Source organism: Rhinolophus hipposideros, assembly GCF_964194185.1.
Source record: "Rhinolophus hipposideros genome assembly, chromosome: X".
NCBI lineage: Eukaryota > Metazoa > Chordata > Mammalia > Chiroptera > Rhinolophidae > Rhinolophus > Rhinolophus hipposideros.
Window position 1 is genome coordinate 35,661,918 of NC_138046.1, and position 114,023 is coordinate 35,775,940.

The window sequence follows — 114,023 nt, forward strand, 5'->3', positions numbered from 1 at the left end:
GGAATGGTTGTCGTGTCTCTTTATGTCAAAGTCATCTATAGCCACCCCAGGAGAGCACCGAGGCTTTGATGCAAGTTCTTGCAGTCATAAAGAACACCAGTTGAGTCAGTACGCTGGAGACAATCTTCAAAACAACTACTGCCAGTGAACTCAGAATCATCAACTTTAGACATAAAGGACAGCATATATTGTTCTTTTCTCCAAAAGACCATCATTAACTGATAAGAATTACATACTACTTACTCTAGGTGACAACGCCAAGAATAAGTAGCATCACACGCAAAAACAAACTGCATTTACAGGATAGACCTCCAGGGGGAGAAAGGTCCTGGAGAAATGCCTCAACAGCGGCAAAGCCTCCGGAGTCACTAGCTCAAAGAGCAACAGTCCCTTTGCGGAGGAAGGTTGCCTTGACTGCTAGCAAGTAAGCGCTGTCTCCCACAGCTGCAGCCGCCCTCCAAAGGTAACAAACGCAGGACACACAAAAGCCAATGTTTCGCCCAGATCGATATGTTTGCGTTCTTGAAACGCTGACTGGCAAGTCCAAAGGCACACCAGGAGGCCCAGATTCCCCCTCCTTCTGCCACCCTTTTCGCTCCAGCCTGTCCTGGGTCTGCCCAGTCGAGAATCCAAAGGATGGATCAAACTGACCCTCCGGGCGCCTGTAACTATACCAAGAGGAGTAGGGAGGGGAGGGAAAGCCAACCACTTCTGGCTATTACGTTTTTATTAAAAATTTCACGTGATTGCCAGACTCTTGACTCAGCAATTTCTCCTAACAGCCTCCTTTAATTTATTGGTTTGTCATCACCGCCTTCACCTTTTCTTGTACAGTCCTATCTACCAGTTTTGAACATTTAAGCGTAATTCTCCCAATAGATACAAAGAACAAATAAATGATCTGTTAACTTCATTTCAAGCCCACAGAATGATATAGGGGTTTTAAATAATCACTTGACACAATCTTCAGGGAAGCAAGTGCCACACATTTTCTTAAAAGGATCATCAGGATTTTTTTTCCACTCTCCTACCTAAATTCTGGATTAAGCAAATGAAAGAATTAGACAAAGACTTGATAAACAGCTGTCCTGGAATTTTTTTCCCTACCCCACAGGTGCACCCCAATAGTGATAATTCTGAAAAGTTTTGTGCATACCATATGATCTCACTTATATGTGGAACATAAAGGACAAAATAAATGAACAAACAAAACAGAAATAGATTCATTGATAAAGAGAACAAACTGATGGTTACTAGATGGGAGGGGCGTTGGGAGGCTGGGTAAGAAAGAGGAAGGGATTGAGAAGTACAATTTAGTAGTTACAAAATAGTCACGGGGATGTACACTATGGGGAATATAGTCAATAATATTGTAAAAACTATGTATAGTGTCAGGTGGGCACTAGACTTACCAGGGGGATCACTTCATTAACCATATAAATGTCTAACCATTACCCTGTACACCTGATATTAATATAAAATAATATTGAGTGTCAACTATAATTGAAAAAAAACAGTCACGGAGATATAAAGTACAGCATAGTGAATATAGTCAATAATATAATAATTATGTACAGTGTCAGATAAGTAATACTTACTAGAGTTATCACTTTGTGAAGTATATAAATGTCTAATCACTAAGTTGTTTTGTATACCTGAAACTAATATAATATTGCATGTCAATAGTAATTGAAAAATAAATTTTTAAAAATTAAAAAAATGTTTTGTGCAAATTAATTTTTTAGAACTAAAACCTTGATTTTTGTTTTTAAAGGTTTATTTTAGGGCTCATGTCCTATTAAGGAGACCACTTCACGAACAGTGTAAATGCCTGACCACTGTGCTGTACACCTGAAGCTGAAACTGAATAATACTGTATGTCAACTATAATTTAATATATATGTAGTCACGGGATATGGAGTACAGCATAAGGGAATAAAGAAAATGGAATTGTAATAGATATATATGATGTCAGAGGGGCAATAGATTAGGGGTGGGGTTTATCACTTTGTGAGGGGTGAAATGTCTATTACATTGTTTTGTACACCTGAAACTAATAAAAAAAAGTTTATTTTAATCTTTAAAATAAAAATATTATGTCTGACAATATTATGTCTGACAAGTTCGGGAACATGTTTCAACAATGTTGCTAACATTTTTTGATATCAGAGGGATTACTTATTATGAATTTGTACCAACTGGACAGTTCACCAAGTTTACTATTTGGAAGTGCTGAAAAGGCTGCGTGAAAAAGTTAGATGAAAATGACCTGAACTTTTCGCCAACAATTCATGGTTTTTGCTTCATGACAATGCACCAGCTCACGCGGTGCTGTCTATGAAGGAGTTTTTAGTGAGTAAACAAACAACTGTATTGGAACACCCTCCTTACTCACCTGATCTTGCCCCCAATGACTTCTTTCTTTACCCCGAGATAAAGGAAATATTGAAAGGAAAACATTTTGATGATATTCAGGACATCAAGGGTAATATGATGACAGCTCTGATGGCCATTCCAGAAAAAGAGTTCCAGAATTGTTTTGAAGGGTGGACTAGGCGCTGGCGTTGGTGCATAGCTTCCCAAGGGAAGTACTTTGAAGGGACCATAGTGATATTCAGCAATGAGATATGTAACACATTTTGTAGGATGAGTTTGCAAACTAAATTGTCCTAGCTCGTTTTCATTTTAGAAAATGTGGATAATCAGACAATTCAAAAGACAAAAAGGAAATTATTTACAATGTCAACACTTGGAAACTATCTGTTAAATACTTGGTATCTTGCTTTCCAGTCTTTTTACTATAGATTTTTCAAAAACATTGTAATTGTACAATATTGTTTCCAACTTCTTTATATCTTTTTTCTCCCGTCCGCCACCCCTTCCTCTTTAGCAACCATCAGCTTGTTCTCTGTATTTATGGGTCTATTTCTGTTTTGTTTAGTTTGTTCCTTTGTTTTGTTTTGTTTTGGATTTCACATATAAGTGAGGTCATGTAGCATTTGTCTTTCTCAATCTGACTTATTCACTTAGCATAATACCCTCTAGGTCCATTCATGTTTTCGCAAAGGGTAAGATTTCATTCTTTTTTAAGGCCGAGTGTATTCCATTCTATATATGTACCACTTCTTCTTTACCCATTTGTCTATCGGTGGACACCTAGGTTGCTTCCATATCTTGGCCATTGTAAGTAATGCTGCAATAAATATAGGGATGCACATGTCTTTTGGAATTCGTGTTTTTGCTTTCTTCAGATAAATACCCAGAAGTGGTATTGCTGGGTTGTATGGTAGTTCTATTTTTAATTTTTTGTGGAATCTCTATACTATTTTCCATAGTGACTGCACCAATTTACAATCTCACCAACAGTGTACAAGGGTTCCCTTTTCTCCACATCCTAGGCAGTGTTTCCAACTTCTTTTCCCTCATTACAATGTTAGCATTTTCTCATTGTATTAGAGCATAATTTTTAATGATTGTTTAATAGTCCATTGTATGAATGTGGCATGCATCACTTAATCCTCCATTTTGGGACATTCAGGTTCAATATTTTCAATTGAGCAAACTATTTAAAATAAGCCTATGGTAAATTCTTTCTGTAAAGGCATCCTTTGAAATGGAAATATCCACTTCCGGACCCAATTTATTTTTATAAATGTAGAGTGGAAGAATTTCCCCTTCTTTCCTTCTAGGTTCTTTCACAGGCCTAATAATCAAATTGACATAAAACAGATTAACAGGAGAAAACCATATTTTATTTCATAGTAGGGGACCCATAAGATTATGAGACCCACAGGCAGTGAGGCAATTGAGGCTTATGTGCTATCCCGAGCTAAGGAAAAGTGGGCTTCAAAGGAGAGGAAGATAATTTACAGTTAGATGAGAAGAGCAAATGTTTGGTAAACAAATGTTTGGCATGCCATTTAGGTAAGTCTTTCTGATATAAAAAGTTATCTATGGTAATAGTGAGCTCGCTTCCTGGTATAGACCCTCTATCTAGATAATTTCAGGCAGTTAAGGGGGAGTTAAAATGCTTTTCCTGAGTCTGCTGGGTTTTAATTGTCTTGAGCTCAAAACAATCCACATGCCAAAGCAGCACATTTTTGGGTGTCATATTCTGCTCCTCTGCAGAAGTTTTTGAGTTCTCATTTATTGGGTTTGCTTAAGGTAAAGCACACCTGAATTTTTTTTTCTTTAAGTCTGGGAGTTGTTTAAGGTTCTGGGAAAGTGTGATACGTGTCTCTCCAGGACTTCACGCTGCTGCTTGAGGCCAACTCCTTTCAGCTTGATTCAGAGTGGGGCCAAGGTACCCGATCAGAGGAGACGAGCGGGGACCCGAGGCCCCACGTGGAAGTGTGCATACATTGGTCCCCTTCTAATGTGCAGAGGGTTTTGGCCCTAGTTGACACTGGCGCAGACTGCAGTCTTGTTAATGGCAACCCAGAACTGTTCTCCGGACCAACAATCTGCATTGATGGCTATGGGGGAAAGACTGTGGCGGTAAAAGCTGTTTCCTATACCCAGCCAAGAGCTCTGCCTAGAGGGGAGAACTTGGAGCCCTCGCCCTACAAAGAAGGACAGCCCCCAGTACCTGAGGATGCCTGGTTTACTGATGGTTCTAGCCGAGTAGCTGAAGCTGTTTGGATGGCTATTGGTGTGCAGCCCAAAACAGACACCATTTGGTTTGGTACTGGGCCCTCCCCAACTAGAGGTGAAGGCCTCAGCAAGCACTTCCCAGCCCATAGGGCCACAACGACCTTTGCTTTCTCAGGCCTATGCTGGTTGGGGAAACATCCACGTCTTCCCACCCCTCCATGGGGGTCCAACTCTCTGCCAGCTGCTTCTCCTCATCTTCCTGAGGCTGAGTGTTCGTAGGCACAAACTACTCCACCACAATTCGGAGAGCTTTGGCCGGCACCGTACCCTGCTCGCTGCGCCATGTGTCATGCATGGCGTCACGCAGGGTCTCAGCTCCTGCTCCCCACATAAGAACACAGGATATGGTGAGGCCAAAAAGGAACACCCACGGAACCATAGATAGGGGAGTCATACCACTATATTCTCGCTGGCGTCTGGGTTGTAGACACAGGAAGCAGGAGCCACACTATCTGCAATCCGCCATCGACTTCTCTGCAATCCACAATCCACACTCTACCGCCTAGTAGCTTAGCCACGTCAGTTATATCAGTGGCTAATGGTTAACCGGTTACAGCTGATGGCCAACTAGTCACAGCTGATGACCATCTACTACCCAAGCCAGCACCTTTCCACATGAGGTCAAGAGCCTGGAAACTGCAATCTGGGGCTCTGTCTCCAGAGAGGTGTTCCTACAAATACCAAGGATGCCAAAAAAAAAAAAAAAAAAAAGCAAATGTACACACGTGACTTGTATTCATCTTTTGTTATTGAGTATTACAATTTTTTATATATTGAATATTACAATTTTCATAGTTTTTTTTGTTTCTTAAAATGTGTATACATTTTTTGGCACCCTCTGTATATGTTTGAAAGCCCCCAAAACTATTGTTCTAACCATCTTTTGTGTTTTTTTTCAAAGCGCTTCAACACCATATGTCATGCAGGGTGTAATGCGGGGTCTCAGCTCCCGCTCCCCACATAAGAATGCAGGATGTGGCTAGGCCAAACAGGAACACCCACGGAGCCATAGGTAGGGGAGTCATACCACTATATTCTCGCTGACGGCTGGGTTGGAGACACAGGGAGCAAACATTCGCCAGTACCCCAATGAGGGGTCTTCCTGCCCCCAGTCTTGCTGGAGGCCCGGTGAGACACAGGAAGCAGGAGCCACACGATCCACCATCTACCGTCTGCTTTTCTGCCTACCAACCAACCAACCCCTTGCTAACTGCAATCTGCGCTTGCTAGCTCAGCCACGGCAGTTATGTCAGCAGCCAATGGCTAACTGGTTACAGTTGATGGCCAACTAGTTATAGCTGATGGCCATCCAATGACAGTTGATGGCTATTTACTACCCGAGCCAGCACCTTTCCACGTGAGGATGAGAGCCTGGAAACTGCTCTCTCGGACTCTGTCTCCACACTATATCCCTGAGTACCTCGATCAGTGAAAAGAGTGATTTAACTCCCTTCCCACTCATTCTTTTCTACTGAGGAAACTTGGAGTGAATGGGCAACCACTAGAACAGCAATTAGCATCAGAAAGGAGGAGGAGAAAGGGACTAAGCACCAGGGGACTAGGTAAGAGTGTGCCTCCAGATGTTTACAGCTCAGCCAGTCAAAATGAAATCAAATCCATGTGCAATACGGGGCAGAGAGATTCTAAATCACACAATGTCTTATTCTTTTATAGGATCTTGCCTAAAATTAGCACAGAAAAGAGAATAAATTCATTCATTCAACAATAGTTACTGAGTACTGTGTTTCCCCGAAAATAAGACCTAGCCGGACAATCAGCTCTAATGCGTCTTTTGGAGCAAAAATTAATATAAGACCCGGTCTTATTTTACTATAATATAGGACCGGGTCTTATCTAACATAATATAATATAAGACTGGGTCTTATATTAATTTTTGCTCCAAAAGATGCATTACAGCTGATTGTCCGGCTAGGTCTTATTTTCGGGGAAACACGATATCTACTATGTACCAGGCACTGTTCTTGGTGCTCAGGACACGCGTATATGAGCGAACATACGACACAAATCCCTTTTGTACTTTGTGTTGTTAGCATTTTAATAGAGGAAGACAAACCCTAAATAATAAACATAAACTGTATTTCATCTTAGGAGGAGATAAAAGCTGTGAAAAAAAGGCATGAAAAGGGAGTTTGATTGTGTGTGTGTGCGTCTGTGTGTGTGTGTGTGTTTCAGTATTAAATTGGGTAGTCAGGGTAGGCCTCATTAAGAAAGTGACAGGTAAGCTAAAACTTGGAGGAAGTGAGAGAGTTAGCCATCTGGATATCTGAGGGAAGAATGTTGCAAGCAGAGAAAACAGCCAGTGTAGAGGCCCTGCAGTGGGGCTGTACCTGAACAACAGCAAGACAGCTAACATAATTGGAGAAGAGCAAAGCTTATTGCTTAAATGATTAAATGGCTAGATACGTGATTACAAAGTAAGATGTTAGTAAGTAGGAAAAAAACCTCTATCCATACCGCAAATTGAAGGTATGAGTGCTTGAGCAATTGCTGAGTTGGAAAGAAATTATTAGATAAAGATGGTTCTAGGTAGACTTCCTGGAACTTGAGTGGTGGAAGGGAGGAAAAGGTGGAGAGGGCCTATAAAATGGAGCCAACGCCTCAAACAGCTTCACAATCATTATCCCGACTTGTGTAGATTTCTAGAGGGCTAGATGAGAAACCTGTCTTGAGACGATTGAAAACTGGCATGTGCTCTTATTCTGGGACTTTTGGTGTCAAAGGAAGCAAACAAACCAATCAAAACTAAAAACAACAAACTATATTTTCCATCAAAATCTTATAAATGCCAATGCCAGGGACAAAATGCTCACAGACCCACCTCTTCTTTACTAAAATGTGCTAGTCGTTCATACAGGGGTTGTTGTATTAGTTTTCTTTTTTTATTTAATTTTTTATTAAAGTATATTTGGCATACAATATTATGTTAGTTTCAGATGTACAACATAATGATTCAACATTTATGTATCTTATGATGTGATCACCACACCAAGTCTAGTAACCATCTGTAACCATGAAAAGTTGTTAAAATATTATAAACTATTTCACTTACATAGTGAATTAAAAAACAAATAAATAAACAACAAAAACAAACTCATAGAAACAAACAAATGATGATTGCCAGTAGGAAGGCAAGTGGAGATATGGGTAAAAAAAGTGAAGGGGAACATATTCAATAATAGTGTATTAGTTTTCTACTGCTATTTAACAGATCACCACAAACTTGGTGGTTTAAAACACCATAGGTTTATTATCTTATAGTTTTGGAAGTCAGAAGTCCGGAAATCAAAGTGTCAGCAGGGCTGCATTCCTTCTGGGGGCTTTAGAGGAGAATTCATTTCCTTGCCTTTTCTAGTTTATATAGGCTGCCCACATTTCTTATTTCATGGTCCCTTTCCTTGCATAATACCACTGTCCTTTGTATTTTCATTCACTGTAAATTCCTTCTTCTAACAAATATTGAGGCACAAGGAATGTCAGAAAGCTGTACGATTCAAGTTGATAGAGTGCTTAGAAGTCATCTTATCTAACTTTTCCTCAGTGCTGAAACTCATTCTACATTGGACAAATGCTCCTTCACCTTCTCTTTAAACACTTAAAGTGACTTGGAACAAGTAGCTATGAATTACTCCTTTTTAAGGTCTTATTGTTAGAAACTCTTCCTTCCTACTGAACTGAATCATGGCTTCTTGTATCTTCAAACTAATCTTCTTGGTGTTTTTTTTTTTTCTGGAGATCCAAAGAATTATCTCTCCACCTTGTGAGGACAAAGCAATAAGGTAGCTGTCTGTGAACCAGGAAGCGTGCTCTCACCAGACACCAAATTTGCTGATACTTTGATCTTGGACTTCCCAGCCTCCAGAATTATGAGAAATAAATGTTTGTTCTTTAAGCCACCCAATCTATGGTAATTTGTCATAGCAGTTCGAATTGACAAAAGCAAACAAGTTATTTCACCTTTCTGTGCTTCAGTTCCTCATCTGTAACACAGAGATAATGATACCTACTTTATAGAGTCGTTGTGAGAATTACGAGACAGTACATGTAAAAGGCTTATAACATATAGGATGTTTTAGTTATTATTACTTTTTGGGGGTCACCAGCTGAGGTGCCTAGAGGCCTGCTATGGATGTGCTCTTTGAATGTTCTCATTTGAGCTACTATTTTTAGAGCAAAATATACCATGCTTGGGAAAGATGTCATCAAAATGGCAGGGTGAGGGGAGCCTCTGTAAATTTCCCCTGGAATTTACAACTAATTGAACAACAATAACTTCACAAAGGATACCCTGCACAGCGGACAGGCAGGTTGGAGAGGCCCACTACTGAATTCACCTAGAGGTGCACAAGTCACGCGAGTGGGGAAGGAGGAAAGGGAGAAGTGTGGAGACGGAGCCGCAGTGGCACAGGACGTAGACCTGGCTCAGTGCTCCGAGCTCGCTGCATCTCAGAACTAGAACTACCACAGCTGCGGGAGAGGGAAGAGTTCGGACTGCTAGGGCTCCGCTTATGGCCCACAGGGCTGAGGGGTCAGCATATAACACGGCTGAAGCCAATGCTCACGGCAGAGACCTCAGAGAAAAGACTGAGGGAAGAAGGCTGAAAACAGTGGTTTGAGCCCTGTGGGGACAGAGCCCCAGAGAGCAGTTTCCAGGCTCTCGGCCTCATGTGGAAGGGTGCTGGCTCGGATAGTAGATGGCTGTCAGCTGTGGCTGGTTGGCCATCAGCTATAGCCATTGAGCCATTGGCCACTGATATAACTGCCGCGGCTATGGAGGGGAGCTGAGGAGAGTGAAGGAGGAGACTACAGTAGGTTGTACGTTGTGTAAACCCAGCCTCCAGTGAGACCATAGTGGTATGACTCCCCTACCTACGGCTTCGTGGGTGTTCCTTTTTGGCCTAGCCACATCCTGAGTTCTTATGTGGGGAGCGGGAGCTGAGACCCCACCAGACGTCCCACATGGCAAGTGGCGCAGCGAGCAGGGTCCCTTGGACGACACGTGGCATAGTCGGCAGGATACGGTGCTGGCCAAAGCTTTCCGAAGCTCAGTGGAGCACTTTGTGTATATGAACACTCGGTCTCAGGAAGACCAGGAGGAGCAGTTGCCGGAGAGCTGGATCCCCGTAGAGGGGTGGAAAGATGTGGATGGTTCCCCAACCAGCAGAGGCCGGAGAAAGCGAAGAACATTGCGGCCATTTGAGCTGGGAAGTGCTTGCTGACGCAGCCTGGATGTGGGACTTGTCCCGGGAGGAAACACTTGCTGAGTCCTCTGTGGGAGATGAGGGTGATGTCAAGGTCGTCCCTCACCCCCAGGACAGCCCTGATGAGTGACTATGGACTATGGGGAATTGCCTTCCATCCCTAATTTAATGGACCGCTTGACTGTTTGCTTGGTAACGTACCACCATGTAGTGGAACTGGCAGATGTTTGCTTTTGTGTCTTGACCAGCCGCCATCGAGAATATGTAAGCACCTTGACTGTGAGCCGCTGTTGTTCCAGCACAGTACCCTGAGAGGCCCAGAGAGAGTGGCACTGCCCTGAGAGGCCCTGGCTGTGTCCAGGAAGTCTGGCTGTGTCCAGAGAGACTGGCAGTGCCCTGAGAGGCCCTGGCTGTCCCCGGGGAGACAGGTGGTACCCTAAGAAGCCTAGGAAGTCTGGCTGTGCCCAGAAGTACTGGGGTGGTGCACTGAGAAACCCTGGCTGTGCTCAAAGAGACTGGCTGTGTCCAGGATATTGCATTCACCTCCAGTCTCCTTGCACAGAGCCCCTCACGGAAGATGCTTGTCGCGTAGATTGTGAGGCGAGACCCTGTAGGGGTGGAGTGTGGGGACAAAGCCCCAAAAAACAGTCTCCAGGCTCTTGGCCTCACATAGAAAGGTGCTGGCTCAGGTAGTAAATGACCATCAACTGTGATTGGATGGCCATCAGCTGTGGCTAGTTGGCCGTCAGCTGTAACCAGTGAGCCATTGGCCACTAATATAACTACCATGGCTACGCTAGCAGAGAAAATAAGGCCTAGCAAGAAGATGGTGGCTGGCAAGCGCAGACTGCTGTTAGGACGGCGGGTTGCAGATTATGTAGATCCTGCTTCCTGTGTCTCCAGCCCAGCTGCCAGCGACAATATATTGGTTTGACTCCCCTATCTATGGCTCAGTGGGTGTTCCTTTTTGGCCTCACCATGTCCTGCATTCTTATGTGGGGAGCAGGACCAGAGACCCCGCATGACACCCCACATGACAAGCTCTCACTGCCGAGCAGACAACGGAAGCCTTGGGCACTGAGACTAGCCACTCCCTCCCTACTCTCCCAGGGTTCGCCCCGCCCCCACCTGCCCGGTGCTGGAGGTGGAACAGTAGCCGTGTCAGATCAAAAGAACAGAACATTTGCTGTTCTGAGGGCTGTAGACCGCAGACACAGATTCACAGCCCAACGAGTTCTGGCATAGGGGAGGGAGATATGGAAGTGGGACCAGCTGCGGTGGTGGTCTCCGCCATTGCTATGGGCCACTTCTCACAACTCACCCCACCTCTGGCCCCACGTATCTGGGCGAATCCCTGCAGGAGTAAACAGAACTGCTGAAACACACGGGCTCTGAATCTGGTGCAGGAAGAGCTTTGGAACTTCAAAAGCTCTCTGCATACCCACACGGACACTGCGCCCTGTGACCCAGGCAAACTATTAACAGAGGAGAAGCCCACCTCCCAGGGAATCCCCCCATTGTGTGAGAAGCTGGAATAGTGCAGAGAAAACAGCACTACTGTGTGAGAGACGGATAAAAAGGCTGAAGTCGGAGAGAAAATAAAACATTCTACCAACAAGTAATGGAAAACAATAGAAAGACCTCCTCCTATCAACCTGTTGCAGAAGCCACTACTATAGAGATCTAGGAGAGAAATAATAAATCAGTAATTGAAATAATATATCAGTAATTGAAATAATAAATCAGTAATTGAATAACGAAGGGAACAAGACAGCTCAGAAAGAAAGTGAAAAGTATCCACAAAACAAAGTTAAAGATATGGAAATATGTGACTTAAATGACAAAGAATTCAAGATTGCAGTTCTGAAAAAACTCAATGAGATGCAAGAAAACACAGAAAGGCAGTGTAATGAACTCAGAAACACAATCAAAGAAAAACATGAGCATTTTACGAGAGAGATTGAAATGTTAAAAAAGAACTAAATAGAATTTCTGGAAATTAAGAACTCAATAGAAGAAATTAAGAATGAAATAACCAGCTTAGACAGTAGAGTGGACCAGATGGAGGAAAGAATCAGTTACATCGAAGAATGAAACCTGGAAATGACACAGATAGAAGAAGAGACTTGAGGCTTGAAAGAAATGAAAGAACTCTACAAGAACTTTCTGACTCCATCAGAAAGAGCAATATAAGAATGATGGGCATACCAGAAGGAGAAGAAAGACAGAAGGGAACAGAGAATATATTCAAACAAATGTTGATGACAACTTCCCAAACTTGTGGATAGAACTGGATCCTCAAATCCAAGAAGCAAATACAAGACCTAATTGCCTCAATCCCAACAGGCCTTCTACAAGGCATGTTGTATAGAAGCTGTCTAAAATCAACGACAAAGAAAGAATCCTCAAGGCAGCCAGGGAAAAGAAGACGGTAACCTACCAAGGAAAGCCCATTAGATTATCATCAGATTTTTAAGCAGAAACTCTACAAGCCAGGAGGGAGTGGAACCAAATATTCAAACTATTGAAAGAGAGAAATTATGAGCCAAGAATAATATATCCAGAAAAGATATCCTTTAGATATCTAGGAGGAATAAAGACCTTTCCAGACATCCAGAAGCTGAGGGAATTTTCTAATACATGACCTGCACTACAAGTAACACTAAAGGAGGCTATTCGACCACCATCAGCAGGGACAATTTGTGGCAACGTAAAAAGGGGGAGACTAAAGGCCTGAACCGGAATATGGGAATGGAGAAAGTAAGCGTGCTGAAGAAAATGAAATACTCTAAACATCAAACATTCTTTTACATAAACTTAAGGGTAACCACTCAAAAAAAAATCCAGAACTGAAATATGTACTGTAATAAAAGAAGAAACAGAGGGAAACATCATAGAATACCACCACACAGAAATAACAGACAACAACAAAAAGGCAAAGAAACAATAAAGACACAGCCTTACCAGAAAACTAAAGATAGTACGACAGGAAATCCTCATGTATGAATAATCACCCTAAATGTAAATGGACTGAACTCACCAATAAAAAGGCACAGAGTAGCAATCTGGATCAGAAAACTAAACCCAACCATATGCTGTCTCCAAGAGACACATCTCAGCTACAAGGACAAGCATAGACTCAAAGTGAAAGGGTGGAAATTGACACTCCAAGCAAATGGTACCCAGAGAAAATCAGGTGTAGCCATAATGATATCAGATGAAACAGACTTCAGGGTGAAAAAGGTAACAAGAGACAAAGATGGACATTGCATAATGGTAAAGGGGACTATACAACAAGAAGACATAACAGTCATCAATATGTATGCCCCCTATCAGGGAGCACCGAAATATACCAAGCAAATGCTAACAGAACTAAAGGGAGAAATTGACCAAAACACAATTAAACTAGGGGACTGAAATACACCACTGACAGCTATGGATAGATTATCCAAACAGAAAATACAACAAAATAGCAGCGGTAAATGACACATTAGAGAAAATGGAAATAATTGACGTATATAGAGCACTTCATCCTGAAACATCAGACTATACATTCTTTTCTAGTGTACAAGGAACATTCTCATGGATAGACCATATATTGGGACATAAAATCAGCCTCAGCAAATTTAAGAAGACTGAAATCATATCAAGCATGTTCTCTGATCATAAGACGTTGAGATTGGATATCAACTGCAAAAAGAAAGCAGGAGAAAACACAAACACATAGGGATTAAACAACATACTTTTAAAGAACGACTGGGTCAAAGAAGAAATTAGAGGAGAGATCAAAAGATACATAGAAACAAATGACAATGAAAATACATCCTACCAAAATTTTTGGAATACAGCGATAGCAGTTTTAAGAGGGAAATTTATGTCACTACAGGTCTGTGGGGACAAAACCCCAAAAAACAGTTTCCAGGCTCTCGGCCTCACATAGAAAGGTGCTGGCTCGGGTAGTAAATGGCCATCAACTGTGATCAGATGGCCAGCAGCTGTGGCTAGTTGGCCGTCAGCTGTAACCCGTAGGCCATTGGCCACTAATATAACGGCTGTGGCTATGCTAGCAAGGAATGGAATGGGGGCTAGCAAGAAGATGGTGGCTGGCAAGCGCAGACTGCTGTTAGGCAGATTATGTAGATCCTGCTTCCTGTGTCTCCAGCCCAGCCGCCAGCGAGAATATATTGGTTTGACTCCCCTACTTATGGCTCCATGGGTGTTCCTCTTTGGCCTTACCGTGTCCTGCGTTCTTGGGCGGGGAGCGGGAGCTGAGACCCTGCACGACAAGGTCTATGTCAAGAAACAAGAAAAATCCCAAATAAATAACCTCACGTTACACCTTAAAGAACTAGGAAAAGAAGAGCAAGTGAAACCCAAGGTCAGCAGAAGACAGGAAATAACAAAAATCAGAGCAGAACTAAATGAAATAGAGAACAAAAAGACAATAGAAAACATTAATGTGACAAAGAGCTGGTTCTTTGAAAAGATTAACGAAATTGACAAACCCTTGGCGAGACTCACTAAGATATAAAGAGAGAAGACACTAATTAACAAAATCAGAAATGAAAAAGGGGAAGTTATCACGGACACCGAAGAAATACAAAGGATCATGCAAGAATAGTATGAAGGACTATATGCAACCAAATTCAATACCTAGAAGAAATGGACAAGTTCTTAGAAACATATACTCTTCCAAGTCTGAACCATGAAGAACTGGAAAATCTAAACAGACAGATCACCAGTAACGAAATTGAATCAGACATCCAAAACCTTCCCAAAATCAAAAGTCCTGGACCAGATGGCTTCACTTGTGAATTGTACCAAACCTTCGAAGAGGATCTAATACCAATCCTGCTCAAATTCTTCCAAAAAATTGAAGAAGAGACAGTGCTCCCTAACTCATTTTATGAGGCCCACATTACCCTGATACCAAAACCTGGTAAGGACAACACAAAAAAAGAAAACTACAGACCAATATCGCTGATGAATACTGATGCAAAAATCCTAAATAAAATTGTAGCAAATCTAATACAACAATGAATTAAAAAGATTATTCATCACAACCAAGTGGGGTTCATCCCTGGGGCACAAGGATGGTTCAACATCTGCAAATCCATCAATGTGATACATCACATAAACAAAATAAAGGACAAAAATCATGATTATATCAATTGATGCAGAAAAAGCATTTGACAAGATACAACATCCATTTATGATGAGAACACTTAATAAAACAGGTATAGAAGGAAAATATCTTAATATAATAAAGGCCATATATGACAAGCCATCAGCTAATCTTATAATTAACGGTGAAAAACTGAAACCCTTTGATCTATGTTCAGGAACACGGCAGGGCTGTCCCCTATCACCTCTGCTTTTCAACATAGTGTTGGAAGTCCTTGCCAGAGCAATCAGGCAAGAGAAAGAAATAAGTCATCCAAATTGAGAATGAAGCAGTTAAATTATCACTCTTTGCAGATGCCATAATGCTATATACAGAAAACCCTAAAGACTCCACCAAATAGCTATTAGAAACAATCAACGAATACAGTAAAGTTGCTGGCTACAAAATCAACTTACAAAAGTACATGGCATTCCTATATACTAACAATAAAATCTCAGAAAAAAAGTACAAAATAATTCCTTTTGCAATTGCAATAAAAAGAATAATATACCTAGGAATAAACTTAACCAAGGATGTGAAGGACCTATATGCTGAAAAGTATAAGACATTTTTGAAAGACATTGAAGAAGACACAAAGAAATGGAAAAACATTTCATGCTCATGGATTGGAAGAATCAACATAGTTAAAATGGCCATATTACCCAAAGCAATATATATAGATTTAATGCAATCCCCATCAGAATCCCCACAGTATTTTTTAAAGAAATAGAACAAAAAGTCATCAGATTTGTTTGGAACCACCAAAGACCCCGAATAGCCAAAGCAATCTTAAGGAAAAAGAACAATACTGGAGGCATCACACTCCCTGACTTTAACTTGTGCTACAGGTCTACAATAATCAAAACAGCATGGTATTGGCAGAAAAACAGACACATAGACCAATGGAATAGAATTGAGAACCCAGAAATAAAACCACATAAATATGGACAGATAATTTTTGACAAAGAAGCCAAAAACATACAATGGAGGAAAGACAGCCTCTTCAATAAATGGTGCTGGGAGAATTGGATAGCCACGTGCAAAAGAATGAAACTGGAATGCTATCTGTCACTATGTACCAAAATTAATTCAAAATTGATCAAAGACTTAAGCATAAGACCTGACACAATAAACTGCATAGAAGAAAACATAGGTACTAAACTTATGGGCCTTGGGTTCAAAGAGCATTTTATGAATTTGACTCCAAAGGCAATGGAAGTAAAAGCTAAAATAAAAAAATGGGACTATATGAAACTTAAAAGTTTCTGCACAGCAAAAGAAACCATCGACAAACTAAAGAGGCAACCGACTGAAGGGGAGAAGATTTTTGCAAACGGTGCCTCAGATAAGGGGCTAATATCCAAAATATACAAGGAACTCATGAAACTCAACAACAAAAAAACAAACAACCCAATTGAAAAATGGGCAGAGGACCTGAAGAGACAATTCTCCAAAGAGGACATAGAAATGGCAAATAGACATATGAAAAAATGTTCTACATCACTAATCATCAGAGAAATGCAAATAACAACCACAATGAGATATCACGTCACCCCAGTCAGAATGGCTATCATCAACAAGACAAATAGTAACAAGTGTTGGAGAGGCTGTGGAGAAAAAGGAACCCTCATGCACTGTTGGTGGGAATGCAGACTGGTGCAGCCGTTATGGAAGGCAGTGTGGTGGTTCCTCAAAAAATTGAATAGAATTACCATATGACCCAGAAATCCCTCTCCTCGGTATCTGCCCAAACAATCTGAAAACATTTGTCCACAAAGACACGTGTGCTCCAATGTTCTTTTCAACTTTGTTTACAGTGGCCAAGACATAGAAACAACTAAAATGTCCTTCGATAGATGAATGGATAAAGAAGTTGTGGTATATATACACAATGGAATACTATTCGGCGTTAAGGAAAGATGATATAGGAACATTTGTGACAACATGGATGGATCTTGAGAGTATAATGCTAAGCGAAGTAAGTCAGACAGAAAAAGCAGAGAACCATATGATTTTACTGATATGTGGTATATAAACCAAAAACACCAAAGAACAAGACAAACAAATGAGAAACAAAAACTCATAGACACAGAGAATAGTTTAGTGGTTACCAGAAGGTAAGGGGTTGGTGGGTGGGAGAGGAAGGTAAGAAGGATCAAATATATGGTGATGGAAGTAGAACTGACTCTGGCTGGTGAACACACAATGGGATTTATAGATGATGCAATACAGAATTGTACACCTGAAATCTATGTAATTTCACTAACAATTGTCACTCCAATAAATTTAAACAAAGAAAGAAAATACCGCAATGTTAAGGGAAAATGAAAAAGCTTAGCCTCTAATTTTCAGTAACAGATTGTTATTAATTTCTTAAGTAATCAAGAAGAAATGGGTTACTGAAATAAGGATGAAACAGCATTAACGTAGAAGAGAGTATAGCAAAATTATACTTTTGGAGAGCACATAAACTTAAAGTTTTTCAGAAGGCAATTTGTTAGAAACTTTAAAAATGTTAAATACTTCAAGACAATCCCATTTCTAGTAATCCAGTTTACAGATATATTAGCATATTTGTATAAAGATATACATACAAGTATTTTAAATGCAGCATGCTCTTTTAATAGAAAAAAGTTTGAGACCTAATTATCTTTTAATAGGTATTAAAGAGATGATTAAATAAAAAACAAAATTTCATGTATACTAAAAATATATATACCATACTCTTTCATTATAAGACATACCCATCTTGGAAACCCAAAAAGAACCTAGAATTTCAGATTGTTATAGCTTAAAGTGACCATGGGGATTTTCTCGACCAATGTTTTGTGTAAATTTTGTTTAGTCATGGAGTCCTGTTCAAAGTTTTGTACAAAAACCCCTGATGTATAACAAAGAAAACTGGAGCCATTCTGGTTGGCAGAATGTCATGCTCACCCAATCTCTTCCTTACCCGCTATTAGATACCTCCTCTGAATCCAAGGACTCCATGGAACACATTTTGAGAAACACTGATGGAGTTCAAGCACTTAGACGGTAGAATAAAGTATGATTAAATGGCAAAGAGATTACATGGCTTCAACAAGCCACAGAGTGAGTGGTGGTCAAAGTGAGATCAGAAACCAGCTTTCCTGGTTTTTATGCTGAGGAGAGTGAGCAACTGTTAAGTACATGCATTGTGCTAGATGTGGCAGTGTATAGGGAAGCCTCAGTGGGGCCCTGTGACACCCATCACTTAGGTTTTATCTAGGTAGTTGGTATCTCTAGCCTAGTTTACTGGTCTTCAGGTTGATGTGTCTACCACCAAAAGCCACCCTGGCTCTCAGAAATCACTACATCTGAGAATAAAAGATGGAGAAATATGGATGGAAAGAAAGGGATAGAATCGAGTGAAGTGTACTTTTCTTAACTTCTAGTAAATCCCCAATGGTGGAATGGGCTGTCTTCCTGAAAGCCCACTGTAAAGCCAGCAATTACTTTCCTGAACAGTTAGCCGGTGAAGGGAATGAATAATATCTGGAAGAATAAAGTTGCTAGGAAACTTACACATTTCAATTCATAAGCATACTAAGGTCTCCATTTAATAAATTCTGTACCAGAACTAAACAGGGCCCTCAGTGTATTCCTGGTCTTTCTCACTGACATGAAACTTTAACGAAGGGGGTTATTTAGAGCACAGGGTTTGAGCCAATTGAGAATAGAGTACCAGACAAGAAATATAGAGGTAAGAGTTCTATTGTGAGCTCTACTGCCTACTTTTGCAAGTAAGTTGACCTCCCTGGGCAAAATGAAGGGGTTGAAGCAGACAAGGGCTCTTCTGATTTTAAAATTTCTATCATTCCATATCACGAGTCTGTAACAAATGGCTGCCATCTTAGGCCAAAGAGCTGGCTGCAGTCTTCTCAGTTACACTTGAAGAGTCAGGTCATTGTCATCATCAACAATGTCATAAAGGGAAGATAAGAATTTCTAAATCTGAACCCTCTCCTCCAAACCCCTACTGCAAAGGAAGAGAACAATATGAAATTATTTCCTAAGCAACACATCACTTCACAGTTTCGTGGGTCATAACGTCCTGGGATCACTTTCCTTCATATTCTAATGAGTTGAAGAAGTTGAAGATTACAATGGAGAGACAAGTAAGGCTGGCATGCAAGTGAGTGTGTGTGTGTGTGTGTGTGTGTGTGTGTGTGTGTGTGAGAGAGAGAGAGAGAGAGAGAGAGAGAGAGAGAGAGAGAGAGAAGTGGAAGTGGTACTCAGAAGCTTATCAACAGTTACCTGGCTAGTCTAGTGGAAAGAAGGCATATATCCTGCCACTTTCCCTAATGTGACACAGATGGAAAACACCTGGGAAAAATTCTGCTGGGGAGACCACTGCACCAGTTCAGCAGTAAGGTTATATAGTCTCCAAAGGCCAGAACCTATTCTTAGATCTGCCATTCATTCATTAATTCAATAAACATTTACTGAGCACTTACTATGAGAATAGATTAATGAAAAACATGGCCATGTTCTCTGCCCTAAAGAAGCTCACAGGCTGCTATGGGGTCTGGACCAGTGAACAGACTGTGATGAATGCCGTGATGAGGGAAGTCCAGGGTAGTAGGGGAGCACAATGGTGAAACCGCTTAATTCAGCCTTCGTTTATAAAAGAAGGTTTCTTTGGAGAAAATCATGTCACCTCAGGAGAAGCAGAAGCCAGCCTGGTGTTGGAAGAGGTGGGAGGAGAAGGAATGTTCTAAATAGAAGTAGAACTATAGGTTATTTTTATTTTCTTCTTTGTGTTTAGCAGTGTTTTACAAATGTTCTTCATTGGATATATATATATATATATATATATATATATATATATATATCACATTTATATAGAAAGAATTTTAAAACATGAAGGATAGCTATGACCATGCCTTAACCAGTGAGCACCAATGAGAACTTCCTCAGGTCCGTGACACACTGACAGGGAGAGAAGGGAACACTGCAATTACTACGAATAATAACAGTAATGAAAATATTTGTTGAGTACTTACTACATGTTGGTGTTTTCCAGGTACCTCAAGTAATCCTTACAATAATCATGCGTGATAGGTACTGTTATTATATCATCTCCATTTTAGCTGAGGAAACTGATACCCAGAGGTCACACAATTAGCAAGTGGTAGAGGCAGGAATAAAATCCAGACAATCCAATGGCAGAGCCCTGGCTCTTAACTGCTACAATATACTGCCCCTCTTTACATGATCAAAGCGATACACACAAGAGACAAACTAGTGTTTTAACTTTGCCTCTTCTAAGAAGCAACTTCTTTCCACTAGCTGATTATATCCCTGTCTCCTCCAAGTCGTGGGGTAGGGAGAGGGTGTGGGTCAAGGGAGAGTCTTCGTATGTGTATGGAGAGGGAGATCAGATGAACAAAAAGCATGAAGTGACTTTCCTAAGGTTGCATGATAATCTGATGACTGAATGGGCTCCAGAAATCCACTTCAATATCACAACTTCTGGACCACACTTTGCTCGGGCCACAACAGTAAAGCTTATCTTGTGGGAAGTTTCCAGTTTTCAAAACAGCAACATAAGCCTAAATGGTTTATTAAAATTCCTTATATTAATGGTGTTGTTCTGTGATGCAATTCCTACGTTAACCACATGGTGATGCTGCAGACAGATCTAGGGATTTCTTGGGGTGAAGGGGTTTAAGAATATTTGTAGTATTTTTATAAATTATAGTACAGCCACACAATTAAAGGTTATGCAGCCATTTAAAAGAATGAGGTAAAGCCATATGACTTTAAAGGAACATACTCAAGATATTCCATTAAGTGAGAAAAAAAATAAATCACTAAGCAATATGAAGAGCATGCTTGTATTTGTCTAATTAAAAAAAAGAATATAAATACATATGCCCCCAAAACTGTTTCTGATTAGTTCATACACATATTCTTTTCTTTAGATTCCGCATATAAGTGAGATCATATGGTACTTGTCTTTCTCTTTCTGACTTATTTCACTTAACATAATGTTCTCTAGACACCAGAGGCTGGACATTAATGAATGCCAACTATAATTTTATGTGTATAATGTGATGGCTCGGTGTGAGGTCGGGGTGGTGGTGGACGGGGGGAGGGCGATTCACGGTGTGAGGGATGTAAAAATAAAATAAAATAAAATAAAACTATAAAAAATACATATGCAAGTACATGCATAATTTTTTTCCTGATAGTATATAAAAAAGAGACTGTTAACAGTTATTACCTTGAAGAGTGGGAGTAGGGTCCAGAGGAAGGGAAAGTGTGTTTTTTTATTTTATACCTTTTAAAATTATTTGATTTTTTAAATGATTTGCATTCATTAATTTTAAAATCATTAGTGCAAAAACAATCCAATTGCTGAAAAAATTTAAATACTGCAGAAGTTAATAAAAGTCCCTTCTCCCCCACCTATTAGTCCATCCCAGAGGATGGGTGACCCTGGATATGAGTTTGGGACTGTGTTACTTAGAGTGTGGTTTCCAGACCAACAGCATCAGGATCATCTGGGAAGTTGCTAGAAATGCAGATTCTCATGCCCCACCTCAGACCTGCTCAAATTCTATTGTGGGGCCCAGTAATCTGTGTTTTAAAAAGTTCTTTTGATAATTTTGATACATGCTCAAAGTTGAGAACCATTTCGTTTAAGCAGGTTAGACCAGATTTTTCTTTTGAGGGGGGGAGGTCGAGAAGAATCCTGCTGAGGAAAACTAATAACTCAAAATGGCATCTCCCCATTCACCCAGCGGGCAGCCTTTGAGCCCACCGTGACCTCTATGTTGGGGTTGAGCGATTGACCATACTGTCACAGTTTGGAGGCATTATCTAGAAAAGAGGAACATGCTAAAGGGAGAAAGGAAAAAAGAATGTAGGAGAAACTAACAGGAGGATGAGTCAGGAAAGGAAAAAATAGCAGAGAGAATGCAGATTTAAAAAATCATAATTTGGCAAGTAGATGACACTAATATCTCAGGGTCACTCATTCATTGATTTAATAAGCATTTATAATTTTTCATTTTAAATCTGTGTTTTTATGTTCATTGCCTTCCTCTGATCCACACATTTCATTGTCTATCATTTACGAAATGTGATAGTGTCATTGTTTCTTACACTATCAGTGTCCTCACATTAGGGAAGTGTTTGCCATCGATCCCTGCTTCCTGGCCAAAATATCATGAGTTCTCAAAACAGCCATAATCTACCCATGCTAGTAGAGAGCTGTGTGTGTGTGTGTGTGTGTGTGTGTGTGTGTGTATTTGTTGAAGACTTTTGCCCAGTGGGGAGGTAAGAGGTATGGTAAGAGAGGAAGTACACATAAAAGCACTTTGGATGCAGCAGTATTAACAATCAAGTCAACAGATATGAAGCTGAGATGGAAGCGGATCTCCTTGTGTTCCTCAAATATAGTCCCCTGTTTCCCCGAAAATAAGACCTAGCTGGACAATCAGCTCTATTGTGTCTTTTGGAGCAAAAATTAATACAAGACCCGGTATTATATTATATTATATTATATTATATTATATTATATTATATTATATTATATTATATTATATTATATAAGACCCAGTCTTATATTATAGTAAAATAAGACCAAGTCTTATATTAATTTTCGCTCCAAAAGACGCATTAGTGCTGATTGTCCGGCTAGGTCTTATTTTTGGGGAAACACGGTCCTAGTCCCACAGGCTTGCCTCCACTGCAGAAGAGCCTGAGGCAAGCTCTTTCAACTAGGCAGGGAAAATGGGAGAAATTGCGTACAAAAGGGAGTAGTTCTTATAAGGTTTAGGGGAAAACATTAACCAGGTGTGACTGTGGAAACTCAGATCAAACAAAGCTTTGAGTATTACTAGCCTAATTTTTCTGATTAAATACCCACAATTTCCCTGCTACTTCCAAAACATTGTTCTGTCTCATGGGTGCCTGTCCCAGTCAAAGAACCAGCATTTGTTTTGTCAGGGGGAAAGATTGTGATGGGGGGATTTATCATTTAAGGCTGCTCTATCTTACTGCCTTCCATTAAAAAAAAAATTATTGAGGAAGGGGAACAGGACTTTATTGGGGAACAGTGTGTACTTCCAGAACTTTTCCAAGTCAAGTCATTGTCCTTTCAATCTTAGTTGTGGAGGGCACAGCTCAGTTCCAGATCCAGTTGCCATTGTTAGTTGCAGGGTGCGCAGCCTACCATCCCTTGTGGGAGTCGAACCGGCAACCTTGTGATTGACAGAAAGCGCTCTAACCAACTGCCACTGCCGGGAGCTCAGCAGCAGCTCAACTCGAGGTGCTGTGTTCAGTCTTAGTTGCAGGGGGCCCACCATCCCTTGCGGGAGTCAAGTTGTTGAACAGGTAATCTTGTGGTTGAGAGCCCACTGGCCCTGTGGGAATCGAACTGGCAGCCTTCGGTGTTAGGAGCACAGACCTCCAACCGCCTGAGCCACCTGCTGGCCCTGCGTTCCATTTTTTCACTTGATGACATCTGTAAAAGGTTAAGGGCAAAAATTTATTAAACCAGTTATTTGAATCATTGGGGCACTTTGTTTCCTTATATTTTACACAAGTGAGCATTTACTCTTATAGAACCCTAGAATTGCAAAGCTGGAGCCACTTTAGAGATCATCTCTGACCCACTAATATTGCCTTGGGGAGTTTTGAGAAAAATGCAATGCCCAGGCCCCACACCATGCTAATCTGAATCTAAGGATGTGGGACCAAGGGGGCATCTCTAGTTTTACAGCTCCATAAGTGATTAAAACATGCAGCCAGGATTGAGAAACAGCTCTTGTTAAGAAAACAGATTCCTAGGACTTCCACAGATCTACTGTTTCAGAATCTCTGGGGAATGAGGTACAGGAATCTGTATGTTATTAAAAATTCCCAGAAACTAACATTTGAGAGCAGTGCAAAAAATAAAAACAACAAAACAAAAACAAAAACAAATTTGAAAAAAAGAGAAGCAGTGCTTTATCCCAATTTGAGATTTTTTATAGTTTTTGAATGCTTTTCTTTGTTGAATATTTTAGGTTTCATCTGTTCAACCGTGAAGTATACCAAATAGTATGTTTAGTATGAATTCATTAAAGAATATTTACGTGTATATGCATAGGAGAAACAACTGGAAGGAAGGAAGAGAATGGATGGATGGATGGATGGATGGATGGATGGATGGATGGATGGATGGATGGATGGATAGATAGATAAACAGTGCCTCTCTCTGGGTAGTACAAATATGGATGATTCTTTTCTTTTCTCCTTATCTTTCTATTTCATTTTTCTTTATCGCATTTTCCTTCTTTCCGTATTTAAAGAAGACTTCCTTTTTTTTTTAGTTCAATTTCCCCATCTGAAAAACAGGGTGTTGAAACGTAGTGAACTTCAAAGCCACCTCTTGCTCTGGCGGTCAGTGACTCCATACTACTCCCTAGCTCCCTTGCCCATTTAACAGCATGAACTGCATAGGTAACAACAGCGTTTAAAGAATCATCATGTATGCTTTTTGTATGTATTACGTTGTGATGCCTAGCAACCGTTTTAACTCCAGCAAAATTATTCTCTTCTTCCTCAAGGAGTCGGAACTGAAATAATCTCTACTATCTACACCCCCTGAAAGTTCATCCGCTCTCTTTAGCCTCAAATAAGGCCGTCCGCGCGTATCTCTTAGGAGCGTAAGAATGATTGTGAACCAAAAAGCCAGGGCGTGGTCGACTTAGCGACCCGCCCCTACATCATCACCACCCCTTTCGCTGCTTTTAAGCGCAGAGATAGGCTAAAGACAAGGAAGAGCCCCGCCCCTAGTCTTATGACTCGCGCTGAAGCGCCTAGTCCTGGCTTTTGCAGCACTGTAGTCGGTGGTCGGTGGCTGTCTTTTCCCGTTTCTCCTGAGCCTTTTCCGTGGTGTTGCTGCTCTCGTCACCGCCGCCACCGCCTACTCTGCGGGAACATGGTGTGCTTCCGCCTCTCCCTGGTTCCAGGCTCGGGGCTTGTTCTGCTTTGCCTCGTCCTGGGTGAGTTGTTGGGCCCTCCTGCTCAGTCTCTCCGCCTGGGCCCTGGGCGCCCAGTTCAAAGGCCACAACTGGCAAGACTGGTCCTAGGGGGAGGGGTTTGGGAGGCTGAACAACTGACTTTGGGCGGTGGCGCTTGCCCTGGGGTGGGGAGCAGTGACTTAGAGAAGGCCTGACTGAGGAATGGTGGGGGAAGAAGGGCCCATCAGAGTAAGAAGGGGCAAGTAAGGGGGGTGGAGTGGACGCCAAAGGAGTGGGAAGAGTAACTTGGGGAAGATATTAAGGAGTAAGCGTAGGAGGGTGGTACACGCAGATTTTGGGGTGGCAGAGACAATTAGGAGAGTCCTGGTTTCCTAAGATCAGGGAAGAGTTTTGATGGTGGAAAATTGTGGGGCGAGAGAGAAAATTGGGGAGGAAAGAGACTGTGCCTGCTTGGGGGAAGGGTGGCAGATATGATAGTAGAGTTTGAGGGACAGTGAGAGGGTTGGGGCTTTTGTGGGTAAGAATTTGAGGCTGTGGAGTAAAGGTGGTTAAAGAGATGAGGAATGATGCTGGATTTGAGTTTGGTAGTTGGGGTTTTGAGGGGGAAGGGAATCTAAGTTGGCAGGGGCAATTTCCAGGCAAGAAAACTTGGCTGCAACCTCTGGAGACTAAAGTGATGAGTGGAATCTTCAGTGGGGAGTGAATATCTGACTTGGAGTTGTTAAAGATGTCGGTTTTCTACAGTTTTGCTACTTCCTCCCAGCCAGAAAATCCCCAGATGTTTCAGTTGGGAGGACCTCCTAGATGCGAGATTTTAGAGATGGTGTATCTGAATCTTGTATACTGCCTCTCTGCCTTCAGAAGCTCATTTTCTTCTTCCCTATCATACAAACTGGTCTATTACCTGGTTTTGAGAGGACGAGGGTAGGTAACTTCCTAAGGTTTGGGTTGTTATCAAATCCTTATTACCACGGCCTCAGAATGGCTGGGTGAATGTTGGCTGATGGTGTTTTGACACCCTTCCACTATAAGCAGTGGGTCCCTGCTAACTTTAATGCCTGAAAGGTGAACTTTGACCAGAATGTCTCTTCCTGACCTAATTCATCCTATTTGTCACTACCCACTGACTCTTGCTGTTTGTGACCTAATTAAAACAAAACAAAACAAAAACAAACAAAACCCAGAAGGAATAGACCCAGATGGGAGTGGAGAAGAAATAGATATATTAGGGACCTGAGAAGACAGTGAGAGGTACACATCTTGTAATTCACATTTCAGTAGAATAAAACCAACACCCTTAAACAGTGGATTCTCAATCAGGGAACATTTAGCAATACCTGGAGACATTTTTAGTTGTCACAACTGGTGATTGTTTTTGGAATCTAGTGGGTAGAGGCCAGGGATGCTTCTAAATATCCTATAATGTACAGGACAGCACCCTCCCCCCAACAAAGAAGTATCCATGTCAAAATGTCAGTAGTGCCAAAGTTGAGAAATCTTGCTCCAGTCATAGCATTGGAAGGGTTCTTGGTGATCTGATCTACTGATTCTAAAGGATTTTTGCTGGGGGCCTGTCAGATCAAAACTATTTCTAGAAGAATACTAAGAAGTTATTTGTCTTTTTCACTCTCATCCTGTCACTGGTGCACAGTGGAGTTTTCCATAGACTACATAATGAGTGATGACATCACCATTCTGTTGGCTCTGATAATGGTATACAGCAAATACCAATAAGATATAACTGACATAAACCAAAGCTTTTTGAGGTCCTCAGTGAATAAGAGGGTAAAGGGGGTCCTGACACCCTAAACATTTGTGAATCCTGATCTAGTCAGCTGTCCACACAGTGCAGAAAACTCTTCTGTAGCTCTGAAAAGGGGCTGTGGAGGCTTTGTTCAAGCACAATTCAAAGCTTTCACATCACTGTGAAGCACTTACTGAGGACCCAGCAACCCTAAGGGAGGCATGTTTACCAGAAAAGCACCTTATCAGTGTGTAGAACATATTCGAACAAGGCATGTTAACCAGTAATTCATTGCTAATTGAATCTGCACAAATACAGCACTTATTGTTTAGAGAAAGTGTAAAAAAAATAGTTGTTGCTACTTGTTGATTTTCATGTCATTAATATTTTTAATGAAAGCTTTTGTTTTGTTTTTATAAAGCAATGCTTGCTCATTGCAGAAAATAAACAGACAAAAAGAAGCACATAAAAGAATCTATTAGCTCATCTGCTAGTTTGCCAATTATTGATTGGGACTAACTAGATTCATCCTCTTGGAAGATTTCCAAGATTGATTACCTTCACTTCTAAGTTCAGAACAGGATTTGGAAGAGTACAAGTTAATAATATATCCAGATCAGATTTTTAAAAAGTACCAGGATGGAATAGAAATCATCTCTTCTATACAGTGCTTTTTTCTGACAGCTGGTGGTTCAGTGTGGTGCTCAAACTCCTTCCATGTGGTTTTGTCTGTTGAGAATTTAGCAGGTCCTGAGTTGCTTGGTGCATTTTGCACGTTGCTTTTATATTTCAAAATGGCAAGAATGGGTTTTTGAAAACTCAATAAATATTTGCAAAGTACCTGTTATAAATGTCATGCTGTTCCTGGGTACTGCAGAGAGTGCCCATGAAGGAGGATCTGTACTGAATTTATAGTCTCATTAACATTAGTCCTCTAGCTGTGCCACTTGTACTTTGTGACTCTAATTCTATCCCAGCTCCACCTGTAACTCTGCTTTTTAAAAATCACTGCTTTAGAGTAAAGTAAGTATAGAAATAATGCTTAGAGTCTATATATTGGTGTTTTTCACAGATATTAATTTATGCTGATATTTATTTGAATGAATTGTAACTGACTAGAGAACTTTCTGGAGAAGAGCTATATACAGACATTAGGAAGAGAGTAGTGGATGAAAATCCTTTCCTAGCATCATTGTCTAACTGTTCCCTTTTTGTGACATTATAGATTTCAGAATTCTTCTGTGTTATTGATTCTTATAACTAGTGAATGCTGGTTTTTATAGTGTTGAGGCTTTTCTGGTCAGGGAAAAACCTCATAGAAATATCCTGAGTGTGTGTTTCACTGTTTGGAGCCCCTCCCTCTCACAAATGTTTATGGAATGCCTGTTGTGTACCAGCCACTATACTAGGTAAAAGGGATAGATAGAGCAACGGGAAAGACAGATGAGGTCCCTGCACTCATGGTGCTTACATTTTAGTGTCAGAAGATATCCCAAACAGATAAATAACATAATTTCAGATAGTGATAAGCACTGGAGAAAATGCGAAAGGTAATTTGGAAGAAGAATGAGCAGATGATAGGAGGGGGCATCAGAAGGCCTCGGATTGTTGTGTGACATTTGAGCAGAGAACTGAGTGTTGGAAGGAGGTCAGCCAGGTGAGCATCTGGAGGAATAGGAGTAAATCTTGTCTTTCCCAAACTCTTAAGTTATTAGACTAGCCTATTTTCTACTCTTTTTTTCTTCCAGTACCAATCAAGTCTCTCCTATGGTGTTAGTTTCTGAGAACGGAGTCTATTTTATGTACTGTTAATTCCCTGTGCCTACCTAGCACAGGGCCTCGTACATGGTTAATCCTCCATAAATTTTTGTTGAGGGTATTCATTGGTAGGCACTGGATATATGATGGTGAACTAAACCAACTTGATCTCCTGATTCTTCTTGAACCTTAAATTATGTTTTGCAAGTTTTTTTGTGTCTTTGGGTTGAGAACTTCAAGATCAGTGCTAAGAAGTACAGATTATTAGAAACCTATTTACTAAAGTATAATCTCATATAATAATGCTAGTATCTTACCTGTACCCCTCTAGATATACCTACATAGTGAAGGTTAACATGGAGAACTAGGAAGTCCTTGATGAGAAGGAAAATAAGGTTTTCACAAAGAATCAACCTCTCTCCTTTTGGAGGTGATTTAAAAGAGAATGTAAACACAGAGATTTTTCTATAGTTTACCACATTTGGTTAAACTGATTTCAAGGTTCTCCTAAAATTATTCTAGCCATAATAGAGATACTTGAAAGGATAGGCTTATTATTCTTTCATGAGTCATTGGTTATCAGACTTGATAAGATTATAGATATTCAAATATTTCCCATGAGTGCAGCTTTCTTCCTCTATCCTTGGGTGGAATTTGTGATCAAGGATTATTTCACAGCACTGTGGCTGGCTTAAGTGATCTTCCTCCTATAGTGACAAAAGCATTCCGATCATAATTTTGTATTAAAGTGATCAGAGATCTCCTCTGATCCGAAAATATACTTTATAAGTACTTGTTGGTATCCTGCTGTGCGTTGCAAAAGAGTTCTGGAGGTCTGCCAGATACCACTCAGCAATAAGTTGTTTCCATTAGTTGAATAGTGTTGATCTTATTTCCTTACTCACCCTCTGACCTTAGAAAAATAAATTATTTTGTAGCTTACACTCATTACTTTTCCTTTCTAAGAGATTTACCAGAAATCAAGAGTATCAGCAAATGAATGTGATGATTGTACCTATATTAGGGATTGTAAATGAGGAATTGTAAATGAGGAACAGTTAATCTGACTTAACAAACCTATCAATAGAAAAGAAAGAGTATAGGTATTGTATACCTATGTCCTGTTTTTTCTTCTTTTTTTTTAAAGACCCTTTGCTCAACATCATTCTGGATTGATGAGTTTGAGGACAAGAAAACATAACTTAATATGATGAAAGTAAACATATACCTTAAAGTTGGGAAGCATCCCTTTAGGTGCTGTGTTTACTAGAAGGGAAGCTTGTAAGCTGGAATCTCTAACTTGCTTGGCAAAATTCTCTTAGCTCTGAAGAGTTTACATGCTTTCGAAGAACCTATTAGAGAAATATTCACAGTACAATTCTTTGCAAGGTTAACTTGCCCAAAGTCTCACAGCTAGTAAATTGGACAGCCTGATTTGAATTCTAGCTCTTCAACTCTAGGGATGGGGCTCTTAATCACCTCATAATATTGCTTCTTAGATCATTGTTGTTGTTTTTTATTGATTTTGTTTTGCTACTAGTATTAGGTTCCCACCCTACCCCCCATCTTGTTTACAAATGTGTATTTTTCAGCTTCATTGGGTCAAATAGACTTGTAAAACAGCCATTTTTTTGGCAGTGACTTATACTTGGAGAAATAGGTTTTAAATTCTAAAATAACCTATAAATGATCTCTTTGGAAACAAGATTGAGAGGATATTTGAATTTAAAAAAGTTCATTTTGAGGTATGCCTTTTTTTCCTTTGGAGAATGAACTCTCAGCTCTATAATTACATACTCTATGATAGATTCATAAACTGTTTTTTAATATCAAAGCCTTTAAACAAAAATTTTTTGGTTGTTCTAATCAAACACAGGAATAAGGATGGAAATGGCTTGCTGGAGATTTTTTACTGAAGTGTAAATGTTTCAACTATAAACTTACCTTATGAGAAAGATATTATTCCTAGCTTGGAATCCATGTCAAAATTTATTGAGAAAACTGACATGGGGGTTGAAGGAGTATCCAGAAGACTGATAGGTTGGGTTCATGATTTGGAAGAAGTAAAAGATTGGCCTTCCTATAAATGAATTAAGCTATATTTCAGGTGCTTATTGCAGGGTGTTTTTTACCTTGCTACAGTCAATCAGTATTTATTGAGAATCTAATAATGTATTCAGCACTACTACGGTAGTAGTGATAGGAGATAGAGGAAATGTAATAGATGTAGTCTCCATCACCATGATACCCATGATGGATGGCATTCATATGAAAGACACACTCCTTAGGGGCTGTGGCATAGATAAGATCATCTATTTAAAGCAGCTTATTGAAATTCAAATGAGTGGTAGAGGCATTATCAAAAGGGAATCTTGAATCTATCCATATATATAATTCATTCACAGACTTTGGTGCTTTTTTTTTATTAGTTAACAACTTACTATGCTATAATATGCCATAGCACATCAGTTTGTTGTGAAGTGACAGTTTAAAACTACTGTTTTGGAGCATATGACAATAGGGAGGGCAGTACTTACAGGCATAAAATAACTGAATAATTCAGAATAGTATAAGATATACTGAAATGTGGGGATGTTTACTATGACTACTCCTTGAGGGCTTTTTTTTAAAATTAAAGTTTATTGGGGTGACAATGATTAGTAAAGTTACATAGGTTTCAAGTGTATAATTCTATAATACATCATCTACATATCACATTGTGGGTTCACCACCCAGGGTCAATTCTCCTTCCATAGTCAAGGAAATTTTTGTGGAGAAAATGGCTGCTGAAAAATGGATAGCATATCAGTCCAGGTTCTTAATTATAAGTAACACAAATAAAATCTGATTAATTTTAAGCAGAAAAATAATTTATTATAAAACATACCAGGGCATGTGCATACCCTTTGACCCCCCAGTTTCATTCCTAGACCCAACAAATGCACATACACATGTGTGCACTGATATGTCTATTTGTATTAGAGCCAAACTGGAAATTATCCAAATGCATATCAACAATAGCATAGATGAATAGTGGAGTGGTCACCCAATAATAGAAAGCTATACATACAGAGTAAGAATGGACAAACTGCAGTTACACACAGCAACCAGGGTGAATCTTACAAACATGATATTGAATGAAAATAGCCAGACACAAAAGACAGCACAGTGAATGATCCACTTATATCAAGTTGAAAACAGGCAAAACTAATCTATCATGTTAGAAGTCAGGATAATGGATAATGGTTGCCCATGGGAGGGAAATGGTAACTGGAAGGGGGAACCAGGTGGTCTTCAGGAGTACGTGGAATGTTCTGTTTCTTGACACAAATGGGTTCAGTTTGTGAATATTAATATTCTTTTAGCTATATGCTTAATGTTATGTGCACATTTCCCTTCCATATGTTATGCTGTGTACTTTTCCATATTCATGTTGCACATCAATAAATTTTTACGTTATAAAATATGTATACTAGGTAATTTGGAATTACTGGAGCTCCAAGCTCTATATATCCCAAAGCCTGGTTCAGTGCCCCAAATCATGTTGAATTGTAGTTCCACTGCGAATCATTAAATTGCAGCTTGTACCACTGGCCACTGCCACTACCAGTTCTGCTTGCCTTGTTCCCTGGGAGCTTGATCCTGCTGTAGCTACTTCCACCTGAGGGTAATAGTTCCTTTCCTGGCTCTTTCTGTGGCCCCTCTATTCAAAATCTGGTGCAGATACCTTTGTTAGGTGGAGCCTGGCACAGGATCCATCCCATCCTCGCTGTGAGGGAGCCTGGGAAATACCTGACAAATTACAGCTTTTATAGTGGACAGTAGTATCTGCCAGAAATTAAAAAAAAAAAAAAAGGCAGCCTGGGGAGATGTTTTAGAGTGAAATTCTTCCTGAGATGAACATTTAGGTAAGTGGAAGAAAAAAAATTCCAAATGTTACGTACAATAGAAGCCTAGAGGTAGAAGTTGAATACAGCACGGCATTTGGGACAAGTGGAACAAGTTTAACTGGTATCAAAGGGTGTGTTCTGGGAAAATGGTTTGAGAGAAGTTGAAAGAATAGGGTAGGAAAGATTAAGGAATACTTGGAAAGCCAAGCAGAGGAATTTAATTTTTTTTTAATTTATTGGGGTGACAATTGTTAATGAAATTACATAATTTCAGGTGTACAAGTCTGTATTACATCATCTATAAATCCCATTGTGTGTTCACCACCCAGAGTCAGTTCTCCTTCCATCACCATATATTTGATCCCCCTTAACCTCATCTCCCACCCCCCACCCCCCTTACCCTCTGGTAACCACTAAACTATTGTCTTTGTCTATGAGTTTTTGTTTCTCATTTGTTTGTCTTGTTCTGTTGTTTTTGGTTTATATACCACATATCAGTGAAATCATAGGGTTCTCTGCTTTTTCTGTCTGACTTATTTCGCTTAGCATTATACTCTCAAGATCCATCCATGTTGTCACAAATGTTCCTATATCATCTTTCCTTAACGCCGAATAGTATTCCATTGTGTATATATACCACAACTTCTTTATCCATTCATCTATCGAAGGACATTTTGGTGGTTTCCATGTCTTGGCCACCGTAAACAAAGCTGCAATGAACATTGGAGCACACATGTCTTTATGTGTAAATGATTTCAAATTCTTTGGGTAGATACCCAGGAGAGGGATTACTGGGTCATATGGTAATTCTATTTGTAATTTTTTGAGGAACCTCCACACTGCCTTCCATAGCGGCTGTACCAGTCTGCAAGGAATTTAAATTTCATATGGGAATTTTGGAGCCAGGAAAAGTTTTTGAACAAGAAAGTGTCCTGAGAGGAAAAGGTGTTTAAGGACCATTAATTTGGCAGTATTTCAAGGAGCAGCTACGAGGCATCTGTACTAATTTAGGGATGGGGAGGTGGATTTGAAATAGAAATAAAAGGCAAAGACTGGATTTTTAAAAAATTTATTGGGGTGACAATTGTTAATGAAATTACATAATTTCAGGTGTACAATTCTGTATTACATCATCTATAAATCCCATTGTGTGTTCACCACCCAGAGTCAGTTCTCCTTCCATCACCATATATTTGATCCCCCTTACCCTCATCTCCCTTCCCCCACCCCCATCACCCTCTGGTAACCACTAAACTATTGTCTGTGTCTATGAGTTTTTGTTTCTCATTTGTTTATCTTGTTCTTCTGTTGTTTTTGGTTTATATACCACATATCAGTGAAATCATAGGGTTCTCTGCTTTTTCTGTCTGACTTATTTCGCTTAGCATTATACTCTCAAGATCCATCCATGTTGTCACAAATGTTCCTATATCACCTTTTCTTACTGCCGAATAGTATTCCATTGTGTATATATACCACAACTTCTTTATCCATTCATCTATGGAAGGACATTTTGGTTGTTTCCATGACTTGGCCACCGTAAAGAAAGCTGCAATGAACATTGGAACACACGTGTCTTTATGTATAATTGTTTTCAAATTTTTTGGGTAGATATCCAGGAGAGGAATTGCTGGTTCATATGGTAATTCTATTCATAATTTTTTGCTGAACCTCCCCACTGCCTTCCATCAAAGATTGGATTTAAGAGAGAATTTGAAGGAGAAAAATAAGTAGGACTTCATGCAGAGAATGAAGTAGAAGCTAATTTAATTCTCAAACTTTTGAGCTTGAGTATGTGGTGCTGCCTTTCATTCAGAGCTAGAGAGGCTGAGAAGGGGACCAATTTGGAGGAAGCAGAAAAATTAATTTTAGTTTTGGAATTGTTGAGGTGATAGGTTTTTGATTAAAAGCTGTCCCTGTACAGTTGGAGATATAGACCAGAAAGTGAAGTAAGCTCTGTGGAAGAAATAGTTCTCACAGGGAGAGAAGCTGTGAAGGGACTGGAACAGAATGTGCTGGAGCCCTCAGCGCATTTCTCAGATCTCATAAATTGGTAGGTAGACATCTTGAATTTAATATATGAAGGTGTGACAATTAAGTTCATGAACTCATCCTAGATAAAGTGCTACATAACTCACTGCTGAATACCACTATGGTCACCTTTGAAGTACTCCCCTGGGGAAGCTAGGCACCGATGCCAGAGCCTAGTCCACCCTTCAAAGCAATTTTGGAACTCTTTTTCTGGAATGGCCATCAGAGCTGTCACTGTATTACCCTTGATGTCCTGATGTCATCAAAATGTCTTTTTTTCAATATTTCCTTTATCTTCGGATAAAGAAAGAAGTCATTGGGGGCCAGATGAGATGAGTAGGGAGGGTGTTCCAATACAGTTATTTGTTTACTGGCTAAAAACTCCCTCACAGAGAGTGAGCTAGTGCATTGTTGTGATGCAAGAGCCATGAATTGTTGGCAAAAAATTCAGGTCGTCTAACTTTTTCATGCAGCCCTTTCCACACTTACACATAGTAAACTTGGTTCACTGTTTGTCCAGTTGGTACAAATTCATAAAGAATAATCCCTCTGATACCAAAAAAGTTTAGCAACATCATTGCAAACAAAGCTTGTGAACTTAATTGTCAGATCTTGTAGTGGTAAATTTTAACCATAACCTTCAACTTCTGTTTCATAAAGCTTCACTTCTCTCACCTCAGCCCACATTGATAAGTATTATTATTTTATGCTGTTTTCTTTCTATTACTCTAATGTCTTTGGAAAGTAATACATGTGAAGCTTCTCTTGGTTATTTCTAATAATTTTGAATGCTTTGAATATAAGGGAAATATGTTAAAGCTAGGGGCTTTAAACAAGATCAAGAGAGACAGCATATAAAAAGTAGGCCTCCAGTTGATTAGAAAAATTATAAGCTGGAGTACTCAGCACCACTACAGGCTAGCCTTGAATTAGTGATGACACTTCCCTTCCATATTTTACTTAGAAAAGAATGGCTGTAAAACTTACTTAGGCCTCGCAAGGGCTTTTCGAGCCTTAGCCAATACATTTAGGCACTGCCAGTAACCACAAGCTTTAACATAATACTCAGGCTTGGCAAGGCAGCCCAGACTCTGGAGCCTGACAGTAGGCTTTTGTATATGGCTTGAAAGCTGTTGCTCAGGCATGCCTTCTTGGTATTCCTCTTAGGACTTTATTCTCTGTAGTCTATAGCATGTCCCTACTTGCTAGATGACGTTGGATTGCTCAGATATCATTAAAGGATCTGCAGCATCTTAACAGAAAGCAGCTCACTCTGAGCTCACTCCTTGGGTAATGTGTGAGACTGAAGAAAATCCTTAGATGGTTGTCCATCATTTATGTTGCTGGCGTGTTTGCTGGCATATAATACATTGAGTACTCAGGCTCTTCAGTATACAGTATAATAGGTAATGTCCTCCCTATGTTTAACCTAGTGTAGTAGATCTGACTCAAGTTAGCTGTAAAGTCCTAAGGCTTTTCTCTCTGTAGGGTTTCTCTGCCTAAAGAGGCAGTAGGTTGAGAATGCAGGAAGTGACTTTGAGTCTATGTCAAAGGATCCATCAGCCTTTCTAATCAATTGGATTTTAAAGTGAAACAAAGGGGTGAACCAGTATTACATTTATAAAAATTAACCTTTTGCTTATGGATCTAACAACCTTTGCAACTCTGTTCCTTTGGTCACATGGTACACATGCCCACCTCTTCACATCAAAAGAGAATAGTTTACCAAGACATCTGTCTGTCATGTCATGTCATGTAGTTTGTGACAGGCTTTAAAGGAACAATGCCATAGAACATCAGATCTATTATTATTTTTGCAGAGAAAGTTCCATGAGCTGGTTTGAGAGAAGTAGGAGTTTAACACCCCTTCCAAGCTTCCCCTTACCTTATTTACCTTAAAAGACAAAAGTACTAACAGGCAAACTATAATTGCCTAAAACAAAACTAGCAAGGCACAGATGAATATGGAAATTATTATTAGGAGGCAAAAGGGAAATGTCACCAGTCTGTGTCATTACCTAAGCATCCTAGGTTGAGTAACCATTCTTTTGGGAAGGGGTAATGCTAACTTTATCAATAGAATTCCACTAAAAATACAAAGAAAAGCAATCATCAAGATACCACATCTATTAAAAATACTGTTTCACTTTAGAGCTGGCTGAACTTTGGTGGTGGGTGGAACTTGTTATTATTTTATATGTGTTTTTGTAGTACAATTCTAAAATCTTAGTCTTTTTAATCTAGGAGCTGTCTCATCTTATGCATTAGAGCTTAATTTGACAGATTCAGAAAAAGCCACTTGCCTTTATGCAAAATGGCAGATGAATTTCACAATATGCTATGAGACTACAAGCAAAAATTATGTAAGTATTTTTATTTTTCTCTGAATTTAATAGCAGGAATTTAATTATTCTCTTCTTTATCCTTTATGTACATTTATACAAATAAGATTCCGTATGTTAACTGACTTAACACTTAAATTCTGTGTTGTTGTTTTTTAACACATATACTTGAAGGTATTCTAATTAGTATTGGAAACAATATTTTAATTAATTGGTTCTTTGGAGTTTTTCTTGGAGTTGCTTAAGGGCAAATGATCTGAAGACTATATGATATTAAGGTCTAACTACTTCTGTATTGTTTTTAACATGTACTAACATCAAAGTTTGCCCCCTTTTTATTTTTATTTTTTATTTTTTTAAAGATTTTATTGGGGAAGGGGAACAGGACTTTATTGGGGAACAGTGTGTACTTCCAGGACTTTTTTCCAAGTCAAGTTGTTGTCCTTCCAATCTTAGTTGTGGAGGGTGCTGTTCAGCTTCAAGTTGTTGTCCTTTCAGTCTTAGTTGTGGAGGGCGCAGCTCAGCTCCAGGTCTAGTTGCCGTTTTCTAGTTGCAGGGGGCACAGCCCAACATCCCTTGCAGGAGTGGAACCAGCAACCTTGTGGTTGAGAGGACTCATTCCAACCAACTGAACCATCTGGGAGTTCATTGGCAGCTCAGCTCAAGGTGCTGTGTTCAATCTTAGTTGCAGGGGGCGGAGCCCACCATCCCTTGCGGGATTCGAGGAGTTGAACCGGCAACCTTGTCGTTGAGTGCTCACTGGCCCATGTGGGAATCGAACCGGCAGCCTTCAGAGTTAGGAGCGTGGATCTCAAACTGCCTGAGCCACCGGGCCGGCCCAAAGCTTGCCCCCTTTTTAAAAGCTTGTTGTTAAAATCGTTTTTGACAGTATCCTCACAATCCTTTTGCCTTCTTAACTTCCTTTAGTTAAGGTCCTGCCTACTTACAACCTGATTTCTTTAAAAATAAACTGAAGATACAGTGTCAGATGGTTTCTGGACTTACGGTGATCACTTCTTTAGCATAGGGAACATAATAATGTGTTAATAACTGTATAGTGCTAGGTGGGTACTGTTGAATAACTATGATATGTACATGAAACTAATATAATACTATATGTTAGCTATATTTTAATAAAAATCTTTAAAAAATTAACTGAAGAACAGAAGTTCAAGCCAGTTTTCCTTTTCCTTTTAGACATAGTACATGAATTTGTCCAGAGGACTGGTGTGTAGTTGAATAATCTGAGACTGGTTTACACAGCAAACCAGGCAAAGGGCAGCCTGGCCATGGGGGACGTGTGATGTAGACTGAAGTAGCACATCCTTCAGAAATGCTTGGTGTTCATTACTGCCTGTTTGTTCCTTATCCAGAAACTTCTTTTTCTTTTTCAACTTCATCTCTTTGATTATTACTTATTTATATTATTATTAGATTTATTGGGATAACATTGGTTAATAACATTACATAATTGTCAGGTATACAAGGTTATAATACTATATTTGTATACTCTATTGTGTGCCTACCACCCAAAGGCTAGTTTCCTTCCATATATATAATATACGGTAATGGAATTACCCACTTTGCCCTCCCCCTACCCTTTTTCCCCTCTGGTAACCCACCATTCTGTTGTTTGTATCTATGAGCTTGTTTTTGTTTGTTTTGTTAGTTTGTTACTTTTTGTTTTATATTCCACATATGGGTGAAATTTTATGGTTTTTGTCCTTTTCTGTCCGACTTATTTCACGTAGCTCTCATGATTCATCTATGTTGTTGCAAATGACAATATTTCATCTTTTTTATGGCTGAATAGTGTTCCATTGTATGTGAGGTTGGACAATTAAGTTTGCGAACTCATACTAGAAAAAGTGCTACATACCTCATTGCTGAATATCACTACGGTCACCTTCAAAGTACTCCCCTTGGGAAGCTATGCACTGATGCCAGTGCCTAGTCCACCCTTCAAAGCAATTTTGGAACTCTTTTTCTGGAATGGCCAACAGAGCTGTCATTGTGTTACCCTTGATGTCCTGAATGTCATCAAAATGTCTTCCTTTCAATATTTCCTTTATCTTTGGGTAAAGAAAGAAGTCATTGAGGGCCAGATCAGGTGAGTAGGGAGGGTGTTCCATATAGTTATTTGTTTAGTGGCCGAAACCTCCCTCACAGACAGTGCCGTGTGAGGTGGTGCAGTGTCATGATGCACGAGCCATGAATTGTTGGAGAGAAGTTCAGGTTGTCTAACTGTTTCATGCAACCTTTCAGCACTTCCAAATAGTAAACTCGGTTAACTGTTTGTCCGGTTGGTACAAATTCATAATGAATAATCTGTCTGACATCAAAATAGGTTAGCAACCGCGTTGCAACAAGTTTGTGACTTAATTGTTAGTCCTCGTATGTATACCACGTCTTTTTTATCTAATCATCCGCAAACCAAACTTCTTTTTCTTTTAGACAACTGTAAACATTTCAGACCTTGGCAATGCAACATACAGTGGAAGCATCTGCGGGGATTATCAGAATGGTTCCATAATCGCGGTGCAATTTGAATCTGGTTTTTCCTGGATGGTGAATTTTACAAAGGAAGTGTCTACTTATTCAATTGACAGCATTTCATTTACCTATGACACTAGTGATAACACAACATTCCCTGATGCTAAAGAGAAAGGTAACTTTAAGAATTGGATTTGTGTTATGTCCTCTTGCTCTTTATTAATAATAAAAAATGTAAATAATTTTAAAATCATCCTTATGTATGTCTGTCTTCCTAACTAGAGTGGAAAATTCATGTCTTTCTATCCTCCTCACCCCATATGCAGCAGTGTTCGACACAGCGATGGTATTTGCTGTCATTGCTTGAGTGCTTTACTTTGTACCAGAGAGTACCCTAAGTGCATTACCAGCAGCATCTCACTTAATCTTTACCAGTAAGCCTGGGAAGTAAATATTATCTCAACTTTACAGGTAAAAAGAATGAGGTTTCATGAGATTAAACGACTTTCCCAAAGGTCACAGAAGCTACTAGTAAGTAGGTGAGCTAGTTTTGGGCTACAGAGTTCATGAACTTAACTATTACTATTTATTTCATTCCATAGTGGGTACTCAACAAATGTTGAATCAATGAGCAAATCCTTTACTAATAATTATTTTAAATGTGTACAAGTTTAGTAACCTGAGACCAGCAGAATGTTTCATCTTCAAATCATTTTGCCATTTATTAGGTTGGTGCAAAAGTAATTGTGGTTTAGAAGGTTAAAAATAATTGCAAAGCTGCATTTACTTTTGCACCAACCTAATAGATAAGATTTTGACTGAAAAGTAAATGACAATTAATTAAAAGTAAAATGACTGAAGGTAACATTTGCTGCTGTTATGAGATAGTTTCAGGTCAAAATGGACTTGTAAAAGCATTGGCAATTAGGTCACTCTTGTAACTACTAGAAACTGAAATGTGTATTAAAATATTTTGAAGACATGGATAATGGAGATTTCCATTCTGTTAGGGATATATTTTTCTCCTTTCTTCACCCTCCATTGAGATTGAGTTAACATGGTGTTCGTATTATAGAACCTTAGCATTTCTCACCGATTAGTATTTCATTCTGACTCCAGAAACAAGTAGGTGGGCTTCAGTTGCCTAGACCTGGGGGTAAATGACTCATTTGGATATATGGATATCAAAAGATCATATTTTAAAGATCCAGAAGTGAATGAGTTCATATAAAACTTAGGAGGTATCACAGACGGAGACTTAGAAATTAAATCCTAGTTTTCTTTTTACTAATCTCTTAGATTGAGAGGATAGCTAAAGCAAGTTTGTTACGGGATAGCTTAGATATTTAGGTTTGTGCCCTACACTGTCTTTCAGAACTAGTATAAGATTTGTGTCTCACTTTCGAGGAGCTTAAAGACTAGTTGGAGAGACAAAGCAAAATTGTTTTCCCAAGTTGTATGGAAAAATCAGAAAGCATTGAGATCCGTGTGAACTTGTTGTTTGTGTTTGCAGGGTGTGGGGGCACTGAGGGTTCATCAGTCTTTTCTGATAATGTGAGGGAAGCTCTGGACCCTCTCTGTCCAAGTATATAGTGAACTTTGTATATGGTATATAATCCCTGAGCCCATCTGTGCATGCCTATGATTAAGAGGCTAGATTCAAAGTATTGTCACAAGGAGTCCTGATTAGGAGCAGAGAGAAGGAAAGGTTAGCATGCATTGGAGGAATGAAAAGCTGGGTAGAGAAGTAGGACCTGAGCTGAATCTCAGCTAATGGTAGAATTTGAGGAAGCAGAGAATTTTGAGCAGAGTATTTCCAGGAGGGGGACGCATGATATGTGCGGCAGTAATTGGAGAGCAACCTGATTAAAATAGAGGCTGTGTGTGTAGCAGAAGGAAAATCAGTTTGGCTAGGTGGCAGTTGGTCTAAATTATAGGGGCCCTTGGAAACCAAGGCAAGACATTTAGCTTGATGGGGTAAGCACCGGGGGAACCGTTTTAGGTTTTTAAGCAGGAGAATGATATCACAAAAGTAGAGACAGTAGTTTATAAAGAATGTTCTGCAGGATTAATTTGAAAGTAAGGAGACTACAGGCAGAGGCCAGTTTAGGAGGCTGTTATAAGTAATTAAGGGATGATGTAATGAGTGCCTGGACCAAGGAGGTAGCAGGGAAAGGAGGTGGGGTTTAATCTGACAGATTTGGTAGACTCCTAAAATGTTAACACCTATCGCTCCCCCCTTTTATTTTAAAGAAGTGAGAGTGCAATATTTTAATTACTGGCATCTGTGTAATATTTGAAACTATTTAGAATTTAAAAGGGCTTCTTTAAATGGACTGTTAATGGTTTTTGAAATAATTTAGTATTTTATTTTTAGGCATCTGGTAATTGAAGTGACTTTGAAACTGCTTTCTTTAAAAAAATTTTTTTTAAAGAGTTTATTGGGGAAGGGGAACAGGACTTTATTGGGGAACAGTGTGTACTTCCAGGCCTTTTTTCCAAGTCAAGTTGTCCTTTCAATCTTGGTTGTGGAGGGTGCCGTTCAGCTTCAAGTTGTTGTCCTTTCAGTCTTAGTTGTGGAGGGCGCAGCTCAGCACCTGGTCCAGTTGCTGTTTCTAGTTGCAGGGGGCGCAGCCCAACCATCCCTTGTGGGAGTCGAACCGGCAACCTTTGTGGTTGAAAGGATGCGCTCCAACCAACTGAGCCATCTCGGAGCTCAGTGGCAGCTCAGCTCAAGGTGCCGTGTTCAATCTTAGTTGCAGGGGGCGGAGCCTATCATCCCTTGTGGGACTCGAGCAGTTGAGCCGGCAACCTTGTGGTTGAGAGCCCACTGGCCCATGTGGGAATCGAACCGGCAGCCTTCGGAGTTACGAGCATGGAGCTCTAATCGCCTGAGCCACTGGGCCGGCCCGGCCCCTAAAAATTTTTTCATGATTAAAATACAGAAAAGTACAGAGAATAATATAACAGACCCATATGCACCCATTACTCAGAATTAGTAAATGCCTTTTTTTTTCATATTTGCCTCATCTTTTAAAAGAAAACCTTATAGATACACATGAGGTTTCCTTTGTACCCACTCTCCAGAGCCATTTTCCTCCCTGCCTCCTGAGAGACAACCACTCTCATGAATTTGGAGTGTAGCCTTCCTGTCTATGTGTTTATATTTGACGACTAGATATGTCAATATTATATGTTCATAAGCAATACATAGCTTAAAATTGATATAGTTTTATAGTGCAACTCCAATATATCTACTTGTTTTTTACACTCATTTGTTTTTGAGGTCTATCTATGTACAATGAGTTCATGTATCTATCTGTTCACTTATGTTAACGGTGAGAAACAGTTTTGGAAAAAAAATGTTCTAGTTCATTAGTTAAAAGAATTTTTCCTTTGGCCGTTAGGGGGTGCCAAGGCAGCATTAATTGGCTGCCTTGTGCTACATGTTGGAGAGGCACAAAAGGCAGCCTATATTAAGGGCCTTGAATGCCCTCCTTCCTTGCTGCTTCTTCAAAAGAAACTAAGTCATTTGGGTAGATAAGTATGATCACAGTCATTTGAAGTTTTACTATAGTAATTGTAATAAAAACGTCTACAGAATGGCTGTAACTTATTGCTTTTATATTCTGAGGATTTCGTGAAATGGAATAGTCTTTAAATTCTATCCAGGAAGAGGTTTCAAAAGCTCATTTTAGTTACTATAACTTACTTTGGATTAGTAGCACAAAAATAAAATCCTTGATTAATCCATCTCTCTTCTTTGTTTCGTCACGAAGTACTATTTAGGCAACTCCCCACTTTGCTTTTCACCTTAACTAGGTCATCAGCATTCTAACTGGTTTCCCTCTTAAATGACTTTCCTTAAAAGTTTTCTCCCCTCCCTGTCTTCTACAATTTTGCAGTCTTTCTTAAAATAAATTGTATGCATATTATTTATTTCCGGCTTCAAAAACTAAAGCTAACCTTCCATTGCTAACAAAATAAAGCCCAACTAACCTATCCATAGATCATATAAGATGCTTCAAAGTGTGTGACCACCTGCAACTCGTCTTCCCTTCCTAACCCCCATCACATCTTCTTATTCGCTGTTTCAGCCACAGCGAATTCGCCATTCCCTGAATATGCCATGTCCTTTGTCACTTAGGGGATGGGGTGGGACAGGCAGACAAAAGAGAAGAGTCTAACATATATTTATATTGTCACATTTTCCCTACCTTCTTGAAAACAGCTATTGTTAATCTTGTTTTACAGGACTGTTTACTGTTTATGACACTGTGGCATTTGGAATTCCATTGAATGACATCTTTAGATGCAGCAGTATATCAACTTTAGAAAAGAATTGTGTAGTCCAACACTATTGGGATGTTCATGTACAAGCTTTTGTCCAAAATGGCACAGTGAGCACAAAAGGTGACTGCTTAAAGTATATATTTCTATACTTGGGTCTTAATTTAAGATTAGAGTATATCAGGTAGCTTTAGTTGAAGTTGTTACCTGCAAGCATTTATATATTAACTCTTTTGCTGTGACGTTTGGGTGTGTTTTCCTGTGGCTTGCGCTATCAACAACAAAGGTGTTTTGTATGCCGTATTGTGTAACATTTTGTAATAATTTTTTTGTAAAAAGAAAATTCTAATTTATCTATACGTAAGTCTAATTGATACCACTTAGTATGTTTTGAGTATTTTTTTCTAAAATTCAATATAACGGAAAATTTATTACCATATAACAACAGTTTAAAATAAAAATAATGTCATTTATGTACAAAGCAGCTTAAAATGCTATTAAATGCATAAAATAGTCAAAATATCAACATTTTATTTTTTGGGGATTTTTGACACATTTTGAAAAAACTTGAAATCAGTTAACACAGTGAAAGAGTTAAGACTTATAGTTTACACTGGACTGTAAAGTTTTTATAAATAATAGCAATTGTTACTCTTGTGGAACTTGCAGTTTTAAGTTTATGATGTACATGTTGTGGAATGGTCTTTTAAAATGCTCTACCCATAGTATTTTCAGCTGATAAAACCTAGTCTTTGAAGAGACTCTCAAATAATATTTGATCATCAGCTCATTAGCTATTGATGATCCAAGACAAAAGCATAGAATTTAGATTTCTGGATTCTAATCTTGAAATTTATAATTTTTTAAAAACTTTTATATGACTTTATGGAAATGTAATAATTTCTCATTCGCCAGTCCTGGGAAACTACCAACACTTTCTAAAAAGAGGTTGAAATGCCTGTGATTTGTTGTAGGGGTAACATGAATAAAAGTTCCATTTGTATTTAAATCCTTCGATGATTTGTAAACTTTTTTTCTGGTAAACACTATCCTTTCTTACAGTGGTTGTATGTGGGAGAGAAGAGGGCAGGCCTAGGTTGGTGCAAAATGTTTTCAAACTTAAATCTCTGGTTTTCACATCAGAGGCAAGTAAAGTTCTTTGGGAATAAAGGGACTTCAAGGTCTGAAAAAAATGGATGTGTGGCCATGTGTGAGTAGATAAAGCATTTGGATGTGTCTGGAACCTGTTTGCTGTCTCATAACTCTTGGAGATTATCTGCATATGAAGCAGCAGTTTAAGAACTCTACCTCATTTAATTTAAAATGTCCTGTCAAGGTATTCTCTTCCCCTAATGTAATCCTTTTGGACTTCCATTGTGAGAAATATTTTGCTCTTCCCTGACCTTATGAATTAAGAAAATGTCTACTTTAGTTTATTTTGTCCTTTGTTTTAGAGTTTCTGTGTGATAAAGATAAAACTTCAACCACAGTGGTGCCCACTACTGTGCCATCTACAACTACAACACCGATTCCAAAGGAAAAACCAGAGATTGGATCCTATTCGGTTAATAATGGCAATGGTACTTGTCTTCTGGCTACCATGGGGCTGCAACTGAACATAACTCAAGATAAGGTATAGTTATCTATTTTTATGGATGCATTCTATTTGCATCTCTTTCCAAATAATGTATTCTACATTCAGCCCAAGAGTAGTGTTACTAGAATGATGCCGTTTTAATTGGAGATTTGATGTTGACTCATTGAGTTTTGATTAGTTTGCAGTTACTATAACCCTGAAGAGTTAATGTTACTGTCAAGGTGTTGTTATTTTGGCCAGGAGGAAACAACAATTTAAGGGACTCTTTGGGTTTAGATTCTATTTGCCATCAGTAGATCAGTGCATAATCAGTTGATCGTTATTTTAGTCAGTTTAAATATAACTTCTTCACGGTTTTGTCTGAAACACACTTTAGGTTGATGTATAGAAACAGTGCAGCTATGTGATGACTCAAATCATATAGATTTGCTCCAGTACAGGATGGCGCTTCTGGTTGCAACGTTCCACTGAGGCTACAGAGGGTGAGCCAATGAGCAAATCCCATTTCCAGAGTCCCATGACTTAAACAATCTTGACAGATGACTCTTATGCTTCATAAAATATGTGTATTTTCATTTGGTTCATTAGTTAGGAAGCTTTCCTCTTGTTTTTCTTTTTTTTAAAGTCATCTGAGTCATAGTTTGAAGGCCTGTGCCAACTTTGTTTGAAAGTAAGACTCCATAAACTTAAGTATCCAGGCAAAAAGATTTTTTTGTTCTCCACTGAAGTTGGTCTTATTAGAGTATAACGTTTTGCTGTAGACATTTATGGTTAATCTGTACCTTTCCCCCTCCCCTCTTCTTCCCTTAAAGGTTGCTTCAGTTATTAACATCAACCCCAATACAACTGACTTCACTGGCAGCTGCCATCCTCAAACTGCTCTACTTAGGCTGAACAGCAGCAACATTAAATATCTTGACTTTGTCTTTGCTGTGGTGAGTAATAAGTTTTTCTAAAATCAGGTTCATTCTCTTAGAAACACATCTGAAAGTCTAAGTAGGTGGTTTGTGTGTGTGTTGTGGGGGGTTGTTTAGCTCTATTTTCCATTGCAACACTACTTAATTATAGAGTATAGTCCATTAATCCCTGTTAACCCCTCAGGGTCACTTCAGTGGTTTGTGGGCTGGACTTTTATATTAATCATTACCAAAAGCGTCTAGTCTGCTATTATGTAGACCTTAGGTTAGGAGCAAGAATTAATCCACATCAAAAAAAACCTGCCTAATCTATCCATATACATAAGGTATATATATAAAAGATATAAAGTAATTTCCATAATATTTTCCTCTATTATTGGTTAGGAAACTCATGTTTGTCTACTATAATAATTTAGGTTTTTTGGGGGCTATACTATTTGTAATAGTATCAGTAATAATAGTAACATTTTTTGAGTACTTGGTATGTACAAGGCTCTGTGTAAGTACTTTACATGCGTTAATTCATTAAATCAGGCCAGTTTATAATGGCAGCATTCAGGTTGTTGTTGGTCGTGCTTGTATCAAGGGCTGAACCTTATGCAGAAAGTTCCACATTAAGTATACATTCTCTACTTCTTGCTAGCATAAATTAGTCATTGCGGACCTTTCTTTTCACCTTCTCAGAAGCAGTTATTATTTCCACAGTTTTTTGAGGGATGTAAGAGGCGATAGCTATAGGTGAGGGAAATTGTTGAACCGCCAGCAGTTCTCAAACTGAGTTATTGTATAAGTGGATAAAAAAACAGTTCTGCTTTTAAATCAAATTGTTGCATGTAGGGATGGGGAAAGAGTCTCAACATCTGATATAGAAAAAGTTAGGTCTGTTGTTACTTGTTTCATGTAAGAACTTGGTTTTTTGAGTCTAAAGCCTTTTTTCCTTATGGAATATATGCCAAGTAATTGAGGATTGTATTAAACAATTATATTTTAGAAAGGTTTACAAAAATCTTCCCTTTTCTAATATTCAAATCATCCCTCTGTTATAGTACATATATCACCAGTGAATTACTATTAAAAATGTCTAGTTAAGCTTGTCCTTTCCAATGTGATGAGAGCAGGCCTTCCCAGAGGTCTTTCTAGGTATGGTAAGATCCTAAAAGGACCATGATTTCTTCTGACTCTCATGGAGAAATATTTAACATTTAATAATTGTGATATTTAATTTACCCAGCAGACTATTTTTTTTCACATTTTTTTTCTTTTATTTATTAGTTTCAGGTGTACAAGACAAGGTAATACTTAGACGTTCATCATTTATATCCCTCACACTGTGAACCCCCCTCCCCCCATCCACTATCTCTCCGACCTCACACTGAACCATCACATTATATATATAAAATTATAGTTGGCATTCATTAATGTTTAGCTTCTGGTGTACAATGCCATGATCAGGTATCCACAGTATCCCCCAGCAGACTATTTTAAAATGTAATCCATAATAGTGACATTTTAACCTTGCTATAGGCATTTTGAAAACTCAGGAAACACCTGCAATGTCACCAGGGTTCACTGGGGCCCATCTCACCTTCAACCCTGTCATGACAGATGCTTCTAAATAGAATTTATTGAATTTGAGTGTGTTATTTATAGAATGCTATGGTGAGATACAAAGAAGGCCTATATTCTTCAGGTGGCCACACTTTAGTGGTAAAGATAGAAATACACAAATTATTACCATTTTTGTGCAAGGCCTTGAATGTCATGCTAAGGGTTTTGAACTTGGTTCTGTGGGCCATAGAGTACTGAGGAAGGCGTATACAAAGTAAGATGAGTGCTAGACCAGGGAAAATACAAGGTGCTGTGGGAGTATAGAGGAGGGAGAGGTTAATTCTGGCTGGCGGCGAGTGGAGAAGATTTATTGGAAGAGATGATATTTAAGCTAGAACTTCAAGGATGGGTCAGATTTGTACATAGGGGGAATAAGTGCAAAAGTATGGGTTACCCCTGGATAAAGGAATACAATCAACACCAACCAGGAGAATGAGGCATGTAGCATGTTTAGTGAAAGATAAGTATGGAAAAGTAATTGGGACAAATTGTGGAAAGCCTTGAACGCTGAGCCGAGACATATGCTAAGTGGAGGAGAGGTGTGATGAGGTGATCAAGTCCTCCTTTATGCTTCCTCCTGAAATTCCTCAGAGTCTATCACCTTGTTTTCATTCCCCACTGCCTTTGCCCTGATTCCAGCCTGCATTACCTCTTACCTGGACTATTCAGCCTCGTAACTAGTCCCTCCTCTTTCTCTATTCCCTCAGTGTTATGCTAGTGTACTTGTGATCAGCTTAATCTTCTTGAAACATAGCTCTTCCTCAGAAACCTTCAGTGGTTTTATTTCGCCATCATAACATCTAAGTTCCCTAGCAAAGTAGTTCTAGCCTCCCTCCCACCGACCATGCAACGTAATCTGCATATCCATCTTTGTTTCCTTCCTTCCCCCTTCCTGAGTCTCATGGTTCCCTCACCCTGTTTCCTGTGCACATCCAGTGAGGTAGGAGCACAGTACTGTGTTTCCCTGAAAATAAGACCTAATCGGAAAATAAGCCCTAGCATTATTTTTCAGGATGACATCCCCTGAACATAAGCCCTAATGTGTCTTTTGGACCAAAAATTAGTATAAGACCCGGTCTTATTTTCGGGGAAACACAGTGGTAACCAGCACACAGGCTCTGCAACCAGACTTCCTGAGTTCAAATCCCAGCTCACTGACTACTAACATATAGCCTCTGGGAAGTTACTTAATAATCTCTGTACTTCGATTACCCCATCTCAAAAAGGGGTGTTGTAATTATTCAATGATGCCTCATGTGTAATGTTTTAAGAACAGTGCTTGGCACTTAGTAAGTTCTCAGATGCTAGTGTACTTGTGATTATGCTTATATTCATGCTGTTGCCTTCTCAAATACCCTTTGCTGCTTGTTTCCTAATTGAATCCTACCCAATTCAAATAGCCCATCCCTAAGCTTGCATTACTTTCACTCATCCCCTAGTTGGAAGTAATTTTCATTTTCATAACTTAATACTTTCTTTTTTGTAATATGTTTATGTACAGTAGCCCCCCCATCCATGGGGGATATGTATCCAAGACCCCCAGGGGATTCCTGAAACTGCAGACGGTACAGAACCCTATGTTTTTTCCTATACATATATACATACCTATGATAAAGTTTAATTTATAAATCAGGCATGGTAAGATATTAACAATAATAATGAAAAAATAGAAAAATTATAACAATATACCATAATAATAGTTATGTGAATGTGGTCTCTCAAAATACGTAGAATTTTCCATTTAATATTTTCGAACTGTGGTTGGCAGTGGATAACTGAAACTGCAGAAAACGAAACCGCAGATGAGGGGGGTACTGTTGTATTTAGCTTATCTTCTCTGGCAGATTGCAAACATGGTGGGGGCAGGATCAAGTCTGGTTCATTTTGCTGGCTTCCTAGAGCATTTTGATACGTTACCTTGTACATACTAAGCACTGAAATAACTGGAATGACTAGCAGATGAGCTTCAGAAAGATAATAATAGTGAAGGAAAGATTGAGCTGGAGAGGCTGAAAAGCAGGGAGCCCAGTTAAGAGGCTATTGTGATCCAGGCTAGAGGTGATGAGGGCTCAGTAAGTGATAGGAGGGATAAAATGGAGGCAATGAGTTGTTGAGTGTCTGAGAATCACATGACTATACCTCTGGTCCAAAAACTGGAAACCAAATGCAAAGGAAAAAGGTTCCTGTCACATTTTGAGTTCTCTTTACTTAGTTGCAGTTTATTCTGCTGGCCCAAGTCTAATCTATAGTTTTATTTTTTTGGGTAATAGTATTAGATTGCTTTCTTTCTGTAGATAGTAACTGTACCTGCAGACAATTGAGATGTGTTGATTAATTGGAAGCTCTTTTTCAAACAGGAAAATGAAAACCGATTCTATTTGAAGGAAGTGAATGTCAGCATGTATTTGGTTAATGGCTCTGGTAAGCAAAGCATTGGCCTTGGGGAAAAGAGTGTGGGTTGTTACACAGAAGGAATAGAAACCATAATTGTCTTGTTACCAAATAGTGCCTTATTTAATGGGACAGAAGATTTCATGTGAAAATTGACCTTGACCACAACTTAAAAATCAGTAACTTCTATCTTTTACGGTATCTTGTATTTTCAAAGCATGGTGGTTAAGAGTGTGACTGAATTTTAGATTATAGAAACATCTATAGAAAGATAGGAAACAGTGACAGATGTTTACTAGAATTAGTAGGGTGATCACATTGTAAGGTATAAAAATGTCGAATCAGTATATTGTATACATGAAACTAATATAACTAACAATATATTGTATCAAACTATACTTAACTTTTTTTAAAAAAAGATTGGAAGAATTGTTTTTTGTAGGTAGACCCTGTACCCCAAGCTCCCATACTTCACTGAAAAATCCTGAAGACTGCCCTACTTATTATGTTGATAGGATAATAAATTACTAACATATTTTTTTCTTTAAAGTTTTCAGCATTGCAAATAACAATCTTACCTACTGGGATGCCCCTCTGGGAAGTTCTTATATGTGCAATAAAGAGCAGACGGTTTCAGTGTCTGGAGCATTTCAGATAAATACCTTTGATCTTAGGGTTCAGCCTTTCAATGTGGTAGAAGGAAAGTATTCTACAGGTAAGAATCAAGCAATTTTTATTAATAATTTATGTTCTTATGTTGACTTTAACTTTGGGTCTTGGGGATTTAAGCATTGAAACAGAAATGTGAATTCACCACTTGACTCTGTTGTAGAGTTCTCATAGCCTTGACCAAGTTATATCACTCTATATTTGGCTCATTATTTTGCTCAAGCTAATTTTTTTTTTGTGATCTGAAAACTATTTGCAACAAAGTTCTTAAAGCCAACTCAAAAACGGATAGAACCTTTTTCCCCCCAATAGAAGCTTTAAGTGAGCTTTACTTAACGTAGGAACACTCTCCCTAGGTTTTAGTTTGTGGGAAGGGTGGCACTTAGGAGCAGCAGCTTTGGGTATCTTGCATCTGCTTTCTTGAGGCCATCTTTTCACTGGAAACATTTTCATACTCGAATAAAAGCATTTTGGTCTTATTTTGTTGAGATAAAAGATTGTAGTAGCAAAACTTCGAATACCGTGAACTATATTTTGGCTAGCCGGAATAGTCTGCAGAATTTTAAAAGCATGTGAATGAGGCTTTTTGAAGATCTACTCGGGCCTGACGGTATTGTTTATCAGATTTTTAATGCAAACTTTGTGAAGTGCTCATTACAGTGTGTTTATACAAATATGAAAGATGCATTTGAGATTACAAGATTAAAATTTACATGAAGAAAAAAGTGCATAAAATTTCTTAATTGAATTGTCCTTTTAAACTGATTATTTAGAATTGGGGTTTGTGGATTGCAGTTCTGCTGAGCACAGCTATTCCAGTCATCTACAGCATTTTAAACAAGTAATTCCATGGTTTAGAAGGAAATGTGGAAGCTGTGTTTAAAAGTGAATGTGCTGGGGTGTTCAGTTAGCTCACTTGGTTAGAACGTGGTGCTGGTAGCACCAAGGTTGCTGGTTCGATCCCCACATGAGCCACTCAGCTGCGCCCTTCTTTAAAAAAAAAAAAGAAAGAAAGAAAGAAAGAAAGAAAGAAAGAAAAAAAAAGTGAATGCTGTGAACCATTGAAGTATTTTTGCAGTAGTGCTGAATACCTAGCCTGACTTGGTTAGGCCAAAATGGTAGGCTCTACAACCTACCATTCTTGTGACTAGAGAGGTTAATCACACTTCAAATTTTTTTTCAAAAACTTATCTTCCCTTTTGTCTGTTTTTCTTTTTACGTCAATTATTTTGATCCTTTAATAGTTTTATTTTTGAGTGTTTATCTAGTTCCCCTACATTGTTACTCTAAATTTAGGTTCAGATTTGCGTTTAAAATTTAAAATCATTTGTTCAAGCCTGTTTAGTCAGCTGTAATAGAGATGAGCTCTGTCCTTTGTCTAATTCGAAACTGTGTTTTTTATGTTCATAGAATTAAAAATGTCACCCAAAGGAACATACAACATTTAATATTGATAATGAATGCATAATCTATTTGTGGAGCTAGGTTCTTGACTATGGGTATCTATAAATACAACACATTGGTAATACTTCAGGAGGGGGAAATAGATTTGTAGTAAGGTAAATAGTGTTGATTGGATTTTACTGGATCAGACTACTCCCTAGACATAGAAAAAAATAGCCTGTGGGCTGTCAGTCCTGACCAGATTGATAAATGTAATAAACACACACAAATTAGTAAGAAGTCCTAGTTTCTTTTGTAGCCACTAAAATCATGTACTCTAAGTTAGGGATCTACGTAATTTTTCTGTAAAGGCCCAGACAGTAAGTTAGGTTTGGAGGCCTCGTGGTCTCTGTCACAACTATTCAACTTTGCTATCGTAGCAGGAAAACAGCCACAGTCAATAAACAAATGAATGTCTGTGTTCCAAAAAAACTATTTGTGAATAGTGAAATTTGAATTTCTTATAATCCTCATCTCTCACAAAATATTCCTTTGTTTTTTCCCAACCATTTAAAAATGTTTAAAAGCCACTTTTAGCTCTTGGGTTAGATTTGGCCCACAGGCTATATATAACTTGCCCATCTCTGTTCTAAAGGATTCCAGAGCAAGCCTGGTCATTCTAATCTCGTGATTAAACCTTCCTGATCTGGTCCCAAAAGACATTCACTCTACCACTAAGACACTAATTTGGCTATGTGAAATGGACTATATTAGCTGTCTTCATTTTTGATAAAGTAATACTACTATTTTGGAAAGGACTTGAAATATAAACAGAGAAACACACACACACGTATGTGTTTACTCATAGATATAATTATATATGTATTCATATATATATGAATATCTATATATACACACTTACACAAATGGAAGGACAAATATGTTTTAGGATTTTAATTCTAGAACAATCCATAATTTTCTGTAGTTTTACCATTAAATATACATGTCTTAATTACTTAAAGTTGAACTTGTAAGAGCATTTCTGACTTTTGAATCAACATCTTTTACTGTTGGACGTTCTTTTTTGATTATACTCATTATTTGTTACACAATTTTTCTCACCTACAGCCCAGGAGTGTTCGCTGGATGATGACACCATTCTAATACCAATTATAGTTGGTGCTGGTCTTTCAGGCTTGATTATCGTTATAGTGATTGCTTACCTAATTGGCAGAAGAAAAAGTTATGCTGGATATCAGACTCTGTAATACTAATCCATATGTGATCTCTGTTACAAAATAATAAAGCAAGTACAAGTTCCAACATGCAATACTGTTCAACTTAAGGTATATTTAGTTGTAGTTCTGATCTTAGAACCAGTAATATGGGGGATTTTATACTTAAATAAATACAAACACTCCAAAAACTATAAATTACAAGTTTGCCACATGATTTTGATTTCCCCAACCAAAGGATTTAAAACTATTATTTCTACAGCAAAAGGCATGTGCAAAATCACCTGGATTAATAGGTTGTATTTTACAGTCTTGAAATAGTATTTCATTGTTTTCTTTAACTATTCTGACTAGAAATATACAGTTTAGGAAAAACAGTTTTAAAAAGAGATTTTTTTCCTGCATGTAGTTAAATTGAGACAACACATTCTACAGTGGATTTGTACTTGCTCCTTTTGCATTTTTTTCTGTGATTTTGTTTGCAGGTTAACTTAGCTGCTTTGACATTGCTGCGTATTTGACCTATGAGAAATATGCCAGTAGATTTGGACAGAGTTTAGTATTATTATGTTCTTAGCAATGAATGCTGTTTGAATACATTTTTATTTAATGTGACTATAATAACAAAAGATTCAAACGCTTTTCAAATTTTAGAAGAAGTGTTAAGGTTATTGTTTAATCCTTTTTTAAAGAACTGGATATTTCAGTCTTTTAAATTGCAAGATATAAGACTATTCCAACTGGGCATTTCAGTCCATTTTCTAGGTGCTTTAGAGATGATGGCTAGGCAGGGCCAATTTTGGACATTAGTCCTTTGTACTTATAAATTGGCCTTTACATGCAGTGCTAAAGTTAATGTAGACTTCTCTTTAGCCTTCCAGTATCCTTGGTGGTGGTACTGGGTTTTATTCCTTTCTTGTCTTTTCCTTGAAGAAGAAATGTCAGTATGTCCTAGAACCTAGATAAGGAAGTGCACTTACATTTATAAAGTAACTCATACCTAACACAAAAGTCTTGGTCTTCTTAGTCTATTAAAAAGTTGGTCTTTGTTCCAGCTTACTTTGATTGCTACAACATTTACTAATTTGGTTTTCCCATTTCAATGGTTTTATGCAAATCAAAACCTAGATTATTATTGTTCATTATGGTAGAATCATTATTAATTCATGTATTTTGTGTTCAGTTTTGTCGTCTGGGGAGATGTACCAATTGTCCATTTACCTTGCACCACCTAATGTTTATATGAGAAAGCAAAACATTACAACTTGATAGTTAACACATCGAGTATTCTTGCTGTTTCTAGGATTTTTTTATTGGAATAGCTGAGCAAATATTAAAAATTTGTTAATGTGCAGCCATATATCGAAGGTTCCTGAGTTTTTTTGGATGGGAGATTATATGTCCCCCCATTCACTAGAAAATGAGATATCTGGGTTTGAAAATATGATTGATGTTGAATTAATTTGGTAGTCTAGCTACACATACACACACACACGAGCAATTGCATGTTAGCATGTGTACGTCTATAACTATCTTTCGAGTTACAGTGGAGTGCTAAATATTTTCTCCCACTTAAATTTGCTCTCTGTTTAGAGTAGCCTGAAAGTCTTACTGGCTCAGAATTAGATTCTTCACCAAACTCTCTCTTAAAGCTACATTGAGCTGTATTACCATTTTAAGGTACTTTTGAAAGACTAAATATAAATCTGATTTTTTAAAATTATTTTTATTTAAATAATGTCTTAGTGTAAGACTGTTAACCTTAGAAGAATGGATAATGCTTACAAGAACGTAGGCCTTAGATATTTCTCATGAGTCAAAACAAAGCAGCTTTAAAAAAAATTGGAACACAAGTGGGTGGCACTGGCTTATCGCTATTAATGTTTCTACAATTAGATTATATAACCGATTCATATTAAAGTACCTCTAATCAGCACTGTTTTTTCTAGAAAATCTGACTTCATTGAATATTTCTGTATTTTACGTGGGCCAGTTTTATATATGGTTATTGACATTATTATTTCCTAAAGCCACGTGTTCTTTGACCTTTCGTAGTTTCACTTGCTGTACTGGGTTTGCACCTTGATGGTCTAATACTCTATATGGTTCTGGGTGTTCTCATGTTTTATCATTTGTATTAAGAAACTGGTCCATGTAAATACTTCTCATGTTTTTTCCCCTCAAATGTTTAAATCACTAGTTGATGTATGGTATTCTTCTTTAGATATTTGCTTGTCCATTTGCTCAACATATTGCTTTTAAAACAAACAATAAAGATTCTTTTATTTCTTAAGGAAATTTGCTCACATTTTTTTCCCATTGGTTAAAGTCAAGATTTTGTACACCACAATAATGGCAATTGCTTCCAAAAGGAAAAACTTTTCAAGTGCTAGAAGTAGAACTAAATTATTTCCAAACTGTTCTGTTGTATTACAACTATCTGGAAGAGTGGTCCCATACTTAGGGTTCTAATGATGCTGGGATGGCTACAGAATAAGAATCACTTGGGAAGCTTGTTATAAAAATTCAGCTTCCAGCCTCCATCCCTAGAGGATTTAATTTAGCAGGTCTGGGATGAGGCATGCGCGCGTGTGTGTTTGTGTTTGTGTGAGTGTGTGTGTGTGTGTGTGTGTGTGTGTGTGTGTAAGCTCCCCAGCTGAATATGGTAGCCAATTGGGGAACCAGTGATCAAAAATATTTATAAAAGCTTCAGATTATTTCATTGTGCACCTTGTTCAACTCCTTAATTGAAGCTGATATTTAATATCTATACATAGCAGCTGTACATTGCAGCCAAATAATCCAAACTGTTGATCCGAACCAAAATAGGATTGTGTGTAATCTCTCTCTTTTAGCTACCCTAAAATACTTGAACCTTAGTATATCACACACAAAATCCTTAGCAGTCTTGCTAGTAAATTTCCTCTGGATTACCCAGTTAAGCCATGTGACTGCCATTAATCATTACAACTCCTATCTGTGCTAACTACCATGTGACTTGGGCCAAGCTCCTTAACTTCTGGAGTCTCAGCTTCTTCATCTAGGGGCTGAGGGCTTTAAAATCCTGTTACTCTATTTTTTGAGTGGTAGTTTCCATTTCAGTGAAGATTTGAGTAATTTCAGAAGGATCTGATAAGAAGTTCCTTGTTAGGTATCAAGTACATACTTTATATACAGTGTGAAAAAGCACCATCTGAAGTTTCTTTGTATTCTTTAGGAGAAATTCTCACAAGATTCTGATATTTTTAAGATTATAGCATTTCATCTCTCTTTAGGTAGATAATGTTAAATTGGGCTCATCTCTCTTCCACCCATCTCCTTATCTTTTACCTTGGTAGCTAATTTTCTTCATCAATAATTGCCATATCTTGTTTTTGAAAATAGTATAGACATGTTTGGGTGATACTGAGTAGCTTCAAGTATCTTCAAGATTCATGTATACTTCAGTTTGATTATAGATCTAAAAGGCATATAACAAATAAGGTGTCACAAAAGAATGTGATTCTTAATGCTGATTTTTCCAAAGAGAAATTTGACACAATTGGTTTTTAAGAGGAATTTTTGTTTTACGTTTTGTAGTAAATGTATATCTCAGCTTTCAAATTCACACTGAAAATTGTATTTGAAAGATTTCTGAACTAACAAAATCGAAGATAGCGATATTTTTAATCTACATAAAACTTTTCGTTGAAATTTCAATGTCTGTGACTTTTTTATCTTTAAAAATATTCACTGCTTCTGTGACTATTAACCTCTTTAATGAATAACTTTTCAAGTGTACGTTAGGCAAATAGATCAGATCAAAATGACTTATAGAATGAGATTTTTTCTTCAGGATGTGATCCTATTAATATTACTGCTTTACCAAAATTTCTTTCCATTACCTACATAATTCTTAAAGGTAGAATTCATAAAAGGTAGAATTAATAGTTATTATAAATTAATACTTCACATGCTAATTGAGAGCATTTTAAGTAAGTGAAAACATCTAGAAAGACCCTTGTATTAGTGGAATTGCCTTTTTGCTCTACTCTGGGGATATTTGTCTTACATGAAAGCCTTATTGGCAGTATTTATGATAGTCATTTCAGTACTAGGTTAAATACCCAATTTGGGAAAGAATACTATGAATCCATTACTAGAATAAGAAATTAATCTAATGATTTTTTAAAAAAATCAAGTTATATTAAATCCAAGGTATAATACTTTATGGTACATGTCCTCTAATAGTTTATCTGCTGGGTGGTATACTTTGGGAAATTGAAGGTGAAGAGCTAACTGGGTACTCTTTATTTATATTTATATATATATATATATATATATATATATATATATATATACACACACACACACATATATATATGTATGTACGTACGTATGTATATGCATACATACATATATGTATGTATGTATATATATATATATACATATATATGTATGTATATAAATTTTATTGGAGGACAGTGTGTTTCTCCAGGCAGTTGTCCTTCAAACTCGTTGTGGAGGGTGCAGCTCAGCTCCAAGTCCAGTCGCTGTTTTCAATCTTTAGTTGCACAGGGCACAGCCCACCATCCCATGCAGGAATTAAACCAGCAACCTTGTTGAGAGCCCGTGCTCTAACCAACTGGGTCATCCGGCTGCCCCTCGGGAAGCTTAGCGGCAGCTCGTTGTCTTCAATTTAGTTGTGGAGGGCGCAGCTCAGTGGTCCATGTGGGAATTGAACCAGCAACCCTATTGTTCAGAGCTCACACTCTAACCAACTGAGCCATCTGGCCGCCCCCCTAACTGGGTATTCTTGACATCATATATTCACAAGTCACATCTGGCAACCTCAGATACCTGGATTTTTAACAGAACAGAGAAGCAAATAAAAAAGATCACTGAGCTGATGATGTCATAAAGTCCATAAACTTCAGGACTACCTCTTGTTCTGAGTTGTTGCTCCAGAGGCTAGAATGGCACATTTCTTAAATGCAAGCACAATCAGAAAAAATTCTTATTTTTGGCACAATTCTAATAAGCTTAATTATCTGATTTATCCATCCTTGGTAGGTTGCAAGCTAGGAGGAAAAGTAGGGCAGTAAGAGGCAAGGAAATAGAAAATAGTGAGAAGTGGTGATTCAGCATCCTAGCCTTCTTCACTCTGCAAACGGATCTCCATCTGCACCATTCATTCTTTCCTCCTCTCCAGTCTCAGTAGGTTTTGTTTTCCTAGTTAGTGCTTTTGGAATCCTACCTCCTAGGAGACCTTGTACCGTTCAGCATCGTCAACCTATCAGATGCTAATGGCTCTTGCCCTCATCCTCTAAGTACATTTAAGTCTCTTAAACCCTGAAGATAGCCTTTCTTGACCCTATGTCCCACTTGTAATTACCTCCCTATTGCCTTCAAACTTCTTGAAAATGAGGAACTTCCCCATCCCAAGTTCTTGAGCTCCTACTGGTCACTTCCCATTCACTCCTAAACCTACAGCAATTTGACTCATAACCCTCACCCTCCATATTGCTAGATCCAATGTGCATTTCTCAGACTTTTCTAATATTTTACACTATTCTCCCATGCTACGTGAAACTCTGTTTTTCCTTGGCTTCTGTAGCACCATTTTTACCTGCCTTTTCTACTTTTTCCTTCTCCCTCAAATATTGGTGTTCCCAAGGGTTTTGTCTCTGGTCCTCTTTTTATTACTTGCCCTCACTGAGAAATATCTTTGTCTATGGTTTTTACTACTGAGGTTCATCAACCAGTTGGTTGGGACACAGGTATCTTAAACTCAGCAGATCTCTGAATGTCCCCCTCTTCCACATATCCCTCTCCACCCTCCCCACACATGCCAAAAAACAAACAAAAAAAAACTTCATACAAAAATGACTACAAATAAAACTGAAATGCATATATTCCTCCTCTTATATTACTATCATGATGAATGCAACTGGCATCTACATAATCATTCAATCATGGAATTGGAAACCATGCAGTTATCTCCTACCACACCCCCAACATCCATTTGTTCAATTCTTCCTTCTAAGTGGATCTCTGGTCTTTCCTTATGCATCTGCACTTTGTTAACCCACTTCAGAACCATACTGTGTTTCCCCAAAAATAAGACCTAGCTGGAAATCAGTTCTAATGTGTCTTTTGGAACAAAAATTAATATAAGACCCGGTATTATATTATATTAGACCAGGTCTTATAGTAAAATAAGACCGGGTCTTATATTAATTTTTGCTCCAAAAGATGCATTAGAGCTGATTGTCCAGGTAGGTCTTATTTTTGGGGAAACGGTATTATTGAACATGTGGGCGTTAGCAATGCCTCCAGTCTTATATCTGGCATAACTTCTGAAACAAATACCTTGCTTAAAATCCTGCTGCACTGTTTTTTTGTTTTTTGCCATCAGTATAAGGCCAAACTACCTACAGCATACAATGCCTTTGTGATCCGGTCCTAGTACCCTTCTTCTGCTGCTTTTCCAGCCAAGAGTACCTCTTGGTCCATTGTTCTAGCTATGTGAACCTACTTGCATTTCCCCTGTGCCATATTTTCCTAACCTCCTTATTTTTGTGCTGTTTCCTATATCTGGAATGCCTTTTCCCCATTACCTGCATGGTTAATTCCTACTCATCCTTAAAAACCCAGCTCCAGTGTCAGTTCTTTCAAAGTATGTCTTAACAAGACTGAGTTGAGTGCGCCTCTGAAACATGACTCTTTGTCTGTTGCCTGCCCCTATTACAGCCCATTTTGAAATTACAACTGCCAATTTTCTTGTCTGACTCTCACACTAGACTGAACATCTTGAGACAAACAGTTATGCCATCAAGGCCAGTTTTTATCTTTTCCCACTACTAGGTGACCCCGGATTGCTATGCATTGAGTTCTTAGGTCTGCACTGTATAGCTCATTTGGTTCATTTCATTAATACTTCACATCTGCAGTATTCCAGGCACTGTGCTTCTTTAACATAACAGTTTGCCTCTGGAAGCTCACAGCCTGATCATCAAGGAAAGGCTAATTATATTTATCCATTATCTTCTGCTTAAGAAATCTGGGAAGTATGTGATCATTTTATATATCTTTTATCCAAAATGACTGCATTTGGGGGGTTTACTTAAAAGTGTATGATTTGATTATTTGGAAAATCACTTTTGTGGAATATCTCATTTGCTGGTAATGAACGTCTATGACTTGTTACCTTGGTGTAAAAAACAAATATGCATATTGGGAAGTCCTGCCATTTTAACTTAAAATTTACAGATTTGAAATTTTGTCGCTGTTTCTGTTCTCAATTGTCCTTTCTCCACATCTAGCTCAAGACTGCAGTGCAGATGACGACAACTTCCTTGTGCCCATAGCGGTGGGAGCAGCCTTGGCAGGAGTACTTATTCTAGTGTTGCTGTCTTACTTTATTGGTCTCAAGCGCCATCATGCTGGATATGAGCAATTTTAGAACCTGCAGCCTGATTGGTTAAAAATACATGCACATAACAGGATTTTCTTGTCTCTTAGTTTTGAAACACTTTGCTTCTTAAGCATGATGTGTTGAAACTAATTCTTAAATCAGTCCCAGCATTTTGAGATAAATCTTTATTAATAAAAACTGTTTTCTTTGACCAACTTAAAATAAAAAATGTTGCATTTACTGGTCCTGAAGATAAACTTGTTAAAGAAAACATTGGTGTGCAATGTGTTAAGGTCTATCTTAAAAAGCCTTGGCCAAAATTGATCCTAACCTAAGATGCCCTAAACTTATTAATATGGCAATTATACAAATAAAATATGTAGCTGTCTCTTAATGGAATCAATAAATATTATTTCACTACTGGTATTCTGTTTCAATGTATAAGAACTATCCTGATTTAAATTCATCACAAAGCCTTTGCATATAGTTCCATTAAATAAATATTGATGTGGCATAAATGCCCATCAGATATGCTCAAACTTTGTTTTCAGTTGAATGTCCTCAGGACCATCAGCATTTTTTAGGTTATGTGTCTTTTTGCTGATTTCTTTGAGTTAAGGATAAAGCCAGAATCTCAGGCTTGTGATTTTTTCCCCTAGGTACATAAGAGACCCAAAAGGCCACAACAGAACTTAAACTGGCTTCAGAATTCGTTTTTTAAAAATTGTTTCTTTTTCAGCAATAGAGATGGAAAAGATTCACGCATATTTAACCACTTTTTTTTCTTGTGTTCTCTTCTTTGGATGCCTAATTAGCATTGAAAGATAGAAATATTCTATGAACTAATTAGGGCAGAGTATGTTGTGTTTTTCTACCTCATCTTGATCTCTAGAGCATTAAAATTTATTTAGTGTTGTCATCAGGTCGGTACTCATGAAATGTAAGCTAATAGCAATCTCAGAAGGGATGGAGTGAAGCATAGCAACTGGGCTCTTACTTCTTCAACACAGCCCTTGTGGGCCAGATCATAGATGAGGGGGTAGAGAGAAGCTGTTGGCATTAAAATGCGCTAGATAATCAGTCCCTATTGAAGCATACTCCTTGTTATACATGCAGCACAGTTACTGAATGTATAGATAGATAAAAAGGAAGCTTAATCTGTAGACTTGAGAAGACTTTTACATTGAAATGATTATTTTATATATATATATATATAATATGGGCTTGTTCAGAATTTCTGTAACTCACTGATTACAGTATTTTGGTACCCAGTTATCAGTCTCTGAAAGCTTTCAGTAAAATACAGTAAAGCCTTTCAACACAGGCTGCTGTAATTACTGAAATTCATATACTTAGAACCATAGCAATTGGCTTTCTTTTTTTATGAATGACAAAATTGCAAGAGGAAGAAAAGATAAAATTAGAGGAAAATACATTATTACTTAATTATAAATCACACCAAATGTCACATTTTGTTAATTGCATTAGGCTTATACTGGAAAGGACCTTAAAGATTATTTACTCTAACCCTATAACTTTACAGAAAGGGAAGTGACTTCACCGAGGTTACATACCTAGTGGGCAACAAAACCATTATTAGCATTTTGATAAAAATTGTCCTAATGAAATCTAGTCACTCAATTGTAAAACTCATTTAAACTTGAAATTATGAGATCAGAATGTGGTACTTTGAGCTTCTGTACTAACTACTTTCAATAAATAACACATGATCTCAATTTTGTTTAAGTATTTTTTTAAAGTACTGAATATTGGCTTTTGCAATAATAATATACTGAAACACTCCTATTTTTATCTCTATTTGCTACTTGAAAACCTAAACCTCCTTGGATAGGATCACAAACATGGGAGGAGAATAGAAGACAATGAACACTTGTTGAGCATCTGATGTGTATCAGATGCTTTAGAAATACAATTGCATTTTATCCTCAAGTACATTAAAATATAGATATTATTATCCCCCTTTTACAGGTGGGGAAAGTGAAGCCCAGTTTAAATAATGACCAAGGTCCGTTAGCTAGTAACTGATGGAGTCAAGATGCAAACTCAGTTCTGTCTGAATCCAGAGTTAAAAATCAATGTTGCACACATTGCCTTCCTGGTGCTCCAGTGGAATGGACTGCAATGTATTGGATTCTGCTATTATTCTTCCAGGCTACCACTCAGCTAAAAATAATTATGTATAACCCAATGGTTAACCTATTGCCTGTGTGAAAAAATTATACTGCATTTTCTTGATCTTAAGTTCTTTTCAATCAACTTAAAGTTTATTACTCATGCAGAATTCTTATTTGTATTTTAATGGTAGTTGTGGCAAGGGAAAAAGGGAGTGTGGAAATATGCAGGCAATGGTCTTAAGTGTAGATGATAGTTCTTTCCCCCAGTGACATTTAAACATAAAAAAATACCCATATTAGGTAAGCACAATTCTGTGTTTTGGACCTTTTCCCCTTCTTCCCTTAACTTCTGCTTTTTGTACTGAGGAATTGGTGTGATTTGAGATGAAGTGATAATGAGAGCTGTAAGAGGATCAGTTGCTTAGAAATATTTGGGTGGATATAGATAAAATAAGAAAATCTGGGTAATGCTCTAAAAGACTAACCTATGTACACTTTCAAAATGCTTGTTTCTTGTTGCTTGTTTCTGCTTAATTGCATTCCTTACTAATTTTCTTTCCTTGCTTTCTGTTTGTTCTTTTCTAACAGCTGAAGAATGTTCTGGTGACTCTGACCTCAACTTTCTTATTCCTGTTGCAGTGGGTGTGGCGTTGGGCTTCCTTATAATTGTTGTCTTTATGTCTTATATGATTGGAAGAAGGAAAAGTCGTACTGGATATCAGTCTGTGTAGTCAATTAAATTTAGTGCTTCTTGTTATTTGCCATCAGGTTTCCAGAGGCTAAAAGCCAGGAAATGCTGCATAATCGATTGTTTGATATGCAAAATAACCTCAGTGAATTGCTAGCTAACTTGGGCATAAGTAGTACTTACTTAAGAAAAAAATGTATTAGGACCAGTTTCTTTTGTTTTTCTATTTTCCTTCCTTTGTTAAAGTGTAATTGAAAAAAAATTGTGGTTTACAATATGTTTTTTTAGTAATAATTTTAAGCCTTTGGATCCAATTATTTCTACTTGAAGTATAATTTTATGTTGCAATTACTTGTATTTTGCTACTTTGTTTGATATTTGCAAAATTAAAGCTGTTATGGAGGCAAACATAAAATTTGGTTCATAATAAGACTTACTTTCCTAACTTCCTGATCAGGATTATTTAAATCTGTGTTTTTCTGTTAGTTAAAAAAATAAGGAAAGAAATGGCTTCATGATACTGTGTTTAATAGCAAAAGTCTGGCTGTTTTCTTTATTACTGTTAGTGGCTACTATATCTTAACAAGGATTTATGTTTTTTTTCCTTCTGGAGTTTGGAATATTTTTATTATCTCAGACTTGACAGGATGAAGTAAGATCTTCAGCTTTTTAAAAAGGTATTGATATAGAGTAGGTAGATTATGGTTTTTTAGGGTTATGATTTACAATGTGTTTCCCCCCCCCCCAGAGCCTTAACTTATTCAGAAAGTTAATTCATCCTCCATTAAAAAACAAAACTTCTATACTTTGTGTACCTCCTGCACTCTCCCATTCCCTATATGAATAAGTTCTAATTGATATTTTTAAGTATTGATTTCTTTCTTCTCAAAGCTTCTAGTGGGCCCTGAAGTGTCATCTGTCAGATGGCTGCCTAGCCAAAACTGGACTATGATTATTTGTGTTGATCTCGATATAGACATATCCTGGTAGAGACCTCTAGTCTAGTGGCTTTGGCTTTTGGAGTAAGGTACTAGAGACCACTCATCCCAGTATCTGATTGGTTGGCTAGGCTGTTGAATTGCCTTTTGATTTGGCAGTACAGTGTTGTATTTCTCTAGGGTCAAATGGCTGCTTTGTACACCTGTTATTAGCATAAAGCAGACGTTAATCATATCAAGCAATTTTATCCCCATATAACTAAAAACAAAAGTTTCCAAAGATCTACCTTCACTTCAAAAATGTTCCATAGGATTAAAAAATTAAGCTTAAATCTTAAGCGAAGTTAGTTTGTTATTAAATGCAAGGATCAAGTCCCCATCTACCTCTCAGTACAATGCAGATGTTCACCGCTGTATTGTTGCCATCAACTGATGCCAGAAGTATTTGCCAATAACTGGAACTAGAACATTTTGTTAAAAAGCAAGAAAATTTATCAACCATTTTACCTATATATGCATCTCAAAAGCACATATTCCAAACGAGTAGAAAGTCAGGTTGCTCAATTACTTCTCCCTTAGAACACTCTAGTTCTGACTTGCAGATTCAAGTTATCCTCTATTTCCTAAGTGTATAAAAAATGTTTTCTTTTTAAATGTTCTCCTGTGAAAACAATTGCTTGTTTATTATTTGGTCAAAATGATGGCACCATAAAGAACAGTGGCTTCATTTCAATAAATATTTTTGAGATGATTGTCTAGAAGCTAGATTATTTATATCAGTTGTGATCTTGCTAAGTATATAAATTAGAAATTGAGATACATTAAAAATTACAGATTCATTTAAAAGTCTTCTACCTTTTAAATATGAGACTAATATCACTAATTCTTCATTAGGTATCATGGCATTATCTTAGATAATTAGCAAATGTGTGCTTAATCTTCTTTGAGAATTAAGATTAAAATACAAAATTCTAACAGAGGGTTAAAACAAACACTGCTTCAACTCCAATAAAACACAGGAAGCCCCAAATCTATGAACTGAGTGTTCAGTTAGCTTTGCCCACTGAATTCATTTTTGTGTTAGTACAACAGTGGATCAGACAGTAGGACTTTGAGCTCATGAATGAAAACAATTGTTTTTTACCTAAGCTTTGAAAGAACTGATGCTTGCTGCTAACTAAAGTTTTGCATATATCAATTTAATGAACTAAGTAATACCTGCAAAATGAAGCATACTGTGGTACTCCTATTTGATCTGATATGTGTGATTTTTAGATCAATGGATTAAAAGTAATAAAGATCATACAATCCATATCACCATGGGTAACTTCATTTTTATTCCATGTGCTCAGCCTTAAGAGCTTGGGTTGATTTGTATAATCTGAGTTCCTCAAATTCTAGTCTCTTGAATTGTCAATAGGAATCGTATGATCTCATAGGTCTGCAAAGTAACCAAGTGTGTTATGAAGGCATTAAAACCATTAGTTCAGACACTTCAAATATGTGGGGGGCCTATCTGTTCATGAAAATTCCAAGAAAACATTGTGAATAAAATATGGAAATCTAACAAATGTAAGAGCTTCTTAATAAATGTACTTTTAGTATACATCTGTCTGTCTGCATTAATGAACTGTACTCACTGAAGTTCATGTCATTCTGAGCAAGATACACCTCAGCAATATTGCAGGGCACAGGAGGAGCTATCCATTTTCTGAAAATTCCATCAGATTCCTTACAAAGTCTGATGCTCAATTGTTATATGATTGGATTAAATGACAACAGTCCATTTTACATAGGGGGGAATTTTTGGTGGCAGAAGGAATTAAACAGTGGATCTCTCTATAGTTTCTGAGTACTAGGATTTCATATTCTGATTGTTAGACATTTAATGGCTTTAAGTTAAGGGGGGAAAATGGCCTTACCTTGCATTTGTGGGACTGAGGAGGGGGTTCACAATATAACCTATTTTTATTGTCTCAGCTAATTCATTGAATATACTTCACAACTCTGCACTTCACAGGGCTTCTGAATGAAGCACTTTAAGATTACTGATAGCAAGAGGAGTGGTTCTTTATGTTGCTGAAAGGGTTACTGTGTATCTAAAAAGTCATTTTGGTGATTCACTTTTTTAAGTTCAGTGTATACTCTGAATGCTAGAACTACCTTTAGAATCCTGAAGAAATGTTTTATTTTCTCTTCACTTTTACTATCTGTATTTTAAAAGATTTTTATTAAAATATAGTTAGCATACAATATTATATTAGTTTCAGGTGTACACAATAGTTATTCAACATTTATATACCTAAAGAAGTGATCACTATGATAAGTCCAGTAACCATCTGACACCATACCATTCTATCACAATATTATTGACTACATTCCCTGTACTGTATGTTACATCCCAATGACTTCTTTACTATCTGTATTTCGATGACTGTAAATTTGAGTCCCTTTGTTTCAAGAGCTATGCATAATGAACAGGAGGAATCTTGGCATACAATGCATTTTTAGTAGGAAAAAGCAGCTGTAGTTTTATCGAGCAGTTACAGTGCTATAAATTTTACCTAAATTATTTCATTTAATCATAGCAACTGAGTTTGGGCAGTATCATTCCCAGTTTACAGATGAAGTAATTGAGGCTTGAATTGGTTACTGAGCCAGAGTCACAAGGGAGTAAGTGACAACACTGACATTTGAACCTAGTTCTGTCTGCCTTTAAAGACTATGCTCTTAACCACTATGCATCCTGGTTTCTATGAAAGAATTTTTTAAAAAGATAACGCCTTACATTAAGTGGTTACAGAAGTCTGATTTCTGTACTCTTCTGTATATAATCACTCTGCAAATGTTCTTCAATGTTCTTAAAATAACAGGAGTTTTGTCCAGCCCACTTGAGGGGTGGACAGATGCTGTGGCAGCATGCCTTTTGAAAGATCAAACCAAGGCCAGTTTGTGCTGTACCTCATCAGTGATGTTTAAGCCCTGAATGTCACTTTTTTCAGAGTATTCTCATTTAGTTATTCTGATCACGTATTATTATCATTCTGCCCTCAAACTGTTCTGCACCATGAATCATTTTGACTGCATTAATGTGTTTAAGAGACTAAATGGAACTGTTTCTTCACTTTCCCTAAATTAATACCATCCCTACCCTGAGCCATCCCCTGTTTTAAGTGCAGTATAGCCATGACACTCAGCAGTTCTTGCTAGGTGGTTCTGTGCCCCAATACGCAGTTCCTATTCAGATCTAAAGCCTTTTTGAAAGGATTTCAAAGAATCCTTACCCACAAACTTCAAATGTCTAGCCCTAATCTGCAGCGTTCCCCTCCCCACCTCATCTACTGCTCTGCTATACTCACGCCACTCCAGCCATACTGGCCCTCTATCTACCCCACAACGATCCTGAGGGTGCTCTCATTTTAAGGCCCTTGAACTTGCCCTGTCTTCTACCTGGAAAGATCTTCCTGCAACAATCGTGGCTCACTCTCTCATTCCATTCACTTCTCTTTTCAAATGTCACCCAGTCAGTGAAGCATTCCCTGACCACTCTATTTGAAATTGCACTCACTGCCCCCACCACTGTCCATTACCCTTGCTCTGTTTCATTTCTTATCACCTATCTGACACACTGTATATTTTACTTAACCTGTTTCATGTATGTCTCCCACTAGAAGGTAAACTTCATGAGAGCAGGAATTTTTGCTGTGTTTACTACTCTGTTCCAGTCCCTAGAACAGTGCCTGACACATAGTTCACACTGAATAAATATTTGCTGAATGGATGAGTAGTCATCGTGTGTTAGAGAGCTAAACTGTTATCAAGCACTTAATACCTTATTTCATTAAATCTCAGATGCCATGAATTGTAAGATAAATACTGCCAATTAAACAGTGGTTATGAGAGCCCTGCAGGTTTCAAAGGTGTTAAAATGTGAAAAAAAATGTACATCTTAGAATCGATGTGTGCCAGGCACTGTAGAGAGTGCTGTATGTGGAGAGTGCTATTAACCCACCGAATGCATCTGGGATTCAGAGCCCAGCAGTTGGAGATGTTGTCTTTAAGCACTCTGCCACTACAGCCTCCCTTTACGATGACATATTGGTTCTGGTGTCAGTTTCAATTCCAAAACGGAAGTCTTTATCACTATTGCTATAATTTTCAACTTTAAAGCAGACAGAATTTTTAGTATTTATTTTTCCTTCTTTTAAATGCTATATAGTATAGCATGGCAGGTGTGTCAGAACAGAACTTGAATCCTGGATCTTACTATACAGTAGCAATGTGAGTTTAGACAAGTTGTTAACCTCTCTAAGCCTAGGTTCATATATCTGTAAATTGGAGATGATACTACTACCCACCTTGTAGTGTTTTAAAGATAATTAAATAACATAATGCCACCAAATACATAGTAAACAATAAACTAGAGCTTTTAGTGATATAGATTGGGATCTTTATCCTAAAGATGACAGTCAAATGTTTAGACAAGATCACGGAAGGAGGAAGTGAAGAGCAAGAATAGGGCTGAGATAAAATCTTAAGGAGAAGAAATCAACTCAACCTAGTTTTTAAAAAGAGGAATGAATTATGAAGTTCTAGAGTAAGTCTCACAGAATCAAGTTGAAGGAAGGACATTCGGGACTCTAAAGAATAGAGTTAAATTATAAAGCTTTAACTGAGAGAATAAACAGGTGATGACAGGAAAGTTTAGAAAAAGATGAATAATAAGTGATATCTTGTACTGCATTTATTAAAATGTGCTACAATCTACCCGGAGAAATCCAAAACTCCAATTCAAAAATCTGTATGCACTCCTATGTTTATTGCAGCACTTTACACAATAGCCAAGATATGGAAACAACCGAAATGCCCATCGGTAGATGACTGGATTAAGAAGCTGTAGTACATTTATACAATGGAGTATTACGCAGCCATAAAGAAGAAAGAAATCTTATCATTTGCAGCAACATGGATGGATCTAGAGAACATTATGTTAAGTGAAATAAGTCAGAAAGAGAAAGACAAGTACCATATGATCTCACTTATATATGGAATCTAAAGAAAAGACTATGTGAATTAACTAATCAGAGACAGTTTTGGGGACGCAGAGAAAAAACCGAGAGTGGTTAGATGGGTGTGTGGGAGGGGGTTGGGGATAAGGGGAAAGGTGAAGGGATTTGGAAGCAGCTGGTAACCACAAGATGGCCTCAGGGTTTTTTTGAAAATTAATTTGGGGAAGGTACTCTATAATGTTGTAAAGATTTTGTTGGGTATCCGATGGACATGCGTCCCATTTGGGAGACCACCTCAGGGATACTGTGGATACCTGATCATGGCATTGTACACCAGAAGCTAAACATTAATGAATGCCAACTATAATTTGATATATATAATGTGATGGTTCAGTGTGAGGTCGGAGGGATAGTGGATGGGGGGAGGGGGGTTCACAGTATGAGGGATATAAATGATGAACGTCTAAGTATTACCTTGTTTTGTACACCTGAAACTAATAAATAAATAATTAAAAAAAAAATAAAATGTGCTACAAAGCCAGAATCAAATGTTAGGTGGATATAAGAATAGACCAAAAGTTTAACGGACAAGACACACACACACACACACACACACACACACACACACCACACACAGTTGTGTATTTGATATTTGATAAAGATGCTCTTTTCAGATCAATGGCGGGGAATAGGACATTGAAAATTTATGCTGAAACTGCATAGAAGAAAACATACGTACTAACCTTATGGACCTTGGATTTAAAGAGCATTTTATGAATTTGACTCCATAGGCAAGGGAAATAAAAGCTAAAATAAATGACTGGGACTATATCAAACTTAAAAGCTTCTGCACAGCAAAAGAAACCATCAACAAAATAAAGAAGTAACCGACTCAATGGGAGAAGATTTTTGCAAACAGTGCCTCCGATAAGGGGCTAATATCTAAAATATACAAGGAACTCATGCAACTCAACAACAAAAAAAGCAAACAACCCAATTGAAAAATGGGCAGAGGACCTGAAGAGACATTTCTCCAAAGAGGACATACAAATGGAAAATAGACATATGAAAAAATGCTCAACATCACTAATCATCAAAGAAATGCAAATAAAAAACACAATGAGATATCGCCTCACCCCAGTTACAATGGCTATCATCAACAAGACAAATAGTAACAAGTGTTGGAGAGGCTGTGGAGAAAAAGGAACCCTCATACACCGTTGGTGGGAATGCAGACTGGTGCAGCTGCTATGGAAGGCAGTGTGGAGGTTCCTCAAAAAATTAAGAATAGACTTACCGTATGACCCAGCAATCCCTCTCCTGGGTATCTACCCAAAAATGTGAAAACATTTATCCATAAAGACGTGTGTTCCAATGTTCATTGCAGCTTTCTTTACGGTGGCCAAGACATGGAAAGAACCAAAATGTCCTTCAATAGATGAATGGGTAAAGAAGTTGTGGTATATATACATAATGGAATACTATTCGGTGGTAAGAAAAGATGAAATATGACCATTTGTGACAACATGGATGGATCTTGAGATCATAATGCTAAACAAAATAAGTCAGACAGAAAAAGCAGAGAACCATATGATTTTACTGATATGTGGTATATGAAACAAAAACAACAAAAGAACAAGACAACAAGTGAGAAACAGAAACTCATAGACACAGACAATAGTTTAGTGGTTACCAGAGGGTAAGGGGGTGGAGGGTGGGAGATGAGGGTAAGGGGGATCAAATATATGGTGATGGAAGGAGAACTGACTCTGGGTGGTGAACACACAATGGGATTTATAGATGATGTAATACAGAATTGTACACCTGAAGTCTATGTAACTTTACTAACAATTGTCACCCCTATAAATTTTAATTTAAAAAAAAGTTACGCTGAGATACAAGGTTAACTATTTTGGGGGAAAATACATTGAGATACCTATGTCACAATAAGTACCAAAATAAACTCAGGGATGATTAAAAAGTTCAAATTTTTTAAACTATATGAAATATAGAATCAAATATAAATGGTTATATATCTTATCTCAAAACAAAGTCCTTTTGAAACAACCAAAATGTCCTTTGATAGATGAATGGATAAAGAAGTTGTGGTATATATACACAATGGAATACTATTCGGCTTTAAGGAAAGATGATATAGGAGCATTTGTGACAACATGGATGGATCTCGAGAGAATAATGCTAAGTGGAATAAGTCAGACAGAAAAAGCAGAGAACCCTATGATTTCACTGATATGTGGTATATAAACCAAAAAGAAGAAGACAAACAAATGAGAAACAAAAACTCATAGACACAGACAATAATTTAGTGGTTACCAGAGGGTAAGGGGGTGGGGGGTGGGTGATGAGGGTAAAGGGGATCAAATATATGGTGATGGAAGGAGAACTGACTCTGGGTGGTGAACACACAATGGGATTTATAGATGATGTAATACAGAATTGTACACCTGAAATCTATGTAAATTTACTAACAATTGTCACCCCAATAAAATTAATTAAAAAAAACACAAAAAACAAAATAAAACAAAACAAAACAAAAAAAAAAGTCCTTTCATTATTAATAAAAGAAAAAGAAAAAATGACAGTGGAAGATGAAAAACCTCAATATATAAAAACTTAATACTTTTGACCATCAAAATGCTACCAGACACAAAATTAAAGATAAAGTACAAACAAGGGAAAATACTTGCAATCTTATGAATAACAAAGGGTTTGGTTAATATCCTTACTATCAAATACAAAACAAGATGAGTATTCCGTGAGTAAACTTCAATAAGGACATGAATAGCTAAATCATGACAGAAGAAAACCAGATGGATAAATACCTTGAAAAAATATTCCACATTCCTAGTAAGCAAAGAAATATAAATTAAAACAAGATATCCTTCAAACTGGTTAAGATATTTTAAATGATCATATTTATTCTTGGCTATGGTACAGAAAACTGCACATTAACATAATGCTGAGAGTGAAAACAAAAATTTGAAAACAATCTAAATGCCCAATAAAATAGAACTAGTTAAGTAAATTGAAACATTGACATGACAGAATGTTACATGGCCATTTAAAATCCTCAAATGACACGAATATGAGACTATGCTCGTGTCTTACTGTTAAGTGAAAAACGAAGGTTGGAAAGGAATATGTACCATTATTCTGTTTTGGTAAATAAATCTATATCGATATATCTATATCTATAACTGCTCCTCTGCCACCGAAGAAGTGCTTCTCCCTGTCCCTACACCCCCCACATGAGGAGTCCAGATTGGAGCCACTACTACAGTTGAGGAGGCTACAAAATAGTATGGACCTCATCCTGTCTTGGTACATATGCATATGTATGTGTGTGTGTGTGTGTGTGTGTGTGTGTGTGTGTGTGTGTGTATAAAGTAAATCCATTAAAATATGAACAGCAGTCACGTCCAGGGTTTGGGATTGTGAGTGTTTCTAATTGCTTTTCATATTTCTGTTTGGCGAGTCAAGTTTACTTTGATAATCAGGACCTCAGGGAAAAGATTTCCCAAGAGAGTGGGTTTTGAATTTCCTTGCCTCTCTCTTGCATTCTGTCCATAAATGAGAGCTGGCTCCATGAGGATGAAGCCTCCAACCTATAGATATCAGGGCTCTCCCCTCATTTGAAACAAGGTTTTGTTAAAGAAAAATTATCTTACATTGTTCATTAGTCCCATCACCTGGCCTTTACCATGCATAATGCACAGCTTTCTCACCCCCAAAGGCATGCAGAGGCACACTTACCATCAGTCTGTTGTTGCCTCCTGTGACACCTGAGAGGTGCTTTTTCTCATCCCCACAGTTTTCCACATGCTGCCTGCAGAGGCCGCCACAAGAAAGATCTGGATTGGAGCCACTACTTCTGCAGTCCAGAAGAATGAGAGTGGAAAGTGTTGATGGCAAGGGGCTCTGTGGAGGTGGGGCAGGGAATGTACCAATCACAGCATGCTGCTCCATTTCCTCTATTTCTGCTGGTTTCCACTGGCTGACACCTCTAGAAGTCATGTCCACAATCCTCTTATTCCAACACCTCTTTTCTAGCACCAACACTCCACATCTACCAAACCTGACTCTTTTGCCTTTTCCACCTATTTCCCTCTCCCCCAGACTGCCTCTTGACTCAGAGTCAATTCTATCAGTCAAGGTATTGATAGACCCTGTTAACTGCTATTAATTGGTAAGGGCAAGAGGTTGAGGCACTGTGATACAGTAGAAAGGGCATGGAGTTTGGTGCCAGGCAGATTGGGATTAGAACCCAGGCTTCACCAACTCCCACCTGAATGACTTTGGGTAAGTTATTGAGTTGCCACATCTATAAAATGGGAGTAAAATATCCTTCTTAAATAACTATTAATAGAGGTATCTATTATATCTATACTTTACAGATCTGTGACAGTCATCAATGGGATGATGGCCATAAAGTGTCACACAGGAGGGACTCAGTGGTATAAGTAGGCACTCAAAGGGTATCCTTTATACCCATTACCTAATCATCACAGAGCAGAACCCTGAGGGTAGGAGAAAGGAGCCAACACTTTTGGGGAATCAGAGAAATACATTGGCTTGTTGAAGTTCACACAGCTGGTGAATAGCAAAGCAGGAATGTGAACCCAGGTCTGGCTCAAAAGCCCAGGTTCTTAAATAACTTTACTGCCTTTACCTCTATGTGCCCAACCCAGAATGAAGGGATAATTGACAGCCAACATCAATGATTCAGGCCAAAGATTCATGCAGGTTGCTATGAAAAGAGTCATCCCTGAAATATTGGGTAATCATATTGAGCTGTAGAAGAGCTATACCCAGGGATGGGTCTGCTTTCATAGAGAGCTACAGACATTCCAGTGGACATCAGAGTGTGTTGTGAAACCCTAAATGAACTAACCATAATGAGATCTAGGGTGATTTGTTCACATTACACTATGGATTATAAACAAAGTTTCTCGAACTTCAGGGGACATCAGAAACACCTGTTAGGCCCAACCCCCAGGACTTCCAGAGTCAGGTCAGGGGTGGAGCATGAAAACTTGCAATTGTAACAAGTTCTCAGGTGATCCTGATGCTGCTGTTCCAGAAACCACACATTGAAAAGCACCAGATTAAAATGTACTATAACATTCCCAAATCTCATTTGTGTCCCATCCTTCCAAATTCCAGGGTGTTATCAGCAGCACACACAAGAGTGTCACAAAACCAACCGCCCAGTCCAGAAAACCATGCTTTGATGTCCCTGATGGTTCCCTTACTTCTCAGTGTCCTCCCAAGTAATCAAGGCCTCCCAGTAATCAGGCCTCTGAGGGAAGAGAGAAAGCTGGTGGGGCAAGATCATATCTGTACTCTGCCCCATCCCTGCCCCTATACCAAGCTTGTAGCCAGCCGCCCCACTTTGCCTCAGGGAACATTTGTCTTGTTAGCAGACTGTCTAAGCCTGGCTATTTTCCAGAATCCTGAGCACCTTGATGGGATTGTGCACAGGAGGAAGGGGACAGTGCTTTGGAGAACAGACACGCAGAAGGGAAATTTCTACTCAGAGAGACAGGGCTTCAAGGAAATGGCTTCTTGGTGCACACAGGGAGGCTGGACCCCAAGCATTAGGTCTCCCAGCCTAGGCAGAAGCCCCCTCACCACTTCACCTTTCGTGCCTGTAGGCCCAGGAGCAGCAGACACGCCCACCTTTGAAAGATCATGTGGACTTGGAAAGCGAGGCTAGCAGGCACAATGATGAAATGGATTGAAGGGCCAACAGAGCCTCCCCCTGCCATTCTTGAGTAACTCTTGGGAAGAAGAGGGGCCCTTCAATAGAGAATGAGATAGCACTTTCACCTCAGTGGGATGGAGGGAAGATGCAGATTTAAGCCGCTGCCTCTGAGCACACCTACCGAGATGCACACTACACAGAAGACACAGCCAGCAAGTGCACACACTTTATTACTAGTTAGAATGAGAAAAACCCTTGGTGAACTGGGATCTCACGGGGCAAACTCTAGGCCATATTTTTCACACTGGAGGCTGATCTAATTTCCCACCCCCTTGGCTTCACCTGCCTCTGGGGAGTCCAGAGAACAAACAACACACCAAGTGGAAGACAAGGGGCCAAGGGGCAGTCTCAAGAGTGCTTGTCCCAGTCCATTCTATTTTTAATCCAGTTAGTCCTCCCAATGATGTCCCAATGATGTTAGCATGATGTCTGTCCTTGGAATCCATTTTGTTCTTCATCCACTCTTGACTGGAAAGGGACTTGAGATGAAAGTGGCCGAGGCTGAAGGCTTGAGTGTATAGCCAACACTCTCCCAAGCACTGTCCTTCTTTAAGACAGTCACCCAGCGGTTTTTCAGATGACCAGGATAGCTGTCCCTCTCAAGGGAGGAAATCAGCAAGAGTATCAGAAAAGTCCTGCTCCCATAATTGTGAGGCCACTTTCCCTATGGGATAAGCTATTCAGTTATTCAAGTCCTTCCATGAAAGTCTCTCTCACTTTGCCTCCAGAACTGTAGAAGTGGATCTTGACGTTATTTCAGTTGGGTTCACTCAAAAGCCACAGTATATGCTAAACAAAGTAAACACCCCTGGTCTACACTGCATCTCAAATTAGGCTTTCTCCTGTCATCTAATCAAACTCACCTAACTGGGGTATAATGTGTACACCAGATAATAACATATAATTGTAGTTCCTAACACATATTAGACAATTAATAACTGTTTAATTAATGAATGACATGCAATAAAATTGCTATACTATCTAAAATTCAACACTATCTTCCAAATCCTCTTTGAACTATGCTGTCAATCCCTTTTCCCCAACAGAAGCATTACATTCTAACAAAAATCTGCCTGCTCTTCCTTGTTCCAAGATGTGTGCCAGATCCTTTCACATTCTTTTCTAGCTCTAGCCAGTTGAGGTCTCATTGAGGTGAAGGCTGCTTGCTGAGAGCCAGAAGGGTATTTTGTGAGAATTCACACAGTGGGAGCTGGAGCTTTTCCAACTTCATACAATGTTCCTGGAGCTTAGAGACACAAAGAAGAAGCCCTCACCTATGAATGTTATAAAAACCAAATCAAGAAGTACACATGAACACTACTGCAGTTTATAGCATAATAATAGCATTCTCAAGGAAAAGCAGTTCCTCATATACATCTTATGTTCTAAAAGCATGGTTATTCTGAGACGAGGGTAAAGTGCATCAAACATATGGTGATGGAAGGAAAACTGACTTTAGGTGGTGAACACACAATGCAATATATAGATGATGTATTATAGAATTGTACACTTGAAACCTATATAATTTTACTAACCAATGTCACGCCAATAAATTTAATAAAAAAATTTAAAATGTCAAAAATAAATAAATAAATAAATAAATAAATAAATAAATAAATAAATGGTTATTATCTGCCAAAGATCTGGTATTATGGGAGAGAGGAGGTTAAGAAGAATATAGAAAGGAGAAAAAGAGAATGTTTCATCATGTCAGCCTCTCCAGGGTAACAGCCATCCAGAGTCTACCACCTGTGAACTGAAATGCAATTGGAGAAATTTTCCTTTAAAAGATTAATGAACATATTCAATAGAATCTCATCTTTCTTCAAAACAATATGCATTATATACACACATATACATACATGTATAATATGAAACTGGGGGAAAGAGATCCACATGCAGAAATATATATATATATATTAATGTGTTAAAAATGCTTATTGCTTGATGGTAGGATAGTGAAAATTTTTGTTTGCTGGGTTTTCAAATTTTCTATGATGTAAATAAAAGTCAGTTTGTGATCAGAAGGGGGTCTCCAGAAATTGATTTCTCTTTTAAGTTTGTGTCCATTATTTTTCTACATCCCTGAATTCAGTGAGGAGCTTGTTTTGGGTCAAGGCTTCCTACCTCACTTAATATGTAGATTTTCTTGCATTTATCGGAAGCCAAGTGCCAGGAAAAATTAAACACACTCTATACCATAGGCATGCCCGATCCCTCCTCCTGAGGTCTGGGGTAAGTTTCTCCTCTTGCTGGGATTCAAAGGATTTCTTACCTGTTAGTGGTGTGGGCACCTGTCCACGAGGTTGCTGCTTCCTTGGGTCTTCTTGGCTCCAGCTGTGCCCTGAGAGGTTTATGAAGTGGGGCCTCACAGGACCTTTCCTTTGGCCTTGGATCCTCTGGTTCTGCTGCAGAGCCATCTCCTCCTGGGACCCAACTGCAGGCCACATGCCAAGTGGGTAGATCACCTCAGTAGGCATCTGGGGTGGGATTCCGGTTCCTGCTACTGCTCCTCCTGAAACCATTGTGGGTGCGGGAGGCGGTGGGTATGGGACCGCCATTGGGAATGGCATTGGCAGAGGGGCTTCAGCAACCTGGGCCCAGGGACTTGTAGATCCTGGCACATAAAACAGACCCGTTGTCGATGCCATTTGGGCTTCCTGCCTCTGGGAATCCATATCCTTCCTACGCCGCCTCATTTCAACTAGCACCTTGTTTCGCTCATCTGCATTCATAGGCCACACATCATACCCGAGCCTCTGGGGTCGAGACTCTGTTACAACCTCCTGGGACCACCTCTCTGCCTGGACCAGCTGCCGGCGGCGCACAGATTCGCAGTCATTCAGCGCCTGCCGCAGGTCTTCCCGCACTCCACGCAACTGGGAGACCAGCAAATCGCGTTCTTCGCGTAGCCTCTGCAGCTGGGAAGCCAGAGCCCAGACAGCCGTCTCGCGCTCTCCCATGTGCTCCTGCAGCCGCGAGACCTCGTACGCCTGCTGCTCCAGCTGCCTCGCAACCACACGCACGTTCAAGGCTAGCGCGCTCCAGGTACAGGCCCTCTTGGTGGCCTGTGGCAAGTGAGGGTCAGCTATAATGGATCGCAGCTCATCTTCTATTTCGTTCCAGGGCCGCGAGCGGAAGGTCAAGTAGAAGTCCGGGCCGCCGCCATTATTGAGCATCTCTTCGTTGATGAACATGACTACCTCGATGTGGCGGAAACCACTCCTGACATCCCCTAAGTCTAAGGCCATGGCTGCCGCGGCCTAGTCAGCAGATTCCCCCACCGCTTCTGTTGTAAGCGGTAGCCACGTCCCAACCGGCCCCTCACCTCCTCGCTCAGTCCTACTTCAGTCCTTGCCCAGTCTTGGCCTCCTCTTCGACCTCCTTCGTCTCCCACTCCTTCTCCCAGCAAAGAGTGAAGCCGATTCACTTACCACACCAACCCCTACCGGGGTCGACTAAGTAACACGTCACAGATATGGGCTCGGAGTTATGCCGCAACGCATGCTGCGACACACCAGACTCAGCAGCGCGACCCCTGTTTGGCGGGGAGGTTGGGCGACTGCGCTGGGCTCTGCCCGAGACCTACTTTCCTTGGCACAACGCCTCCTACAGGGCAGGCCGACTGGGTGACTGAGCTGGAGACTTCAGTGTGCCCAGAGACTACTCTTGTTTCCAAGAGCTTTTGAAAGATAACACCCAGACAAGCGGAATGAATTTCTAACCTACGAGTCGGGTGAGTGGGTGCATGGTGATCTCTTTTTGGTTCAGCTCCGGCTCCCGCAACTCTCAGTTGCTATAGCAAACTTTCTATACAGTCTCAAGCTGTCTGCACTCCTCCCTCCTCATTCTAAGCAGATGACCTTGAAGTTCCTCTCATGTAATTTCACTAACAATTGTCACTCCAATAAATTTAAAAAAAAAAGAAAATCAAGCGAGTGAGCCATGACGTCCCTTAGCTTTCCTTGCTAAAATAAATCCTATCTTTATGCTACAGATCCCAGTCCGTCCTATTCCTGCATTCATAGGCCACACATCATACCCGAGCCTCTGGGCTTCAACACATTTTATTGTCCCCGCTTTCCTGCGCTACTCGATATTTTTTTCCCTATATACAAACTTGTTCAAGTTCCCTCTGTCCTTAGAACAATTTCCTCCATGTATTTTATGTCTTGGCCTTTCTCCCTTCTCGTTAGTGTTGTCTACACTATGTCCACTTCTCTCTGCTCCCTTCACCATTTAACCTGCTCCACTTTGGTTTTTGCCCCCTCCACCAAATTTAGTGAAAATTCTGTGATAAGATCACCAGCAGTCCCTACCTCAGTACAAAAGCTAGTAGATACTGTAAACGTTAGTTTTCACATGATTTTTCAATAGGGTTTAATTCTGTTGACCATTCATCCTTTACATTTCATCCTGTCTTGGTTTCTGTGACATCACATTTACTGATGTTCCTCCTATCCCTGACCTATCTTTCTCAGTTTCTTTGAACTGCTTGTTCTTCTTCTGCCCAAGGCCCTAAAGTTGATATTTCCCGAGTTTTGTCCTCAGATCCCTCCTCTTTTCATTTTATATGCTCTCCTTGGATGAGCTTAGTCACTCTCATAATTTAAATACTACCTCTATCACAATTGTATATTTCCAACTTAGACTCTCTCTTAATCATCAGATCCATACATTTTTCTTCCTTTGACACATAGTTATTGAACACATAGTTTGTTCACTTGACAAAAAGTGGTGGAAAATATTGAAAAATTCCCAGCCCTCATGTCATTTATATCCCATTGGTGGAATAATAAATGAAAAAGGTAAATAAATAAGCATTGTGATATCAAGTTAACATATAAATTGATGTGAGAGATAGATTACACAAGGGTTTGAGATTGCACCTGTAAATAAGGAATTTAACGAAGGTCAATATGAGACGGTAACCATTTTTTTTTCTTTTTTTTTAAATTAGTTTCAGGTGCACAAGACAAGGTAATACTTAGACGTTCATCATTTATATCCCTCACACTGTGGACCCCCTCCTCCCATCCGCCCATCCACTATCCCTCTGACATCGCACCGAGCCATCACATTATATATATAAAATTATAGTTGGCATCATTATTGTTCAGTTTCAGGTGTACAGTACATTGATCAAGCATCTACATCTTCCCTGAGGAGGTCTCCCAAATGGGACACGTGTCCATCAGATACCCTACAAAATATTTACAACATTATTGATTATGTTCACCAAATTATTTTTCAAAAACCTAAGACCATTTTGTGGTTACCGACGGTTTTCTAATCCCCTCACCTTTCCCCTTATCCCCACCCCCCTGCCCATCTAACAACCCTCAGTTTTTCCTCTTTGTCCCCAAAACTGTTTCTGATTAGTTCATTCACTTATTCTTTTCTTTAGCTTCCGCATATAAGTAAGATCATATGGTATTTCTCTTTCTCTTTCTGACTTATTTCGCTTAACATAATGTTCTCTAGATCCATCCATGTTGTTGCAAATGGTAAGATTTCTTTTTTCTTTATGGCTGCGTAATACTCCATTGTATAAATATACCAAAGTTTCTTAATCCAGTCATCTACTGATGGCCCATCTACTGATGGGCTGCGTAATACTCCATTGTATAAATATACCAAAGTTTCTTAATCCAGTCATCTACTGATGGGCATTTCGCGTGTTTCCATGTCTTGGCTATTGTGTATAGTGCTGCAATAAACATAGGAGTGCATACAGATTTTTGAATTGGAGTTTTGGATTTCTCCGGATAGATGCATAGGAGTGGAATTACTGGATCCTAGGGTAGTTCCATATTCAGATTCCTGAGATACCTCCATACTGTTTTCCATAGAGGCTGCACCAATCTGCAATCCCATCAAAAGTGCACAAGCGTTCCCTTTTCTCTACATCCGCGCCAGCATTTGTTGTTTGTTGATTTATTGATGATAGCCATTTTGACTGGGGTGAGGTGGTATCTCATTGTGGTTTTTATTTGCATTTCTCTGATGGTTAGTGAGGTTGAGCATTTCTTCATATGTATGTTTGCCATCTGTATGTCCTTTTTAGAAAAAATGTCTCTTCATGTCCTCTGCCCATTTTTTTTATGTTCTTTAACTTTTATTTTGAATATGTTCTTTTTATCCATTCCCTATTCTTTTTTTTTTTTATTAATTTTATTGGGGTGACAATTGTTAGTAAATTTACATAGATTTCAGGTGTACAATTCTGTATTACATCGTCTATAAATCCCATTGTGTGTTCACCACCCAGAGTCAGTTCTCCTTCCATCACCATATATTTGATCCCCTTTACCCTCATCACCCACCCCCCACCCCATTACCCTCTGGTAACCACTAAATTACTGTCTGTGTCTATGAGTTTTTGTTTCTCATTTGTTTGTCTTGTTCTTTTTGGTTTATATACCACATATCAGTGAAATCATAGGGTTCTCTGCTTTTTCTGTCTGACTTATTTCACTTAGCATTATTCTCTCGAGATCCATCCATGTTGTCACAAATGCTCCTATATCATCTTTCCTTAATGCCGAATAGTATTCCTCTGCCCATTTTTTAATTGGGTTGTTTGTTTTTTGGAGTTGAGTTGAGTGAGTTTTTTATAGATTTGTGATATTAATCCTTTATCAGATATATCATTGGCAAATATTCTTTCCCATTCAGTAGGATCACTTTTTGTTTTATTGATGGTTTCCTTTGCTGTGAAAAAAACTTTTCAGTTTGATGTAATCCCACGTGTTTATTTTTTCTCTTACTTCCCTCACACGAGGGGATATATCAGTTAAAATCTTACTTCGGGTAATGTCCGTGAAGTTTCTTCCTATATTTTCTTCTAGATATTTTATGATTTCAGATCTTACATTTAAGTCTTTAAGCCATTTTGAATTTATTTTTGTATATGGTGTAAGGAGGTGGTCCAGCTTCATTTTCTTGCATGTGTCTGTCCAGGTTTCCCAACACCATTTATTGAACAGACTGTCTTTACCCCATCGTACATTCTTGCTTCCATTGTCGTAGATTAAATGGGCATATAGGCATGGATTTATTTCTGGACTCTCTATTCTGTTCCATTGATCTATGTGTCTATTTTTATGCCAGTATCATGCTGTTTTTTTTAATAGTTTTATTTTATTTTATTTTATTTTCTTGTTACATCACTCACACCGTGAACCCCCATCCCCCCATCCACCACCACCCCGACCTCACACCGAGCCATCACATTATACACATAAAATTATAGTTGGCATTCATTAATGTCCAGTCTCTGGTGTACAATGCCATGACCAGGCATCCACAGCATCCCTGAGGTGGTCTCCCAAACAGGACACATGTCCATCGGACACCCAACAAAATCCCCAAACACTATTGAATAAGTTCCCCAAAGTAATTCTCAAAAAACCCTGAGGCCATCCTGTGGTCACCAGCCGCCCCCCAATCCCTTCCCCCTTCCCCCCATTCCCAACCCCCTGCCCCCCGCCCATCTAACAACTCTCGGTTTTTTGTGTCCCCAAAACTGTTTCTGATTAGTTCATACACATATTCTTTTCTTTAGATTCCGCATATAAGTGAGATCATATGGTACTTGTCTTTCTCTTTCTGAATTATTTCACTTAACATAATGTTCTCTAGATCCATCCATGTTGTTGCAAATGATAAGATTTCTTTTTTCTTTATGGCTGCATAGTACTCCATTGTATAAATGTACCACAGCTTCTTAATCCAGTCATCGACCGATGGGCATTTCCGTTGTTTCCATATCTTGGCTATTGTGTAAAGTGCTGCAATAAACATAGGGTGCATACAGATTTTTGAATTGGAGTCTTGAATTTCTCCGGGTAGATGCCTAGGAGTGGAATTACTGGATCATAGGGTAGTTCTATCTTCAGATTCCTGAGATACCTCCATACTGTTTTCCATAGTGGCTGCGCTAATCTGCAATCCCACCAACAGTGCACTAGCGTTCCCTTTTCTCCACATCCCCGCGAGCATTTGTGGTTTGTTGATTTATTGATGATAGCCATTTTGACTGGGGTGAGGTGGTATCTCATTGTGGTTTTTATTTGCATTTCTCTGATGGTTAGTGAGGTTGAGCATTTCTTCATATGTCTTCTTGCCTTCTGTATGTCCTTTTTAGAAAAATGTCTCCTCAAGTGCTCTGCCCATTTTTTAATTGGGTTGTTGGTTTTTTTGGAGTTGAGTTGAGTAAGGTTTTTATAGATTTGTGATATTAATCACTTATCAGATATATCATTGGCAAATATCTTTTCCTATTCAGTAGGATCCCTTTTTGTTTTATTGATGGTTTCCTTTGCTGTGAAAAAAACTTTTTAGTTTGATGTAATCCCACATGTTTATTTTTTCTCTTACTTCCCTCGCACGAGGGGATATATCAGTGAAAATCTTACTCCGGTTAATGACCATGAAGTTTCTTCCTATATTTTCTTCTAGATATTTTATGATTTCAGATCTTACATTTAAGTCTTTAAGCCATGTTGAATTTATTTTTGTATATGGTGTAAGGAGGTGGTCCAGCTTCATTTTCTTGCATGTGTCTGTCCAGGTTTCCCAACACCATTTATTGAACAGACTCTCTTTACCCCATCGTACATTCTTGCTTCCATTGTCATAGATTAAATGGGCATATAAGCATGGATTTATTTCTGGACTCTCTATTCTGTTCCATTCATCTATGTGTCTATTTTTATGCCAGTATCATGCTGTTTTGATTACTGTAGCCTTGTAGTATAATTTGAAGTCAGGTATCGTTATACCTCCCACTTTGTTCTTATTTCTCAAGATTGCTGAGGCTATCCAGGGTCTTTTATGGTCCAATATAAATTTTAGGATTATATGTTCTATTTCTGTGAAAAACGCTGTAGGTAGTTTGATAGGAATTGCGTTGAGTATGCATATTGCCTTAGGAAGTATGGACGTTTTAACTATATTAATTCTTCCTATCCATGAACATGGAATGTGTTTCCATCTATTTATGTCTTCTTTCATTTCTTTCTTCAGTGTCTTTTAATTTTCTGAGTACAGATCTTTTACTTCTTTAGTTAAATTTATTCCCAGGTATTTTACAGTCTTTGGAGCAATTGTAAATGGAATTGTTTTTTAAATTTCTCCTTCTGATATTTTATCATTGGCATATACAAATGCAACTGATTTCTGAATATTAATTTGGTATCCTTCTACTTTACTGAATTCATCTATCAGCTCTAATAATTTCTTTCTTTTTTAAAAATTTTTAAAATTTATTAGTTTCAGGTGTACAAGACAAGGTAATACTTAGACGTTCATCATTTATATCCCTCACACTGTGAATCCCTTTCCCCCCATCCACTATCCCTACGACCTCACACTGAGCCATCACATTATATAGATAAAATTATAGTTGGCATTCATTAATGTTTGGCTTCTGGTGTACAATACCATGATCAGGCATCTACAGTATCCCTGAGGTGGTCTCCCAAATAGGACACATGTCCATCGGATACCCAACAAATTCTTTACATCATTATTGAATACGTTCCACAAACTAATTTAAAAAAAACCCTGAGGTCATCTTGTGGTTACCAGCTGGTTCCTAATCCCTTCACTTTCCCTTTATCCCCCAACCCCTTTCCCCCCCGCCCATCTAACAACTCTCGGTTTTTTCTTTGTGTCCCCCAAATTGTTTCTGATTAGTTCATTCACATATTCTTTTCTTTAGATTCCGCATATAAGTGAGATCATATGGTACTTGTCTATCTCTTTCTGACTTATTTCACTTAACATAATGTTCTCTAGATCCATCCATGTTGTTGCAAATGATAAGATTTCTTTCTTCTTTATGGCTGCATAATACTCCATTGTATAAATGTACCACAGGTTCCTTTTTTTTTTTACTTATAATAGTATTTATTATTATATACAATCAACATAAAATTATCACTGAGATATTTTACATTCTTTTCATACTTCTTTTTTTTTGGCTTTCCATGTTTTCTTTTTTTTTTTAATTATTTATTAGTTTCAGGTGTACAAGACAAGATAATACTTAGACGTTCATCATTTATATCCCTCACACTGTGAACCCCCCTCCCCCCAGCCACTATCCCTCCGACCTCACACTGAACCATCACATTATATATATAAAATTATAGTTGGCATTCATTAATGTTTAGCTTCTGGTGTACAATGCCATGATCAGGTATCCACAGTATCCCTGAGGTGGTCTCCCAAATAGGACGCATGTCCATCAAATACCCAACAAAATCTTTACAACATTATTGAATACCTTCCCCAAATTAATTTTCAAAAAAACCCTGAGGCCATCTTGTGGTTACCAGCTGCTTACAAATCCCTTCACCTTTCCCCTTATCCCCAACCCCCCCCACACACCCATCTAACAACTCTCGGTTTTTTCTTTGTGTCCCCAAAACTGTTTCTGATTAGTTCATTCACATAGTCTTTTCTTTAGATTCCATATATAAGTGAGATCATATGGTACCTGTCTTTCTCTTTCTGACTTATTTCACTTAACATAATGTTCTCTAGATCCATCCATGTTGCTGCAAATGATAAGATTTCTTTCTTCTTTATGGCTGTGTAATACTCCATTGTATAAATGTACCACAGCTTCTTAATCCAGTCATCTACCGATGGGCATTTCGGTTGTTTCCATATCTTGGCTATTGTGTAAAGTGCTGCAATAAACATAGGAGTGCATACAGATTTTTGAATTGGAGTTTTGGATTTCTCCGGATAGATGCCTAGGAGTGGAATTACTGGATCATAGGGTAGTTCCATTTTCAGATTCCTGAGATACCTCCATACTGTTTTCCATAGTGGCTGCACTAATCTGCAATCCCACCAACAGTGCACTAGCATTCCCTTTTCTCCACATTCGCGCCAGCATTTGTTTTTTGTTGATTTATTGATGATAGCCATTTTGACTGGAGTGAGGTGGTATCTCATTGTGGTTTTTATTTGCATTTCTCTGATGGTTAGTGAGGTTGAGCATTTCTTCATATGTCTTCTTCCCTTCTGTATGTCCTTTTTAAAAAAATGTCTCCTCAAGTGCTCTGCCCATTTTTTAATTGGGTTGTTTGTTTTTTTGGAGTGGAGTTGAGTAAGTTTTTTATAGATTTGTGATATTAATCCCTTATCAGATATATCATTGGCAAATATCTTTTCCCATACAGTAGGATCCCTTTTTGTTTTATTGATGGTTTCCTTTGCTGTGAAAAAACTTTTTAGTTTGATGTAATCCCACATGTTTATTTTTTCTCTTACTTCGCTCGCGCGAGGGGATATATCAGTGAAAATCTTACTCCGGGTAATGTCCATGAAGTTTCTTCCTATATTTTCTTCTAGATATTTTATGGTTTCAGATCTTACATTTAAGTCTTTAAGCCATTTTGAATTTGTTTTTGTATATGGTGTAAGGAGGTGGTCCAGCTTCATTTTCTTGCATGTGTCTGTCCAGGTTTCCCAACACCACTTATTGAACAGACTGTCTTTACCCCATCGTACATTCTTGCTTCCATTGTCGTAGATTAGATGGGCATATAGGCATGGATTTACATCTGGACTCTCTATTCTGTTCCATTGATCTATGTGTCTATTTTTATGCCAGTACCATGCTGTTTTGATTACTGTAGTCTTGTACTATAGTTTGAAATCAGGTATCGTTATACCTCCCACTTTGTTCTTATTTCTCAAGATTGCTGAGGCTATCCGGGGTCTTTTATGGTCCCATATAAATTTTAGGATCATATGTTCTATTTCTGTGAAAAACGTCGTTGGTAGTTTGATAGGAATGGCGTTGAATATGTATATTGCCTTAGGCAGTATGGACATTTTAACTATATTAATTCTTCCTATCCATGAACATGGAATGTGTTTCCATCTATTTGTCTTCTTTCATTTCTTTCTTTAGTGTTGTATAATTTTCTGAGTACAGATCTTTTACATCTTTGGTTAGATTTATTCCCAGATATTTTATAGTCTTTGGAGCAATTGTAAATGGAATTCTTTTTTTTTAATTTCTCCTTCTGCTATTTTATCATTGGTATATACAAATGCAACTGATTTCCGAATATTAATTTTATATCCTGCTACTTTACTAAATACATCTATCAGTTCTAATAGTTTCTTGGTGGAGTCTTTAGGGTTCTCTATATATAGTATCATATCATCTGCATATAATGATAATTTTACTTCCTCCTTACCAATTTGGATGCCTTTTATTTCTTTCTCTTTGTCTGATTGCTGTGGCTAGAACTTCCAGCACTATGTTGAATAGAAGTGGAGAAAGTGGGCAACCTTGTCTTGTTCCTGATCGTAGGGGGAATGGTTTTAGCTTTTCCCCATTGAGTATGGTGTTAGCTGTGGGTTTGTCATATATGGCCTTTATTATGTTAAGATATGACCCCTCTATTCCCACTTTCTTGAGGGTTTTTATCATAAAAGGTTGCTGTATTTTATCAAATGCTTTTTCTGCATCTATTGATATGATCATGTGATTTTTGTTTTTCATTTTGTTAATGTGGTGTATCACATTATTTTTTTTTTTATTAATTAATTTATTTATTAGTTTCAGGTGTACAAAACAAGGTAATACTTAGACGTTCATCATTTATATCCCTCATACTGTGAACCCCCCTCCCCCCATCCACTATCCCTCCGACCTCACACTGAACCATCACATTATATATATAAAATTATAGTTGGCATTCATTAATGTTTAGCTTCTGATGTACAATGCCATGATCAGGTATCCACAGTATCCCTGAGGTGGTCTCCCAAATAGGACGCATGTCCATCGGATACCCAACAAAATCTTTACAACATTATAGAATACCTTCCCCAAATTAATTTTCAAAAGAAAAACCCTGAGGCCATCTTGTGGTTACCAGCTGCTTCCAAATCCCTTCACCTTTCCCCTTATCCCCAACCCCCTCCCACACACCCATCTAACCACTCTCGGTTTTTTCTCTGCGTCCCCAAAACTGACTCTGATTAGTTCATTCACATAGTCTTTTCTTTAGATTCCATATATAAGTGAGATCATATGGTACTTGTCTTTCTCTTTCTGACTTATTTCACTTAACATAATGTTCTCTAGATCCATCCATGTTGCTGCAAATGATAAGATTTCTTTCTTCTTTATGGCTGCGTAATACTCCATTGTATAAATGTACCACAGCTTCTTAATCCAGTCATCTACCGATGGGCATTTTGGTTGTTTCCATATCTTGGCTATTGTGTAAAGTGCTGCAATAAACATAGGAGTGCATACAGATTTTTGAATTGGAGTTTTGGATTTCTCCGGGTAGATGCCTAGGAGTGGAATTACTGGATCATAGGGTAGTTCCATTTTCAGATTCCTGAGATACCTCCATACTGTTTTCCATAGTGGCTGCACTAATCTGCAGTCCCACCAACAGTGCACTAGCGTTCCCTTTTCTCCACATCCGCGCCAGCATTTGTTGTTTGTTGATTTATTGATAATAGCCATTTTGACTGGAGTGAGGTGGTATCTCATTGTGGTTTTTATTTGCATTTCTCTGATGGTTAGTGAGGTTGAGCATTTCTTCATATGTCTTCTTGCCTTCTGTATGTCCTTCTTAGAGAAATGTCTCCCCAAGTCCTCTGCCCATTTTTTAATTGGGTTGTTTGTTTTTTTGGAGTTGAGTTGAGTAAGTTTTTTATAGATTTGTGATATTAATCCCTTATCAGATATATCATTGGCAAATATCTTTTCCCATACAGTAGGATCCCTTTTTGTTTTATTGATGGTTTCCTTTGCTGTGAAAAAACTTTTTAGTTTGATGTAATCCCACATGTTTATTTTTTCTCTTACTTCGCTCGCGCGAGGGGATATATCAGTGAAAATCTTACTCCGGGTAATGTCCATGAAGTTTCTTCCTATATTTTCTTCTAGATATTTTATGGTTTCAGATCTTACATTTAAGTCTTTAAGCCATTTTGAATTTGTTTTTGTATATGGTGTAAGGAGGTGGTCCAGCTTCATTTTCTTGCATGTGTCCGTCCAGGTTTCCCAACACCACTTATTGAACAGACTATCTTTACCCCATCGTACATTCTTGCTTCCATTGTCGTAGATTAGATGGGCATATAGGCATGGATTTATGTCTGGACTCTCTATTCTGTTCCATTGATCTATGTATCTATTTTTATGCCAGTACCATGTTGTTTTGATTACTGTAGCCTTGTAGTATAGTTTGAAATCAGGTATCGTTATACCTCCCACTTTGTTCTTATTTCTCAAGATTGCTGAGGCTATCCGGGGTCTTTTATGGTCCCATATAAATTTTAGGATTATATGTTCTATTTCTGTGAAAAACGTCGTTGGTAGTTTGATAGGAATTGCGTTGAATATGTATATTGCCTTAGGCAGTATGGACATTTTAATTATATTAATTCTTCCTATCCATGAACATGGAATGTGTTTCCATCTATTTATGTCTTCTTTCATTTCTTTCTTCAGTGTTGTATAATTTTCTGAGTACAGATCCTTTACATCTTTGGTTAGATTTATTCCCAGATATTTTATAGTCTTTGGAGCAATTGTAAATGGAATTGTTTTTTTAATTTCTCCTTCTGCTATTTTATCATTGGTATATACAAATGCAACTGATTTCCGAATATTAATTTTATATCCTGCTACTTTACTAAATTCATCTATCAGTTCTAATAGTTTCTTGGTGGAGTCTTTAGGGTTCTCTATATATAGTATCATATCATCTGCATATAATGATAATTTTACTTCCTCCTTACCAATTTGGATGCCTTTTATTTCTTTCTCTTGTCTGATTGCTGTGGCTAGAACTTCCAGCACTATGTTGAATAGAAGTGGAGAAAGTGGGCAACCTTGTCTTGTTCCTGATCTTAGGGGGAATGGTTTTAGCTTTTCCCCATTGAGTATGATGTTAGCTGTGGGTTTGTCATATATGGCCTTTATTATGTTAAGATATGATCCCTCTATTCCCACTTTCTTAAGGGTTTTTATCATAAAAGGTTGCTGTATTTTATCAAATGCTTTTTCTGCATCTATTGATATGATCATGTGATTTTTATTTTTCATTTTGTTAATGTGGTGTATCACATTAATTGATTTGCGGATGTTGAACCACCCCTGCATACCAGGGATGAATCCCACTTGATCATGGTGTATGATCTTTTTAATGTATTGCTGAATTCTGTTTGCTAATAATTTGTTGAGAATTTTTGCATCTATGTTCATTAGAGATATCGGCCTGTAGTTTTCTTTCTTTGTGGTGTCTTTGTCTGCTTTTGGGATCAGGGTGATAGTGGCTTCGTAAAAAGTGTTTGGGAGTCTTCCTTCCTTCTGGATTTTTTGGAAGAGCTTGAGGAGAATAGGTGATAATTCTTTTTTGAACGTTTTGAAAAATTCACCTGTAAAGCCATCTGGTCCAGGGCTTTTGTTTGTTGGGAGATTATTGATTACTGATTCAATTTCCCTGGTGGTAATCAGACTGTTCAGGCTTTCTGTTTCTTTTTGAGTTAGCTTTGGAAGGTTGTGCGCCTCTAGAAAATTGTCCATTTCTTCAAGGTTGTCAAATTTGTTGGCATATAGTTGCTCATAGTAATTTCTTACAATTTTTTGTATTTCTGTGGTGTCTGTTGTCACTTCTCCTCTTTCATTTCTGATTTTATTAATTTGGGTCCTCTCTCTCCTTTTTTTAATGAGTCTGGCTAAAGGTTTGTCAATTTTGTTTATCTTCTCTAAGAACCAACTCTTGGATTCATTGATCTTTTGTATTGTTTTTCTGGTTTCTATTTCATTTATTTCTGCTCTGATCCTTATTATCTCCTTCCTTGTGCTCCCTTTGGGTTTATTTTGCTGTTCTTTTTCCAGATCCCTTAAGTGTGAAGATAAACTGTCAATTAGTGATGTTTCTTGTTTCTTTAGGTTGGCCTGCACTGCTATGAACTTCCCTCTTAGGACTGCTTTCGCAGCATCCCATAGATTTTGGGTCGTCGTGTTCTCATTCTCATTTGTCTCAAGATATCTTTTGATTTCTTCTTTGATCTGCTGCTTGACCCATTCATTATTTAGCAACATGTTATTCAGCCTCCATGAATTGGTGTATCTTCCTGGTTTTTTTCCCCTGTAGTTCATTTCTAATTTCATAGCACTGTGGTCAGAGAAGACAATTGGTATGATTTCAATTTTCTTAAATTTATCGAGGCTTGTCTTGTGTCCTAACATATGATCTATTTTAGAAAATGTTCCATGAGCACTTGAGAAGAACGTGTATTCTGCAGCATTGGGGTGAAATGCTCTGAAAATATCAATTAAGTCCAACTGCTCCAAAGTATCATTTAAGGCTGTTGTTTCCATATTGATTTTCTGTCTGGAGGACCTGTCCCTTGTTGTCAGAGGTGTGTTGAAGTCCCCTAGTATGATAGTGTTGCTGTTGATCTCTGTCTTTATGTCCATCAGTACCTGTTTTATATATTTATCCGCAAAACTGTGTGACCAGCTTCCTCTTACACATTCTTTCAAAACACCTTTTGGCCACAACAGAAAGCATATTCTGATACATTCCAGACGCAAAACACTGTACATTTTACAATTACCATCCAAGCATCAAACTGTGCACTAATTCCACACCTTTTATGATATTCCTAAATCCCCATGTACAAATCGCCTAACCCTCTGAAGGGGAATGGGCAGACATCAGGAGGAAATAATAGAAATAACAATATTGCTGATAGCCTACTGCCTTACTCTGAGAACAACGAGATTAAGAAATTAACAAGTATATCTGAGCCAGATTACCTAATGAAATAATTTAAGTCCTTCTCATAGAATTATGTATGCTATTTCCCAAGGTTAGACTAAAAATCACCACAATGTAAATAAAAGGTTTTACTATTTTCTACCACAGAGTTAGCTGAATTTGGCAAATGGACAATAATCCGGAGATTAAACCCAAGTCTCTCTTAATGAAAGGCACTGCAACAGTACAACCGAGCCTACAGCACACCCAGCCTGCTTCACAGCTCAGCCTGTTCAGCTCTACTAAACGCCGGGATATTTCAAATGTCAGGGAAGCATGAACATTACTCAAGGAAACAAAGTATAAAGTTCCACCTATAAATTAATTTTTTTAAAACCCATACTTGCCTGGTTATTCTTTAAAAGAAAAAAAAAGATTTTCTCGTAAATTGTAAATATATGGAAAACAGAAGCTAAACCATAGCCGAGAGGGACAGAAAAGCCACCGGGAGAATAAAGCACAACAGAAGGAAGCTGACAGGGCACACACCACGGGAGAACAGCTAACGAGATGCAGCAGCAGGAGCTCCACAACTTTGAAATTCAAAGTGAAAATATTTCAGGGAGAGAGGCTGCTCAGGAGGGAAGCTGAGTCAGGGGCTTTTTTCTTCTACCTTGTACCCAGGAACTGACTTGGACAGTACAGAGCGTTTCGGCGCATCTTTTCTTGGAGTAGCAGCTTTGTCCCTGGATCTCTGTCTTCCCTGGAAAGACTCATCCTGGCTGTCGGGAAGGCCTTCCCCCTCGGACACGTTGCCAGAGGAGCTGTCCGAAGTGCCTTTGTTTCTCCTTCTCTCATCACCTCGACCGTCGTCGGCATTGTCGGAGTCACCGTCACTGTCGAGCGCAGGGAGCTCGGGGTCCAGAGGGGGCTCGTAAAGTGCTGTGTTCAGTGGCAAATACCGCAGCTCGTCCGGTGAGTACCTTTTGTAATATTCCTGGAACTGTCCGGGGATGAGGGCCACCGGGTAGGAACTGACCTTGGTCCGCTCTGTCGGTAGCACTTTGTACTTCCCTTGAGGCACCTGGATAACATGTGTCCGTAAGTCAAAGTAAGCTCTTCTTTCTTCCATACGTTCCCGGTTTAAGTTGCTGTTAAATTCAGCTGCTTTTTTGGCAGCTTTCTTAATGTACTCAGGCACATTGCTGGCTTCAACTTTCTGTGTATTCTGTTGTTGCATTTGAGAATACTCTATAATGATCTGTAATTCGTTGACGTTCTTTTTCTTGTAGAATAACAGAATATTTCGCATGTTTGGCTGGATATTCTTTAATCATTAAATCAATCACTTCATCACTACGCAAGGCTGTTAAACCTGGATTTTTCCGTTTAAAGGATGTCACGCCCAGATATTCACTGACTTGTTCTTGCAGCATATAGTATTCTCCTGTTTCATCAGGTGGCCATTTGTACTCTATCAAATTTTCTGCTGGATAGCAGCTAAAGCCCAGATCTTGACTTGAAGTCTCACAACACCTAGAGTTATCTCCTGAGCCCATTCGTCTCCTTTTGGATGGTTGGGTCCCATCATTTGAATTATCTTCGTTATCATCCTTCGGGGACTGCGCTCCCGGGGTGGCCGGGTCGCTGTCGCACGGCCGCGGGGACAGCGCCCTCCCGGGGCCGGCCGCCGCCGCCATCAGCCCGAGCGCCCTGCGCCGCCGCCTCTGCTGTCGCCGCCGCCGCCTCGTCCCGGCCGCCGCCGCCGCCGCCGCCGCCGCCGCCGCCGCGCGGGCCGCCCGCCGCCCGGGCCCCGCCCCCTCCGCCCGCCCGCCGCCAGGGCGGCCCCTGCCGCCGCGCGCCCCGCGGCCCGCCAGCGCCGCCGCCACCGCCATGGCCGCCGCCAGCGCCGCGGGCCCTCCGCCTGCCCGGCCGCCCTCGGCCGCCCCGCGGCCCTCCCGCCTCGCCCTCAGCCCTCAGCCCGCAGCAGCAGCGGCGCCGCGCCCTCCGCCCCGCACCTTTGTCTTTTAATATGTTCTTCATTTTAAAGTATATTGTGTCAGATATAAGTATAGTAACTCCAGCTTTTTTATCGCTCTCATTTGCATGAAATATCTTTCTCCAACCTTTCACTTTCAGCCTGTGTGTGTCTTTTGATCTGAGATGAGTCTCTTGTATACAGCATATACAAGGGTCTTGCTTCCTTATCCACTCAGCCACCCTATGTCTCTTGATTGTAGCATTTAATCCGTTTACATTAAAGTGATTATTGATCGGTACATAGTTATTGCCATTTTTAAATTTGTAGTAAATTGTTTTCATCTTTCTTCTATTTACAGAAGTCCTTTTAGTATTTCTTGCAATGCTGGCTTGGTTGTACTAAATTCTTTCAGTTTGTTCTTTTCTGGGAAGCTCTTTGTCTCTCCATCACCTTTAAATAATAGCCTTGCTGGAGAAAGCAATCTAGGTTGTAGGCCTTTGTGTTCCATCACTTTGAGTATCTCCTGCCACTCCCTCCTGGCCTTCAATGTTTCTGTAGAAAAGTCATTTGATAGCCTTATGTGAGTTCCCTTGTACCTAACCTTCTGCCTTTCTCTTGCTACTTTTAAGATTCTCTCTTTGTCTTCAAGCTTTGCCATTTTAACTATAATGTGTCTTGGTGTGGGCCAGTTTGGGTTTATCCTGGTTGGAACTCTCTGCACTTCCTGGACTTGTATGTTGGTTTCCTTCATCAGGTTAGGGAAGTTTTCGGACATTATTACCTCAAATATGTTCTCAATCCCTTGCTTCCTCTCTTCGTCTTCTGGTATTCCTATGATGCGCATGTTGTTGCGCTTGACGTTATCCCAGAGGTCTCTTAACCCATGTTCATTGTTTTTTATTCTTTTTTCTTTCTGTTGTTCAGTTTGAGTGATCTCTGCTAACTTGTCTTCTAAGTCGCTGATTCGATCCTCTGCTTCATCTAACCTGCTGGTCATTCCTTCAAGTGAGTTCTTAATTTCGGTAATTGTGTTCTTTAGTTCTAGCTGGTTGTTCGTTAAGATTTCTACATGCTTTTTTAGTTCTAACTGGTTGTTCGTTATGATTTCCATATCCTTCTTTATGTCTTCCCTAAGCTTCTTAAACATTCTTATCACCAGTATTCTGAACTCTGTCTCTGAAAGGTTGGTTACCTCTGCTTCATTTGGTTCCAGTTGTGGAGGTTTCTTCTGTTCTTTTATTTGGGACATGTTTCTTTGTCTCCCCATTCTGACTCACTCTCTGCGTTTGCTTTGATGTATTAGGTAGATCCCCTAGAGCTCTTAGTTCTTGCTGGGTTATCTTATGTAGTATGTGTCCTTTATATTTGACTTGCACTACTTCGTTCTTCTCCTCTGAGTGTGCTCCAAAGGTGACTCTTGTGTTGTGTATATTGTCCTGTTCAAGAAGAACTTTAATTGCTTTTTGCTTGTGAGTAGGTGGGTTTAACTCCTAGGCTGACTAGTTGTTAGACTTGGCTCTGCCCAAAACAGGGTGTTCTGCTGGGTGAGGGTTGGCCACTTGAATGAGGTTTGCCCTTGTGGGCTCTTTTATCTGCAGAGAATTCCCTCTGGGTGTGTGACTTGTACGTCAAACCTGGTAGTACTCTGGTTTGGTCTGCAGTTAGCTTCTGGATATGTTGAATCTTGTGCCTCTTAAGCTGTGCCCTGGTAGGGCAGTTTCAGAACAAAGCAAATCACCAAGCACAACAACAACAACAACAAGAACAAAGAAAAAAAACCCAAGTACAATCACATGTAAAAACGACTGACAACCCCGTCTCAACAGAGGCAAACATATCAAAGAAATAAAGACAAAACAAAGCAAAGCAAAACAAACAAATGAAAAACAAATCAAAAGAAAAAGAAAGAGTAAAACAAACAAACAAACAAACAAAAATAACAAAGCTAAGCAAAACAAGGAGCAGCACCAATATTGGCTTAAGTCAACCATGTAATCTCCAGGTTGTCCTCCGCTGTGCCAAAGAGTCCCCTGCCTATTGCATATCGCACAGGCAGCACCGGTCACCTGGTGCCCAGAGTGAATTTGGGACTGTAGATTTACATGTGAGGGGCTGAGGGATCTGGATGACAGTTTTTTGAGAGTCAGTGCTGTTTCTGCCCTTGCCTGCACAAATGCACGCTGAGAGTAGCACCACCAGCTCTGTGTCAGTACTCCTGAGACTTAGGACATTTCGTCCGTGTGTATGTGGGGAGGGGGGCGGGCAGGAGATTTTTGAGCTGCTGAAAGCCAGAAGCTGCCTGTGCCACTTTTCCCTGTCGATCTCAGGGAGTGCCTCTGCAGATGCTCTTGCCCCGCCCCAGGCCAGCCAGAAAGGGTGGGGGCTGGGGATGGAGGGGTCTTCTCTCTCCCAGGCCAGCTGCGTCAGACTCCTCCCGCAGGCCCGAAAAGGTGGTGGCTGGGGGTGGAAGAGTCTCCTCTCTCCTCGTCCAGCGAAAATCCCACTCTTCCCAGCCTCTTCCGTGGGTCAGAGCTGGCTGCCAATCTTCCCAGAGCCTGAGCACTGAGGCTCCTCTGTAATCTGACACTACTCCTCAGTTCAGGGGTCAGTTTAAGTCTCTGGAAGGGCAGGGGGTAGGGGGTTAGGATTGGAAGAGTGGGGGGAGGGGCCCAGGTGTTGAGTCTGTGTTCTTTGTCTGCCCTAGGGCCCACTAGCTGCCCGCCCCAATGGGCGAGATCATCTGTGGGACGCAGGGAAAGAGCTCACCTCCTGGCTTTTGTGTTGTCTATTCCGCCCTGGGCTCCAGCGCAGCAGCGCGGTGCAGGGTCGAGGTTCTACCGTGGAGCGGGGGTGCATCGCGTGTTTCCTCTCACCCTCCTTTCTCCTCCCCCACTCACCCACTTAGCGCCCCCCTAAGCAAACATTCCACGAGTCTCTAAGCTGTTCTCCTGACTTCTGTGCTCTCATTTCTGCCCTGGACTCCCGTGTGTCGTTGGAGCTGCAGGTGCTGCTGCGCTGCTGCTGTTTTTTGCGAGTGCTGCCGCCCGCGACTTTACTGGGGGAGTGCGCGTCTCCACTTCGCGCCCCTCTCTCCTCCCCTGCTCGCCCAACTGGCGTACCCCTAAGCAAACCTTCCACGAGTCTCTTAGCTGTTCTCCTGGCTCTTGTGTTCTCCGTTCCACCCTGGGATCGGTGCGTCCCTGGGGCTTTGGGCGCCTCCCGGGGTTGGCTCTGCCGTGGGGTGGAGGGCGTGTTTCCACTTCCCTGTCCTGCCTCTTCCCCTGCTCGCAATTAGCGTGCACCTTCAGGTAATTCTTCCACGAGTCTCCCAGCTGTTCTGCGTGATGAGTAAAGAACTCCTCGATGGGTTATTTGTCCCGTTTACAATAAAATCCTGAGGAGAACTCAAAAAGAGCGCCCAGCTGCCGCCATTCCTATCGAGAAGGTAACATTTGATCTGAGATGCAGAAGTCCAGTGGCAAAAGTCTTGGTATAGAAAAGCTCCAAATCTTCAAGGAGTAGAAAAGATCCCAGGGTGGTGAGAACATGGTAAGTTAGGTACGGAGTGGAATGAGATGATATTGGAAACATAGAGAAAAGTGTCATATTGACCTCAGAAGCAGTATTAAGAAGATTGAATGTTAAATGAGAAATGTAGTAAAAATTTATACTTAAGTGAGTTAATGGCAGCTTTATTTTTAATAGTAGAAGCTTAGATATAACTTAAATATCCCATACGGTACATAAATTGTGGGATACTTGTTAAATAGAAGGTAATTCCGCTATTAGAGTGTTTTACAAAACTATTTAGAGAACAGGCACATGATATAATGTTATATAGAAAAAGCAATCTGTGATATTTTATGTACAGCATATGACTGCAATTTCATTTTTTTTCTAAATCTTCATGTAGAAAGAAACAGACTAAATCTTAACAATAGTATCTCTGGGTGACTTTTATTTTCTTTGTTTACAGATTACTAAATTTTCCAATAAAAGTATCAGATAAAAACTTAAAAAAAGATTGAATTTTATTCAAGGTATGAAAGGGAAACATCGTAGTGTTTCTAGTGGTGATGTCATAAGATCTGAACAGTGTTACTCTGGATGTTGCATAGAATAGGGATTACAAACACACCTCAGAGATATTGTGGATTTGGTTGCAGACCATCACAATAAAGCAAGTATCATAATAAAGCGAGTCACATAATTTTGTTTGTTTCCCAGCGCATCTAAAAGTTATGTTTATATTATATTGTAGTGTGCAATAGTGTGCAATAGCATTATGTCTAATAAAACAACGTACATACCTTAATTTAAAAGAACTTTATTGCTAAAAAATGCTAACCATCATCTGAGCTTTCAATGAGTCATAATCTTTTTACTGGTGGAGAGTCTTGTCTTCAATTTATAAAAAATAATGCAATATCTGCAAAGCACAATAAAGGTAAGCACAATGAAATGAGGTATGCCTGTATATGGAATTAAGTGTAGAAATAAGGATAACAGTTTGGAATCTGTTGCAGTTACCCAGCAAGAAATGATCATGATTTGGCTTAGTCTAAAGTGATGTTAGTGGACATGAGAATATATGGACTGAGAATATATTTTGAGAGTAAAACTAACAGGTATTTAATTGTTTGTATAAGGATTGTAAAGATTGAGAGAAAGGAAGGAGACAAGGGTGACTCCTAGTGTTTAGGCTTGAGTAAGTGGGTGGATGGTGTTATCATTTCTGAGATGGAGAAGACTGGCGGAAGAAAGCAAAAAGCAAGAGTACTATTTCAGAGATATGGTTTGTGATGTCTCCTTGTGACAAATGTGGAGGTGTCAAGTAAGCCTTCTGGGATATACAGGCCTGGAGCATGGGGGAGAAATTGGTTTCAAAATATAAATTTAGAAATTAATAGTGAATTGATGGTATTTGACAACCAGACTTCAGAGGACTGAGTTCCTGGAGCACTGCAACTTACAGAAACATAGAGTGTAGTCAGTTAATAAAAGCACAAAAATGATTCCATATTAATTCTTATTTAGCCTTTAAAATCAGATAATTATGATATATGCCATTTCAGACATAGAAAAATGTGAAAAGTTCCCAAGATCATTTTGTATAGCCATTAAAATATAATATCCAATGAGAAAAATATATTACCAAAAAGAATGCTGTTGACCCACCTTACTTATAAATATAGCTGCAAAGAGATTGTACCAACATTTCTATGTAACTTTTGGTTAATATCCAAGAGCAATTCCTTGTAGTGAGATTCTTGCATTATACACAAAAGATTATAACTCTTTTTTAAAAAGAAAATAATACACATTTAATTAGCATCAATAACGTGCAAAACAGTTATAATTGATGTGCTGTGAGGTATCAGAATCTAGCATCACATTTTTTTTCCTTGCTGGCATTCAATAAATATTGATTAGCATACCTTCTTAGCTATGCCGAGATGTTGAGTGGCCTGGACATCTGTCCATTTTATTTTTTTCCAGTTCTAATATTTATTTATTTATGTATTTATGTATTTATTTATTTATTTATTTATTTATTTATTTATTTATTTATTTATATTTATGGGGGTGACATGATTTAAAAAATTATGTAGATTTCAAGTGTACAGTTCTATAATATATCATCTGTATATTGCATTGTGTGTTCATCTCCGTCCATCACCATATATTTGACCCCCTTTACCCTCTTCTACCTACCTCCCCTTACCCTTTGGTAACCACTAAACTGTTGTTTGTGTCTGTGAGTTTTTGCTTGTTTATTTTGTTCATTTGTTACCTAAAGATATATTGAAATAAATAAAGATGCTTATTGTAAGTTAAAGGTGTATATTCCACACCATAGAAAAAGATGAACAGCTCTCCAGTTCATTGTGTGAAGCCGACACAATTTTAATAGTTAATCAGGAAAACAGTGTACAAAATAATATAGTATAAAATATACTGACCCATCTGTAAAAATTCTACATAAAATATCTGAAAAAGGACTGTATCAATATTCCTGTGGCAGATGTTGTCAGTTGGTTAATAGCCAAGAGCAAATCCTACTTTCTTCCTTGATAACAGAACCTCTAACATTGCTTCGACAATGATATGTGAGGCCCTAGGCAGTATCTCATGATTTACTCAGCAAATCTTGTTTTCATTTGTCAGTGACTGGGTGAGAGGTGGGCATGTAACCCTGTGCTGGTCAGTAAGACATATCAGGAAATTTGCTGGGGGGTTCAGGGAAACATTTTCTTTTGTGATAGGTAGAGGACCAATGATGTGAAAATCTTCCATCATAAGCGCTCATACTGAAGATGTGTTGGTTAGAGTTGCAGTAGTTACCTTGAGTCCGTGATGAAAGACATGACAGACATCTGTTGTGACCATCATGCAGGAACAGGTTGAACCCTCACCCAAAATTTGGTTCAGACGTCAAGACTGATGACACTACATACACACTAAGAGGGTATGAAAACGTTTATTACTTACATAATGGGGTTTTCTGGGGAGAGCAGCCAGGCCTCTCGCATTGTCTGAAAATGGCTTAAGAAACCAAGGAAAAGAGTTTGGCTTGGGATTTTAATTGTGGTTAGGATTAGGGCCGGGGTGACAGTTCCTCTGTGTGGGCAAAGGCTTCTATGCTTTGAAACTCCTGCTGGCACTAAAGTAGAATGTTTTCAGGCTTTATTATTAGCTTGCCCAGATGTGGGGCACAAGAAGAGAGTGAAGATTTAATTGACATTTATCCAAAGGTGATGTACAAACATAGTTACTAATCATTAAAAAAATGTAAATCAAAACCACAACAAGCTATCTCCTCACACCCATTAGCATGGCTACTATCACAAAAGCAGAAAATAACAAGTGATGGCAAAGATGTGAAGAAATGGGAACCCTTGTGCCCTGTTGGTAGGATTTTAAAATGATGCAACTGCTAGGGAACACTGTATTGTGGTTCCTCAAAACATTAAAAATAGAACTACCATAGGATCCAGCAATCCCATTTCTGGGTATGTATCCAAAAGAATTGAAAACAGAATCTCCAAAAGAAATTTGCACACCCATGTTCATAGCAGTACTATTCAAAATATCCAAGAGGTGGAAGCAACCCAAATGTCCATTGATGGAAGAATGGAAAAACAGGGGCAGACAGATGGCTCAGTTGGTTAGAGTGCGAGTTCTGGGCAACGGGGCTGTCAGTTAGATTCCCACATGGGCCAGCGAGCTGTGCCCTCCACAACTAGAATGAAGTCAAAGGGCTGCCGCTCAGCTCCCGGGTGGCCAGATGGCTCAGTTGCCAGTTGGACTCCCAACAACGTTGCCAGTTGGACTCCCACAAGGGATGGTGGGCTGCACCCCCTGCTGTGCACCCTGTAGCTAAGATTGAACATGCCATCTTGAGCTGAGCTGCTGCTGAGCTACTGGATGGCTCAGTTGGTTGGAGCGCATCCTCTCAACCACAAGTTTGCCGGATGGACTCCTGCCAGGGATTGTGGGCTGCGCCCCCTGCTGTGCCCCCTGCAACTAACAATAGCAACTGGACCTGGAGCTGAGCTGCACCCTCCACAACTAATATTGAGAGGACAACTTGACTTGGAAAAGTCCTGGAAGTACACACTGTTCCCCAATAAAGTCCTGTTCACTTCACCCCCTCAAACAAAAAGAATGGAAAAACAAAGTATGGTATATACATACAATCAAATATTATTTAGCCTTAAAAAGAAAGGAAATCCTGTCACATGATACAACATGGATGAACCTTGAAAACGTTATGCTAAGTGAAATAAGCCAGCCACAAAGAGACAAATGCTGTATGAGTCCAATTATATGAGGTATAGAAATTCATAGAAACAGAAAGTAGAATAGTTGTTGCCAGGGGCTGGTGGAGAGGGGGAAAAGAAGAGTTATTTAATGGGTATAAAGTTTCAGATTTGCAAGATGAAAAAGTTCTGAAGATCTGTTTCATGACAATGTGAATATACTGAACACTACTAAACTATACATTTAAAAATGGTTAAGTTGTTAAATTTTATGTTACATATTTTTTTACCACAATAAAAAAACAAAAAAACTACCAATCAGGTCTAATGCATCTTTTGAAGCAAAAATTAATATAAAACCCAGTATTATGTTATGTTGTGTTTATTATATATTATATTGTATTATATTATATTATATTATATTATACCCGGTCTTACATTATAGTAATATAAGACTGGGTCTTCTATTAATTTCTGTTCCAAAAGATGCATCAGACCTGATGGTCCAGTTAGGTCTTATTTTTGGGGAAACTCAGTAGCTTTGTGATTTCTACCAGGCAGCCCTGGGCCAGTCACAGGCAAACGTGAAATTGGCCTGCATGGGAGCCCCTCCCAAGAGGGGCTACCCAGAAGGGGTTACCAAGAAATAACACACCCAGAGACCAGCTTCAGACCACACCAGAGCACTATTTGGTTAGCCACACAAGCAGCCACCCAAAGGGTGGTCTCAACAGGCTCAAGAACCTGCAGCAGCAGATCCCCCTCTGAGGAATCACCCCCTACACAGCAGCTCATACACTGTGGGCATAGCCGATCCTCACAGTCATCCTGGGAATCAATCTCACCCACTGCCAAAAGCAATCAAGGCTAAACTACAACAGGAGAATACACACAATACACACAAGGGACACTCTTGGAATGCATGCAGAGGATATCAGGGAGACTGCACCATTGGACCACACAGGACACATACTACAGAAGACCACCCAGAAAAGACTGAGAGACATAAGAGATCTACATAATACATAGAAGTAAACACAGAGAGGCAGCCAGAATGAGGAAACAAAGAAACATTTCCCAAAAAAGAAACAGGAAAAACCTCCAGAAATAGAACTAAATGAAATGGAGGCAACCAACCTACCAGAGAGAGTTTAAAACACTGGTTATAAGAATGCTCAAGGACTAGGCTGATGTCTTCCTGCCTCTCTGGTCACTTTTTTATTTTCCTTTCTGATTCCTCTCCTTACCACCTTGGCTGTGACCAATCCATCCTGCTGTATGACTGCTGAAGTGGTATTTCTAATAATTAGGAAGTCTTCTGATACTGCAAGCTGCAAGCTGCATACAAGTTCTCAAAGATGCCAGAATGATGACAATTCACCAGCAAAAGAAGTCTCTACTGTTCATTGAGAAATCACTGCCAAGAGAAGAACGAAGTAGTCCAAGTCAAATATAAAAGACACATACTACATAAGATAACCCAGCAAGAACTAAGAGCTCTAGGGGATCTTCCTAATACATCAAAGCAAACACAGAGAGTCAGTCAGAATGGGGAGACAAAGAAACATGTCCCAAATAAAAGAACAGAAGAAACCTCCACAACTGGAACCAAATGAAGCAGAGGTAACCAACATGTCAGAGACAGAGTTCAGAACACTGGTGATAAGAATGTTTAAGGAGCTTAGAGAAGACATAAAGAAGGATATAGAAATCATAAAGAACAACCAGTTAGAGCTAAAAAAGGATGTAGAAATCTTAACGAACAACCAGCTAGAACTAAAAAACACAATTACCGAAATTAAGAACTCACTTGAAGGAATGACCAGCAGGTTAGATGAAGCAGAGGATCGAATCAGCGACTTAGAAGACAAGTTAGCAGAGATCACTCAAACTGAACAACAGAAAGAAAAAAGAATAAAAAACAATGAAGATGGGTTAAGAGACCTCTGGGATAACATCAAGCGCAACAACATGCGCATCATAGGAATACCAGAAGGCGAAGAGAAGAAGCAAGGGATTGAGAACATATTTGAGGTAATAATGTCAGAAAACTTCCCTAACCTGATGAAGGAAACCAACATACAAGCCCAGGAAGTGCAGAGAGTTCCAACCAGGATAAACCCAAACAGGCCCACACCAAGACACATTATAGTTAAAATGGCAAAGCTTAAAGACAAAGAGAGAATCTTGAAAGCAGCAAGAGAAAGGCAGAAGGTTACATACAAGGGAACTCCCATAAGACTATCAAATGACTTTTCTACAGAAACATTGAAGGCAAGGAGGGAGTGGCAGGAGATACTCAAAGTGATGGAACACAAAGGCCTACAACCTAGATTGCTTTATCCAGCAAGGCTATCATTTAAAGTTGATGGAGAGATAAAGAGCTTCCCAGAAAAGAACAAACTGAAAGAATTTATGACAACCAAGCCAGCATTGCAAGAAATACTAAAAGGACTTCTGTAAATAGAAGAAAGATGAAAACAATTTACTACAAATCTAAAAATGGCAATAACTATGTACCTATCAGTAATCACTTTAAATGTAAATGGATTAAATGCTCCAATCAAGAGACATAGGGTGGCTGAGTGGATAAGGAAACAAGACCCTTGTATATGCTGTATACAAGAGACTCATTTCAGATCAAAAAACACACACAGACTGAAAGTGAAGGGTTGGAGTAACATATTTCATGCAAATGGAAGCAAAAAAAAAGCTGGAGTTGCAATACTTATATCTGACAAAATAGACTTTAAAATGAAAAAAATATTAAAAGACAAAGACGGGCACTATATAATAATAAAGGGATCAATCCGACAAGAGGACATAACCCTAGTAAACATCTATGCACCTAACATAGGAGCACCTAAATATATAAAACAGATACTGATGGACATAAAGACAGAGATCAACAGCAACACTATCATAGTAGGGGACTTCAACACACCTCTGACAACAAGGGACAGGTCCTCCAGACAGAAAATCAATATGGAAACAACAGCCTTAAATGATACTTTGGAGCAGTTGGACTTAATTGATATTTTCAGAGCATTTCACCCCAATGCTGCAGAATACACGTTCTTCTCAAGTGCTCATGGAACATTTTCTAAAATAGATCATATGTTAGGACACAAGACAAGCCTCGATAAATTTAAGAAAATTGAAATCATACCAATTGTCTTCTCTGACCACAGTGCTATGAAATTAGAAATGAACTACAGGGGAAAAAAACCAGGAAGATACACCAATTCATGGAGGCTGAATAACATGTTGCTAAATAATGAATGGGTCAAGCAGCAGATCAAAGAAGAAATCAAAAGATATCTTGAGACAAATGAGAATGAGAACACGACGACCCAAAATCTATGGGATGCTGCGAAAGCAGTCCTAAGAGGGAAGTTCATAGCAGTGCAGGCCAACCTAAAGAAACAAGAAACATCACTAATTGACAGTTTATCTTCACACTTAAGGGATCTGGAAAAAGAACAGCAAAATAAACCCAAAGGGAGCACAAGGAAGGAGATAATAAGGATCAGAGCAGAAATAAATGAAATAGAAACCAGAAAAACAATACAAAAGATCAATGAATCCAAGAGTTGGTTCTTAGAGAAGATAAACAAAATTGACAAACCTTTAGCCAGACTCATTAAAAAAAGGAGAGAGAGGACCCAAATTAATAAAATCAGAAATGAAAGAGGAGAAGTGACAACAGACACCACAGAAATACAAAAAATTGTAAGAAATTACTATGAGCAACTATATGCCAACAAATTTGACAACCTTGAAGAAATGGACAATTTTCTAGAGGCGCACAACCTTCCAAAGCTAACTCAAGAAGAAACAGAAAGCCTGAACAGTCTGATTACCACCAGGGAAATTGAATCAGTAATCAATAATCTCCCAACAAACAAAAGCCCTGGACCAGATGGCTTTACAGGTGAATTTTTCAAAACGTTCAAAAAAGAATTATCACCTATTCTCCTCAAGCTCTTCCAAAAAATCCAGAAGGAAGGAAGACTCCCAAACACTTTTTACGAAGCCACTATCACCCTGATCCCAAAAGCAGACAAAGACACCACAAAGAAAGAAAACTACAGGCCGATATCTCTAATGAACATAGATGCAAAAATTCTCAACAAATTATTAGCAAACAGAATTCAGCAATACATTAAAAAGATCATACACCATGATCAAGTGGGATTCATCCCTGGTATGCAGGGGTGGTTCAACATCCGCAAATCAATTAATGTGATACACCACATTAACAAAATGAAAAATAAAAATCACATGATCATATCAATAGATGCAGAAAAAGCATTTGATAAAATACAGCAACCTTTTATGATAAAAACCCTTAAGAAAGTGGGAATAGAGGGATCATATCTTAACATAATAAAGGCCATATATGACAAACCCACAGCTAACATCATACTCAATGGGGAAAAGCTAAAACCATTCCCCCTAAGATCAGGAACAAGACAAGGTTGCCCACTTTCTCCACTTCTATTCAACATAGTGCTGGAAGTTCTAGCCACAGCAATCAGACAAGAGAAAGAAATAAAAGGCATCCAAATTGGTAAGGAGGAAGTAAAATTATCATTATATGCAGATGATATGATACTATATATAGAGAACCCTAAAGACTCCACCAAGAAACTATTAGAACTGATAGATGAATTTAGTAAAGTAGCAGGATATAAAATTAATATTCGGAAATCAGTTGCATTTGTATATACCAATGATAAAATAGCAGAAGGAGAAATTAAAAAAACAATTCCATTTACAATTGCTCCAAAGACTATAAAATATCTGGGAATAAATCTAACCAAAGATGTAAAGGATCTGTACTCAGAAAATTATACAACACTGAAGAAAGAAATGAAAGAAGACATAAATAGATGGAAACACATTCCATGTTCATGGATAGGAAGAATTAATATAATTAAAATGTCCATACTGCCTAAGGCAATATACATATTCAACGCAATTCCTATCAAACTACCAACGACGTTTTTCACAGAAATAGAACATATAATCCTAAAATTTATATGGGACCATAAAAGACCCCGGATAGCCTCAGCAATCTTGAGAAATAAGAACAAAGTGGGAGGTATAACGATACCTGATTTCAAACTATACTACAAGGCTACAGTAATCAAAACAACATGGTACTGGCATAAAAATAGATACATAGATCAATGGAACAGAATAGAGAGTCCAGACATAAATCCATGCCTATATGCCCATCTAATCTACGACAATGGAAGCAAGAATGTGCGATGGGGTAAAGATAGTCTGTTCAATAAGTGGTGTTGGGAAACCTGGACGGACACATGCAAGAAAATGAAGCTGGACCACCTCCTTACACCATATACAAAAACAAATTCAAAATGGCTTAAAGACTTAAATGTAAGATCTGAAACCATAAAATATCTAGAAGAAAATATAGGAAGAAACTTCATGGACATTACCCGGAGTAAGATTTTCACTGATATATCCCCTCGCGCGAGCGAAGTAAGAGAAAAAATAAACATGTGGGATTACATCAAACTAAAAAGTTTTTTCACAGCAAAGGAAACCATCAATAAAACAAAAAGGGATCCTACTGTATGGGAAAAGATATTTGCCAATGATATATCTGATAAGGGATTAATATCACAAATCTATAAAAAACTTACTCAACTCAACTCCAAAAAAACAAACAACCCAATTAAAAAATGGGCAGAGGACTTGGGGAGACATTTCTCTAAGAAGGACATACAGAAGGCAAGAAGACATATGAAGAAATGCTCAACCTCACTAACCATCAGAGAAATGCAAATAAAAACCACAATGAGATACCACCTCACTCCAGTCAAAATGGCTATTATCAATAAATCAACAAACAACAAATGCTGGCGCGGATGTGGAGAAAAGGGAACGCTAGTGCACTGTTGGTGGGACTGCAGATTAGTGCAGCCACTATGGAAAACAGTATGGAGGTATCTCAGGAATCTGAAAATGGAACTACCCTATGATCCAGTAATTCCACTCCTAGGCATCTACCCGGAGAAATCCAAAACTCCAATTCAAAAATCTGTATGCACTCCTATGTTTATTGCAGCACTTTACACAATAGCCAAGATATGGAAACAACCAAAATGCCCATCGGTAGATGACTGGATTAAGAAGCTGTGGTACATTTATACAATGGAGTATTACGCAGCCATAAAGAAGAAAGAAATCTTATCATTTGCAGCAACATGGATGGATCTAGAGAACATTATGTTAAGTGAAATAAGTCAGAAAGAGAAAGACAAGTACCATATGATCTCACTTATATATGGAATCTAAAGAAAAGACTATGTGAATGAACTAATCAGAGTCAGTTTTGGGGACGCAGAGAAAAAACCGAGAGTGGTTAGATGGGTGTGTGGGAGGGGGTTGGGGATAAGGGGAAAGGTGAAGGGATTTGGAAGCAGCTGGTAACCACAAGATGGCCTCAGGGTTTTTCTTTTGAAAATTAATTTGGGGAAGGTATTCTATAATGTTGTAAAGATTTTGTTGGGTATCCGATGGACATGCGTCCTATTTGGGAGACCACCTCAGGGATACTGTGGATACCTGATCATGGCATTGTACATCAGAAGCTAAACATTAATGAATGCCAACTATAATTTTATATATATAATGTGATGGTTCAGTGTGAGGTCGGAGGGATAGTGGATGGGGGGAGGGGGGTTCACAGTATGAGGGATATAAATGATGAACGTCTAAGTATTACCTTGTTTTGTACACCTGAAACTAATAAATAAATTAATTAATAAAAAAAAAAAAGAATGCTCAAGGACATAGTGAGAATTTCAAAAAGAGATAGGAAAAGTAAAGGACATAGAAACCATAAAAAGAACCAATCACAAACAAAGAATACAATAATTGAAATGAAGAATACACTAGAAGGAACCAACACCAGTTTAGATGAAACACAGGATGAAATCAGTGATTTAGAAGACAAGGTAGCACAAGAATCCAATAGGAAAATCAAAAAGAAAAAAATAATAAAAAAACTAAGATAATTTAAGGGATTATTTGAACAACATGAAGCATAACAACATTCTCATCATAGAAGTACCAGAAAGAGAAGAGAGGGAGCAAGGAACCAAGAACCTATTTGAAGAAATAATGACTGAAAACTACTCTAACCTGGTTAAGGAACTAGACATACAAACCCAGGAAGTACTGAGAGTGCCAAGCAAGATAAACCCAAAGAGGCCCACACCAAGACACATAATAATTAAAGTGCCAAAGGTTAAAGAAAAAGAGAGTACCCTAAAAGCAGCAAGAGACACATAATAATTAAAGTGCCAAAGGTTAAAGAAAAAGAGAGTACCCTAAAAGCAGTACCCTAGTTACTTGCAAGGGAGCTCCCATAAGCCAATCAGCTGATTTCTCAACAGAAACTTCGCAAGCAAGAAGGGAGTGACAGGAAATATTCAAAGTGATGAAACACAAGGACCTACAACTAAGACTACACTACTAAGCAAGACTATCATTTAAAACTGAAGGAGAGATAACGAGCTTCCCAGACAGGAAAAAGCTAAAGAAATTCATTACCACCAAGCCAGTATTACAAGAAATGTTAAAGGGCTTCTTTAAGCAGAAGAAAAGAAAATAAACAAATGAAGAACAAAACTGAATAATAAAATGGCAATAACTATGTACCTAACAATAATAACTTTAAATGTGAATACATTAAATGCTCCAATCAAAAGGCTGAGTGGATAAGGAAACAAGACCCATGCATATGCTGTCTTGAAGAAACCCACCTCTGATCAAAAGACACATGGAGACTGAAAGTAAAAGGAGGGAAAATATATTTCACACAAATGGAAATGAGAAAAAAGCTGGGGAAGCAATACTTATATCAGACAAAACAGACTTTAAAACAAAGACTATAACAAAAGGCAAAGCAGGCACAATAATAAAGGGATCAATCGAACAAAAAAACATCACCCTAGTAAATGTTTGTGTACCTAATGTAGGAGTACCTAAATATATAAAGCAAATACTAATTGACATAAAGGCAGAGATCAACAGTAATGCAATCATAGTAGGGAACTTTAACACCCATGAACAGATCTTCCAGACAGAAGAATATCAACATGGAAACAGCGGCCTTAAATGACACACTGATCCAGATGGATTCAATTGATATTTTTAGAGCATTTGATCCCAAAGCAGTAGAATATAGTCTTTTTAAGTACACATGGAACATTTTCCAAGAAAGACCACATGTTAGACCACAAAACAAGTCTCAGTAAATTTAAGAAGATTGAACTCATATCAAGTGTCTTCTCTGACCACAATGGTATGAAACTAGAAATCAATTACAAAATAAACAACAACAAACCACACAAAACTGAAAAACAAACAAATGCATGGATGCTAATAATATGCTACTAAATAATGAATGAGTCAACAATGAGATCAAGGAAGAAATAAAAAGATACTTCGAGACAAATGAAATGAAAATACAATGACCAAAGATCTATGGGACACTGAAAAAGCAGTCATAAGAGGCGAATTTGTAGCAATGCAGGCCTACCTAACAAAACAAGAAAAATCTCAAATAGTCTATCTTCACACGTAAGAGAACTGGAAAAAAAAATAGCCCAAAGTGAGTGTAAGGAAGGAAATAATAAAGGTCAGGGCAGAAATAAATGAAATATGGCTAAAAAAGTTGCAAAAGATCAGTAAAACCAAGAACTGGTTCTTTGAAGAGATAAAGAAAATTGGCAAACCTTTAACCAGACTCATAAAGAAAAAAAGAGAGAGGCTCCAAATAAATAAAATCAGAAATGAGAGAGGAAACCTGACAACAGACATCACAGAAATAAAGAGAAATTTAAAATAATATGAGCAAATATCCGTGGTCTGACAATTAAGTTTGCGAACTTGCTGCAACGATGTTGCTAACCTTTTTTGATATTAGAGGGATTATTCGTTATGAATTTGTACCAACTGGACAAACAGTTAAACAAGTTTACTATGCATTATTTGGAAGTGCTGAAAAGGCTGCTTGAAAAAGTTAGGTGACCTCAACTTTTTGCCAACAATTCATTGCTCTTGCATCACAACAATGCACCACCTCACACGGCACTGTCTGTGAAGGAGTTTTTAGCCAGTAAACAAATAACTGTATTGGAACACCATCCCTACTTACCCGATCTGGCCCCCAGTGATTTCTTTCTTTACTCGAAGATAAAGGAAATATTGAAAGGAAGACAATTTGATGACATTCAGAATATCAAAGGTAATATGATGACAGTTCAAAGGTAATATGATGGTCATTCCAGAAAAAGAGCTCCAAAATTGCTTTGAAGAGTGTACTAGACACTGGCGTTGGTGCATAGCTTCCCAAGTGCAGTACTTTGAAGGTGACCGTAGTGATATTTAGCAATGAGGTATGTAACACTTTTCCTAGGATGAGTTCGGGAACTTGTCTGACCTCATATGCCAACAAATTGGACAATCTCAAAGGAATGGATAAATTCATCCAAGCATCCAATTTTTCAAGGCTGAATCAAGAAGAAACAGAAAATCTGAACAGAAAAATTACTACCAATGAAATTGAATTGCTAATCAACAAGCTCCTAACAAATAGAAGTCCTGGAGCAGATGGCCTCACAGGTGAATTTTACCAAGCATTCAAAGAAGAATTAAAATCTATTGTTTTGAAACTATTCCAAAAAACCGAAGAGGAGAGAAGGCTCCCAAGCTCACTTTATGAGGCCATCATTACTCTGATTCCAAAATCAAACAAAGACATTACTAAAAAAGAAAACTATATCCCTAATCAACAGAGGCAAAAATTCTCAACAAAATACTAGGAAACAGAATTCAGCAATACGTTAAAAATATCATACACCACAATCAAGTGGGATTCATTCCTGGGATGCAAGGCTGGTTCAATATCTGTAAATCAATTAACGTGATACATCAGTTAAACAAAATGAAAAATAAAAATTATATGACCATATCAATAGATACAGAAAACGTATTTTACAACATCCAGTATCCACTTATGATAAAAACTCCCAGCAAAGTGGAAATAGAGAGAAGATATCTCAACATAATAAATGAATTTAGTAAAGTAGTAGGATGCAAAATTAATATTCAGAAATTGGTTGCTTTTTTATACACCAATAATGAACTATCAGAAGGAGAAATTAAGAAAACAGTCTCATTTACAATTTCATCAAAATAAAATAAAATAGGAATAAATTTAATCAAGGAAGTAAAAGACCTGTGTTCAGAAAATTATAAGACATTGAAAAGAGAAATTAAAAAGATATGAATAAATGGAAACATATACCATGCTCATAGACAGGAAGAATTAATATAGTTAAAATGTCCATGCTACCAAAGCAATCTATAGATTCCATTCAATCCCTATAAAAATGCCAATGGCATTTTCCACAGAACTAGAATAAATAACACTAAAATTTATATGGAACCATGAAAGACCCCGAATAGCCATTGCAATCCTGAGAAAGAAGAACAAAGTGGGAGGTATCACAATACCTGATATCAAAGTATACTACAAGTCCATATTAAACAAACCAGCATGGTATTAGCCTAAAAACAGACACATAGATCAATAGAACAGAATAGAGAGCCCAGAAGTAAATCTAATTTGGGTCCTCTCTTTTTTTTATTGAGTCTGGCTAAAGGTTTGTCGATTTTGTTTATCTTCTCTGAAAACCACTCTTGGATTCACTGATCTTTTGTATTGCTTTTCTGGTTTCTATTTCATTTATTTCCTCTCTGATCTTCATTATCTCCTTCCTTGTACTTCCTTTGGGCTTATTTTGCTGTCTTTTTCCCAGATTCCTTAAGTGTGAAGATAAACTGTTGAATAGTGATTTTTCTTGTTTCTTTAGGCAGGCATGCAATGTTATGAATATCCCTCTTAGGACTGCTTCTGCTGCATCACACAGATTTTGGGTCGTGGTGTTTTCATTTTTGTTTCTCTCAAGATGTCTTTTGATTTCTTCCTTGATCTGATGGTTGACCCATTCATTATTTTTTTTTCCAATTTATTTATTGGGGTGACAATTGTTAATGAAATTACATAATTTCAGGTGTACAATTCTGTATTACATCATCTATAAATCCCATTGTGTGTTCACCACCCAGAGTCAGTTCTCCTTCCATCACCATATATTTGATCCCCCTTACCCTCATCTCCCAACCCCCAGTCCCCTTACCCTCCGGTAACCACTAAACTATTGTCTGTGTTGATGAGTTTTTGTTTCTCATTTGTTTGTCTTGTTCTTTCGTTGTTTTTGGTTTATATGCCACATATCAGTGAAATCATAGAGTTCTCTGCTTTTTCTGTCTGACTTATTTCGCTTAGCATTATACTCTCAAGATCCATCCATGTTGTCACAAATGTTCCTATATCATCCTTCCTTAACGCCGAATAGTATTCCATTGTGTATATATACCACAACTTCTTTATCTATTCATCTATTGAAGGACATTTTGGTTGTCTCCATGTCTTGGCCACCGTAAACAAAGCTGCAATGAACAATGGAGCACACATGTCTTTATGTATAAATGATTTCAAATTCTTTGGGTAGATACCCAGGAGAAGGATTGCTGGGTGATATGGTAATTCTATTTGGATTATTTGAGGAACCTCCACACTGCCTTCTATAGAGGCTGCAACAGTCTGCATTCCCACCAACAGTGTATGAGGGTTCCTTTTTCTCCACAGCCTCTCCAACACTTGTTGCTATTTGTCTTGTTGATGATAGCCATTCTGACTGGGGTGAGGTGATATCTCATTTTGGTTTTCATTTGCATTTCTCTGATGATTAGTGATGTGGACCATTATTTCATATGTCTATTTGCCATTTGTATGTGCTCTTTGGAGAAATGTCTCTTCAGGTCCACTGCCCATTTTTCAATTGGGTTGTTTGTTTTTTTGTTGTTGAGTTTCATGAGTTCCTTGTATATTTTCGATATTAGCCCCTTATCTGAGGCACCGTTTGCAAAAATCTTCTCCCATTCAGTCGGTTGCCTCTTTATTTTGTCGATGGTTTCATTTGCTGTGCAGAAACTAGTTTCATATAGTCCCATTTGTATATTTTAGCTTTTACTTCCATTGCCTTTGGAGTCAAATTCATA

General features: G+C 38.6%; 2 protein-coding genes across 5 annotated transcripts; one reads left to right on the plus strand and one right to left on the minus strand.

The window, feature by feature from the left end:
• Positions 1–24,847: 24,847 nt before the first annotated feature.
• On the plus strand, positions 24,848–66,148 carry LAMP2 (lysosomal associated membrane protein 2). Of its 4 annotated transcripts, XM_081042932.1 has the most exons (10): positions 24,867–25,058; positions 36,705–36,823; positions 39,257–39,470; positions 43,550–43,708; positions 45,040–45,218; positions 45,995–46,117; positions 50,065–50,128; positions 50,649–50,813; positions 60,690–60,757; positions 63,505–66,148. In XM_081042932.1, exons 1-10 carry the CDS (start codon positions 24,995–24,997, stop codon positions 63,580–63,582), a joined length of 1,233 nt encoding a protein of 410 aa, XP_080899058.1. In that variant the 5' UTR covers positions 24,867–24,994; the 3' UTR covers positions 63,583–66,148. The 4 variants fall into 4 exon arrangements, with proteins under 4 accessions (XP_080899057.1, XP_080899056.1, XP_080899058.1 ...); XM_081042931.1 differs by lacking the exon at positions 63,505–66,148 and having other exon boundaries at positions 24,848–25,058; positions 60,690–61,500; XM_081042930.1 differs by lacking the exon at positions 60,690–60,757 and having other exon boundaries at positions 24,864–25,058.
• Positions 66,149–92,350: 26,202 nt separating this feature from the next.
• Positions 92,351–94,003, minus strand: LOC308494849 (PHD finger protein 10-like; the record flags this gene model as incomplete). Its single annotated transcript, XM_081042816.1, is given in 2 exon segments — positions 92,351–93,360; positions 93,365–94,003. Coding segments are annotated over 2 exon segments (1,239 nt in total). The 3' UTR covers positions 92,351–92,760.
• Between the last annotated feature and the right edge of the window lie 20,020 nt (positions 94,004–114,023).

Coding starts and splice junctions, on each gene's coding strand:
- LAMP2 (XM_081042931.1), top strand. CDS start 24,854: ATGACTCGCGCTGAAGCGCCTAGTCCTGGCTTTTGCAGCACTGTAGTC. Junction 39,471..43,549: donor CCCTGATGCTAAAGAGAAAG/GTAACTTTAAGA, acceptor CTTGTTTTACAG/GACTGTTTACTGTTTATGAC. Junction 45,219..45,994: donor TGAACATAACTCAAGATAAG/GTATAGTTATCT, acceptor CTTCCCTTAAAG/GTTGCTTCAGTTATTAACAT.